The sequence below is a fragment of the Pseudopodoces humilis genome, chromosome 1, assembly GCF_049639895.1.
Source record: "Pseudopodoces humilis isolate 2021_Gansu_Grassland_sample_001 chromosome 1, ASM4963989v1, whole genome shotgun sequence".
Classification (NCBI taxonomy): domain Eukaryota; kingdom Metazoa; phylum Chordata; class Aves; order Passeriformes; family Paridae; genus Pseudopodoces; species Pseudopodoces humilis.
The window spans coordinates 108105259-108207764 of NC_142200.1; the positions used below are offsets into that span (position 1 = coordinate 108105259).

The window sequence follows — 102506 nt, forward strand, 5'->3', positions numbered from 1 at the left end:
ATCCTTGTGGTGAGGGGCCCAGAACTGAACGTGGCACTCAAGGTGAGACCTCGCCAGAGCCAAATATGGGGGGGCAATCACTGCTCTGGTCCTGCTGGTCCCACTATTGCTGATACAGGCCAGGATGCCATTGGCCTTCTTGGCCACATGGGCACACTGTTGTTTTTCAGCGTGAACTTCTTTGGCATACTGTGAGTCAGAAATATAATTTCCTCTCTCTTGGCCCTTGGTCCCTGTAGTCTTTTTCAATGGATTTTATGAAAACCACACCTTTTTTCTCACACATGCATTAAATAAAAGTTTATAATTAAATATTAATGTTATATGACAAAAGCAAAAAAAAAAAGAAACTAAAATAATATTTAGACTACTTTTTAGATATCAGCATTATTTTACTCTTTACAGCAATAAGTGTTTATTTTCATTTATTAGGTAGATTTTGCATTTGATCACCAGACAAGAAATCTGAGATTATACATCTATAAAATATAAAAGCAAAAGAACCAGAAACCCACTATTTCACTAGGATTTTGTGGGAAACTTTGTTTTGAAGGGGTGTTTATTTGCTATTGTTGGTATTTTTTTTATTATTATTTTTATTAATTTTCAAAGATTAATAATATACAGAGAATTTGAGAAATTAATTTTACAATAAACAAAAATAATTAAGAAGATTATGTGGATCACCAAAAGTCAAATGCTTCCAATTATCATAACATTATTACCAAGTTTTTTGAATAATAAGCATTATAATGTCTGGATTATTCTTCTCATTAGATGGAATTTTATGGTTTTGGATGGGGTACAGCTAACTGTCTTCACAGTGCAATTAATTAATTAATTAATTAAATTAATTAATTAATCTCCTGAGGTAGCAAAGGGTTTTTAGCTCTCTGTTAATTTTGTGAAATTATGACGAAGCCTGGAATTTTCTCATAGCTGTGGATTACATATATTCTTCGTTTCTTGAAATATATTCTTTGTTCATTTTTACATAAATTATGTATGTTTTCAGTTTCAGCAATAATCTAACTTACAACCTGTATCAGTTTATTTAATTTATTTCTGATTCATAATGTGGTTAATAGTGAAATGTAAATTTGCATTTAGACACAGAACTGGAGATTTATTTAACTTTTATTTCTGAAACTGAAAACTGACATCAATTTTTGGGTTGTGATCAAAGCAGTGGAATACAAACTCTTATGTGCTACAGATGCAATTATTGACCATATAAAAGACGAACCCTGAACCTACATATATAGTGGAATTGTACTTAAAATATTATTTGTAGCACATAAGAGTGCTTTTGTCCTTTTCTTAGGTGAAAAAAACTAAAAAAAAAAACAGTTTACAACAAATATACTGTTAACAAAAAAAAAAAATCCAACACTATTGAGTAGAAAAAAAAGCTGTATCAGAAAGTATATCTTAACTAGACTGTCATCAGGAAGTATATCTTAACTAGTAATTATATCCTGCTCTGAAATGAGGTGTTTATGACATCTACTTAACTATAAAGACTGTTTTTGTGGACACCTTGAGTGAGTGTTCCTGGTTGCAGTTTCTCGCGTGTGATGAAATAAATCTGATAGTTACCACTGAAAAACTGGCAAATAGCTTAGGAGAGGGACACAGGCTTCCATCATCTGGGACAGAAGAGAGAAGGATCTATAATTCTAAGTGTAAATAAATGAAACAATAATTAAAAAGTTACTGTAATACCATACAGAATCAAGATGACTGTGATGAATTTTGAATGAATGAGGACTGATTACTGCTCCATAAATATAAGCATAAGAATCTTAGCAAAGTTTAACCATTGTTTCCATTATCGACTTCTATGTTTTCTATGCTATTCCTCTAAGTATACGAAATACTTCAGTGTTGGTATTATCAAAATGATACCAAGTATTCCAAGTTTTCCAAATTTAAGTCACTGCTATACATCACCAGCCCAGAGCAGCTCATTTAATAATGACATCAAACTTGTCCAAAAACTGGTTCAGTTACATAATCTTTCATATATTTTCCTGGTGCATATCAGTAAGTAGTCTGTAGAAAATTTACTTCATCTAATGGAGATTATTTACTTTGTAATGTGCGTTTGCCCTGCTGAATCTTACATAGCGAGAAAAAAAAAACACAGGTATTTTTATTTCACAAGAGTTTAAGTTGTAAAATCAATGATGAGAAAATACTTTATTAGTAATTTTTAATAGGAGTCAATTTTTTCTTCTCTGTCTATATTTATATATATATGTAAAGGAAAAATTTAAAGAAGAAAAAGGAAGCATTTTACAGGATAGAGAAGTTTAAAACAATTGTTTTTTTGAGGTCTTTTCAATGGTATGAATATCAAGAAAAAATTATGGCCTCAGTAAAACTGATGTGTGCTCTGCCACTGACTTCAGTATTACTGAGATTTAACCTACAGAATAAAAGAATAAATTAAAGATTTTCTTTGGAAGCTAAAATATGATCTACTTTTAAAGATTAATAAAAATATATAGAGTGCATAATACAGTCCAAACCAATATTCGTCAAATATTTACATGGCCTTTTAGTCCCTGGTGGCAAAAACATGAAGGAGGGTCTCCAAAGTATTAAATTTCTGAAGAAGCAAAATTGATTGCTGCAGTTCCCATGCTAAGGAATGAACCTACTCACAGGAAGTTCTAAGAAAATAATTTAAGGCATGAATTTCAGTTGGGAGATGGGGACATGCAACAGAATTGCACAGCAACATACAAGTTTGCAAACAACATAAAAAGAGGCCTGTCCCCAAAAAGGAGTATAACATGGCTAAGAAACAAAGCAGGAAATTTTAACTGTTGAATAAGAGAAATGGGCTGAAATAAACTTTCCTTCTATGTGATTTCTGGGTCAGGAAAATCGTAGGTCTCTGTGTTTTCTTATAGTGTCATTACTGGAGCTCTTTTCCTCTCCCTAAGAGGAAAATATCTTTATCAGTTCTTCTCTGCAGCAGAATATGTCTAATTCCAGCATTAGATAACAAGAATCATTATTATTCAGGAGTTATCAAGCTCTCCACAGAAGCCAGAGAAGTTTTTCTGATGGTATATCAGTATGTACTAACCTCATGTAAGATTGCTTAATCAATTAATTGCTCAACTGCCCTTCCTGATAATTGGAACACAGACACAGATTTGAAGAAGTCAAGCCTTTTGTTTGCACTACATGTTCAGATCTAGTTCTCAAATATTTAAATCTCTTTAAATTCAATTTTCTCCTCCTGTCAATGTTCTATGAGCTATTATTTTATTTTCTGAGCAGCAGAGATGGACAAGAAAGGTATTATGAAGAATTTTAGAAGGCAAACTTTATTTTTTTTTGTCAGTATATTGCTAGCTGTCCAATAAGTGCCTTTCTTAATTTGAAATTACATTTGGAATGTGTATAGCTCTGTTATCTTAGCCCTTTATGAAAATGAAATTTATGTGTCTGAAAATGCATACAGAAAATGCTTGAGATCAAGGTAATAGTGAGTTTGGGTGTAGCATAAATAGATTTTTAGGGGATCTGTATTTTTGCAGAGCCACTTCCTAATTTCTGAACACATCACTTTCAGTGTGCAGCTATAAATACAGTAGGCTATAGGCTGTCAGAGAATTGCAGAGAAGATTCAAGGACTGTAGGAAGCCCATCTGTATTGCCCCTCAGCCTACTAGAAAAGGCTTCCTGCTGAGGAACTCTAATTGACTGGCTGAGTAGTTCTAGTCTGAAAAAAAACCTTAATGTATTAGCTTAAGTTACCAAAAATGAAGGACCTAGAAATGCTAATGTGGTCACTCCTAGGAGATGGTTTTCACTTTCCAAGTAGGTGCTAGGAGTCTACCAAAAGGGGCTCTACTTCATTGACATACGCAGATTTGGGGGAAAAATATCATCGGTAAACCAAGATATAAGTATTAGACCATCTGAAAATGGTACAGAGCTAAAGTTTTCAAACTATTTTGAAGGCTTAATAATAATACAAGTAATTTGCTTCCTTCAATTAATTCCAGTGTTCTTTGAATTTGTTTAAATCAGCTTTCTGGAGAAAGCAGCTAGGTAAATTGGCAAATAGTTGAGGGGTGGGGTAAGGAATGTACCTTCAAAGAAAAATAACACAACGTTTCAGGGTGGAAGCAACACTCATTTTTATTAGGATGTCAACCACTAATCTTGTTTTCCATGTGTATGAAATAGATAAGTTATTTCTCAAAATGAAGGCAGAAGTATTCCATTTAAACAATTGCCTTTTTATAAAGGTGTTTACATGGCAAGACACTTGTCTTTTCTACTGTGGCCAACTATATGTAAAATACTCATGTAGGTCATTTCAGTTCATCCAGCTGAAGTTCTGTGTTGAAAGGAATAATTTAAATACTTACTAAGGTAGAAGGAGAGAGGGAGAGTGTCAACATATTTTTAAGGAACTTAAAAATCCTTAGTGTGCATAAGAAGAGGTAATATTTCCTTCTCACTCTTCCCTCTCATGACAGTACCTTTTCCAACATTTTTGTGATGCTTTATGCATGGAAAATTTGAAATGATAGGACAGAGGCTACAACACAGAGCTAGCAGCCTTCCAGTCTTCATTACTTTTAAGCAAGATTTGGGTTTTTTTTATCGGAAAAGCATGTTGTTTTCTGTGTTATTTTTTTTTTCTGGGGAAAGATAAAAATGTATTCTAATATAATGATTATATGAATACTAAAACCTGGTAGGTAGCTTTCAGGCTGAATGGGGGAAGACTGCACAACATCCCACTCTCCTTTCCCTGTGCCCCCTTGCAGAACACCATTTGCCTGACAGGAAAATGCAGTTCTTACCATTTCCTGCAAACTAAAAGCCAGAATATTATGCAGCACTTTCTGGTTTAAAATTATCCCAAAGGAGTGTAAATAAGCTCGCTCTCTCATTGATGTCATGTTCAATTATTGTCCTCAAAGAGTAATTGAGAGGCTTAAATTAAATTCTCCATTGGCTTCAAATGCTAATACTTAAAAAAAATCCCACAAAACCTTAAAAACCAAACAGATAAAACCCCCAAACCCCTGCAGTAGGAAACTGTTGCAGGTTTAGTTCAATCAGCTTACTTTTTTATTTATTTTTCAGAAGGGTTTTTTTCTATCCTTTTGTTTACTTTGCTCTCTTACTTCCTTTATTTGTAGCTGCAACAAATGAAAGTGAATTTATCTTTTCTAGATAAATCAAATTATCTATTTATGATGATTAAAAACCACAAATTAAATTTATTTGATCGCTTTATTTTTAGCTGTAATAAGCAGAATTTGGGTTGAAATTTGAATTTTAAAATCTTCAGGGGCTTTTTTGAGTTTATTCAGAGTTCTTTCAACAACATGTTTAAGTTGAAAAACTTAGGGAATAGGACATGTAAATTTTTGTGGTTTATTTTTCTTTTTGTCTTTGAATTTCTGAAACCTGTTGGGGATTGTATACAAAACCCTAAAGTACTTTAAGAATGTAAGTAGTCAGGTGTTAGAATCGAGGGCAAAGGTTCAAGAAATCAATGCAGGTCTGAATGAGCTGCAGGGTTGCCACTTTAACATAGGGAATGATAGTCTCTTGTCCCAAAACAGTATTCTTGAGTAAGAAACTAGTCCATATCTGGCTTTTTCTGGCATTATGCTGAAGCCTCTTTCTGAAGGCAGCATGGAGACAAACTTATTAAATCTTCTTGTCAAAATCTCTGGCCCTCAGGTCACTCCTTCAGGCCAGGATGGGGATGAGGATGGGACTGACTCGGTGCCTTCTGGAGGAGCCCTGCCAGCACAGCTCTGCCTCTTTCTGCTGTGGTAACATCCAGCTACACCTGGAGGTCAGAAACAGGAAAAACTTTTAGGAGAGGAAAAAGAAAGGTTAATGAAGGGTGTGTCCCACTCTCAGCATCTTAGGATGCTCCTCCTCAGGGATAGGCCCACATTAGCATATACAAAACTCCGCGAGCCCAACTCTCCAAGTTACTTGTATCATGTCCAGGATAATCCAGTTTTATTTTCAGCCTCTTGAAAATACTTATTATATATACATAGAAATGTATACCAGTTATGAAGCAGCATGAAAATTATTGTCTCTGGCAAAAGAGGATCCAGAAAGGATCATGACAGAAAAAAAATAAATTACTTTAGGTATTCTGTCCAGATGTAAATATAGTTTGGGAAATTGAAAGGTAATTATAACCTTAGTCTGAATATGTCAAGTTTAACTGTAATGTGTGGGCTGATGCTCATATTTGGTTAAAATACCTTAAATGTTAATGTCCCTTAAAGGCAGCAAGTAATACTGTGCAAAGCAAAGCTGCTATGTAGTGAGTCATTTTGACACATGACTTCTGAGCACTGTGCTTCTAGGTAAATCTGTGTTTCTGCTGACTTGGCTGAAATGCCAAAATGTGCAGAGACAGCTCACAGAAATCCCTGCCTCCGAATAGCACTGATTTGGGTTCCTACAGCCTCTGCTGACGTGTGTGTGTGCTGGGGCCTCATTCTGACCCCACACTGCTCTTGTCCAGTGACCACCAGCTGTCCCTGCAGGTCTGCTGTGCTTTCCAGCAGTCAGTGCAGCCAGTGTAACGCTGGTGTCAGCAGCTGGGTCAGACTTACCACGTCAGATGAGATCTATGCAAGAAAAAACTACTGCTGAGCAAACAGCAGTGTCTGCTGTGTCACCCCAGCAAACAGATTTTCCTCACCACGCTCCAATTGATTTATCAAAATATGGATATGATCTAGTATCAATATTCAACAATGAAGAACAAAGACTCTCTGATTGTTTTAATTAGAAAGTGTATGTTTAATCAGCACTGGACCCATGCTGGGTCATCCCTAATATGCCCACAGCCCTGAGTACAGATGATTACAGGCTTTTATTTACAAAAGTATTGAAAACAAATACATATTCGTAACTCAGTTACCACCCACTCTCCACTTCTCATGCTAATGAGGAAAAAGGCAATTAAGCATGCATGGTTTGTTCTTTGAAATAAGTCAGTGGTCTTTTTATGAGTAGGGGTCCTGAAAGGGAGAAAGGAATGCATCTCTTCTTTGTTTTGACCTTCCTATCTTTCAGGGCAAGATGACAAATGGGCCAGATGGGTATCTGTCTGGGCTCTTAGTTTCTTGTTTTAGTCAGCTTTTTTGATTTACTATTGTCTTTATCAGGTTTTCTGTTTTCTTTCTTAAACCAAACTGAGTCAGCATCTACATCTTCTAGCCTTGATAAGACCTCTCCATTTGCCCTTGGTTTCAGCATGGTCCCTCTGTTTTAGTTAGAAATTCCAGTAATGCCAGGTCCCAATTAAAACCCTGACTTTTCTAAAATCCAAAACTTTTTAAGGTTTGTGTTTCACAATATCCAGGCAGACTTCCCACTAACATTAAGGAATGTGCAATATGCATGCAGGTTTGTATTGCCAGGACATTCATCCCTTTCTTCACTTGGCAGTCTTGGAAGATTTGCAGTCTCTGTGATCTTCTATGTGCCTGCGTTCAGAGAAGGTGTGAATGCATGTGCAGAATGTGAGGATAGATAGAAGGAAGGAAGGACACAGCCCTGGCCTAAGATAGACTGCCAGGACATGGCAAAATATAGATTGTACTTGGTGTTTGAGTCAGCACCAGCCTTGGCTGCAGCACTCAGCAAGGTAAAGAGATCTGTATAGCAAGAAATGTTTGCAAACCAGCTGCCAAGAGGCAGTGCCTTTCCTTATGCAACAAGGACTAGAGGAAATGGGTCTTGTTCCCTAATGCTCAGGTATTCAACTGGGCTGAGAGCAAAGAGCAAAGCTGGGTGGTTTCCTGGGGTCTTTTGTCCATGCTCACTGCAAGGCAGGCAGCATTTCCAGTCTCCTCTCTCCCAATGTCTGCATCTGTCTTTGTCTCCGTGCTCATCTTGCACCAGCATCCCTGCACAGCTCGGTGTCCCCAGAACCACAGTGCCCCGACGTGTGCTCAGCTGCAGCCCTGCAGCGAGAGGGGTGGGGGAGGAGGGAAGGAGGGAGGAAAGGCATTGCTTTATTCAACATTTTGAACAGCAGCTTGCTGGAGTGTGGCTCTGCAGCCGTTCCTCCTGCCTGGATGAGCCTGTGAAGGAAGGGATGTGATTGCCCAGCCAAAGGCTTCTTCCCATCTTTCTTGGGTCTTGTAATTCAGGCACACTCTGCAACTCGCAGGGACATCACCTATCCCAGGGGAGGAGGACACCTCTGCAGGAGACCTGGCTGAGCCTTTGCCACCTCTCCAGGGCAGGACAGCACCATATCTGTCTGACAGCTGGAGCTCAGGAACACAGTGGCATCACTAAGGCATGAGTGAGCCTAAACACTAAACTGTTCCAATGCCCTTATCCCTTCCATGATATTTCTAATGTGGGAATAAATGTTTCTCTTAATTTGTGATATCTGTTTGAGCCATGCAAACTGTGCAAACCTTCAGCTTTCTGTGGCTCTTCCCTTCACCAGCCCTCAGGATGAAACATCTTCATCCCTAGACATAACTTCTCTCTTCCTTACTCTGGCTAATTTCTGCATCCCCACCTTTTTAATGCAGAATAAATGCATCTCCCACTGGTGGCTGGAAAGACACCAGAGCTCAGTTGTCTTCTTGTATCTCTGCAAGAATAGTGACATGAAGGGATGAGGCTCTCTCTGCTGGGTTTTCTCTCAAAAGTGAGGCACAGAAATGATATCTGCGGTTTTTTTGTGTGTCCGTGTTTGAGCAGCTAGTGCACACATCTGCACCAAAAGCTGCCGAGTGGGCTCTGCTGCAGGACAGCATGGGAGGAACAGAACGCCGATGTGGCAGGGATGCACCTCCAGAGGGGCTTCTACCCAGCTGACAGAAAATACATCAGGATTTTGGAGAAATTAAGAGGAAAAAGTGTCCAGCAGGGGACAGTGCAGTCATGGCTATGGTGTGTGCCATGGTGCTGAGCCACGAAGGGCAGCTCTGCATCGCAGAGCTCCTGTGGGATGGAGCAGGTACCCCCCACCCAGGCCACTACTGCTCCCCATTGGCCCTGCAGAGAGAACTCCAGTGAAACTCTTGAGAACAAAGAGAGCCTCTTTTTGTAGAAAATCACCAGCACCAAGCTTTCCTGCATGGCAAAGAGTGTACTGGGGAGAACAGCATTTTGACCCTTCAGGCTAAACATTTCTTTACCAAGTGCTTTAGTCCACAAAACTTGAACTTGCCAGTGATGCTGTGAAAAACCCTGCCTCCCTGAGCTGACCTGGCAGCCTGGCCACAGAGCAGGTGGAGATATCAGTGGTGTTGAAATACCTCTGGTTTCCCCAGATACTGAGAGAAATGAGTTTTCAAATTTGGAAAGCCACCCAGAGGGAGATGGAATAAAAAGTACAGGGTGTTTGCCCCTCTTTACCCACAGTGTCTCTGCACATACATTCTTTACCCTTGATTTCTTCCTGTAAAATCATTGTGTCGCTGCCAGTTGAGAAAGCAGCACACTGTACTTAGCCCTTCCCAGGAAAAGTCTCTCTGGTTACAAGGGATGCAATGTCTTTTCTGTTTTAGCTTGGAGAAACAAGAGATGTTTTCCATCGTGTATGGACCAGAATGAAAGTCTTTTCAGCAGCTTCCTCAGCATTTTTTATTCCTGAGCTATCTTCAATACCAGTGTGAACAGAGGTTGAAGATGGAGAGCAGAGATATGGTTGATGTGGTAGTTGTCTTTCAGGTGGTATTGGTTTCATATTTTCAACTGTCTATGTTGCACTACAAGTGCACACCATGATTATGAGTAGCACTCTTATGTCGGCTTATCGCTCACATCAGAATTCAGCAGAAAGCCTTTTCTGTCTCCTGGGGTCACCTGCTGAGGATCTCAGTGAGTCAGCTTGGCTTGGTTTCTCTTTAATTGAAGTCTCCAGTTAAAACCTGTGTGGATAAAATTTGGCAAACCTCATTTCTTTTTTAGGGTAACAGCCTGCTCTGTGCTTGGTTCCACTTAAATTCTGGGCAGCACAGGAGGAAGAGGTTGATGACTACCTTCAGGAAAACTCTTTTGCTAGGAGGTTCTTTCTACCTGGAGGTAAGCAATGCCTGGGGAAAGCCTCTCCTGCTGTTATGTATGGGAAGTCCTGACCCCCCTTCTCAAGGATTTTGCCTGCAAAGAACTACATCAGAGGTACTGTGCTGAGTATTGGTGGCCCAGGAGTGCGTGCCCACCAGGGTGAGGGTGGCCATGTCTGTCTGGGTTCTGCCCATGTTTTATGGGTCAGCAGCAAACCAGCTTGGCATGTGCAGGTCCCAGTGGGGAATCTTCTGCTGGTCTATCTGTGCCTTCTTTGTAAGGCTAAGGGAGGTGGGGATGGAGGGACACAGCCCATCATCATCCCCATGAGGACATGTGAGACAAATTCAGATTTGGATATCCTCTAAACAACAGCACATCTGCAGACAGGGCAGTGCTGCTCTGATAGTATCAGACTATCGCTGACATCAAGGAAGCTTTCATTCAACTTTTTGAATCTCATTGTTCTCACACAATGAGAACATTTCCTTAGTACCATCTACCAGAAATTATCTTTCTGCAAGTTAAAAATTAACAATTTTGGCAGTCAAATGATCCTACTTTCAGAGTGCGGGGAGAAACCAGCCTTTTGATATTGTCCTGAAAAGAGTGCCGAGTGCTTTACATCTGTTTTTAAAGAATGGGTAGGATGGGTCTACTGGTACTTGTCAGAGAAAAAGGTGAGTTTTGAAAATCCACTGCTCTGGCACTTTATAATTCCCTACCCTTTAAACTTTATTTCCAGCAGTGTATCTTTGCTGTCCCTGGCTAACACCTATCCAGGAGTCAGTTCTCTGATTATTTCCACAGGTCCCTGGCTGACATCACTTGCATAGTTTGGCTGATGTTGGAGGCCCATGGTTTGACATTAATTACATTGCTGTGTACCTGTTGGGGATGTTACATTTGCTAGATAAAGCATAACACAGTAAAAACCACAAAATGTAATTGGCAGAAATACCAGAACTGAAGTTATATGAAGATGTTGGCCTTGCAACTTGCTAACCAATCCACAAGCAACAGCTCAGGCAACCTGGAAGATACTCTCCACCCCCAAAATCCCACCAAGGTCAGCCTGCCTGAAGACAGCACAGCTCTGCCTTTGGGGAGAAGGTATTTTAATCTCCCTTGACATTTGAGGCAGGGGCAGTACCTGGGGGTGTTTCCAGGACCACATTCCTTGTGGTATTGTCCTTGCTATTGGTACAGCAGCCACCTGGACGTGGTGTCTGTTTCTCACAACACATCCCACTGCACAGCCTCCTGCCTGGTTCCAGCCCAGAGGGAACTTCCCTTTGTGCCCCAGTGGTGCCTGGCAATGTGCTTTGCAGCATCCCAGTTGTGCTGCACTCACAGTGTAACCCTGAGCAGGATGCTCAGGTCAGGGGCCAAGAAGGGCCCTTGAGTAATGAACATCCCAATATTTTAAACCCTCAGACTCCCCTGGTTCTGGGCTGTAGAGAGACATTATGCTTAAAATCTTGTTGACAGACAAAGAGGGGGCACAGTGTATGGGTAGGGCTGAGAATTTATTGTGAGTGCAATGGCATTCTCAAGGCTCCTATTGCTATCAGTTTAAATCTGCTAAATTTTTTCAACACACATAGTTTCTATCCATTTTCCTGGCATTATGCTCCCTCTTTCCCTTCTCCTTTGGGTCCTAAGGCTGATGGTTGTGGTGAAGTGATGTGTCACAGTGAGCTGTCAGCACCTCCAGTTCTTCACTGGGATGAGTGCAATGTTTACCCTGATTTTTCTTCTGTCTTCTTCTAGGATTTGCTTTGGATTGCTTTTCTATGTTTTCCAACATGCTTCTATACCTTCTTTCTTCACTGGTCTATACACAACCTACAATAGGCAGTGCCCCTTACGTATGTTAGGTACTAATTTTGTTCTCTCTGTTACCACTAAACCCAGTTTTCCCAGCTCCAGATCTGCATTTTTTTTAACGGACCATCAGTGAGTTCTGTAGAGCTGTGGGGCTTCCCAGTGCCAGCCTGCACCCCATCTTCTACCATCCTATACCTGTACTCCTCTGTGATGCTTCCTGCATCCCCACAACTCAAGGCCCCTGCTATTGTACCAAACTTGTATTTCTACACACTGTACTGTGTTTGAGTGAAAAATGTCTCATTCTGCATAGAATGAGGGGAACTAAGGGGGTGACAGCTTTGACATGCTGTCTTGGCACCTCAGGCATTTCTGTCTCTGTGCAAATCCTGTCCCCTGTAAGTATTTCTGTCCCTCTGAGTGGCTGTATCCTACTTCACAATTTCACAAGAAACCAGCAGGACCCAAGCACAGCACATCAGCACATACTTTCTCAACTCAACCCAAAGCTCAGCCCAGGAAGCCAACACGTTCATGTAAGCATGAGCATTAGAGAAGAGGAAACACACAGTTAAATCCAAACAGGCTCAGCTTGAAGAAAACATCAGTTTTCAATGCAACTATGAATTAAGGTAAGAGAAAATTATATATTCCCTATAATTTGGCAGAGCAAGATTAGATGAAGTGGTATCTCATGAACTTAAGGAAATTCTTCATTGCTTAGTGCTTGGAACCTAAATGATGTTTAATTTGGGTAAAGATGATGTGGGTACTGTTTACAAATTGTGAAAGTAAAAAGGGAAGCTCTTCTGTTAACGAAGTGAGCCAGAACAGATAAATTTTACTTGGTCACTAATTATTTGTGGCATCTTGTGGTAAGAGGAATATTCATCCTGGACAGCAATCCTCAAGGTCAGTAAATGCTGATATATGACTAGTTTGCAACATGAACCTAGAAGAACAGACCAAGAAGATACAGCCCTCCTACTTCATTAGAAGTTTTTTGTTTGATATCCGCAGAGATTTCACAACTCACCAGCATTGCTTGCTTCTAGTTTTAGTCAGTGAACCAATATCCAAATCATTACTGAGTAAAAGACAGCCCAAAGCAGAAAATCTGGTAGAGCCAATGGAAGCTGTCTGATACAGACAGACCAGCAAGAGAGTAATGGAAATTAAAGATGTTTGAAGACCCTTACCTTTCTGTAGAACATACTTGATTTTTCTGTGACTCAGCTTTCCACAGGAAAGATGTTACATGAAGATCTCGGTTTGGGTGAGACATTTGGGTATTACAGTGGTGGCAACCTGCTAAGCACTTGTGTGACATAAACACAGATCCACAACAGTGGCTCACAAAATCTGGTCGGTTGGGGTGAGCCCTGTGTGCAGGCAGTGCAGCCAGAGGCAGGGAGCTGGATGACAGGATAAAAGAAGGCAACTGCAATGAATCAAAAGAGTTTGGGCAGTGCAGAAAAAGTCAAAAAGGGAGAAGAAAAGGCTAAAATTTGACAAAAGACAACATATAATAAATTGAGAGTAAATCCCATAGAAAGCTTGATATTCCCAGGAAGGAGCTGGCAGGACTTAAATCTCATCCATACACAATCAAGGAAGGTTAATGTTGTCTGCTCTCTGAAGTGATGGACAAGATGATTTAAAAGATCTCCCACTGCTAGAGATTTTTCCCTGATTTTTCAGGGATGCTGAGACAATGTCAAATTATTATTTACAGAAAGGGTGTGGAGGCAGGAAGCAAACAGATGCCACAATACAGTGAGAGGACAGAGCCAACAGTAACCATAAAAAAGTACAAGCAGTGTTCATAGTGATCAGCTACAAATAATTGTCTGGTTTTGCTGTCCCTTCAGCAGAAAATACAAAAGAAATTTGAACGCTGCTTCAGAAAAGAAGGCCTGGGAAAAAGAAATACTGAGGGAGAGCAGGTAAGAGAAAACACTGGCAAAATGGTCAGTTATACATTCTAAAAAATAGATACAGAGTGCCTGAGCAACCATGCAAGCAGAAAGGGCAATTAGGGGAGATAACAGGCTAGATAAAACACCTGTGAAATAAATTTTCCAAGAAAACCTGATCCTGGCAGTCACCATCCAGTCACCATTATCAGATGACAACCCCAAACACCCAGTTCCCTGGGGGTAGCTCTTGGAAGGGCACTTGCTCCCTCAGCTCTGCCACTGCTTCCCCAGCAGCTGAGTTAAAGTGCTCCCCAGCCTCTGTGAGGATCAAAATAAATACTGCTCTACAACAATACTCACCATTTACCTAATTTCCTATCCTCTGTCTGATCTCTGGGAGCAGGGCACTGCTGGAAAACCATCTCAGGCTGCAGAAGCTCTGCAGCGGTCTCTTGCTCTGGTCATAGGATCAAGACCACCCTGAGAGACATGGATGTAAATTTCAGAACCATTTCAGTGATTTTTGAACTTCAGTTTTAACGTGCAGGGGAGAGTTTGAGTCATACTGTCAGGTCATCTTTCCTAAATGCATGAAGTAATTTCTGAAACAGCCTTATGTGTTCAATAGACTTGGTCATGCCCTGAAACATGAACCTATTCCCTCCTCGTAAAATGTGCAGGCACTTTATGGTTCCTGCATGTCCACCCTGTCAGCCTCAGAGGGGCTTTGTGCTCCCCAGTGCTGAGGGAAGGAGTTGAAACCACTAAAAGCTTCAGCTTTTGCTATAAATACACCAGCAACCACGAGGGTGAGCTGCCAGGGGTTTGGCAGGTCTTTCCTTGGCCCCAGCAAACCACACACTGCTGTGGTGCAGCTGTCCCTTCCAACTGGCTCACAGCAACCCTCCCTTCCTGGAGGGGCAACAAAACCAGCAAATGGAGGGATGTGCCCAGGACATCTGGGTTCAGTCCTCTGTGCCTGCTGTGCTGTGGTGGTAGCACAAACAGCCTGAGTGAGGCCACCAGCCTGGCCAGTGCACTGAAGGAGCAAGGGCAAGAGCTCGTAAAAAATAATACCTTGGTTGCTGCTCTGAAAGACAGGTGATGAAAGCCTTGGCACTGGCAGAAACATCCAGCAGAAAGTCCATGTTTTTGTGTTTTCTTTATAAATCATGAATACACCTAATTTTGATGTGATGTGTTTTGATCTGTGATTGGTACTTGCTGTTACCTCCAGGTGTGCATGGAACAGCATTGAGAAATCACTTTCCAAAGTTATTATAATGCCCTAGGCAAAGGTGAGAGAGACTCTAGGGATTTTGGACTCTACATTATCTCCTCTTGCCTTCTATGATCAAAGTCTGATCTTTTCAAACATATTTTTTCACCAAAACACATTGGTTTAAGTTTGTAGGTTTGCATGCTTCTCATCTTCAGCTAGTGGTGTCTGCTTCTAATTTAGTTTGTGATATTGGTGTAAAAACTGTAGAATTGGATCAGGGAAGTGGCATTTTTTTTTTTTTCATATCTTTGACCTAAATACCGTTTTAAAGGGATCCAAGGTCTCTGCAATATTCAATCATATTCTTATCAGCAGTGGTTTTATCGGCTTCTATTTCTGAGTCATTTGCTTAAGACACTTTAAGTGGCCTAATTCTTTGAAAGCTTCAGCATCATGCTTCTGCACCTTCAAATTCACCCTCAGTTGGAAAATTCAAGAACAAAGCATCACATTGTTTTAAAAAAACTTACCCTCAAATTACTGGGGGAAGTTTAATTGCCCAAATTGAAAAGCTTGCAGAATTCTGATAGGCCGAAACAGTTGATCCAGTCCAGTTGATCTGAGAATAAATGACAGAAAAAAGACAAAAGAAAGGAATTTCCTCACGATAAAGTCATTGAGGAGGAGCTGGAGGGGCAGCGAGCATATGGCATTACTCCACACACTCCACACTTCCTAGAAGCTAGGGAGGAATTAAAAAAAAACTGGTTAGGTAGGAAAACACACAGGTTTCAACAGAGTGGCTATTTGATAACAGGATCTCCAGACTGTGCTGCTTTCTTTCCACAACCATCATGACAGCCTCACTGCTAACCCAACACCAGCAGCTGCTCCATGGTTTTCACAGGATCCTGCTTTCTCCCAAGGGTCACATCCCAGGATTTGAGCTAACTAGTGCTGGGCAAAGGACAGTTTTGCTTTTTTGGTCATTTAATACCAAAAGAGGGTCATGGTTGTTCAGAGAATTGTGCCCCAACCTGGTCTGCCTCCCTGCCTATCAAGGGCTATAGGGTATAACCCAGCACCCTCCTGCTGAGCTTCTCCACAATGTCTGGCTTAAATCCATTTCCTAGATTGATACCTCCTCTTGAAGTGAAGACCCTCAGACACACAAAAATGTCCTTTTCATGCCTGAAGTCTGTTCCAGTCTTTATCCTTTCACTGTTGAAAACGTTCATCATATTCCTGTCTTGCATGTTTCTGGTTTGAATTTCCCTGTATCACTTTGACAGATAGCTAATCCCAGTCAAATAATTAGCAAGATTATTAACACAAACAAAAGTGAAATCAGGTGTTACCAAATTATGCCTGCAGCCCCTTTATCAAGCTCTGCAATGGTAAAGTCATGCCTCCTTTGTTCCTTCCCATCTGGAAGTTCTTTTAGCACCCAATGGTTGCATCATCTTTTCTTGCAGTTAGGTTTCCTTCAGATATGCCCCTGCTGTTGAGACATGGCCCCTGTTGTTTAACTCCCAAGCACGTCACTTTGGTTACATCTGGCTGCATTAGGGCCAATGTGAATCATCTGGGAAGTGCCAGATTACTCAGACTGTCTGAATCACTCTCCAGGCCTGTAACCCTTTTATCACGTGCCCCTGCCAGCTCTCATTGCCAGTGTGCTTTCAGAGCAATGATGAAAACACCAAAGTTTTTTGCTTTCAACTCGTCATTTCCACAGACATTTTACAAGCAAAATTTCTAGTTCAGTAAAGCTTCTCCCATGGATGTTTGTCTTTTGAGATCTGATGTCTAACCAGTCAAAATCATATTGCAATGCTTTATTTGTCTTGATTTGGGCTGGAGACATGTGTTAACCAAATAAGCAAGCAGTGCAAATCAGAGCTCCAACTCACCCAAAAGCCTCCTTTTTAAATCTTGCAATCCCATCAGATGCCCAAACTAAAACTCCTCTTCTATAAAGCCACACAGATTTGCCTTAGATGCACTCTGCCCCTTAACAATTTAAATTAATTTTGCCTGATTTAAAGGTCAGGTTAGATCAGCCCTTTCACTTTGCTTCCCACTTTCAGAGATCTGCACGTAGAGGTGGAATAGTGAGAACATCTCCCCACTTCAGGACTGAATGAAAGGCTGAAATTTAAGATTTGAAGTAACTGCACTTAGTGGGATGGGCTTGCTTTTGACCCTGGCTATTTAACATGATCCCAAGCAGCTCCAGAGGCCATTGCCTATGAATGGAATCACCCTGCTCTGAAAAATAAACTAGAGTAAATTACAGGAACTAGCAGAGCATAGGACTAGCAACTGGGCTCCATTTCTGGTTAGGATATTAAGTAAGTTTTGGTGGTGTATGATCTAAATCGTGGGTAGAGGTGTCTGTAGCATTCTAATGATTCTGTGGTAGCTGCTTGGTCAGGCTGGTTAAGTTTTGCCTAGAGTGCTACCTCCTCCTAGTTCTCAACCAGTTCTGGTTATTTTCCTTTAGTCTCGTTCCTTTGTGTGTTAGAAGTGCCACCTTAGCTGCAACATTTCACCTGGAGGTGCCTGAGGTCATCCCTATGTTCTTGTTGAGAATCACCAGCTAGTAAGAAGCAGGTGGGTGTAGTTGCAAATGCAAAAAAGCAAGAGCATGTGTATTTGGGTGGGGTGATGGCAGCTCAGATCTAAGGGTGAGAAAGGGATATACATACGCCTGTAGGGTTTTGCAGGCGTTCTCACCAAGCCTACAGCTTCCCAGGGCCAGCTGATTCATCAGACCGTTCAGTGTGCACTGAAAACATGTTTTGCCAGCATGAGAAAAGCATGTAAGCATCACTCAGAAATGCTGACTAGAGTGAGAAAGTCTTTCTGAGGCTGAAGTACTTTTATTGGGATATTGTGCAAATCTGAAGCGTGACCCTCTGGCAGAGGTCTGGTTTTGGTCATTTTTTTCATTTCTTTTAATTTAGTGCTAGGAGCAGCATGATAGGGAGGCAAATTACTTGCAGATCTCCCTCCTTTTGGCAGTAAAGCCTGTAATATGGCACTTGGCTGAAGTGCCAGGGATGACACCTGGAAAGATCAGATAAATAAAGAGGATTTGCTCTTGTGTCACCCAGCCTGATGCCAGTGTTGGTTGAAGATTGAAATGCAGCTTCTGTTCCTTTGAGGAGTTTGCAGACCTCTCACAATTTCACTTCCCTGTGTATTATGTGGGGTGCACATGGAGGTTGGGAATAGCTGGGTTGAGAAACAGGGGTCTTGGTCTTGCAGACTACGGTCCTTGAGATAGCTATAAATGTGATTAAGAGCAGAAGTGTTTGTGAAGAGTAGGGTGTAAAATCGATGGGGAAATCCAGAGAGAGGGAAAAGTGGTCGAGCAGTTCCATGAGAAGCAGAAGTGAATCTACTATTTCTTGTAGTCAGCAAGGGAAAATATCTGGTGGAGAAACCTCAAAGACTTGCAGTCCTCTTGTGTCCTCTGCACTCTTCAATTCACTCTGTCCCTTAGGGTAAACATTTATTGCAAGCATAAAAGAGAAAATTGGGTTGAAGCTGATGGTGAGAAACCTGTAGCATGTGCTGCAGCAGACTTTGAGATGCAGACAGAGAATACCTGACAGGAAAGTATGGAGGAGGGTCAGATCTAAGTTTCACTCTTTAAGGTGCAATATAATTTCAACACATTATCCCTATCTGGCATGGGCTGGGTTTTTGGAGCCCTTTGAAATTTGCAGCCCACCTACTGAGTATCATCAGTTTAAACTGAGCAAAGTGGTATCAGAGGAGCTAGAAATTCAAACAGTATTTGCAGCATTGCCTGTGCAGGATGAGTGGTGGTGGAAGGATATGAGTGACTGCTGATATATGAAACCCAGTGGCTAGACAGTGAACAAGCCACAGACTGCCAGCAGATTCAAACATCAATGGTAAGTGCATTCCTTCCTTGCCCCTGGAAATGCAATACAGAATCTTACCCTTCTTCTTGTTATACCACGGACCCCACAAGCACCCATCTAAGGGTAAAGGAAATAATTTGCTACTGTAGAAATAAATGATCCTCATCAGTGACCTATAGGAGATTACTTGACTGAAAAGGTATTTCTGGAAATATCCCAGCACAAGCAAGTACTTCACTAAGGCCAGGAGTTTCTCCTGCACTTCTGTGTAAATGTTCTCCAGTGAAGAAGGCAGCCGTTCCTACACCCAGGTTTCTCTCCAGGCAATGCCAGTTCAGAAGTCTGTGCAGAAGTCTGCCAGACCTGAGGGCTAACCCCTGGTGGGAGCTGCATTTCCTTATATGTGTGACATCCTGTGTCCAACAGAGCACAGTGACTTCTACGGACATATGGAAACTCTCCAGACGGACAAGCTGCCTTTCTAGATATGAATTAAGGGAAGAAGCATGTTAAAAACCAGCATAGCTAGAGGTTCTTTGAGAGGAGAGTAAAGCAATGTGCATTTTCTCTCTCTCCAGAACAGGGATTTCACACAGAACAGACAGTCAAGGCAAGCACCACAAAACAGCCCTCTCTGGATGACGGCACAATTAGCAAAGGTGTTAAGGGGGATACGAGCAAGCTTCCATCAGTTTTTTCTGATGTTTTTTTCTGATCAGTTTTTTCTTTGTCTGATGAGACTTTTGGCTGTCACACCAGGAATTACGTGTCTGAAACAGGAGCTGACATGGCAGAGAAGAAGCTGGGACACTTTGCAGAAACAGCATGTTCTATGTCTGGCATTGCCACAGAGTCACAAGGATAGGACAGGACTTCTGGAGGTCTCTTGTCGAAACCCATGAACAGAGCAGGGCCAGCTGAATTTCAAGTATCTCGAGATTAGATCCCACAACCTCCCAGGAGCCCTGTCCTGGTGTTCGACCACCATCATGACAAAAATTTGTTTTCAATACATTAAGCAGTGATTTCCCATTGCTATTGCTATATATTCTCCCAAGGAAAGCTGTCTGCTTCACCTTTACACCTTCTCCCAAAATCCCTCTTGAGTCATCTCTTGTTGAGGTTGACCAAACCCAGTGTCTTCTCATAGGCCAGGTGCTCCTGCCCCAGTCAGTCACTTGTGCAGCCCTCAGCTACTGCTGCCTCAGTGAAGAACCAGCTGAGCCCACAGAGAAAGGCGGAGGCTCCGGCGCTGCACAGATGGGTGCAGTAACAGCTCAGTGGCAAAGGAGCTGGGGGGACTGACAGAGTGACATACATTCAGGACAGGAGACTTGGTGTATCCTGATGCTTTTGCTGCATACATTTAGTCTCAGAAAGAAAGAAAGAAATCGGGATGGGACAGCAGAAAATGATAGGTTATTGAGATTATATGTCTCCTGCTCACATCTGTGTCACTCAACAGGGCAGATAAAGAGATGGCAATTCTTTATTTACCTCACCAGTAGAAAGCATCTTGTTTGCAATTGCCGTCAGCTTCTGCCCCAGCACCTAAGCTTTTCCTGTTTGTACCCTTAACTCTGCTGGTGTCAGATACCTCCTTTCCAGAGGCTGGAGAATTGAACTGGCCTGACAGGCAGGGGAGGAACAGACTGAAGGCAGACTTAGCTCCCAGTTCAAGTGGACTGATACTGCAAGAGCCACTCTGCCCATGGGTGTGTCTGCCTGCTGCAAACAGCTTTCCCCATACTGTGCCCATGCCCCAGAGCTACCAGTGCTGAGGCAGCCTTTTCTAGCCCACTTTTCCTGTGCAAACCACAAAGATGTTTTCTAGAGCCTGCAGGCACTAATCATTAGGGTTTGAACATTCAGATTAAAAATATATTTTTAAAATTAAGAGCCTGCATTTCCGACTAGCACAAAAAAGTACCCTCTTTAAGATATTGCTACAAAATAATAGGCCAGAACTTCACAGCCTACACCAAAAAATGACGTTCTGGCAATGAGGCATTAGGAGAAAATGTTGGTATGGTCACAGTAGCTGCTCATGGGGAATATTGTTGTAGTTACTACCATGTCATAGAAAACTGTCTCACACCTGAGGACATCTTTATTTCATGTTTAATCTTGAATGGCTTATTTGAAACAGAAGGTATAAAAACTACTGCTGTTGGTGAAATGTGGGTCTGCAGGCTGGGATTCCAATCACTTGGCTGTAAGTGTCAGGAGTCAGAGTAGCTATACAACATTGGCACCTACTACTGAGCAATGTATCCATGCTTAACTTATATTTGGGAAAAGAAGTTTTCATCAGTGTGGTCAGCAGTCTGGAAAGCAGTCTGTCCTCTCTTAAAGCAAATTTGGCCTGACCTGCATTGGATGAGATGCACCCTCTTTGTCGACTGTACTGACTATATTTCCCTCTAACAGGAGGTGTAAACATCTCTATTAGAGACAGCCTATGGTCACTGAACCGAGTCCCTTCTGTAGAGGCAGAGGGATCCCTGTAAGAAGATGGTGACACTGTGGCCAAGAGGTAGCTATTAGTGGCAGTTTGGTTATCACTGACCTTTTCTCTCAGTCTCGGCTTTAACAGGCTGATTTGGCCATGTTATCATACTTGGGAGATGTTATCATCTCCCTGGGCTTCTGCACAGTGTATCACACTCACTTTCTTTCATCTCCTGCAGTGAGAGCAAGTAATGGATACTTACAAGCTCTTTACCCAGCCAGGAAGCAGACCAAATACAGCAACCTCTGCACTCCTATAGGATTTTTGATTCATTGCAAACTGAAATCTTTGCGTAGACTTGAACACCACATCCCAAAGTAGAGCAGATGAACTGACAGATGCTCTGGGTTTTTGGGTGTGCAGACCAGTGAGCCCAGAGGTCACACACCTGCACCCCATCCTCTCTTTGGATTCAGCCAAGGTGAATTCAGGGCTCCAGCCTCACAGCCAGAGCAGGAGCAGTCATGAGATGCTTTGTTGCTTGAGGAAAAGGGTCAATATATTTTCTTTTGATCATAGGATGATTTTTAGAAAAGCCTCATCAAAGATACACTTTCTGCCCGCAATGTCCCAGTGCAGATTTGCTCCCCTCTTATCAGCAAGCATCAGCTCAGGCCTGGCCAAACTGGGTGTCTTACCACCTTTCCAGCCCAGGGTTAGTGAGAGGTGGAGATGGGGCTTTTGGGGTGTTGACCAAATCTGCTCAACATCTATTTGTGAACTATCATTTCCTGCCAAGCACTGCCCACAGACTGACAGAGCGCCTGCACTGCTCGTGGTGCTGCCATGCACCACATGCACAGCTCAGCCAGATCTCAGCTTGCTGCTGCTCCTGCTGCACTTCAGTAAGTAGAGGCTTATGTGACAGCCCTTGAAATTCTCATTATTTTTTTTTCTTATCCTAAAGAGTTAATTTTCAGTGAAGTACATGTAACAGCAGGGTCTGGGCTTTTGTCATAACGTAAGTACCACCATCAGCTCCACAGTAACACAACCCTCACTAAAATAAATAGTGACAAAATCCTAAAACATGCTTGGTGCTATCCCTCAGTACTTTACCACAGCGCATATGAGATCACTCTAATGTTATTTTCTTTACTCTTTCCATTTTGCCTCTAGCCAGAAAATTCAGCATGACAGAAGCATACACAGAAACCACAGCTGAATACGCTTATGATGAACATGCTTTCTCCTGCAACAAAACTGACATCCAAGAGTTTGGGAAAATATTTCTGCCGATATTTTACCTTGTGGTGTTTGCTCTTGGCCTCACAGGGAATCTAATGGTGGTTTTTGCCATTGTGAAAGGCAATAAAAAAAGCATCACCGACATCTATCTCCTGAACTTGGCTGTCTCTGACCTTCTCTTTGTGATCTCCCTCCCGTTCTGGGCGTCCAACAGGGTCCGTGGGTGGACCCTTGGGACTATGACATGTACAGCTGTTTCCTCACTGTATTACATTGGTTTCTTTGGGGGCATGTTCTTTATCACTGTTATCAGCGTTGACAGGTACTTGGCCATTGTCCGGGCAACTTACTCTCTGAAATCCAGAACAGTAAGGCACGGCTTTCTTGTCACCTGCGGAGTGTGGGCAATAGCGGTTTTAGTGTCAGTGCCACATTTTGTGTTCTCCCAGCTCGTAGAAAATGACTGCATTCCTGTCTTCCCAGAGAAGCTGGAGAACATCTGGCCAGTGTTGTGCAATATGGAGCTGAACACCATCGGCTTTTTCATCCCAGTCTGTATCATATTCTATTGCTACTGTGGGATCATCAAAACCCTCCTGTCCTGCAAAAATCAGAAAAAGGCACGAGCCATAAAACTGATCTTGGTTGTGGTGGTGGTGTTTTTTCTGTTTTGGTCCCCCTACAATGTATTGATTTTTCTAGATACTTTAAATCACTATGAATTATTCACAAATTGCAACCAAATTAAGTCATTGGACTATGCAATGCACCTGACCGAAACCATTGCATTCAGTCACTGTTGTCTCAATCCTTTTATCTATGCCTTTGCTGGGGAAAGATTCAGGAAATACCTTTATCATGTCTGCTTGAAGTACTGTCCATTCCAGTGTTTCTGTGGGCCCTGCAGTCGCTACCAGGTCCCTCATTCAGTTAGTTATGCAGAAAGTGTGGGGAACAGCAACATAACCCTGAACACCAGCGACCAGGACGGCTCTGTCTTTGTCTAAAAGGGTCTCAGAAGGAGAAATGTATCAATATGTGTCTCCTGCAGGGATAGCAACCACTGAGGGGTTGCATTTACCCTCATGAAGAGCCTTAATGGCTGCACTGAATTACTGACATGCCTCTAGTTAAGAATTAAATATTATAAAACAGTAAAGATTTAAAAAACAAAAGCAATACAATATGTCAGTGTTGGACATGGAATGGAATCAAGAACAAGGAAGAGGGAAAGCAGAAACAAAAGGAGCACTCTGTGCCTAGAAAAGGAGCTGGAGAAGAATTTAAGGATAAGGGAGCCTTTTGAACAGTTCCACCACTGGAACTTGTGCATGTTTCAGTATATGTGCACGTGATACTAATGTAAATAGACCTAAACTCATTTTTTTAAGGGAAATCCCTTTAATGAATGGTGACTGAATTTTAGGAAAAATTTTACTATCTTTGATAGTAAAAGGGTGTATTTTTGATGCTGTATCTCCATAAGTGATTTTGTGGTTATTGATTGTAACAAATGTTTTAACTGTGTTTTCATATGTAATAAAATCCCACCATTTAAAAAAAAAAAGGAGTTATTTCTGAACATGTGTTTAGTGTCACCTATTCACTCCCTGTGTTTATAGCATGCAATAATCAGACCAAGGATCTCCAATCCATCTGGTAGGGTTAGAGATATACCAGGGAGTGCATCTCCCAATTTCCATGGGCTTGGCCTCAGCCAAATGCCAGAGCTCAGTGTAGCTCTTCACTCAGCAATCCCCAAGGACTCTGACCAGTGGACATCAGCACCCTCTGGAACAGTGGGAACTAGAGGTATGGGTTTGGATATCCCTGTGCTTGGTCCAAATACAGTCCAATCAAGCTGAGCGTGATAAGTCCCTGCCTCGCAGCCATGCTCTCCTTGCCACATGTTGTAAACACTGTGTCTACACTGTCACAGACAATGGCTTTGGGGACAAAATAACCACTTTCCCATGCTGCTTACTACAACCTTCCTCAAGCTTTAGGGCCTTTCCCACCACAGCTGATTTTCCCAGGGAAAACTGCAGCTGTACCCAGACTTAATGCATCCCAGAGGACACATTTCCCATGTGCACTCCACAGCCTCCAAACATCCTTTTTACTCATGCAGTAACAATGCACTGGGGATGCAAAATGTCCATCAGACAACTAAGTCCTTTACCTGGGCATCCCTGTCATCATCTGCTGCAAAAGCAAAGGAGAATTTGTTGGCACTGTGGACTAGAGTTAGGTGAGTGGAAAAAGGACGGTTGCCAATAATGAAGCTGAGATCACCTTACAAGGAAAAATCAAGGACCGATCTCACAAAACAAGTCCATGACAGTGGAACCCTGTTTCTGTACACTGATGGAACTGGTAATATGTCAAATCTGAGAAACACTCACCTCTGAACTAAGACAAAAAAAAGTTGTTTCAGACTGTCAGGGGGAGGAGTAGGGCCTTTCTTTGTGGACCTTAGTACCACCTTGTTTCCTAGAAAGTGTGGAGAGTGTGTGTCCATTGAGCAATTTGCCAATGGCAATAATTATACAAATATTCCATTTTTTGCTACTGAACACTCATCACAATCTACAATAAAAAAACCCCAACCAAACCACATTTTCATAAACTCTTTGTATTTGGTGGAAATATATTCTCTATGTTCAATTTTGTAATTTTCAGCTATAAGTGCACTTCCAGACTCCACACTTGCTGTCTAAGATTAAGTGTAGCATGAGTGCCACTTGAAATTAAATTATTTTTCGAAATGCAGTCTGCCTAATCAAGTACAACTTTGTTTATTCCTACTCCCAAGAAAGTGGTATTTTAAGAAATGGTATTTTTACAATGTTTTTTAAAGAAATGTCAAGATGTGCAGAAAGAAAGAGGAAGGCTCTGAGACTAAACAAGAAGTTATCTGCATGAAGTCAGCCTGAAGACGGTGGATTGCCAAACTGAGCAATGCAATCGCACTTGGTTTATTTAACTTCCCTTTGATTTTCCAGACAATGGTGAGTTACTGAGTGGGAAGAGTAAAATGCACCTTTAAATATGATCCATGTGCTGTGTTCAGAATGAAAGGTGGAAGTCCAGAGCTTGATGCCATCTCTCCAGGAAAGGAGACGTTTTTGCTGCTTTGACCCAGTGGTTCCCCAGCAATCCTCCCCATCACCAGTGCAAAGCATCCCTCTCCTTCCAGATGCATCTCCCTCTGGCAAGGCAAACATGCTACCATGAGTCAGACTGCCTCGACAGCCCTGGGTCCTCTGCAAGCTGCAAAAAACCTTCACTTCCAAGTCAAGGGCCCCTCCCAAAAATCTGCAGTCCTGTCTTCTCTGCCACACAGTGCAATGGAATATTTCCAAGGATTGCCAGCATAACATTGTCAAGTTTTCCGCCATGTATTTGCAAGCTATTATGTTTGCCATTTATTTTTATGGTTTTATTGCTCAATATGTGAGCATTTGCATGAGATTAAAAACCTCAGGGCGTTTCTAGGCAACAAACCACTAGTTTATGCAGGTTCCTCCTTATAGGAGCAGCAATAAATCTTTGAAAAACCAAGTGAAAACCAAAATCACCATTTTCACTTTGTTTGTATTCACAGGAAGAGTAGTCTTTTAATTGTTCCTTAAAAAACTTCAGCCTCCATGGGACATACCTGTGCTCTGAGAGCATCAAGTAGCCAACTTTACCAGGGCTGGGCTCAGCTGCAAGCTGAGACAAGCATTGCTGCCCTTTGCTGCACTGCACCATTCAAGCCTGAAGGAAAGCCCATTGATGTCTCTAAGAACTGGATTTTCAATTAATTGTAGCCTTTATTTAAAGATGCAACTTCTCTTTCAAAACCTCTGCAGCAGGAAACTGCCTGGTTAGTTTACGACCTGCAAAGCTTTTCTGTGTACAGCACTAATGATACATTTATCCTTAGATTGTATCTACACATCCCTGAGGACCAGCAACATCCAGTTCCTACCCATTACCCATGAGAAAGTAAACCACTCTCTCAGTATGGCATAAAACTTTTTCATCTGCTATAAATTAAGGACAGACTCTTGCTTACTTAGCAAGTCACAATTTACACATGGAAATGCACACACACTTATTGTGTCTATCCATTGAATAGTATTTAGTTGTGCAAAAAGGAGGTGAGGAAATTTCTGGCTTTTGGGGACGGGTGTTGGCCTTTGGGGTTTTGAGGGGTGATGAGCTATCTTTGCATCATAATTCTCCATTATTATCAACTTTTTTTCCTGTTTGAGAATCACACTGACACTTACATAAATCTTCTCCCAGCTGGGTTAAGTTTGAGGAACTAGCAGAATCTGAATCCAAGTTTCCTTGGCAGGTTCATGACTATACTTCATGTTCTACTTAAAAACAGAATGAACAAGATGCATATTTATCTGAACTGCAGTGAGATACATGGACATGAATACTTTTTTAGGTGCCATTGTGAATGCATCTCATTCAAATTTTACAACACAGTTCCAAAACAATAGGATTTACTTATTTACTTATTTTTTTCTTCTTTTTTTTTTTTATTTTTAAATTTTTTTAGCCACTCTGGATTCTTGGGTTTTTTTAACAATAAACTTGTACAAAATTATTTGAAGTGCAGCCAATCAAAGCATCACATTGGCCTAGGAAATTGCTCAGGAATGAAAGGTGTAATTTTCAACACTGGCATCAGAAGGAGCCAGTCACTACCCACATATTTTCTTTGGATTCAGCATTTGGTGGAAGTGGATTTGAAGTCCTGGGCCAGGGTAGTCTGAAGTTTTAATGACATTCTTCATAAAGAAACTATTAATGAATTAATGAGTTATGGGTTAAGTTCTGTCATTTCCATTTTGTCACAGTAACCTTTGTGAGGTCCCTCTCTGAGATCCTGTGAGTCATACAAGGCCCTTGTCATAGCAGGACAAGGGAACAAGTCTGATCCATGCAAACCTCAAGCTTTGCTATCACTAAAAAAGAAATGAGAATTTTTCAAAGAAAATCCAAAGTTGCATTATCTCTACCCACTGTTGCTTTTTCTGGTCCCATCTGGTAATGTCTTTCCTCTGTAGTTATAGCCCAAGCATGGTGCACGTTTGCCAAAGGCCATTAACACACCACTTCTAAAATAGCCACCGAATGAAATATTTTCTGTATTAAGAAAGTCCTAGTCCTAGTCCTGCTCAAAGTTTTACTGTTTGCACTTCAGTTTCTTAACTCTGTAGGACACCTGAAACTCTAATGAAAATCTGTGTCATCCAGAGTTATTATTTTGAAATTCAAGTTCAGTAATCAAAGCAAAAATTGAGAACAATTTCTAACTACTAAAAATTGTTCTTACACTTAACCACATACACATAGTTTCTGTTGAAGTTAGCAATAATTCTGCTGCCACTTGTAAGCAGCACTTCCTAATTTACTTGGTAGCCACTGTAAGAGTTTGGTTTTCACCATACACACCCAAACATCAAGATCTGTGTTTTACAGGGCCAGTGTTTAAAAGGTTGTTTTCAATATGGAAAAAAAAATAATTAAAAAAATCCACCAACTGTTCCTGTCTGATTTTGCTTGTTACACTAATATGCAACACAAAAATGTTAATATATTGCATTTTTCATTCCTCTCCCTAAAGAAATACTGTGAAATAGCTCCCATTGGATGAGGAAAATGGTTTGCTTTTGAAGATCAGTTTGCATTTACCACATTTCTAGCTATGATATTTCAATCAGCAGGAAGGAGCATTTGAACTTTGTACCCCTGAAGACAGAGGTTAGTGAATGGGATAGAGAATGCAAGCAAGGACTCTGGCAGTGCTGTTTCACTATGCAGGGGATATAATCCACTTTCCAACTGCAGCTGCCACTGGAACAGTCTGTTTCCCACCCCACACAGATTTTAAGTCTGATAAATTGCACGCATTTATCACTGCATATCCAGCTGCAGCACAACAGTCCCACAACACATAGGTCCAATACGCCAGGATCATGCAGGCAACCGAGAAGCATTTCTCCCGTGAGGCGCTCACATTTAGCCCATAAATTTGCTACATTAAAATTATCTCCAGCATCACCGAGAGGCACAGAAATGCCAGCAGAGTTTGCAGAGGCCCTACACTTGCAGGGCACGTCGGAGGACACCGACAAAGCACCTGTGACAAGACGATTCCCCCTGGTGTCAGACACGAGCTACTGTTCCCTTGAGGAATCTCCTGTGCCCCGGACGGTTCCTTACAGGTAAGAGCAGCTTGAAACCCTGAGCTGCTGCTTCAATTATTTTTCCAACCTCCAAGCAGGTAGGAGCGAAGCAGAAGGAAATGGTAAATGTGAAACGCACCTGGAGCAGGTTGTTGAACCACCTTTTTCCACAGCCCTTTGCCACCCACTTTGCCCCAGGCAATTGCTGAGCAACATTGATCCCGGTTTGGCCATAGCTGGAGCACAAGGCAATGGGGAGCTTTTCCCACTGGAAAGGCCTCAGCCAGTAGAAATGACCTGTAAGCAGCCAGGGATGGGGAACAGGGTAAGCGTGCTCAGGAATTGCTTCTTCCTGGGGCAGATGAAGGACCTTCACCTCCCATCTTCTTTACCCTGGAAGGATTGTGTCTGAGCAGGCTCAAAGCCTGTTTTGGGAATGGCAGCATTAAAGCTGACCGAAGATTGCCAGGTCAAAACCCCTAAGTGGCTTCAGAGGCCCTCTGCAGTGAATCTCTGCTTTATTGTAGTGCCCCTGTCCCTTGGACTCCTGTGTTACAAAATAGGTATCCTCATACTGTGATCAGCTTTTTTTTTGTTTTGTTGTTCTTTGGGGTTTTTTTTTATTTGGTTGGTTGGTTGGGTTGTTGTTTTTTGTTTTAGTTTTGTTTTTTGTTTCTTTGGTTTTTGTTGGGGTTTTTTTGTTTGTTTGTTTGCTGTTTTGTTTTGGGTTTTTTTTCCCAATGGAGCCCTCATTTGAATCTTGAAGGCTCACCCTCACTTGGTCTCTTGTTCAGTTCCTTTTTCTTGGTCCCACTGCTGAGCCTTGCTCTCCAGATCTTCCTGGTAGTTCAGGTTTCAGGAGGCTACAGGGAAGGGATGGACAAAATTCAAGATAACAATAAAAACAACACAGAATGCCCAGGCCAGGGTTTACAGTTCAAGTCAGATTCAGAAGGTTCAACTGTAGACAGTGGCATGCATCTTTTTGTGTAAGGCTAACAGCACCTGGAGCCAAATATTTCCAGTCATCACATCCTCTCACTATCCCTGTAATCACCCTTGTTCACACAGGACCCTCTGCCTTGAGCTCACTTTATCATTCCTTCTGCCCATAGTGTCAGTGCTTTCTTTGCATTTCCACCAGAAGGTGGCATTATTAAACTCATGTTCTAAAAAGTCATTCGTGGTTAAAGCTGAGCACCCCAGTCAAGCTAGTGGAGTCACTGATGAGCAAGTACAGAGTGTAAAAAATATGCTTATGAAAACTCAGAAGAAATTAGTAACTACGTTGTTCTGATGGAAGAAACATCAGTTTCTCCGATGTTTTATTTATTTGCTTATTGAGTAAATGAAAGTCTGTGCATGTAAAATTAACCACAGGCCAACAATTTCACCAACAATTGTTTCACCAACAATTCACAAAGCAAATCAGAATATCCCATGAATCATGAAGATGACAGAGATGCTCCAATGAAAACCTTTTGTTCTGCCTGTCACAGTTTTATTTTGGTGTCCTGAGTGGTTTTCCCTGCTACTAAAAATGAACTAAGTATTGTATACGTTGGCTGTACAGATTGTCTTAAGCAGGCCTTGCAGTGAAACAGCTTTTCCATGGGAAAACAGAGTGCCTGGGCCTTAGCAAACATGGAATGATTAGTAAACAGCAAGACCAAGCGTTAGTTCTTTTTTACTCTTGGTCCTCTGCAAATACTTTAGTTTTTTAAACTAGCCTCCTTTATATTACATCTGCCCTGGGAAGAACATGTCAGGAAAGACTTTGAAGATGTAGATGTTTAGGAGAAGGCCAGTCATTTAATAAGCTTTTAAAGGTTACTAGTAACTGAAGTGTTTGATACTTGGGGACACCAACACATAGCACACAGAACACAAAGCCTTTACGCCACGTTGTCATCCTTCCTCTGTATCTAAACTCATCACAATAAACAACAAAATGGTCTGAGAACAATTCTGCTATTCACCCCTGCTTTGCCTTATTTTTTTTTCCTTCAGAAAGACCAGCCTTTAAGAGGACCTCATAGTAATGATTAGGAGATGGCTGGGACATTTAGGAAAAAAAATTTAAAAAACTTAAATCTTAGGTACCAACTGCTCCTCAGAGTAGAAACAGCCCAAATTTCATAACTATCTGTAGAAACAGCTTAGTAACATTTAAAAGATCACTGAACATGACAAAGAAAGCTCCCTGCTGTGCCATTTCACATTTAACAATAATAAAACTCATGGTTTCTTGCACCAGAGATTTTTATTTTAAGTAAAATTCAGCATACAAAATGACTATTTCTGTCATGTTTGAGGTGAGAAGTTTCAGTTCTTTTTTTTAAATGAGGAGTTCTGTCTCTAGCAGCTTTGCAAGCACAGCATGTAGAAAGAAAGCGAATTAAGCAGAGGAAGAGGATGACTGACACCATTCACAATCACCAGTGGATACAAACAGTAGAATGCACAGGGCTCGTCTACTGAAAGAAAAAAAATGGTGAGAGGAATTGGAGCTTAGCATTGAACAAGGAAAAGATGTTTTTGGCTTAAACAATTTCCTTGTCAGCACAAACATCTATCTTAGCCCAGGGGAATTCATGCATTCAAAATGATTGAAATAAATTGTGAATCACCTGAGAAACAACAACAATGGTTGTCTCTAAAACTAGGAAATTATTCACTTCCTTTTTTAAGTTCTCTCTCAGATTGCTCTCAGTTTTGATGCAAATTTGGAATACACAAAAAATTACAAAGAAAGCAACTGTACAATGAACTGGTACCACAAACACTTTGCTAACAAGGAAGGGTGGGAGCTACAGGAGCGCAAACTGTGATCCCAATTCACCTGAATTGCAAAAGAAGAACTCCACAAGGCCAGACGATGCATGAAGGAGCTGGCCACCTGATGGAGAGGACAGTTTGATGACAAAGGTAAATGTTTGTCCATCTGTGACTTTGGCAGCCTGAATCCTGCACCAATCCACATAATCAATCAAAATGCTAATTCTTGCAATAGTTGTCCCTTTTTATTTACTGTTGTCTGCTTCTCTCATGGGCCAGCCTCTTTCAAATGAGGAGTTGTCTGAATCATCTGTCCCTGGCCAGACAGAATGGGTGGTGCCCTGGCATATCAGTGGTAAGTATCTCACAGCCTAGTTAGTGGGTTAAGTAAATGTCTATCTCCAGTCCTTCCTTGGGCAAGACTCCTGTGTCTCCTGTAAAATGGTGAATTGATGATAAGACTTTCCATAAAAGATAGAATAATCTGAAATAATCTTTTGGTGAGAAGCAAATTTTTTTATGGTATGGGTTATTCCACATTTCACTTTTATTAAGTTCCTTCCTATTGCATCAAATGTGGGCCCCCCCCCCCCACCCCCCTCACTATCCCATATAAAATGCTAATCTCCTTCCAGTCAGGACAATCAGGTTTGGTCCACTCCTGTGCACTCGTGATTTATTTGGTAAGTGCCACATATCCTGATACCATTTTGTAAAGAGGTAAAATGACCTCTTCTCCTGCAAAACCTTTAGTTCTACAGCAACATCACTGAGAATGCTCCCCCCTTTCCCCATAATCTTGCCATCTCCTGCCATTCTCCTTTCCTTAGTCTCTGTTCTCCAAGAAGCTTTTTCTGTCTGAAAAAGACAGGCTGCCATGTGTTACAAGAGGACCTCAGAGCTCCCCTACTGGAGACTACAGTTATACTCAGGCCCTTCCACTCTCTCTCCAGGTAATTGCAGGACCTGCACTCACAACACCTTTCCTCTATTTTCTGCATAGTCTCATTTGCTTAGAGATTTCTTTGTTCTTTCCTGTTTTCTCTCCAGTTTTCCTTGCAGGCTCTCCCAGGACTCTGTTCACTGGTATGCCATTAGAAGGTATTTTAGGATTCATTCACATCCTCTTGATTTTCACCAACTGGCAGATATATTTTTTAATCTTCATTTTCTGGAGTTCACACATCATAAGTTTTCGGCATCTGTAGCTGCAACCATTCTTCTCTTTTTTGTGGCTGAGCATTCCTCTTTCTGCAGAAACACTCTTCCTCAGTCCCCTTAAAAAGACAGCCCTTCCCATGTGGCAATTTACCATGAAGTGAGTTGGTATAATGGCAGCTGTATTTGATACTTGGAAGCCTTCCAAAGAAGGACAGGGCAAAAGGCACTGTGCCAGGTAGGTGCTTCCTTCAGGCTACTGCCATATGGATCATTCCAAACTGGAATTCTCGTGGCTGCAGACTTTTTCTCTGCTGACAGTACGCCGGAAAGATAAGAAACATACCTGAAGTGTGGCCTGTGTGCTAAGGACAGGTCTCAAAAGGCTGCTGATGATGGTCAGCACATCTTGCAAAATGTTGCTGCTGATGGGAAATCATTCCTTAACGGAACAGGATTCTTACAGGGTTGAAGACATTTAAGATCTGGATTCAGTTCTATTCACCTCTTCATCTGGAAATCAAGAAAAATCGCCACTGATGAAATTCAAAGAAGATACCTAGCTTGATAGAGCTGAAAATAATGAGTGGGACAAGATAAGAATGCAGATGCATGGTGGTTTATTGAGGAGAAAAAATGTACAGCCAGATCTAAGAAATATCAGTGCCTAAGAGAGCATTGTAAAAAGCAAGAGGTGTTTTTTCCTCAAAAGCATGTACTCAAAGAAAGATTTTCTGTCATACTTATTGTGGCTGAAGAGCCAATGTGTGGCCCTAGTGTAACATGTCAAAGAAGAGATTAATGAGGCCCTTACAGAGACAAAAGAACTAGAAGAGGAACAGCTTCTGGTTTCTGTAAGCAGGGCTGATGAAACGGGTACGACAATGTTGTCTGCTTATCTGATATCCACATCCTTTAAGGACTACTAGTAAGCTGAAGAGAAAATGTACATGATCTGTGAAACAACAACCTGTACTGGAGGAACATCTCCCAGAGACCGATTTAAAAATCTCTACAGACACAACTTGTGAAAGATTACTGACCCGGTCCTTCCCATACAATTGCTTTATTCCGGCAAAACCTGAAACCAGTAGACCCTGCATTTCATGCTGTCTTCACATCAAGCTTTTCAACCAAACCTAAGTTATTGGGCAGTCTAACAGTGTCAGAGGCATATGAGATAGCAGCAAATAGCATAACTGAACATAAACTATACCAGTGTCTGGAATAACACCAGAGAGTGAACAAGAAATCATATAATCTCTTGTGGACAGAGATGTCTGATTCTTCCTACTCTCACTACCACTTCTGTAGATTTCTTGTTTCTGCATCTCATTGTGTCTTTTCAGTTTCTGCTGATCACAAGAAAGCAGGCTCCCCTGTTGAGAAATGGCGTGTACTTCTGCTTGGTTTGCCTTTTCTGAAAAACAGAGGAGACCAGCACCTGCCAGCTGCCAGCACAGCTGTTCTGTTGGCAGGACTCACAACCATCCTGCTTGACTACCATATGTCCTCTGTGCTCTCTTCTCCCTTCTCAGGATCCCCCAAAAGACATACAAGTCCTATCTCACTCTCAAGAGAAATTCATAGAAGCTGCTGAGCTTCCTGCTGTGACAGCCACTGTAAACCTCAGCACTTTGCATGCTCTGCCCTTAGACCACGCACGTGTGTGTACATTCTACTTCTTATTCAATGTTTTGACTACTGTTACATTTTGTGCTGGTCAGTGGTAGGAGGTACATTTGCTGTACATAAAACCTGCAACAGAAAACATCAAGCAAAAAAGTAGTGTGAATTAACATGCCTTCATTTCTTTTTTAGTAAGATAAGTAGGAGTTAGGAAAATCAAACAACAGTGATTGAAAGGAGCCTTCCCTGCACTAAATCTATACAGCTTTTTTCTTCTACAATTACATAATGAAACTTGCAAAATTAGTTATCTGTCAGAGAAGGACTAAAAACACACTTCCCACACACCCAAGTTCCTGCCTCATCTCTGCTCATTACAGATGATTCTTTGATTTTTTTTTCTGAGATTAAGAAAAGAACAAGGTTTCAGTTGAATGAGAGCTGAGTGACATCCATGCTTAGTGACATCAGTTTTAATGATTGTTGGATGAGATTAAACTGCTTTAACTCAGTGGAAAGTGTGGGGGTTTTTTAACATTATAAGATGTGTTTAATTCTATTTCTGAATTAAAGGGACTGTCTCTGATGAGCACTGAGTAGAGAAGTACTTGTGGTACAATCTAAGGAAGTCGAAGCTTCCGCTAAGCGACACAGTTACCTAGTGACATCTGCTTTTTACAGCTGCTGGATATTGCTGTGTGGGTAGCACCTCCTTGGCAGAGCTACCTGAAGAGAAGCAAGTGATTCTGCACCCTTAGAGCAAAGAAGCTTCTTCATATCATCTAAGAAAAAAGGAGGAGAAAAGGTAAAATTCATAAAATGCAATTGCTCAAACATTTGTGTATCATGTACACTCATTATATGTGTGAATGTAATGCTTTTTAATTTACCCTTTATAGCTGCTCAGGTAATTATTTTTAGGCAGTTTTAAGAATTCTTGCATCATCAGAAGTGGGTGTATTCTGTGAGCATATGTTTTTAAGTATTCAAATATATTACGCTGAACCTGGATTAGGTTCAGTTATGTCTGGGTGCAGTTGCTACAAAGCTGTCATTTCTACACCATTGGTGTCAAACAGTTCTGTCCTTGTGACTTGTAAATCAGATTAAATTCCTCTCTGTGTAGAATGGAACAGAACTGTAGGCTGGAAAAGGTGTCATGCTTAGGACTAGACACAGTAGGTCTCAGATTAATGATAGTCAATGTTTTCTGGCATGTAGCAGCAGCACACAGGGCAAAGATAAGTAAAGCAAAGAAACTCACTTCTCTTCTGCTTTCCATTCATAAATGAAGACAAAGGGGAAGAACATAGCTCAGGTTTAGATTTCTGATATGTCAGGCTAGAAAAATGTCGCTTACGATGTGAATAACACACAAGTAAGAACAGAACTCAGACTTGAATTTCTGGTATGTTAGGTTAAAATAATGATGCTGTGATGTGAATAACACACAGACTTATAAGTCAGCAATAATTTGCCCTGTGTCCAACTTACATCACTTAAAACTCTGTATCTGCCTATTAGACAAGAACATACATACGAAGACGCCAAATTCCTGTTACTCATTTAGCCACTGAAAATAAGCACTTATTGAAACTCGTGACAGCTTTCAGTAAATGTAATTTCATTTAAAAAGTCAGATGCATGTTAATCACTATAGGGGACATATGCCTGATGGGAAAGGTTGGTGAGGGAAATTCTGAATTGCTATGAACAATGAATTTGCTTTTTATGTTGCTCTACATGGAACTTAACCCTCTCTGATTTGACACCTGTGCCCCACATCTTTCATTCCCATTTGCTCTCCTGTCGTCCATTGGAACATCCCTTTGTGCTTGACATACAAGTTGCACAGTGCTGCAAGGACTAAGCACATGCATGCTAAGAACAGTACCTTGTTCAAACGTGCACACGCATCTATCCCATAATGCTCACACAATGTCTGAGAACCTGCAGCGAGTCCTGTACCGAGCTGCCAGTCAGTCACTCATGATTCAGGTTTGTGGACTAACCACATGGTCTTGAAAGTCACTGACATTTTTATATTCTTCCCTTCTCAGAACTGGGGGAAAAAAACATGATTTCTTCAAGTACAGAGTCTCTTGAAGCTGAACTCTCAACCTTTTATGACTATTACGATACTTATTACGATGCTCCAAAACCATGCAGTAAAGAAGGTGTCAGGAGGTTTGCAGCCTCCTTCCTACCTGTTCTGTATTCCCTGGTATTCCTGGTCGGGCTCATTGGAAACATTCTGGTCATCGTGGTCCTCTTCAAATACAAGAGGCTGAAGAGCATGACGGATGTGTACCTGCTAAACCTCGCCATCTCAGATTTGCTCTTTGTTTTATCCTTGCCTTTCTGGTCTTATTTCACAGTAGACCAATGGGTTTTTGGAACTCCCTGGTGTAAAATCATTTCATGGATCTACCTGGTTGGGTTTTACAGTGGGATATTTTTTATTATGCTTATGAGCATAGACAGATACCTGGCAATTGTTCGTGCAGTGTTTTCCTTGAAAGCAAGGACTGCCTTCCATGGCTTGATTACTAGCCTTGTTGTTTGGCTAGTAGCTCTTTCAGCCTCAGTCCCCGAGCTTGTATTTAGAGAGTCTTTTAATGAACATAATTATACTACCTGCAAGCCAAGATTTCCAGGCAATTTCACAACATGGAAGCTTTTTTCCACTTTGGAAGTGAACATTTTAGGGCTCCTAATCCCTTTTATAATTATGACATTTTGCTACTCCATGATCATTAAAACATTAATTCACTGTAGAAATGACAAAAAGAATAAGGCTGTGAAGATGATTTTTGTTGTCATGATTGTGTTTTTCTTTTTTTGGACTCCCTACAACATTGTTATTTTCTTACAACTGCTGGAATTTTTGGGAGTAATTAAAGACTGTCAAGTGAGCAGGAGTCTGGACTACGCTTTCCAGGTAACGGAAATCCTTGGCCTTTTTCACTGTTGCCTCAATCCAGTCATCTACTTCTTCATGGGGGAGAAGTTTAAGAAGTACTTGAAGATGCTCTTTAAGAACTGGCAGTTACCTGGGTATTTCTGCAAGTGGTGTGGAGTTCACATCACTTACCACACAGAATCTACCAGTTCATTCCACACACAGTCTACGGGGGACCAAGATGCTCTGTAATACATTTCAGACCAGCCACTGAACTCAGCAGCAAGCAAACTGACAACAGCAGGAACTTTGAAAAGCAGGAACTTTCAAAAGCTAAGCAAATGCAGACACATTTAACAATAAGGTAGTGCCAGATAATTACTTACTTCAGCTTTATTTGTGCCTCTAGATTTTCTGAGTATTATGACAGAAGGTGTCCCAAATGTGGAACATGGGAGATAGACATGCAAGGTTTCTCTGCTGTGATTACAAATCACTGCTCAGCTCTGTGCAAAGCACTGCACTGCGTGGCTTCTTTTTCACCAGCATCAAGACACTGGCCTGCACGGAGGGGCAGAGGTGAGACAGCACGTTGTCTTCAGCACATACATTTGGAAAACATATTAATGTATTCAAGAAGGATGATTGTAACCATACTTTTTTATTCTTCAGCTGATCTGTGTAGGACTTATTCACTTGTGACTCTTAGGTAGCTATTTGCAGTACCTGCTACTTTTAAATGTTTCATTTCAGGCAGGATGATACAGCCCCTGTCATTAAGAAAGAGGACAAAATATATTCTCTGTGTGCACAAAGACACAAAGCAAAGCCATTACTTTTCATTGTAGGTGCGTTTTCTCTCAGGTTGACATATATGCCTATATGTAGGTGTATATATAGGCATTTTGAATTACTTTATCACTGTAATTCAGGCTAGCAATTCTGTATTTTAATTAACACAGAAAATGTTCTGAATATTTTTGAATAAAAGTGTTTAAAAAAACTTATTTTCCAGCAAGTGTAAATAAATTTGAAGCATCTTGGTTAAAAGTATGTATTTTAAAATTAATGTTCTTTCTTCCAAAAGTACTTAACCCCAAGACTCAATTTTCATTCATTGGAGATGCATCTGGCAAAACAAAAGAAAGTAAAAACAGAGATTGTGTAGAAAGGGTCTGTCATAACTTAGAAACCACACATAAATTACTTGCATTTGATAACAGCAAAATGCAAACCGTGTGATACCCCAGCAGCCGCTCACAGGATATTAATTAATCAGAGATCTGTATCAGGAAGGAAGCTTACACACCAGTTTTTAGATTTTGGCACAAAAATGATTTTAGAAGAGGCACAAAATCAGTAATGTTGTGGCAGACAAATTAAGAGTTGAAAACTACGTATTAGAAGATATTTCTGATGTGTCTTTTTGCTGGACAACAACAATTCAGATTACTTATTATAAACCAGATGAATTATTTTCTTACACTGTTAATAATAAAGTGCCTGCTCAGCATTCAGCCAAGGCTGCAAAGAGCAAACAAGGCATTAAAATGCATCAGGAAAGGGCTGAAGAAGAAATGTAGAAATATTGTAGTGCCATTGTACTCATCACTCTAAATAAGAGACATAAGTGGAAGCTCATCTCCCTGTGACCTATCTCATGATACAAGACTGAAAATAAAATGCAGTACACTTAAATCTCACACACACGTATCCATTATAATTTTGGGAATGTACTACCATTTACAGTTTGCCTAGGATGACAAGGAAGGATCTGCATTAACACAGATAATAATAATAATAGCTGTGGAAGACATTACTTGAAGTAAAAAAGAGCCTTTATTTCCAAGAAAAAGACCATAAATTCTTACTACTCAAAACTTTAGAAGCTACTGCTAAGTCACTTGAGAAAAACTGATAGGAAGAGTGGGTTATGCCATCTATCACCTTTTTTGAAAAGGAAAAGGAAGACAAATTTCAAGTGTTGAGGTGCTTCAAATTCTCACAGATGTCAATGAAGCCATAATAATATCCCAAGGTGGCACAGCACATCATCCTCACAGATGGTGATGCTGATAGCAGAGGCACTGTGAACTGCTGAGCTATGCACTTGTCTGGTGCACAGACTAACCTGGAAGCCAGACAGCTTCCACTGCAATTTCTTTTTTCTTCATCCTGCTCTGTGATCCCTCTAGTCAGCAAGAATGGTACTTGCTTTCCAGACTAAGGGAAAGGCTGCCTGTGCTGGCCTGGCAAAAATTATGGTCAACAAAGGAACCAGCAAGCTGTAGGCTCTTGAAGCTGTGACGTAAGAGACATCCCAGGCAAAGAGAAATATCAGGGAATGGCTTGCAGGCTGGTCCAGGTCTGGGCAAACTCTGTGGTGAGGGAAGATGCTGCATCTGGTCATGTGTGGAATTAACGGTGCACCCAAAGGCCGTGCAGCAATGCCACAAACAGAGCCAGTGTAGAGACCCTCTCCCACACAAAACTCAAATGCACCTCATGTCACCTCTTGGCTTTGTGCCCCACGGCCTGTGAACGTTTCTTGTAGTGCAGAGGGTGATGGTGCAGCCAGAACTCCTTCCAGGTGAATGCTGTCTTGTTCCTTGGTGCCAAATAGCTTCTTTCAGTTCTCCCAGTAATATTCACAGCTGCTCAACTGCTGGACGAGCAACTGAGCTGAAAGTTGTGCTCTGAGCAGTTTTGCTGCATTGGGTGCAGAGGAGCTCATGTTAAATTGATAGGTTCAGGAATTCAGCCCTGGTGCTGGAGCTCATTGAACATGGGTGGCTTCCTTCTCTGTCACCTGAACAAACCCCCCTCCCCCATGCACCAAGCTGCAGTGGACAATGCCACTCCTCTTTTGAGAGAGGGCTTTGAAATCTGCTGATGAGAAAGAATAATAGTATTAATACAGGCAAAAATAAAGTAGGGATTTTCAAAATGTCATTTGACAAAGGTGTTATTTTAGCTGAACAAGAGTTTCCAGCAATGAAGAATGTACGGGCAAACCCACTGAACCATGAAAGAGAATGGATAGACATTTGAGTGAAGCAAAGCTGACTCATTCTTAAAGGCACATTTTTACATCAAGGTTCCTCAGAAGGCCACCCTGCATCCTCTCTTCAGTTATGCTAAGCAACCACAAAAGATAGATGAAGGGGGAAATCAGCTATTTAGATAAAATACAAATAATGATGAAAAGGTAACAAGAAGTTGATTTGTTTTCATAGCATGCTTAGGCCACCACAGTCATTCCCTAAACAAAAAGCTGCCTTACACATTTACTCTGGAGGACAGCATTACCCCTTTTAATCATGCAGAAGCAGCATCATGGTCAGCAGCCTCCTCCCAGTCAATCTGCTCCTCTCAGTCTGAGAGCCAATGAGGAATTGCAGTTCTCCTTCCTAGACTGCAACTGCTTGTCACTGTCCCAGCACCAGCTCTGCACACCTGCTCTGAAGGGACTGCAATTCCACAGGCAGCACAGTGCTCCTCTGTCACCAGGATGTTTCTAAGCGCCAGCAGGATCTACATCACACATTTGCCTTCAAGAGCTCTTAATACTTTGCAGTTTTAGCCAACATCTCTCTCTTAACACAACCAGAGACCAGCTTCATCACATCCTGCCTCTTATGCCAACACCTCAATCTGATTTATTTACAGCTAGAAATCAAGGGGAATTTAGAAATGTCAATCAAAATAATCATTAAAATACTTCTTAATGCAATGCCTGCTGAAAGCTCAACTTTGCTACTCCAGTCATGAAAGGAGGAGACTGGAAATGATATAATAGTGGTGAGATTTGTAGCATTTGTATAACTGATAAGACAGACCATTCAAAGGAGGAGTGGTGGTTATATCTGCAGTCATCTTACTGTGACACAGCAATGTTACACATAAGTGACAATGGCACTCATGGAGAAATCAGTCCTAAAGCAGGGAGCCCTACCACTAAGACACCAAGTCAGAAGCTCCCAGGATGATTTTCTTTTTCACAGTCATCCAACAGCAACATCCATCACAAAAACTAACAAAATCCCATCTTACGGGACAGTCACTGAGTCAAAGACACTTTTCACAGAAATTAAGCTCAAAAACAAAGAAGCTCTTTATCTGTTCCAGGCCAACAAAATCAAGTCCTCTGTGTTAATGCAGCCCAAATACATGATTGATCAATGGATCACACTCCTTTAATTTTTGTACTGTTTTTAAATTTTTTTATTTTTCAAGTCATCCTTGAAGGGTTGAAGTTTCTCTGGGTTTTAATTTCGTTTCAAAACAAGTAACAGAACACATCCAGTATAAGTAGCTCCGTCACTGCATAATGCAAGCTCTTTGTGAATTCAAATGTTGCAAAATGAAATTATTAAGGCACTAAGATTTTTTTTTTTCAAATTCCAAGATGTTTGCTTGCTTGCATTTAAAAACAATGCCAAGTAATCAAGAATCTCATCTGCAAGAATCTGATCTTTTTTCACAGATATGAAACGCTCATAAAAAGTACTCTTGGTGATGCTAGGAACACATAAAACAACAGAGACTGAATGAAGACTGACGTTACTAAATGCACCCTTCTTCTCAAGGGAGACTAGTGGCATTCAATCAGCATTTTCCAAGAAGGTCCAAGCAGCCAAGTTCAGGAAGAGACTTTTGTATCTGGGACAGTGATTGGAACAATGGGTGGATATCTCTGCATGAAAAGCAAATTTGTCTCTTTTGCACCCCTTAAAGAACCTCCATAGAAGTATTGTGGCTTGGGCAGAAAAATGGAAGAGAGGGGCCCTCCCTAGCATTTAACCTGTCACAATTACTCACAAACAGAGAGAGCAGTACTGGCTCATAGTAACACAAAAGCATCTTAAACAGAGGAAAGACCACAAAACATCTCTGTACTTGCTTATAACTGGTAAACTGAAATTTGACCACAAGCAAGACCATGACCGCAGACTGAGTGACTTGCCTTTTCTACTATCAAAGCACGAGGGAAAGCTGCAAAAAGTGCATAGAAGGAACATAGGATAGAAGGATGGATTTTGCTGTTCCTGATGGCCTTTTTGCTCATTCATAATCACTGGGAATGGAAAGAAAGTATCTCTGGTTGATTGCAGGGAGTAATGATGTGTTTTGCAGGCCCTAAGCACTGAGAAGCTGCAGGAAACAAGTCTGCCCTTGCTATCAAGAATCTTGTTTACACTTTCTGGAACAGCAAAACTCATAGTATGAGGGTAAAACTCCTCAGTCCTACAGAGAAGGGGCTGAAGAGTTTACAAATAAAAGATTCTGGCTGTTTTCTCCTCAGTTCTGCTTTACCAGCCCATCCTTGCATAATGCAGGTCAAGACTCGCTTCCTTTCCTTAGAAATATTAGGGAACCTCTAAAATCTCCAACAGGGAGGTCGGTGCCTGTCTGCTGCCGCTTTGGCTTTTTGCATGAACCTCACACACCACCACCTCACCTCCAGAGTCAGGTGGAGTCAATCCATTCACTCCCTAACTCACTTCAGCTCATGTTCTCTGCACGCAGAGGTCACACCGTGGAATGCCTGTCTTGTCACGACACCAGAGCGTGTTTTGCTTTTGACAAGGCAGTTTCATGAAGCTGTCCCGCTCATTGCAGGGGAGTTTGAATGGATGACCTTTGAAGGTCCCTTCCAAAACACTTCTGTGATTCTATGAAAATATGGAAAGGGCAAATTTTTGAATGGCAGGTGCATTGGCTAATAATAAACACCTTTTAGCCTAAAATTTCCTCTGCATTTTCTTTTAATCTTCACATTAAAACTATTTAGAGTATGCCAAGCCTATTTGTCAACATTACTGCAATAAAGTATTTCATTAATTCTGCTCTGAATTCTTATTATATTTTTATTCTGATGGGTGAAATAATTTCAGAAGTCCTCATTGTTACCAAAAATTGTAAAAAATTTCAAGGGTTAGTATTATTTATCACACTTACACAGTTTAAATAGAATAAATATACCACACTGCTCAATAAAGTAGCTTATTACACATAGGAATGTATCAGAATTTAGGAAAAAAGCTAGCATTAGAACCAAAATTTCAGTGATGATTGCTAGACAAAAATAGTTTTTTTTTTTTTCCTGTGTTGTGGGTTTGTTTTTTTTAATCTACTGCCTGTAGTGTAATAGACTAATGCATTTTATAGACTCTATCAATATGAGACTATGTGAATAAAATCTAAACAATCAAACATCATATTAGCATTTATGAAAGGTCAATCCTTAAGTGATAACTATTTACAATTTGCATCAGAGACTAAGAAAACAAGGTTAGTACTAGATACACAAGGTTCTGCCAAATTTTAATTTGCATGTTGGTTTTGGTTTTTTTTTAATTCCAGAAATGGGTTTGCACAGAGGCAGAGCAACTATTAATAGTGCCAGAAACAGAGGGGAATTAAAAAAGCTCACATTTTCTCTAAGGGAATTCACAATGAAGACTTCAATCATAATATGATACAACTGAATGTGATCTGAATCTTCAGCAGGGCACATGTCAAATTCTTGAATTGTCATACCAGCATAATTCAGTGGGTATACAGAGGATTCCAGGTTCCTGGAGAAATGTAAAAAAAGCTCTTGAATTGTCAGTTAATTGTACAGAGATAGCTGTGGAAGAGCTGATACTTCTCAACAACAGAGGAAATAGGTTGCTAGCATCAATGTTAATTTTAAGGACACCTAAAAAAGTCTGCCAAGTTTTCTAGACCTGAGGCCACAAGGTTCCACAAAGTCACTGCTTTTGCAAAAGCAAAATGAAACATAGTAAAAAAAAAAAAATTAAGAGAAAAAAAAAAGCTGTGAATTCCTTTACAGCAAAAGCCACAGCTGCCTGGTCAGGGAATGGCACGAGGTGTGAGCGTACTCCAGCATGAGCAGCGCCTGAGGACCCAGTAGGTGAAACCTCATACAGACTCAGCAGCTAGGTGTGACATTTGAATCAGTGTGTTTCTCCTTTGTGACTGCAAATTCAGAGTCCCACACAGACAGACTGTGGTGCACAGGGGCAGAATGCAATTGGCACCAGTTGTATTTGTGCAGATAATGGTCATGTTTAGAAAAAAATCCGTGTTTTATTAACACTGCTTTACTAAATGACCTTCACTGTCTGCACTGGCTCCCTTATCATGGTGGTGCAGGCTTTAACCAGGCAGAAGTAATCTAGCCCATCAGTACCTCTCAATCTGAGTTAATATACCCAAAACAGATTGTAGTACCCTTGTCCTATACATCACCTTGAAAGAAAACAAAATCTGTTGAGACTTGACCTTTAGCTTTGCAAGGGATGTAGATCAATTTGAGTCTTCCATTTGCCACACAGAAATAAAAAATCTGTCCTCCTTTGTAAAACAAGGCATTTTGCAGATGAAAAATACTACAATTAGATAGTATTACAGAAAGAAAAATCTGTGCATTGTTACATTCCTTGCTTTGTCTCAAGACATCAAGAATCATGCACTCTCATTTACTCACAGCCCAGAAAGCTTCATCTCCTTCCACAGAAGACGAAAACTTCATAATGCATTATTCTAAACACAAGTCTTCAGTTTTGAGCAATTTCTTCCCAACAATTCTCAGTCAATGTCTGATTGTCCTTGATCACAAAGGTTTGAAGATTAAACTCCTATCTCTTTTTAGCTTGCCTGCCCAATTTACTTGAGGTTTTGACATTTGTAATCAGCAGGGGGTTTCACCAATTTGCATGAACACACTAAAACAGGTAACAGGAAAAAACAAAGAACTTCACAGGAAAGGACAGGAACATTCTTTCAAAGCCAAACCAGAAACATAATTTTTCATCAAAAGGTCTACACCCTGACAACAAAAGAGCAATCTCCCAAAGCAGAATACACTATGGAGCACCAACCAAAGCTGTTGAAAAGAGCTTATACTTTCAAATTATTATTTAAATTGCTGTACTCCAGTTTGCCTTACACAGTGTGAACTTCAGAGTATTGGGGGTGTTATTTTTGCAACTGAGTCATGGCAAGAGAGTAGCTGAATCAGCATCCAAAGCTGAGTCTGTTGTACTGAAAGGAACCTAAAAGCACTAAAATTCCAGCTCAACTTTGTACAAAAAAAAGACTTCACCTTAAAATTCCAGACGCTGAAACTCAAAAGAAGATAATCAGATATGCTCTACTTCAAAAGAAGATACTGGGCTAGATGGACCTTAGGCAAACTCAGTGCCTTTATTCTTATATGATAAAACAGAGTTCTATCAAATGAGAAAAAGAGAACCAATACAACAAAAAATATGAGCTGAGCTCTGTGTGTTTTTAAAGCCCTCAGCCTCTGAGACAAGAGATCTTGTGAGCTGTGCCAAATCCTTAAAGTCAGAGAGAAGAAATCTTGGGAATCTCTGAATGTTCTTTCACCCACTGAGCAGGACAAGTACAACAGCATGGTCATGTGTCCAAAGAAGGTGCTTGCTCACCAGCAACCACAGTGAAAGTAAACCAGGCATCATCTAACCTATTGTTTTGTGAATTGAAAATAGGTGATGTCTATCAATGACTGCCAATGGTAGGTGGAAGGATTGGAGATCAACTCCATTTTAGACAAACAAAGACATATTGAAGGAATTTTTTTTAGTTTCTCTACACATAAGACTTCCCTACTGAGAGAGGAAGAGCCAGAAAGAGTTCAGGAAGAGTGAAACAGGAAATAGGTAAGAATTTCTTAGCTATGGCATTAGAGGGATGAGTTGCTAGGCATCTGCACACACTGGGCAGATCTGTGCTCTGGCCCACGTTTACAAACACTGAAAATGCTCAGTTAATATTAGTATAGAAGCATGAGCCATACAGAAGAACCAAGTTTAATAAAAACAGTGCATATACTTACAGTGAATAAAAAAACTTAAACAGGAAAAGCCTTTCAGACCACAGATATTGGCTGCAATTTCCGACTGAATTTGCACTGTTATTCAACAGATGTACCTCCAGTTGGAGTTTCAAATTCAATTCTCAATTTCATTAGTTTCATTAGTTTTTTTCCCCTCTCTTGTCTACCAAAAGGTTTTAAAAGGTTAAGTTATGATCATGCAGCTATAAGCACAATACCAAAGTTCAAGACAGCAACCTTACCATGATGCTGGCACAGAGTTTGCTATCAAAGTATGCGGGGGAGTCTCAGGAACAAGACTGTGCTTCCCATTCCAACTCCACAGAGCTAAATGTGGAACCTTCCTAAGACCATGGCTTTGAAGTTCTGTATATACTCGCCTCCTGAGGGACAGGTGTATGTGCTAAAGCCCAAAACAGGAGTTCTTAAATATATCCCAAATTCCTTGGCCACATCATATATCCTAATCAAAGGGGAGTGCATTACCTGAAATAAGCTCTGGTTCTGTGAAACGTCTTGAGGTAACACAGAGCTTCAATATTTCCCCCAAAGCTGGGGAAGGTCACTTGATAAAGTAACTAGCACCAGGGAATATTTTCTGAAATGGAATTTTTAAACATACACACTTTATTCAGCATAAGAAGCATAAAAACATAAGAAAGATCCTTGTGATGCACTTTTCCAACATTTTTCCATTCAGCCCATGGGACCAAGTTCTAGGATAATCTATTTTTCCCTACTTTTCCCTTCTCATTGAAGAACTACTAAAACAGACCCCATTCTTCTGCAGTTTCCAGCTTCTTCTGTCACACGATCTCCCAGCCAGGACTTTGAGGTTAACTGCTGTGCCTTTAAGTCCCAGCCTGCAAGACAACTTTCTTGCAATTCAGTAATTTCTATCAAAAAGAGATGCTGTAGCACCTGGACCAAGTCATTTGAGAGCTGGTTGTCTTTTCAGATATTTGCTAAATTGTCTCTGTGTTACCTTGCACCTCTTGAAATTTATCTAAATCCAGTTCAAAGAGATAAGAAAATAACGGAGAGGGCACAAAACAGCCTCAGAGCACAAATACACACTTTGTGTTGGCTTTGGACAGTGAAAGTGATAACTGGCTTACATACACCAATGATGGCTTCAGTTATTGTTGACAAGTTCCCCAATAGTAAACACCAGAATAACTTGCCCAGGAAAGACTGGAGTCTTCATCAAAAGAAACACACTGAGAATATTTAAGATACAAGTGATGTTGCCTTAGGGTAGAGAGACACAGGGCTAGATCAACTCTCACAAACCCTTCATCCTGTATTATCTGTTAAAATGTTGTTACTTTGTCAGCCTGTACAGTAACAGCAACACCTCCTTCCGAGCACACTGCAAACCACAGGATTATCCTTCTTCTGTAATTGTCATTTCTGAAAACCTGTCACATATCTGTCAGGTGGGTAGTGTTTGCAGTCCAGGCAGAAGGATTATTTCTAAACACTCCTGCAAGTATTCAAACTGTGCAAACAAAAATTAGTATTTCACCCAAAAAACTGGAAAAGAAAACAACAGTCACTGTGGAGGTCCCAAGGAGATTGGATAGTAGGAGACTGGAAAGCTGTCTGCACCAGAGAATTAGAAAAGGCACAGAGAGTCTAAAGGAAGTCAAGAGCAAGTCTCAATCCCATCATTCAAGGACTAGAAAATGTTGATTAACACACAGAAGATAGTTATATTATGAAAGAGTCTCATACATAAGTTAATAGAATTCAACCATACAGCACACTGCCAGTTCTTTTTCTTCTATTTGCTCATTCAACCCAAAAAATCACATTTAAAGGCTTTCATTCATGCATAGGCAGGATTACACTCTAAGTCTACAAACCCCACACCAGACATGAAAAAAAATAAATCTGTGCTAAGCTAAGCCACTACAGTGGCTCTATGGGTAGATTTCAAAGGACATCCCCCTACAGAATTGCAAGCATCTGCCTACCTTCCAGAGGGGATCAGTGTAAAACTTATGTTTTTTTATGAACTAATTCCGACCAAATACCATACTTGCACTGTCTGCCAAAATCAGAGAACATTGTGCTCATTACTCAGCTCCTATGTAAGGAAAGCACTTGCAAATTTCCAAGGAGATGCACCAAGAAATATTTAAGGATCCACAGTTTTAGCATTAGGAATATTCCTTCTTTCCAGGCCTTCAGGAGGCAGCAGGCTCCACCAGAGAGACCATCCCACTGAATTCCAGCACTTGGAATATTTCATACAGCTACACCACACATACTAGCCAGGGGTCTGACAATGCTTTCACATCTTGCCTTTCAAAAACAAATTGAAACTAGACCCACCAGTGTCTTTCCCACTGGGTAAAGGCAAGCCAGGTAACTCCCTATGGCCCCTCTTCTCTTTCTCATTTACCTTCAGTCAGAAGGTTTCATTCTGATTACATTTCCACCTCGGGCATGGCTGAACTACATTTGAGGATAGGTTAAAATAACTGACTTGCCTGAGGCTGCAAAGGAGCAAATGCCATGGTGTCCTGTTTTGTATCACACTCGGTCTCAGTAGGACTCCATGGCAAGGCTAGGAAACCTAAGGTAAGTCCCAGGCGTGTGGTGTGGGCACAGTGCCCCAGTGTGGGCACAGGCAGGGCACAACACTCAGCTGCAGCACACATCCTTGGATAAAAAAGCAGCAGCAACTGGTAACAGGTTCCTCCTGCTAGAGCTGTACTCTGAAGGTGCTTTGTTACAAGGACCTCCCTTCTGCATACTCAAATATCATCTCCAGCAGTGTTTCCATGTAGGTAGAAGAGGATTAGGAATCAGGGCCATCACTTGCAGCTCTTTTCTGTAGACAGGACACCACTTCACTGAAAGCAGTAAATAGGCAGGTGTGTTAAAGAAGCTATCTAGAGCCCTACTTGAAAAACTTCAAACCCATTATTTTCACATTGTTATTTTTAGAACTAATCAGATGCATGTTTATAATTCTTGATGCAAAGCCTTTCTCCTGGTAATATTACATAGCTATGGTGAAAAGTGAAGTCTCATAAAACACATTATGTTTTCACAAGTACAAGTTGAAACTGAAGTTAAAGTGAGAACCAGGAGTATCACTGCCCTTACAGCACAAACTGTCATACAAATAAAAATCCTCCCAGCTGTTACAGCACTGAGCTTAAATAATACATGAATAGTACTGTCATTCTGCATACTCCAAGCCACAAAAACCATAACTAGTTCGAAACCAATTCTGTTTCATCCCTTACTTTCAAGGCCTAGCTCTGAGGCAATTAATACTTGACAACTGCATGCAGAGAATGTTCCAGGTTCTCCGTAAGGATGGTGCCAAGAAAGAAAAAATCTGGGTTCAAAGCAGACCATTCCAAGAATCAAGTGCATTTGGATACTGAACACACAGCCCTCAGTCCCTAGAATTGACATTTGAGGTCAGAATTTAAGAACAAAACCTCTCTGTCTTGGATGAGCTACATTTGTCTCCTTTGATAGACCATCAAATATATCAAACATGTAGCAGACATGAAATGGGTGGTGCTCTTTTACACTTTCCTATCCAGTGACAGTATTGGTCCAGGATTTTGCACTGGCCATCTCAGAAAAGGGTGGCAAGCTCAGCCCATTACAGATACTTCGTTTTTATTTGTACAGTTCTTGATAACAGAGAAAATAAACAAGACATCAACAAGAATAATTCTTCATCCACGGACATGTAACAATCTCATTTCTCCCTTAATACTGCTCATAATTCTCTTGTCCCTTTCTTCTTTCTCAAACACACAGAGGAAAAATTTAATCTTTAAAGAACAATTTTAATAATGTCAGACAAAAATCAAAGGGAAAATCATAGATTATGAAAATACTTGATTTGATAATCTTCTGTTGTTTAAATATCACCATGGAACTTGCATGACTGACACCAAAATTACAAGAATGAAAAAGAAGATTCTGTCTGCAGAAAGTCAGATGTACTGATGGAGTTTGTGCATCTCTGCAAATATCGAGTACTTACAAAGACCATCACTTTACTGGAACAAAACAGGTGATGTGAATTAATGACTAAAAGAGAAATAAAATTCTTTAATTTCAAGCATTCTGCTTCCAAGGTGCTGGCCTATGAAGAGCAGGTACTCCACGACAACTGGGAAGAAAAATAAACCAAAAACGAAACAAACAAACCAAAAAAAAACCCAACCCAAACCAGACAAAATAAAGAAAAATTTCATCATTTTAAAACCATATTCTGTAGGCAAGTTAGTCAGAGGCTGTGGTTCCACCAAAGCAGGCTAAATTTCACATGTCCTTGTACTTATCAATTTACTTTAAGTCTTCAGAGACAGCAACAGGGAAGCAGTAAATCACCTTTCTAAGAAGGTACAGATGCAGACTCCATGTTCCTGCTGTTTGGACATCTGACATTTGATTTCTCTCTTCCACAGTTTTTCTCATTGGTCCTGTAAGAAATCAACTAAAATTTCCTCAAAGCCACTTGCCTAAAAAAATGAGGTCCACTCAATGCTGGCAGTAAGCCCAATGAAACTAAAATTATTTTAATACTCTAATAAGGTGATTAAGGAAGCTGAAAGTGTATTGTCTATTGGCAGCTCTGACTTACCAGTCCACTTAAGTGAAACCAGCAAGGTAGTGGGGGCTGCACACCCCTTTTGTAGGCTCCTCTCCAGTGGCAAAACATGGTAAAAAATAAAAGCATAGGAAGGTTACTGCAGCGTAAGCGGAGTACAAGGACTACATTTTTACTAGGCTGATGGAAACGTTACCTTCCAGTTGAGCTCAATGTCACAGTCCAAGACAAATTTCAAAGCTCCAGCTTTTATTTTTAAAAAGAAATTCAATATTTAAATGAGAGATTTTAAAAAAGTCTTTGAAGAATTTAAGAAGTTGCCTCACCTAAACAACTTTGCTTTTTCAAAGACTCAGTGTTAATCAGTATGGTTTGAGTGAAAGGGAAGCAAAGGGCAGAGAGGGGAAGATAAAGAAATACTCAAATCATTATAGATGCTTCATCCATAGATCTCTCACAAAGAGTGGGGGTTTATCAGTTTCATTCTGTAGGGTTGCATTGATATTAGGTTTGTCTACAAATTCTATTTCGCACGCCTGGGTGCTGCAAGGAGAACGCTCCAGCTCCAACACCGTTATGTTGTTTGGCTCTGATGCAACAAGTACATTCCTTGGAACATAAAGGGTCAGCTGAGGACCACGGGCTGGCCAGTAGCGACCAAGATTAAAGCCATTGATCCAAATTTGCCCCTGTTAAAAGAGAAAGAAAAAAACAACATTTTATTAATCTGTCAGAGATGAAATGACAAAATAGACTTAAGCATAACATTCTTGATATAGTAACTAAACTCCCTTCACCTTTCAGTTTGATTGAACACAAAGATAGAAAACCTGTACAAGAAAATGCTAATGACAGTCAAAAGTACTTAAATTCCCCGAGCAGTTAAAGCCATCACTAATATTTAAAAAAAAAGTGGTAAAATACTGCAGTAATTCCAAACATGACAATAATTAGGAAAACAACTGCATGCTCCTTGCATTGATTTTTGATCCAAGTTTAAGACCGAAACAAATCTGAAAACTGTATTTGCTTGAAGCTAATTGTTAAAAGGAGAATGAAGTCACAGAAGAAAAAAGCAGATCCTAATGCTGTTACACTTCTCTGTATAAGAACACAATACCTTGGTAGTCCCTGCTCTCTGATTTCAAGGCCAAGATACAGCTTGTCTGGACACATAAAATTCAGATGTCTCTTTTATTTGTAATAACTTAGTTGACAAAAGTACTTGTGAAATGACACTGCAATAAAGTACTGTTGTAGTTACACACAACCATTAAAAGCCTTGGGATCTGCTAGTATTATTTTAAATATGATAAAATTGTGGCATACAAATTCTTAAAATTGCTTTTTAAAGTTGAGGTGGTCAGAACCCCTAGCTCAAAATACTGTCCTAACATCATAAATGCCTTAAATTCAAAAGATAAAAAAAAAAAAAGGGCAAGGAAAAAAGGAAAAAAGTCAAAACACTAATTTATCTATAGACACATTGAAGTGACATACATGCATATTTTTCCAAAAGTCTATAAATTGGCAGGCTACAGAACATTTAGTAGAACTCTAAACTGACTCCTACAGAGCTGAGCTGAGTCTTGGTTCTCAAGCAAGACAGAGCGAGGATATACTGCTGATTTGCATAAATAATTTGCTTTTACTCCTCCAAAGTCTCCTTTCCCTGTACATCAAACAAGAGCTCAGTATCAAGAAAAGGGATTGGAACAGATAACCGCATCCATGTTTTTCCCTCTTGGTTTGGTCCTTGGTAATCAAAACATAGAGGAAAACCAGACTCATGGCATGGATATACACTGATAAACATAACAAAATTGTCTGAATCAGTGGAAAGTAGGAATTTTACTGCATTCAGTGATACATAAAGTTGTCTGGGATAGCTGAAATAAGAATATTTCAACACAATTTACAGAAGCACAAATGTAACATAACAAGTACTGCTGTTCAAGCTGCTTTAGTGGTATTTTTCTAGTACTTTTCCTTTTTTGGGTATTTATGAAAACAAATTTTATGAAACTCACAAGAGAAACTTTTTAAGGAGTTGGTAATGTACAAATGCTGTTATTTCACCTCTGTATCCACTTCCGTGGTACAAGATCCTATCTTGCACTGTTCCGCCAAGGTGTTAATAAACCTTGACCTCAAGTGCTTTTTTCTTTTTTAAATCAAGTTTGTCTTTATTCAGGCTCACTACTTTCTGTAGTAAGTTTAGAGGAAAACATGGCATGAACACCAACTCCCCACGCACAAGATGGATGAGTGTACACACTAGACAGTAGCCCTCCTCTCACAGAGAATGACAGTAACCTGTGGGAAGTAAGTTTTTACTGTGGGAATCAACTGCACTAGAGCTCTGATGCAGCAGATATGATCAGACAGGTCTCTGTTTCAGATCTGAATCAGTCACTGGTTGTACTCCTTTTTCCAGTAAAGTGAAGAACTTAAATTTCTCAACTCCAAATTGTCTTTATTAACATGGCAGTTTCTAAAGACTCCACACTCAGGACTAAACAAGCAAATTATGACATTATATCTACTAAATACACCCTAGAAAAAATAAAAGAGGGAGGAATTTCATCTTCACTAGCAAGATTTCCTTTAGCAGGGACAGCAATTATAGCCCATGATTCCACAGAAAACAAGAGCAGTCCTGACTCCAAATCCTCTTTTCTTCTGAAGAAAAAAAAAAGGTCCAATAAATCTAAATATTCACTCAGTGGCTTGTATGCTTAAGGACATGAGGAATCATGTGAGAGTGGAGTAAGTTTTATTACTACTGAAGGGTTTAAAAAGTTCTGAAGGCAAGAAAGCTATAACATAGGTCCTGACTGTTAATACTGCACCTCTCCTTCCAGGTTGTCTCTCATGCTATATTCCTTGCCTTTGCAAAGGCAGAACCATCATTAGGACTTTAAGTTTTCTTGATAAGTGCTGCTTCTGTGGTTTTTCAACTACTCAGATAGGTGAGTTTTAACCCCTATTAAGAATCCCACTCCACACTTAAGCTATTTACACAGTACCATGAAAGGAACTTAGGCCCACATACAGTGGAACCTGAGTGGAATTTACACTCTTTAAGGCTCTCTACCTTAAAGGCATTTGCTCATTTGTAAAGTTAACTGAAAGTCTCAGTTTCCAGGTATCTTACTTAAAACTCTTGTCCAATCCATATAAAGCTTGAAGGATAAATTCAACAGCCAAACTTAAGTTCATCAAGAATCTCTTCCCAGGACTGCTTTACAAACTATGTTTTACAAACTATGTAAAACAGAGCTTTCCACAGATCAGAGGAAAAGATTTCTACCAGTACCTAAGAATTCTCGGACTACCTTGCCATTTTAAATATGAATTTTCCAACTGGCAAGTACAGCCACCTCACTTCCTGAAGAAGATTTATGATTGATAGGGTCACAGAACTTACTAAAAGGGTCTAAGATTCCAGTTGCCATGAGAAAAAGCTATTTTTTGAATTTTATTCAGCAATCGTGTGACATCCACGCATATAGGAACAGGGACTAAGTCAGGCTTCCTCATCCAGCGTCATCGACACCAAGAGCATGCATTGAATCACAGGCTTCTGCATACTGTGAAGTGCTTTAACTGCTACAATACTGGCAGTGGAGAGAAATTAACAGCAGCTCCTTCTCCCACTTTATTTTAATAGCAGTAAATTGTTTTAGAAAAGAACAATTTTGCTACCTAACACTGCCACAGGCACCTTCCCTAAAGCCTAGACTTTAAATGCTAAGGCTTCCAAGAGAAGTAGCAGTTCAGTGCACACACTCCACTCTCTGTGCCTCCTACCAGGTAGCTGAGCTGCTACTCACCCATCCTGCATGCTGGTAGTTTGAAAGATGGCACTGTGAAAACACACTCCTTCGTGCTCTAGCTACACTCCAGCCCTGTGAGAAATTACCCTTGGCAAAGATGCCCACAAGCTTCTCACAGCAGTGCTCCATAATCCATTCAGTCCAGGTATTGGTAACTTTCTCCATGCATTAGATCCTTATCTGTGGCACATCACCAGCCAGAAAGTCCAACACTCTTTATGTTTTGCAACAGGATCCATACAGCACACAGCACCTCAAATATGATCCAAGAAAACCCCACACAACTAAATGCAACTCTTCTAAACAGACTGACAGTTAATCTTTCTCACTGTTGAAAAACTGGGGTGGACTGGTTCAGTTGCCTTGGTTTTGTTTTTTTTTTGTGATGCTCTGCTTTCTAGATCAACACCATGTATCTTTTGAATATGTTCCCCTTTTCTCAATGTTTTATCTTCAGATTTACTTAAAGCAAAGAATCTATTTCTTAGTAATTTGAATAAATTAGACACCCACCACTACGACCAGCTTCTACCCATCTAAGAGAGGTGGACTTTGATTGTCCATAGAAGTTTTGGTAGCTTTCTAAGTGGACTTTGAAGTTTATACAGCAAAAACTTGTACCTTTGTCCAACCAGGAAAATTGACGTAGGTGTCTTGTGGCAAGTCTGGAATCCCTCCAGGAATTGAAAGAGTACCAGTGTAAAATGTAGGTACTTCGTAACTAAGTGCTTTGACAGCAGATCTCTTTGAGTGATGAAGGAGATAAATAATGCCATAGTTCACTGCTCCATCTATGTCTAGAGGATAGATTTCCCATCCAACAAGTACATCTTCAGCAAGAGTTAAATTTGAAACTAGACCCTAGGAGGAAGAAAAAAAACCAACACAAAAATATAATTAGTTTGTGTTATTGAAGTTATTTGGCTGCAACTATAAATCAGCCACAAATAAAAACTGAACCAAAGTAACAGCTGGTTGCCAATCTGTGTATGAAAAAATAAGCATCTGGTCATAACACCTTATCAAGTTATAAGCTTTGCTTAAAGGGCTTTACTTATTCTCTGTGAAAGATCTTTTCCTCTTCAAAATTTTAGGCTTTCATTGATACACAAAGGTTTTTTCAAATTCTTTTCCTGTAACTGGGAAAATTTCTCTTTTGCTTTAACATGAACATGATTCCAAAACCTGAGGCTTAATAAAAAGGAGAAGCAACATTAAATATCATTAAGCCTGAGATACCATCACTTGGTAGCACTGAGTCACTAACCCAAGCCATTAACTTGCACAACAGCAGAGAAAGTCGTAATTACTTCCCACAAATCTTCAGGTAAGATACAGCATCATAAAATCAATGCACTTGCCTAATTCAGTGAAATACTTTCAGTTTACAGTCAGCTTCAAGCCCATGGAATCCCATCTCGTTTCTATGCGACCATGTACACAGTGTTTCACAGCACACTGGGGTACTTGCACACCAAATGCCCAAGCAAGGTAAGGTCATAATTTAACAAGAAAGAAAAGAACATCAAGTTACCCCTGCACACATCCTAATTTTTTTATAGTTCCTAAAGTGGTGTTTCAGTGCAATGCAAGGGGTTGGTTTTAACTGCTTGAATAGATGCTGCATAGAAGCTGGTTTTCACTGCAACACAAGTTATGTTGCAAACATCACACATCAAACATGAACAAGCAAAACCACAGTTTCCATGGCTTTGTAGAGCTGATTGTGTGTCTGTTGCGATATCTCATAAGCATTGCACTGTCTCCAAAAGGCTCACCATCTGTACAAGCACTAAGTGGTTTTCTCTACCTAATATCCACTTTACAGAACAGGAGCTTATTTTGCATATGTCAAAATAAAATACCTGTAAATGTCAAGTTAAGTGACAAAAATTTTCTGTACAACCTAGACTCTACTCTGTCTAGCAATCAATCGAAGTAATGCAACATAACTTTAGGCTGAACCTTTTAACCTGCCTCCCTAAGTTCATCTGTAGGCACTATGAACAGGGTGATTCTTCAAATTATATTAAGTGCCTACTAAACATTCTTACTTAGTCTGCCTAAGAATACACATTCAATGATCCTTATCTGGAGAAGATTAGTAGGAACTAAGTACCAGTTTCTCTGCTATTGTGCAAGTTAATATCTTGGGCTACTGACTCAGTGTACCAATATGTGGATATAAATTTTCTAAGTAAAAAAGAGATATAGATGGCAGTGTGCATGTGAGAAGAGACATAAAAAAACAGAAACCACACTCTTCCTTTGTGTCCTTTAACAATTACTTAGATCAACAGGATGTTTTAAAACCAAAATCCTTTCAAGATTCCTTGCCAAAAGCTAGATGCCTAGCTCCATTTCAAGCTCAAAAACTGAAAAAACTCCAGCAAACAAAACCCTGAAAATTTATCCTCTTTGCTAAAAAATTCTAGGCTTCACAAGGCAGGAACCTCTTCCCCTAAATGGATTTTCAAAAACACATGAACTTTTAAGTTTCCAACATCAACACGAAGGAGAGCATGAGGGCTGGATTCTACAGAAAGAAGCAACACACATAGTCCAAAGCTGCCCAAGGAAGATTGCCTTTCTTGGCAACCTACAACCTACATTTAGAGGATTATTTGCACCATGGACATGTCTCTTAAACCCGATTTCACTCTTAAACTGTTAAAAGGTATAAGTCTAAATTTCTGCTCAACCATAGCAATTGAGCAGCTCCTTAATCCAACCTCTAAACCTTTATTCACTTGCCTTAATTTAACACTAAATATATAGGTTTCCTTATCATCTGACCTGTTAATAAACAAATAAAAGCAACGTTTCTGCTGCCTCAACATGAAGGCTAAACACTGGGGTACCAGCTTCCTTCCCCTGCCACTCAGATAAAGGCAAAGTACCTTGAAGAAACAGTATGAACACAGCTGGCACTACTGCATCCTAATAGTATCAAAAATAAAGAAAAAAAACGCATGCTGTGAAATTATACACAGCACAAACATAATACAGGACTGACCTCCACAGCTCTCCTGTCTTTTATCGATTATCTCACAGCACTGGGGATCTCATTAAATCTAAAACCAGAAAAGTTGCTGTTTTGCCCCTGCCCTTCCTAGTGCTACATTAGTGGTACCTCTGTGGTATGGGGTTTAAATGGCAAGGGTTTGTTAGCAAGGGAAGCTCCAGCAGGGGCTTTTCCGAGAAGATGCCAAAAGCTGCCCCATGTAAGACAAAGACAGTTCCAGCTGATTCTGAAACAGACCCACTGCTGTGCCCATCAGTTATTCTGGGAGCACCTCTTTGATGAAATATTTAAGAATAAATTGTGTTCCCCAAGTTGAGTTTGTTTTGACCATGACAGTAATTTCTGAGTGATCCCCTTGTCCTTATCTTGAACCACAAACCCTTCATTACATTTTCTCCCCCTCTCCATTTGGTGGAAGAGGAGTGACAGAACGGGCACATGGCTTTGCAGGCACACGGATGCCAGCCAAGATCAACCCACCACGGCCACTCATGCATGGAGGTGCCAGTCCCAAAGTGTAGCACACACCCAGAAACTCAGGGAAGCACTCTGATAATTGTCTCTGAACTTTGAAATGGCACTTTTGCATGCTAAAGTGCTCATGGACAGCCTATTCCAGCCACAGTCGAGTACTGCAAGGGTACACTGCTGACAAATTAAATGGGACAAGAACAAAAATAAAAAGGTGTATTTATGTACACACACATACATCCCCCCAGCTTCCAAAAGCAATCCAAGGATTCACAAGACTCAAAGTGCAATCAAGTTCTGGACCAATTTCCAGCCCATTTTTTGAGTTTATGGAAACAATTTTAATAATGTTATCTACAAACTCATCTGAACCAGAAAATCTGGGGGTTTTTTGTGGGTGAGGCTTTGGCTGACAATGTAAGTGAACAAACAAATAAAGTTTAAAAGATGTCTAGCAGCTTTTAATTTCACATTGATTTTGGTGACTGGAAAAATTCAGATCGAAACTAGTGACTAGCTATATTTTAGGTAAAGTTACAGCTGTCTAATCCTGACCTTTTTGCTCTTGCTAATTTATTACTTTCTTTTTAACCTGTGAAAAAGATGAAAAGCCATCACAATCCAATAACTCATTAGATTTTACTTACCTTAAAATCATTATTGTATCTACCAAAGTTGACTCGGCCCATATTCTCTACCAAGATGTCCAGATTTGCTCCAGCTTGCCCAGTTATATTTATCATTAGTGATTTGTCCCTTTCAAGGACACCCTGAGGTATCTACATGAATTACAACAAGAAGAAAACAATAACCACTGAAAACCAAAAATGCTCTGTTATTTGTTTTTTTAACTTGCATGAAGAAATTAAATGTGACAAAGGAAAAAAAGAATAAAGAAAACCCCTTTCCTCTCCACCTCCTGCATGCGAGTGCACACACACACACACACAAAGGGTTCCTACATCAGCATTCACATTTCAGTACATCAACTGCATGTGATAGTGGGTTTTGATGCATCTGATTCACAAAAAACAAGTTCCCAAATTTAGTCCAGTGACAAAAGATTTTGGCAATATCAGTGATTTAATCATTGACTTCATCTTCCAATTATGTGTGCACCAATATTTAGTTCTATTTATTCCTATTCCCACAACACAAGGAAAAATAAGCTTGACCTGGACACAAAGGTGGTGAGAGTCAATATGGGTCAAATATTAACTAAAAAATTGACTGCAAAATACATGCATCTATATTAGCTCTCATTAAGCAAGGCTAAAAGCCTGCTTATGGAATGAAAGACTAGGTTCACATTCTGTACAATAAACTTCTTTGGTTTTTTTTGAAACTGTGGTTAGGAGCCAGTTTCATAAGGTAGGACATAAGCTCAGGCTTCCTCCTTCTTCCACCCTCAAAGGAAGTAAAAAGAGAATACTAGTAAAAAAATCTTAGCAAATACTGCAGAAATCCACCAAGTATATCAGTATATATCAGTAACATATTCCATAAACCTTCAAGTAAATCTATTCCCTAGGTCTTTTATTCACCTCAGTCATTAATATGTATCAACATTCAAATATGTCAAAAATGGCAAGAAAATAGGTAGCCATGTTTTTTGAAATACTAATTTGAACATCTGGTATGAATCATAAGGAAGTATATACTTCCTTATTCCCTCATGTGATTAAATAAGATCAGGGTTGCTTTGATGAGGAAAGGAGGAAAAAAAACCCAAAAACCTAGTCTGCATCCTCGACTTTCATGAAGGCCCCTGATGGCAAAAATTAATACCAGCAAACAATGTTTTTACCCCATCAACAGAGACATAGGCACGATCATGGACTCCATTGAAAGGTGAAGACAGTGGTGTTGGCTCCACACAGTTCTTTGGAAGTGTAGTTCTATACAGTACATACCCAAAATACTAGGAAAAGAAAAGAAAAAAGAAAAAACCCAACGTTTTAATGAACCAAGTCATTCTGTAGTTTCAATTCAGGTCATGAATTAAAAATATCCAACATTTCTGCCTACATGCCTGCACTGAAATGATAACTTTCATTCACTTCAGACAGTGACTATCACAGACATCATTTCAGACTGGCGTTTACTTTGACCTTTAGGTAATGGGTGACCTTTATGGAAACTGGTAAAAACCCCTTTATAACTGACTTTATATAAAAAATCTTGTAAGTTCACTTCTCACCCAGTGCCCATAAATTGATACATTCATCAAGTCAAAATTATCAAATAAGCCATTAAATACTACATGGTTTACATCAGGAACATTTTGGAATAATTTTCACTAAGTTCCTCATCAGGAATGGAAAAAAATAAGTCATAGCCATTCCTGAGACCTTAACAGGCCTGGGTAACTAATGAACTTCAAAAAAAGGCAAGTGCAGGGCCCTGCATCTGGAGAATAATAACTCCATGCACCAGCACAGGCTGGGGGCTGATCTGCTGGGAAGCAGCTCTGTGGAGAAGGACCTGGGGGTCCTGGTGGACAACAAGCTGTCCCTCAGCCAGCAGTGCCGGGGGCCAAGGAGGCCAATGGTATCCTGGGGGCATGAGGAAGAACATGGACAGCAGGTCCTCAGCCCTGCTGAGGCCACATCTGGAATGTTGTGTCCAGTTCTGGGCTCCTCAGGAAAAGAGGACAAGAACTACTGGAGCAGATCCAGCAGACAGCTATGAAGATGATAAAAAAAAGTCTCTTAAGACCTGAAAACTAATACTTCAGAGAGGAGAGAAATCAAGGAGAGCCAAAACAGCACAGACACCTACATCCCTAGGAAGAAGAAAACCTCAGGTGCAAAACAGGAGCACTGTAGAATATGACAAGTCCTCCAATGTAAAAATATAATACTATTACTTGTGTGCTATATAAAAGTGTAAGACATGACATAAGAAGAGTAATACCAATGGAGGGTTGTTCAAATAAACTGCACAAAATTACTGCAAAGTACCTGCTGAAGGAATCCTCACCTGCTTTAGCTCAACAAAAGTCAGTGGGTAAGTGCTTCTCACTGCTCCAGGTGACAGTCCACCAAGAGCCTCCAACACAGTGCCTGCCTGCAGCACAGAAAAGCCAGATATATGAAGGTCAGTAAGTTTCAGTCCAAATATAGCAGCTTGCACATCCAGCCATCAAGTCAGCTAGCTCCATGTGCCCAGAAAGTTAACAAATCTTTATACCATCCTTTCAAGAACATTTAAAATGCAATATAGCAGAGACAACGGAGTTCAAGAGAGAACTCCGAAAGAAACATGCCACATGTATAGCAGAGTTTAAATAAAAACTGATGTTCTAATTTTGCTATGCATTCATAAAAATAAAAGTGACCCTTTATTACTTAACTAGAACTACCCCAGGAGTTTCTCACAAACATTGTATAAACAAACAAAACTGCTCTGGATGATAAATACAAAGCAATATATTATCTAAATTTTGCTCAGTTATATTTAGAATCAAGATAGGGAAAATGCCACTGATTCCCACTGAGTTACTCTGGAATCATTCTGAGCTAAGTAGGGATACAGTTTAATTCCATCAAGAGCCATCCAAGATGAATTTACCTTATTTAGTCTTAAATTATTTTAGAAACTCTAAGGCTGTAATTAAGTTGTCATATGTAAGTAGCTGGACTGGTTTTAATGAGACTGGGAGCAAGGTTTAAGATAGTCACACAGATAAATACCTCGCTAAATAAGGAGTTAGATGTGCACAATTAAATTGCCTTTTATTGCCATTATGGAATATTCTACCCCATCTATGATTCTCTCTCAAACACCACTATCTGTTTTAGGTGAGTCAAAATGCACATAATATGCTTAGCGTCTTACAAGCTCAAAAAATCAACTGCATGTGATTTTTCATTAAAGATGACAGTCTGTTTCCCCAGAATTATTGTCACTGTTCAGTGGTAACTACACGCTGGACATTCAAATACCTCTCATATACCAGATTTACATTCAAATCCTTAATAAGAAAAAAAAAAAGGAAAAAAAGGTACTTAAAATCAAGTAAAACTATACTGTAAGAGTACTCAGCAAAACTTCACACAGTACAAACTTCTGTAGGTACTTCAGTAACAGAAATATTGAATTTTTGCAGAACTTACATGAAAGTTGTACTGAAATATTAAAATGTGCATACAGTATTTTGCAATGATCAAACAGAAGGCAGCATGAATTATCTACATACACATAATTAAGTCTGCAGTTTTGGCTGGGAGTTAATTTTCTTCACAGTAGTTAGCATGGGGCTGTGTTTTGGATTCTTGCTAAGACTGCTGATAACACATGGATACTTTGGTCATTGCTGAACAGGGCTTACACAGAATGAAGAACTTTTCTGCTTCTCTCACCAGAGAGTAGGCTGGGGATGCACAAGAAACTGGGAGGAAAGACAGCCAGGCCAGCTGACACCCCTGACCAAAGGGATATCCTGTGCCATTGGTGGCATGTGCAGCAATAAAAGCTGGAGGAAAAAGGAGGAGGTTTGGCATGACAGTGTTTATCTTGCCAAGTAACCAACACACATCAATTGTTCAAAAGGTATGTGATGTGGTACTCTGGAACACAGTTTAGTGAAGAACACAGTAGTGGCAGGGTTAAAGCTTGGACTCAGTAATCTTAGAGGGTCCTTTTCCAACATTAATGATTCTGTGATGGAGCCTTGCCTCCCTGGGGAAGGCTGACACAAAGGTAGTAGCAAATGAGCTCCTTATTTGGCTTTACTCATGCGTGCAGTTTTTGCTTTACCTACTGAACTGTCTTTATCTCAACCCACAAATTTTCACACCTTTCTGATTCTCTCCCCCACCCGACTGGGGGAGAGAGTGAGTGGCTGCATGGTGCTCAGCTGCCTACCAGGATTAAACCACAACAACCATGTAGACACAGATCTAAACAGACTTCTGAAATGAGCTTGTCTTAACTCTAGCTAGGAATAAGCAAGTAAAAGGATGCCATAAGTATATAAAAGGTAAAACCAACACTACCTGGAGGTTGGGACAAGCTCACTAGCCTACAGCTAAGCATGTTCACTTGGGCAAGAAGACTGCCGGTGAAACATGGCTTGCAACATTTTGATGAAAGTAGTTTGCTCTTATGTTTTCAGTTTAAAAGTTGTACCTAAAATAGCAATCATCTTTCTTACAGTAAAATTTCCCAAACATTCTAGACTGCATACATGGTCCACTCCTTATTTTGTGTTCCTCCAAAGGAGCCAGTAATGTTACAGCAATATCCAGAACTTGCCACACCACAAGAGAGATTAAGCTACCGGGTCTTCAACAGGAACTGTGAAGCAAGAGATGCACAAACACTGAAAAAGGTAATTATAGAATTTTACAGTCCTATGGGCATTAACAGTCCAAGCCCTAGGTGGATAGCAAAACCAGAAATGAATACAAGCAGCATTAGGGACATGGTTGGCACCTGAATGAGTTACTTAGCAGCAATGAATGCTGCTTTGTGCCTTGCTGACCTGAGTATTAGCAGCTTGTACATGTGCCTCTTTGACTTTTTTTTTAAGTTCCTGCTACCAAAGGGGCTTCTATTCTGAATATTGCTAAACCATGTATGATTCACTTAGGGATTGGTAGAAGTTTGTTTATTTGAAACTTCAGTAGTTTATTTTTGTTCAGCTTTTCAGTCTTCAGCGGTACATATAAAAAAACCTTCAAGACAAAATCTAGTCTTGCTGCAAATTCCTGTTGACTGCTACTTCGTGGACAATTAGTACCACAAGAGAAATTTAACAGTAAACTTAAAACTTACAAATATTGTCAGGAATTTTAGAAAACAACCTGTAAACTGCTAAAAAAAACCCCAACAACCCAATACTTTTTTAATCCTCCAAAGCAAAGTCTTCAAAACCCAAGTGTAAGGTCAAGCATGAAAGAAAAAAAGAAACTAAACAGCTCCAACAGGAATTTCAACTCCTGTTTGCTTAACCTCCTTCTAGCCCCAACACACACCAGCACTGCCTGCTACTTGCTATTGCTTGAGCTCTCCACATATCCCAAGACTTGAGTACTTCTCCAGAACTTACAAGTCTGCAGGCTGCTGTGCTAGGGAAAGCACTTCCTTGTGACCAAGCACTTCTCAGGGCCCCCCCAGGTGGTGACCAGAAACTACCACCTGCTCACAAGCCTGCACAGCCACATGGACACATCACAGGAACTAAGATTCATTTATTTCCTTCTGGAAAGAATACTTCCCAAGTTCTGGGGCTTAAATCCTTAAAACCTATAATCTTGTTCACACTTCTGGAGCGCATCTACTGCTATTCTGCCTTTGCCTGACCTCACTCCTCATCTTCAATACTTCTCTTTTACATCTATGCAACAACATTTTTTCCTTATCACCTGCTTTCCTGCCTTTGCTCTTACATAGCAATGTCAGTGTTTCCAACATCTTTAACAAATTGTATTTTTCCCACCCAGGAGGATTTTTAAAATAAATCAATAGCTCAGAATGAACAATTGCCTCATCAGGGGAGTTGGTACTCAAGGACTGAACTGTGACAGAATATCTTGAGGAAAAAAAAGATAGAGAGCAGCCTGCTCTGGTTACATGTACCTCCATAAAGTACATCATACGACCCCTGAAAATACTCGAGAGTCTCCTTTCTCTCATCGTTTCTGCAAAAGTGTCAAGGGAGCTGGTTCACTGGAGCAGATTCAATGCTCTCCATGGCAGATTGCCTGCTGGACCTGAGCTGCAGAGTGAAGATCCACACAGTACCTGTGTTAGTACTGATTGTCACTGCAAACGACATAGCTAGGAAGTTTACTGTTACCAAAGCTAAGTGATATTATTTAGAATATTCCCTCTCTGATATTCACAATACATTAAGGCTTCTCCACACAACCAGGTGCATTGGAACTGGTTCCAGCTGGGGCTAGAATGGAGCTGGGAAGGTGGCTTTGGGCTGGCACAATACAAACCCTCTGTGATTGGAGACTCATCTTGTGTTGCAAGGTAACCCAGCAGAGTAAACTACTGCTGAAGTTAAGCTGCAGGTCATAGAGCAAAAGGCTGCCTCCTTCACAGAAAACAGTTCCAGAGGCTCTCAGTGCAGACGGCAGTGTATGTACAGGCATGACAGGAACCTTACATCTGGTGGTTTAGACATGCCATCTGCATTTCTAAAACTGATGCCTGGAGAATGTAACGCTTCTCAAAAAATCAGAAAATGTAGAAGGTGCAGATCAGGTCAAGGATGTAATATATCTGAGCAAGTTTGGTCATCTGACTCTTTTGTGAGAGTCCAGCAGCATTCATTTCTTGAAGGCATGAAAGTTCTTCATTCTAGTGAAACTGGACAGCCTTATCTGAGAGCCATGACCCATGACAAGATGTAAGAGTCAAAATCTGAAAACTGGGCTGCCAAGTCCTTGCAACCAAAGACAGCAGCCACAGTGGTGGGCATAGCGATAAGAGCCTATAATTAGTCACTACTGCCAGTTCAGTGAAACCTCATATGGCAAGAAGACACTCAAAGGTTGTTGAAAGTGATATAGATCTCTTTCAGCTTCACAGGTGAACTGCTTTTATGTAAAAAATACTTCTGCCCACCACTTGAGTGGAATGACTTGAAAATGCCTGCAAAGCCTTATCACTAGTAAATTTTGCAATGCTTCAGCTGCAGAGATGAGATATATCACTAACTGGAAAAATAACTTCCAAATTGAAATTACAAAGTATAAAATCAAAGCATTAGGAGTTACAGTATCCAGCACATCAACTGCAGTAATCCTCCATCTCAAAACTTGTCTGTGCCCAGCAGAAAGAATATAGCCAAGTTCGTACCTGCTGTCTCTTCTACTGCCCATTAAACCATCCACTTCACTCACTGCAGAAACCTAGGTCTCAAATGTAACTCACAAAAAATTGTTCAAAGAAAGTGCTCGGTCCTAAAATGATGGTGCTGTGGTCAAGCCCCAGATACTTGTGAGGTGACCAGCTATACACCTATTGTCAGACAGGATATAGCAAGGCTGGGTTCTGAGTGCTTAGTTCTGGCTGCTTTTCCCTCGGCAGGAAACTGATTTAATTCCTCTCATCAGCTACAGATCTTGTCAGAAACTTTATCAATAAGACTTTCAAATTTATCAAAAACGTTCCACTTTCAAAATGTATATGCCTAGAAGTATTTAAAATACATATATCCTACTTTTCCTACCACTTTGAATGCATTACCAGCTACAAAAACACTCTTTGTTGTAAGTCTCACGGTAACATTCCCCCAGCTGCATTACTGATACATGAGTTATCTTTAACAACTATGAATCTGTTGTGTTAATAATATATTAATTTCAGTTTAGCAAAGCTTCAGGCACATACTGCATTTTATAAACACTATCTTTTTACAGCCAGGCAAGATGCATTTGATCATTTTCTAACATAGCCATGATTCCTAGGTCCCAAGCTCTGCCCCCTCCTTCCTCTAAGTTTGCTTGCAAGGTTTTCCTCTTTATTTTGTAGGATATCTAGAGCCTCTTGTGATACCCTCATGAACTTTTTTTTATTAAAATCAAACAGAGAGCATTATGAAAAGATACACAGTGTATTAGAGATGTTAATTTACCTTCTGCAAGTGAACCTTCCCATATGCAAATTTGGGTGTTGTTGGAGGGATAAGACCTTCTGGTAACTGCTTATACTAGAAAGAGAAGGAGGAAAAAAACCACACACACAAGTTAAATACAAACACACTTTAACTGAATTCTTGCTTTAGACTTCACAACTTAGAAAACTATAACTTTGGCTTAAAGTAAATAACCTCCCTAAAGGTTACCGCTGCATCTAGTCTTAAGATGGAGATCTTTTTTTAAAGGAAAAAATCTGACTTGATCATGTATGGTGAACAATTTTTAAGAACTATTCAACACTAGTTAAAAAGCATAATGAACAAAGTGAACTATCAAAATTCCCAGTACCCTTGGAGCCCTCCTGTGGCTACAGCCTGAGTTACTCCTACTCCACAGCTTTTCTGCAGTCCTCTACCCAATTCATGGGAGTTGAGTCAACCATTCAAAATCTGTAGGACAGTATTTCCACCTGATCCTTCATCAGCAAAACTTCCTTACAGGAATTATTAGCGTCTTGTGCCTTTCCTTTCAGTGTTACTATATTCCACCACTACCACCTGCTACTCCATTACTGCCTGGGCTGGGGTCTTTGAGAAACAAACCTGGAGACCACAGCTCCATGAACCCCTGAGGAGACATCTTCAGCTTCCCTCTGTTCCTGCTCTAGACAACTGTGCAATAAGTCATAACAAAGAAATGCTCTGACCACCCATCTACTTCTGGTTTCTTCTTGTCCTATACTTTTAAGAAGATCACCTGAAATCAGAAGACAGAAGGGATGAAGGGCCTCCACTCACTACTTTCCTGGACACCTCTGAGGTGTTGCAGACAAGACAGTGGCTTTCTGCCCACCAGTTCGGCCTTCTCCTTTCTGCACCTACAGCCTTCTTTTCTCCTTGCCATCATCCCCTCCTCCTGCTCCTGCCACTGCTTAATAGCCACTCTTCCTCTCTGTTCCTTCATTAACTAGACCATGGCCTGTCTGCACATTAGAGAAAAAACTTCTGCAGATGAGACACATATATGAACAAGCAATCCAAGCCTACATTTTAATAAACATGCACAAAAGACCACCCTTGTGAAGTGTCTCCATCTGCAAATTTGGTGAATTTGGAGTGCTTACCTTGTCAGGTTTGTTTTTTTTAATAAATTTGATTAGAGGTTGAAAGGGTTTTTGGTTTAGTTGGGGGTTTGTGTTTTGTTTTCAACAGACCACACCAGTATAATTCCCAAAGCTATCCTGTGAATTGTCAGTTATGGATGGCTAAAAGCCTGATCTACATTTCTAGTAAGAAGTGAATTTCTTCTCCTTTGTATTGGAAAACAATCAAGATACCCAGATTTAAAGAAAACAAAAGTCGTATTCATCCAAGAAGAGAAGTCAAAAGCAGGAAATTTCAGCTCAAATAGCAAAAATTAAGAGAATGGTCTCAGCAATTGAAAGAAACTGTAGACTGAAATTCTTCATTACATTTTTTAGCTAACGGAAACTGTAAAGGAAGACTTTAATGTTATCCTTGTAGCACAGCTAACATGTTGAACACAGTCATTTGTTACAGGCAACTTCATTTTCTTTCATCAGCTTCACCTCAAACTGCAACTGAGTAGATCAGTTGTTACAGGTTTAGAATCCACAGCAGTGGTAAGAAAGCTTCACTGAACATCTATGGACATGCAAAGTAAGAAACAAACCAACCACACCAAAAGATGACCCAATACATCTGAGTGAACATTTTACATCTTATCAAGGCTCTCTCACTGCACTAGAATACTACTTACATCTCAGAGAGGGGTCTTGCACCTTGAAGAAAACAACAACTGTGGATTTCTCTGGTGAGAAAAGCTGTACCAAGACAGGAAACTCCCCTTGGAAAGGCCATCAAAACTATCCCATCAATTTATCCCATCAGGCTTAGGGATAATGGTGAAATTGAAGAAAAAACACAACACAGCAAGCCTTCCACAGTTACAGAGATAAAGGCATTCCCCGTGCTAGAGAAAGTGTAGTACACTTTTGAGAGATCTGCTCTCAGAATAAAAGTATCTTCTAGTGAATAAAAATGTTGCTAGTATGCAACAGGATAGTGACTACAAGCTGAGCCTTTGGATTCACATGGAACCTGCTTTTAAGCCTCATCTGAACAGCCTCTAATACAAGGCTATTTAAACCCAGACACAGGTTCCATGTTTTACTTCAATCTCCAGTTTGTGGAGACACTGTGCATTTTTACAGCAAGGCAAAGCTGGTCCCACCCACTAGCTGCAGTTTGTGAAAACACAAAACCAAGATGTGTTCTTTTGAGTAAGCCTGGTCTTTCTCACAGAGGCCCAAAACCTCAAAGTGAAGTTTGGGACAGACAACTAAAGCACCAAACTGCAGCACAAGCACACATCAGGCTGATATCAGGTCATGAGTCTAAGCTGAGTGAATGGCTGTCTGATGCTGCAAGGTAAAGGCTCTGTACACTCCTCCTCCATCTCTACTCCCAGATAAACCCTTCCCACCTCCCTCTGCTCCCCTTGTGGCAGCAGTGGCTCTCATCTGACTGAATGAGCTGATTCACCTTACTGACCTTGAAAGAAAACAAATACAGCAAAAAAAGGAGAGCTGAACCATGTCAGCATCAGACCTATACCAGTATCCTCTCCTCTATAAGGGAGGAAGCCATTGGGACAGAAAGAATAGCTAGAGAGGTGCAAGATCTTTTACTTTTTGTAATAAGAAGTTGCAGTTAGGTTGGCCTAATTGTCTTGTTCCATTTCACTTCCCCCAACTGCAGAAAATAGTAAATTGAGAAGTAAATTACACCAACACAAGAACAAGAGTGCACCGGGTATGGATGTTTCAAACAACCATTCTAAAAATGTCCTGGGGACACTCACCATACCAATGACTTTTCTCAAGGCAAAATACTTTTCTGTCAGATCTCCCGCCTCGCTCAGGGGAGCATCATAGTCATAACTCGTGGGCTGAGGCATATAAGGCATATTAGCACCTAAGGGAGGAGGAAAAAAGAAAAATACATGGTTCAATATAACCAGTGCAAGATATGTTTTTTTTCCAAAGGTATCAACTTTCAGAATTCTTTCCAATTACTGCCAGACTCTGCTACATTTTTAGATTCAGTGTAGGCCTTAATGTTTGGGATTTGGCATAAATCAGTCAAATTTGATGATAGAGGATGTTCTCTTTGTGAGCTTACACCACTCTGTGAAATAATCTAAAAATAAACACATTTATCTGTGTTTCAACTGTTTCACAGCACTGAGTGAAGCAGAAGTAGCCTTGGCAAAGACAAATAGCATGTGGGTTTAGCAAAACATGTCGGCAAAAAACAAAGAACAGCTAGTGCAGTGCAGTCATGTCTTTTGCCATATGCAAGTAGGCACAACTTACTCTTTCACAAAATACATTACTACCTAATTCATAAACAGCTCCCCTCCACCACTAGTAAAATTTAAATAATTTCTTACCATTCCAATAGGCAAAGTTAGTTCCGCCTATAAACATGTACCTAAAAAGAAAAAAAATCAGGTTTTGCTGAACTGGGAAAAGAAATCCCCCCAGAATTAAGCTCTACTGAACACACACTTACAGGTTAACGTTAGCACCACGTGCCAGGATTTCATTAAGTGTTTTAGCTATAGTTTCTGCGGGCACAACAGAATGACGGTGCCCCCAGTGATCCAACCATCCAGTATAAAACTCAGAATTAACCTGAAAGGAGGAAGGGCAAAAGAGGAAGGGAAAACATGAAGAGGGAACAAGAACAGAATGCATTGTGAATTAAGGCTCCTAACTGTAAGAGGGAAGGAAAAAAAAGCACCTTGACTAATTTGAGCCATTTTTAAACTACTATAAATACAGCAAAGTACATCAGTCCTTTTCAGCAGACTACAGGACAAAGGAATTAAAGGATTGTTTCAATAATTTTATAGGGACACTTTGAAAACAATTGCTTAAGCATCAAAGAGTACAGATTTCCTGGGAACCCGTCAACAAGGATGTGTTTCGGATTCTTGGCATTCAAATAAATGATGGAACCAACATATTCTCTGCAGAATAGCACACACAAACTGGATGTAATGAAAAATACTTCAAATTCCTTTCTAAACAACTCCTTAGCACAGAGATAATTTCATACCCTCAATGGGCCTTCTCCCTTTGTCAAAATGGCTTCCAGTGTGCTCACATCCCACTTCAGCTTGTCTAAAACCTCTAGGGTAGCTGAAAACAGGAAGCAACTTCTAATCTGCCCTTTTAATTTTGCTTTTAGCTTCCACCTACACACATATCTCACTAACTCATCTAACCATCCTTAGCGTTTCCGCTGCTTTGTAAACATTTGTCTTAGCAAGGAAAACTACTGAAACAAAATCAATACTTTTTGAGACTAAAATAGCATTTGTAGAGCAGCGGTTAATGTGGATTTGACAAACACACAGAGAAGCTCCTCGATTCACTTCTTCTGACTTGGAAATTATGCCCTCATCAACAGGTCCCTAAAATTGCTCAATGCACTGCTGTCAACCCTTCTCTGATTAACAACTTCAAGATTAGAAATGATACAAAAAGTTTAAGTGAAAACACATACCAAAGGGCCCTTCGGTTCACTGCTCCTTTGAGCTAAGAATGCTGCTGTAACATTGCCACCTGTAAACAGAAAGAAATAGAGTTGCTATATCCGTGACTTTCTGGATCCATCAATTTACTGAAACTGGTATCTTATCTCCCTCCACTCTAGCAAAAGTCATGACAAGAAAGCTACTCCAGCAAACATAGGAATCAATACTTTTGATTCTGATGTTTAACTTACAAAAGTTACTTTAAATTTATGCGTGAACATATGCATGCTTGTGTACATGTCTTTGCTTTTAAGATACCTCTTTTGAAAACCCAGCTTTTCTCAGAAATGACATCCTGGCACGAAGAAGTCTGAGATGTGTCAGAATTGTTATTGATCATTGGAAAATCTAAATCTGGGGTTACGTTACCAAGGCTACGGGGAAGAACAGAAACCAGGCAATTTCTAAAGAGGTGTTTCACTTTTGATCGGTCCTAGTGGCTCAAGCCACAGTAGCTGGAAATAACCACTGTGGTGAGTGGCTCACCATTACATAAAGGATACAAATGAAGACATTCACAATTTCATTCAACTTGCAAGAAAACAGATACATGCTAAGCACGTGGTTGGCTGTAGAGAGAATAATGTACAATAAAAAAATGAAAATATGTGTCTTGGAGTTTGTTTCTTGTGCCTTAAGCCTATTTTGCCAAGTCCATGCAGTATACTAACATTTAAATCTTTAACTCTCCTATCAAAAGGGTACTGTCTGATCACACTACTGAATGGCTAAATACTTAGCCATTCCTCAGGCTTATATCACAGCAAACTGTAGCAGTGTGCACATTTCTAAAGATGATCTTCAATAGTATTGTTTTTTTCCAATAACCTCTGCTTAAAAAGAAATGTATTTGGCTGGCTGGATTCCAGGACAGACAGAAAGCATTAAAAAAAACCCAACATCAAAAAAGAACATTAAAAAATACAAGGAATCAATGCCAACTATTACTGTTAATTTTTAGGAGATATGCGTTATGAGCAGCGTAAATTGGTTATTCATGATTTCAAGACGCAAGGAAGTGATTATGACTTTCTAACGGGGTGCTCACAGGGGATTCTTGTATGTTTAAGAGTACATAAAATACACATAAATGCCTGTTACCCCATTTAAGCAACGCTGTCAGGTTTGACAAGCAGTCAAATCAGTTTGTCTTGCCACAAATACACAGAACTCAGAATATTTGGAATCAAATAGCAGTCTCCAACCTGGAGCAAAGTCCACTGTTGCATAAAGACCCTGGAGAGCCCCACATTTCAAGTGAAACTGGCTTGCACCATCAGTTGTGAAGAGCACCACCTCATCCCCAAGATGCAGGCGAAAGAGCTTCAGAAGGAAACGCAGGTAGTTGTAGTCGCAAGCAAAGTAGCTCCCATACTCGTTCTCTACCTGTAGAGTAAAAGCAAATCAGTAAAGCCATAGCCAATTCAGTCTGCATCTGATAGCAGAACAAAGCACAAGTCCAACCCTCTTCTTCCTTTGATAGTAATATCGAAAATCTCATTTTAACTCCAGATCTGAGGAGCAGGAGAACACAAGACTCATTCCTCTCACCTGGATTTTAAAGTGGAGCCATCACTGTGCATAGCTAAGCCATTTTTCATCAAAATTCCACAATCCCCAAAGTACCGAGTTAGCTACAGTGATCATAATACAGTCTCTATTACAAGTTGAGATCTGTAACACACCTCCTGAGCAGACCAATAAAACCATAGAACAGACACTGAAATGATCAAAACTGCAACAAAACTGAACATTCAGAACAGAAACATCTACAAAGGGCTCTCATGAGCCACAAGCCCTGCAATTGACTCAAAAGGACTTAAGGGAAAACTACTTTTCTAATACTGAGAGGTACACATCTTGCCCCTTTTCCAAAGAGAGGAACTTTTCAGCTCCAGATTCAACAGATTCCAATCCTGAAGGTCATTTCTGAAAATCCTGTTACAAGCATCTTACTTCTGCCAAAGAATAATTTTTTCCCAGTGCTTCTGCTCAATAGACAAAACACTGTTCAACAAAATTATCTTGTGCATATCACAAGAAGGGCCACTTATCCTATCCTGTGCCGGTTGGGGAGTTTAAAGAAACTGAAATAAAGCTTTTTTTATGATCAAATACTACAAATATAATACAATCACTCCCACATATCTAGAAGGAGTTTCAGACAGAAGCTACCCACCATGAAGACACAAAATTGCATCCTGAAACATTTACAACTTAAATTAGGTGCTAAATTAGGCTTACTCCATACTGCTTTTGCTTCTATCTAAAGGTATTCTTATTCCCCTTTCCCTTGTCAGATTGTTTCAGGCAACTGTAATGTATTTTGCCTTTATGTGAAAATTGCCATGAACCTCAGATCTAAAAAGCTACACAAGTTCCCTCTATTGCTTTATTTGGCTGTGGGAAACAACTTTGACAGAGCAGATGAGTGCTTCTGAGTTCTAGAAACAGTGGATTCAGTTCTTCTTTAGGATAAGGTATTGCATCAGAATCTTGCAGCTATCTGAAACTTAAGAAATACCTGTCACACCACCACCCAAGACCCATGGGGTGTCTGAAAGAGCTGTATAAGCATCCATGCTGCTTGGGTTCATCTGATTTTCGGAAAATTACCTGCACCATGATGATTGGACCTCCATTTTGATAGAGATAAGGTCTCATCTTTGGCAAAAGGACACCCATCCATCTCTCTACCGCTTCCAGGTAATCTGATACACAAAGTATAAATGTTTCACAATTTTCTGCTTTTTTCTACTTTTGTTTTAAATTACATATGGGTCATCTTTATATAGTGTTCTAATTACATAAATTATGAACAGCATTTAATGAACAGATTGCTCTAGTACTTGAACAAATATGCACTTAAGCTTGTTTATAAATGCTTCCAGTGCAGTTTGCTAAAAAATAACAAGATTTTAATACTGATCAATGTGGAAAATTATCAAAGGGACTTCATTATGCCTCACAGGTTGTCCTAATACATATCAACAGGAAGACAACTTCAATTGTTGATCTATGTGCTATTTTTAAAAATACATAATTTAACCCACAATCAGCAGAACTGAAGTTGGATATGATATCTATATATTCATCCTCTACATGCATTCCAATAAACACATTAATCTCCTGTCTCATTCTTCCATGTCTGGTCCAATAACAGGAGCGCATGAGAATGCTGTAACTCATCCTGGATTGCACACTGACCAGTCAAGGAGGATACCCATTATGAGTGGCTATGGCAAATCCAAAACCCTCAAAGCTGAAGCTACCTGTCTTTTTCTCAATGGTCACAATGATTCGTTTCTTGGCACCAACTTGACAATACCTTGGGAACTTTGTCCCCTGCTTTGCTTTTTCTACACACTTTTTGAATACACACTTCTAACTAAAAGTACTGAAGATTTTACTCACAAGAAAACTTGAGCTGAAATATGAATTATCTAGTAATGGCCTCAAACAGCAAGTTGTCTTGCTGCTACAGTGGATTTTTGATCATCTTTTTTGATGCCTCTACCTGAATCAGAAGACCTCAGAACAATAGATTTCTTTTCCAACAGCCATGCAGGAAGACCTCCCTGGGAAAAGAAAGGGAAACACTTCAGTGACATTTTTAGGAAACCTAAGAAGAATTTAGCCTTTTATCAAGACATATACTGAAAGACATATACTGAAAACTGGTTTTCTACAAGAAAGTAGTAATTCCTAATGTAAAAAACAAATACAGAGCAAGTTTGAATTGTAAGAAGTCACTTAGGATGCATGGATTTTATTTAACACACTAAACCAAAACTCTTGTCTAAGGATACACCAAGTTTGTCTACTTTAAGAAATACTTGCACTAGATTTACCCTAGAAGTGAGCTGTTACAAAAGGTTGTATACCATGTCCCATTCTGCACAGATGTAAGGTCCAGCTCGCAGGATAACAAGCAATCCAGTATCATTGGCAAGCTGCAGAAAATACTCTAGATCTTTGCCACCAAAAAAGTCATACGTGCCCATCTGGGGTTCGTGGTAGTTCCATGGGACATACCTATTAAGAGAGAAAATCACTTCCATTAGGAAACTGAGACTAAATCAGAATTCTGAAAAACGACTATTTGCACTACATGTCCCCAAGATCAGTAATGCTGCTGATCCTTTGGATCAGTAAAAGACACGAGTAACTCTATGGCCTTTCTTCTGTCAAGTATTTCAGATGTCAGAAGGCATTAAAATTAATACTGAAATGTGGGTTATGTCTACAGGAGTCCCTATCAGAGCAAGAACAGGTTCTGGTAGTGCCATTTTGAAATCATGATGTCTGTTCCAAAATTAAATAAACAGTTTTGAAGCTGGCAGTGCATCTGGCAGCTGCATAGTGGTGGAAGGCTGATGAGGAGATGAATGTGGTAAACCACTCATGAAGGAAGAGGCCAAGAACGAGCTTGCCCAAAACAGCACATGACCCTTCACGAATGGAACACCCAGCTTGCACAGGGAACACCAACCAGGATGACAGGTCTATGCTGCTGCCACTGCAAAGAACCTGAAAAACACCTAAGCCTCAAATGTTATTATATCTAGGTCCTAAAAATTTCCTTTGAGAAGGAACAATGCAAATTCTGGAAAACCACCACTGAAAGAACAATTAAGTTGTGAGCTGTTAAGGTGCCCAAGAGCTTGGACAAAGCAAAGCTTAATTTCAACTAAGTAATAAACGTGCCAAACAAGCAGATCACCATTTGAACAAACACGTCCCTCCTACCTCCAGGACTTAGGAGACCACAACCTCAGCACAGAACATCTCACAGAAATAAAAAAGAAATACATTTGGTTCCAAGACAACAAAGAAACAGTAATCTACCAAATACCATGAGTAGTGTTGTAGCTGATGATCCCTGCTTGACAACTATGTTTTGTTTGCCATGGTACTAAGTGGCAGTCCAGCACAGACAGACTAAAATTAGGGATGAGTACACCCTGAGCAAGGATTCAAGAGAATGCAAAAACTCATTTTTCTAAAATTTCTAAAATTCACAAAACTCTGTCTAGTCAAGCAAAGATCCTCTCAAGCAACATTTTTCTTACTGCCTGGGTTTGTTAGTATGTTGTTCCACATTTAATTTTGTAAAAACTACCAAAGAGGGAAAGAAAGTCCCCAGAACAATGCTTTCAATAAGGAAGAGAACCAGGAACCCTCTCAGGACTACACTACTAAAATGGCCATACACAGACAGACATGCATATGAACATCAAACACAAATATAATCTTTCAACCTTGGTGAATATTATAGCATATCAAATAACAAAATTTTAAGCCACTGTTTGAAAAGATAAAGCTTCAAATTTGTGTGCCAGGATGGAGTCAAAGCAATGCCCTCAAGCATCAAAATGCAGATATTCCCCTCTATGTGGTATATTTTATTTCTGTGTCAAGCTGCTCTAATTGTTTCTGAAGCACAATTACTTCACTTGTAAAACAAACTACATGTGCTTTTAATGAATTTATGAACCATGTGAAAATCTACTCATTGAAGAGTTTTATGAACTTGTTCAGAAACAAGTCTTAAGGTTTAAATAAATTTCATACTGTCTGAGGTGAGGATGAAAGGGTTTCTCCAGCTCCCTTAAGCTCAAGATGAAAGAAGATAGAAAAATTCTTCCAGAAACAGCTTTCATTTATGTCACATGCTTGACCACAACACTGGAAAAAAAAGCAGATTCTAGCAGAGAAAAAGGGAAGAAGAAGAAAAAAACTTATATGAAACCATTTTTTTATATAATGAATCATGATAAAAATTTATTTTAAACACTGGTCTAAAAATTGTTCCTAAGACACTTTAATCCCGCAATGTATTTTCTACAGCTAGTGATGGTCTCAAATGAAATTATGTTACTTTGAAATTGTATTCTTTAATGAGTATAATTGTTACAATTGTACAATTGTTAGCTGTATACCATTGTCAAAATTCAGTCAGTTGTTAATCCTGCAGTGCTTTAGCTACAGAATAATGAATTTATAAAGGAAACTCTCATTTTTCAAACTTGAATTATGGTATTTCTTCTGTATTTGAGTTTTTAATGCACAAGATATTTCTAAGTTTCATGCTATAACCTTCTTTTCTTTAGAAGTCACAGATTTCTTCTCCCATTTCAGAGATTATCAACAAGCAAAAAAATCACTCTTCAACTTCCTTAATATACAAGGTAATTCTTTCTGTAATACTAGGAAGGGATATTTTAAATAATGTAAAATCAAATAAATTGTACTACTTTCATAAATCAGCATGCTAGTTAAATTACTCACATATGAGTCTTTAGGAACAGTAATTTGTGTTTAAACTTTAAATATTCCATATTCTAAACAGCAGCTCCTTCATACAAGGACTCTATACAGGTTTACATCTTTCTGCTCATTAGTCAACAAATAAAGTAAAACAAATAAAATGCTCGGTATTTTTTTAACTTTCTATGATCCTGTAAAGGTAACTGCAGATTCTTCCAAGAAGTGTCAGCACTGATCAGCAAATCCTGTATATATCTTCAGCCCCATCTAGTGCCTAATTCTTTATCTGCTCCATACAAGATAAGCCCCAAACTTTCTGTGCTTTCCAGATGCCTTTGTCAGCCAGCACCCATTTCCAGTTGGCAGACACAGTTCAGAAACTGAAAACAAGGACAGTTACCTGTGTGACCCAGACACTTCTGCTGAGGTAGGAAGTGAGCTCCTCAGCATCCTCCTCCACCACCTTCTGGGATGGCACACCAACCACAACATTAAATTTCAACACGCTCTTTAGAAGGGTAGGCCTTGATCTCTTAGGTTTTAATATAAGATCAAGCTTACTGTCATCTGTTTTCTTATGTTCTGCTATTGCTTAAGGTGCTACCAGGTGCAGACAGTTATATCCATGTACTGACTTCACCTGTTCCAGAGTCCAGGAGGAGCTGCTGCCTCAGTCATGAGCTGAATGATGCATCAAGGCATAGAGAGCCTTTTGGAAAAAAGGCTGCAGAGAACAGGAAGGAGAACACGTCTGGTTGGCTTTGTCCACAAGGTATTTACAAGCACAATCCCACAATATAAGGATCCTGTTTCCCTTGAAGTGGTAAACCTCACTGGGAACACCTTGATAAGAACAAGGAGGGCTACCATATTTCAAATTATAGCAGGACTGTTCCTGTCTTATGGAAAAAAATCCCAAGCAGCAAAATCACAGCCTTCAGATGTGGCCTCAAGATTTCAAGTCCAACTACCACATTCTGCCAGAAAGTATGGCAGTGCTGCTGCCCATTCATTCCAGAATGACTTCACGCTATTTCTATCTCTGTCCTTAGCTAGCAGTATTACTGATCCAGGAAAGAGTATGCAGAAGAAGAGAAAACAAAAACACAAACACACAGAACAATTTCCATTTCTTCGCAAAAATCACACAAAATCAGAGAAGATTTCTTCAGAGTAATATGAATATTTATAGCTTTATCTCAAATAATCCAGACCAGTGAGACTTGATTACTGGCAAACTTCAAAGGAAAACAAAAGGGGTTTCTGGTCAGTAGGTGCTTTTTTAGTATCATGAGAGAAAGAGTGATTAGTGTCAAATGGAAAGAAACATGCACTGGGTTCTTGTAGAAAATGCAAGGTGCAGGAGCATTTCCTGGTTCTAAAGCACAGTTTTAGATTTATCTTTCACCATAGTAGAAAAAAATTGCTCACCAGAGGTGAGCAATAATAGGAGAGAAACTCAGAGAATCTCAGTCTGCTCTTAGAAAAACAAAAAGGAGACTAATGAAGCTGTTATGATATGATCCAGCAACAACACCTAAAGCCACAGGTGCCATAATCACAGCACCTTTTGTGCCAGAACAGACACAGCTCAGCTCTCCCAAGACAAACAGAGATAAGCTGTCAACAGCAAAAGAACAATTTTCGCTTCTTCCTGCACAGCAGAAAGTAAAGCAGAGTAAGGGATCTCAACAAGGGAAAAAAGCAGAAAAGAAAGAAGGAAAAAACCCATTATGTTAGTGGGAGATCACAAATGAAGAGGGTGAAAGCAATGAGGAGAAACCCAAACTGGCCCTGCAGTAATTTTGCCATTGAACAATGGTGACAAGGGGAATGGAAAAAAATATTCGTATCTCAAAATGACAGTGATGCAGCAGAGACATAAAAAGGGGAAAAAATGAAAAAGAAAAAGAAAAAAAAAAGAACTGTTGGAAAGAGCTGGAAATGAACAAAGGGCACTGAAAACACATGGGTGTTGGAAGGAAGGAAGAAAATTAATCAGATGTAAGGGAAGTATGAGACACTGGATCACAGGAGTCACAGAGCCACTGTCTGGACTCAGGCTGACCTTCAAGCCAGACACCAAAAGGTGTAATTTTCAGATCCACTTTTATTTCAGCAAAAAGTAATTACCTGGGCAAATCCAGCAACCCTGCCCTGAGCAAATGTGTTGCTTAATCCCATTGCTCTTATTAATGTGAGCAAAGACAGAACTTGATTCTTTAATAGAAAATAACAAAAACAACCACAAAAAACACTCACCAGAGAGTGACTGCATCATCCTAATATAGGGAAGAGTCTTAAGATATGCAAAAAAATAGAGAACCCTAAATTTAGAAAAATTCAACTTTTTCCCTTCCCCCACTGTCTGTTCTTCACATACTAACTGACTAGTCTCATCCCCAAGTGTACAAAGCAACCATGCAGCTTGCAGGTCTAAAAACAATACAGATTTCAAGGGTGAGAAAGGAGAGGTGGTACAACAATCTCACTGAGCCTACAGGCTCTGCACTGTCAGAACATGCCCTTTTTATAGCACATAGCAGGTGGTTTCAAAGAGAAGCTCTAAGCCTTGCAATGACTTAAGAAAACCAACCTTCTTTGGGAATTACAACCATCGCCTGAAAAGACTGTGCCTTATACATCTCCACCACTTCCCTTGTTAAGGAAGCTATGGCAAAAATAAAAGCAAGTTGATTTTTTTTTTTAATCTGTGCCTCATCTGTTGAATTAAGTACACAACCAGGTAGAAAAGACAAGAAAAATGGACTAAGGGTTTTGGACACACACAAAAAACTGAAAGCTGTTTAAACTTTTTTTTTTTTTAAAAAAAAGTACACCTAATTCCCCATCCATTTATCTAAATTTAAATGCTCCTGGTGAAGTAGCTTGAAATAGTTTTTAAATATTACTACAATCTTCACCAATATTTTCAAGGCCTCTGGGTGACACTAACCCAGGCTGTATTAACATTATTGTCTCCTCTCACCTAGTCTGCTTTTTGACCAGGGAGTACAATATCCCTGGCAGAGGCAGAGCATGTACAATTGTTCCGTAGTTGCCAAAGTTCACAGTCCAACAATTTATTTCAGGTCACATTTGCACCCTTGGTTGTGAAGCAAGAGGTGTTGACTATCATCAGGAAAACAAACTGCTGGTTACAACCTGCCCAGCTGCCCCCATTTATGTGGTTAAAGGTCATCCTGTACCACCCTTCACTTCTCCAGAGCTTCCTCACCTTCCTCTATTACTGGAAAAATAATAAACAAGTAACAATGGCATCATTCCTCCTAATGACTTCTCATACAGCTCCCAGGATCACAAATCACTTGGAAAATTAACAGCTACTCACGTTTGAATGGCATCAAGCCCTGCCATCTTCATCTTCAACAGGCGGTCCTTCCAGTAATACAAGGGCACTCGTGAGTAGTGAATGCTACCGGAGATGTAACGGAAAGGTTTCCCATCCTTGACAAAGCAGTTGGAATCATAATCAATCCCAAAACTCCTCTCAGGTACATTCTGTACACAGTAACAAAAAAAAGACACAGCATAAATTTTTTTCTGCCTTGAAAGACACAGAGAACAGGCTATAGAACATCTCTGGGTTGTCTACAATAGAAGATACAATGGACCTAAAATAAGAGATGCTAAAAAATTACTTTCCTCCAGCTATCTCTAGCCCACCTGAGTCAGAACAACAAATCAGCAAAAGACAGCCAGTGCAATGTGTTACAGGATAAAAGAACAAGGAAACTAGCAAATATAGTTCAAAGAAAACACACTCCCTCCTGAAAAATGGAGGACGAAATTGCTAAGCCAATTTGTCTATCCCTAGACTGTCATTAAACAGAGCAACTGAGGTTTAACAATACATTTCAAGACCACAAATTCCAAGGAGGAAGACAACAGCATGTTCCATCCGCAACAAAGGCATTATTTTACAGAAAACCTAAAAATAATTGTGGAAAATGCCCTAGATACACATAGCAATTCAAAGCATTCTGCCAACAGCGAACAAGTGAAATTGTGTGCTGGACGTGTAATAACAGATATGAGAGGATACAGCAGGGAAACAGGAAAAGCAAGGAGCTGCCAAGTGCTGCACAGCAGATGCTTTTTATGCTCTGTTTCCACAAACATGGACCCATTCTTAATATTACTTAACTTTATTAAGATAAATAGATCTTGACTTAACAAAGGTATGGGCATATCAGGCCTCTCCAAAACCAGGACCACACAGAATTCAGAAATACAACACAACTGCTCTGGAATAACTGCTGTAATAACTCCAGGCCATTAAGACCTCAAGCAAACTATTGCTGCAGAGAATGCACAGGTACGTACAGCTGCTTACTTCCTGTTCAATTTAAACGTATGTGACTTTTTCCTGATCTTTCATTTATAACCTGCATCTTTTGATGGTTGGGCATGCTGCACTAGGATGGAATCGTTCTGTGTGTACCCATGAAGGAAACTATTCACCCTTACAGACACCAAGCAGATGTTTCACATTCTTCAAATGTTTTGACTCTAGGGCAGTGTGACAAGTAACAGCACTAATGCAGAGCTGAGTGCTTCAAAATGATCATGAGTAAGTGGAACTCAGAAATCAAACGCAACAACACAGAAAAGAAACCAAAAAAACCCATCACTATGGATAGAAGCACTTTACACATCAAAAAGCTATTATCCCTGGAAATAAGAAGAGGCAAAATAAATTGCTGTGGTGTCCCTCTGTAAGAGGATTTTAGCCCCCTTATTCAGACTAACCACATTAAGGGGTCTATGGAAAAGACACTTGTTCCATTCATGGCAGAGAACTGTTGAGATGATAAATGCTGAAAAAACTGTTACATGCCCTCAGGGACAGACACTTCTAGCAGAGAGCCATGGCTATCTTAAAACAATTAAAAGGAGGTATTAATTATTAAAGTGGTTATCATCGAACCAGTTACCATCTAGAAGTCAGGTTTTTAAAGCTGTGACCATAGCTGTAAATCACCTTCCCAACACATACACTTCCTGACAGTGTTATTAAATGGGCGAGGAGAGGGAGGAAGCTACCAGAATACTTGAATTCACCTCATTCATCATTCATTGTAAATAGACTTGCTTCATGATCAATTCTTCAGCATTACTTCATTGTCAGTGGATGATCCAGGGCTTGCAACAAAAACAAGAGAGTTGTCCTCATGAATTTGTCTGGCTCTGCCAATACTGTATACTCACTGTTGTGAATATGCAGGGAATTTGTTCCCACTTTGTCTCCCTAGAAGACGGGGCAGTGGGTCTGCTCATTTGCTAAGCAACACACATCAAGCACTGCTCGGGATGCCAGTTCCTTCATACCAAATCATATCAGTGCCCAGCTGAAAATGTACACCCTTACCGGCAATGGTATAATGTTGCACCTTACATTCTCAGAGCATACTCACGTGGAAAAGAACTAAAGAATTTGTCCTTGCTTAAATCAAGTAAAAGTTTATTTTTGCAACCTTAATGCTATTTCAACATTTTATAATAGTTGAGATTATTTAATTTAATCAAAACTATACTGTTACATGTCTCTCGACATAAGATTTTTTCCCCATCTTCAACACACAGAACTGTTTATCAGTAGCAAAATCTCTCACTGTCCAAATTTACGAAAAAGGAGTGTTTTTTCTTATTTAGAAAGCAAACAAATGCAGGTATAAATCCTCCATCTCTGAAAATTTTTAGCCTCTCTTCACAGAACACCTCTTTCTCTACCTCAAAGCTTAAGTATTAAAACTGAGAAGCACAAATCACTCATTTTCTTCTGCTCCTTCCAAAAAATTGTCTTAGTAACCTTTCTCTGCCTTCTCCTTTTCTCTGCATCACATCCTCATCCCAGCTGTCTGCACCTTCTTCCACTAGTAGGCTTTAGGCAAATATAATAGTGGCCTTTTCTCTCCCACTTTCCACCACGCCTCATTTAGCAGTGGGGGTGTAAGAGTTTCTAAAACTAGTCAGGTTTGTTGTTGGTAGCTTTTTGTTGGTAAATGGAATGAGTGTGTTAAAACTATTCAGCACAAACTGCTGCAATGCATACTGGTATAAAATAAAAGGTCATTGGAGGCCTCATGCTTGATTATAAGAATAAAGGTTTATTAAATCCCAACATTTAAAGCATTTCTTATACCACAATTTACATATTTTCCAATCCATTCTATAGTAATTATATAATAAATATAATTTTCACAAAGTGACAATACTATTATATTCTGCTATTAATTCTGACATTAATTAACTCCTCCTCAGCCCCCAGTGAACTGGCCTTTTATACAATGAAATATATATTCATTTAGTTAAGTTCTCCAGATTAAATACATTACACACACACACGTAAAATTTACAAAAAAACAAAATAAAAAATTACAAAATAAGCAGCACAGCAATTTTTCTTCATCTGAAATACTGAACACAGGTCTGAATTGTGCACATTCAAATCAAACTGGAAAAAGTATAGAAAGAACCTTGAAGGACAGTTAGAGATTGCTGATTAGAGACATTATAGAAACGGTTCATTCCTTTTATCAAACAGAAAGTTGATCTAGGATACTTTCCATTCATAATTAAAAAGCAAAATAAGAAAAGGCTTTCAAGTCTTTTGGCACAGAAAGAAAATATTTTAAGTAAGAAGTAATCACCAAGAAAACAACCTTTCAGAGAGAGAGAGATACAAAAATAAAAATGGGAAAGAACTAAATTACATCAGGAGAACTGAACAGATTTATGAAATGACAACATGACCACTCCTAAAAGGATGCATATCTGCTTCTGAAAGGATACATAACTATCTTCCAAGAGAGGCACATACAAAGTAAGGAAGAAATTCTGGGATGGAAGGATCCCTTCAGCTACGTTTTTGCACCGTCTTAATCAGAATGAAGAGAGAAATAAAAAAGGCAGGGAAAAAACCCTAAATATACTAGTAACTCACTGAGAAGCTGACAAGATCTAAAATCAGTCCCACAAATGCCTCCCGTTGAGGAAACTGGCTTAACAATTAGCCTTCTTAACGTGGTAAAAACATTCAGTGCAACAAGTGTAAAAATCCTCCTGGACTACTGGCCAGGTGAGAATACTCTGCACCACTAAACCCAGAACACAGCTCTTAACTGAAGGCCTGTTGATAAGTAACCAGAGGGTTACAGGCTATCAAAATTCCCTCCTCGTAAGACCATCTGACACCATATCACCGGCTGCAAAAAGCCTCAGATGGCTCCCACATGAACAGTAGGCAGTATTGAATACACATGGAAACTTTAGGATACTTAAGCAGATATTATCACAGAATCATAAAAAAAAGTTTATAAAATTATAAGTGATGGGAAACAGAAATTATCTAATCTGGCAAGCAGAAAGCATGGCTGGTAAGGTATTCAGTTTTCAGACTGAAAGAGGATTGATTTCTCTAACAATTCCACTAACCTTTGTGACACATTTACAGTATTTCTCATTATTCCTGAGTAAAAATTTAAGATGTTTGTACAGAGAAGAAGGATACAAAACCAGCACAGGAATTAGAAACTCTGCCTGGAAGATGTCTAGAGTGGATGAAGTCAAACCTCAAAATTTAATTTATAAAAACCCTCAACTTGACGAAGTTTGGTACTTTTCAAATGCGCCCGCATCTATCTCCTTTAATATGAGAAAATAAGCTGAAAAACAAAACCAAGTCTTTATGGTTGTCTGGTTCAGGATCACACAGGAAGGCAGGAAAAGACTGAACACCACAGCTCTGGTCTTCCATCCTCAGTCTCCTGGATAAGAACTGCTCTCTTCTGCCCCATACTGTGGGTCTGCCTGAGAGGAACAAGGTCAGTGGTGGGCAGAAAGGCAGAGCAAGGGAAACCCTGCAGCTACAGCTGCAGACTACAGAGGCAAGATTCTCAGGTTCCAATTGTTTGTGATATTTCATGCAGCAACAATGAAGAGGGAGAGGAGGAGAGAGATGTACAGAAGCAAAGTGTTTCATCAGCCGGGACAAGTCACACATTATTTTACATCCCAGCTTTCTTAAGTGAACACAAAGATACAGAAGCAAGGATGTTTATACCCATTATTCTCTAATACCTCAAAATTCCCATAATTATGTTAATTTATTATAAACCCTTCTATGAAAGATGGGAAGGAATCCTCCATCCCTCATTATCCTGTAGTGGTTACTCTGCTATGTGCCCGTCAGACAACCAGGACACTGAAATGTTCTATGGAAAAGTCACCTGCTGCAGTTTAGTCCGATTAAAAGAGGACATAATTTACTTAAATATTAAAGCCTTTAACAAATTTCAAGCATTAACTTATTTGCATTGTTTGTATATAGCATCTACTTACTCTTGCAAGAGAAAAATAATGGAGGAGAAATTAGGCAGAAAGAAAAAAATACAGAATGAAGACAAAAGACACTGAGTATTTCAGCTTTGGAATTAGTGCTTTATATAAGGAGGTACTGTATGCTCAGATAGCAACTGAAGTTAATTTTGGATTTTTCCTCATTTGCTTTTATTAGAGCTATTTTCAGTAAGCAATTACTGGATGCCCAGCTATTCTGGGGAAAATGCCTGAGAAAGACAGCTACTTTTACTTTCTGGTGTCAGTCTCACCAACTTTTTAATTGGACAAAGCTGAATTTTAGAACTGATGCCTGTAAACTTAGAGTACTAGTAAGAAGCACAGACTGGAAGCCCTGGTGCATGCTGCAGACAGCTGGCAGGATAAAGATATCCAGCCCAAATGAAAAAAAAAACAAACCCTAAACTATTATTCACTTCCCACAACAACTCTAGCAAAAGGCTCCTAGAGTTTACATACTCAGTGCCCATTCTTGCAGGCCTTTCTGCAAAACATGCATAAGTCACTTCACTGCACATGCTCAGAACTTCACCTGCTCGAGATTTGATAAGGCAGCTGCCTGATGGATACCAAACAGTGGAACATGAAGCAGCTGCAGGACACAGGTACTACTAAACATGCACAGGACACACGTTATCTCCATGACATCAGTGTTATCTTTAAATGCAGAACCTCAACAATAATGAACTCAAAGACCTAATTTCTTCAGTAATTTAATATGTCCCAAATTTGTTTCATAGGCCCAAGATACAGTTAGTGTTTTCTGCTCAAACTTAACAGAACCTGCTGAAGTTCAGCCCAACACATTTTCTCTGGCTTCCCTGAAAAAGAATTTGCTTTATAGTAGGAGAGCCAATATACTGGCCAAAAAAAAAAAAAAAAAATTAAAATTAGAAGTCTGTCAAATGGAAAACTCCTCAAGGAGAACGTAGAATAATCTCTGTTATTTCAGCTCTGCTGCCCAGCCGCATGGGTATTCCATAGTACATCGTCCCTGGGCTGACGTAGACGAAGGTATTCTGCCCAACTTGGTACAAGCCAACAAAGAATGGATTCAGAAGATAAGCTCCAGCATTTAGAGGGAAAATCTGCCCTCCGTGAGTATGGCCAGAGAGAATTAAATTTATGTCTGGTCTCTCCTGAAGGGCCCACTTTGCAGCAATTGGCTGATGAGCTAAGAGCACTATTGCATGCTCACTGCTACAACCTCTGAGACCTTTTTTCAAATCCATGCCATGTCCTGAGTAGCGCAACACATCTGCTTCAATATCATCCACGCCAGCCAGGCAGAACCAGTCAGAAGTGCTCTTTGGTGAAACAATCTTCACATTCTCATTATGCAACGGCTGAATGTTAAATGATTTTAACAGCTCGAACCAGTTGCTAACATCTGAGGTGTAGTACTCATGGTTTCCTGTGACAAAGTAAGTTCCCAAAGGGGAATCAAGTTCTCCAAGAGGCTCAACAGCAGGTCGTATGATCTTTGCTTCAGCATCAGATAGGTCCCCAACAATCACGGTGATATCTGGTTTTAAAGCCTTAACCATTCTCACTATCATGGCAAGCTTGGTCTTCCCAACTGTAGGCCCCAGATGGATATCTGAAAGCAACACCACTTTCAGGTTATTCATTGTTGAGGGCAGCTTGTGAACTGGAATCTCCACTGAATTCACAGTAGGAGGCTGGGAAGCATTTAACAGCCCAACAACAGTCAGCACGACAGTAAGCAAGACTGACAGAACTGGTTTCAGTGCGGTTCTGTTCTTGTTGCCTGTGCCTGCCTTTGTGCCTCTTCCAGCCAAGAACTTGTAAGCCTGCTCTACAGAGCCTAGAGTGAAGAGGAAAAAGATGAGAATAATATAGGCCCCCAAGCAAGTGTAGGCAGCTAAAGAAAAGAAATAGGGCTCTTCTGCAACAAGAAATAGCAATGTAAAGAAGCTTGAATGAGCCAAAACTAGAAACATGAACACAGCTATTTTCCACAGCATGAAACAGAAGGAACTGGCAGCTGAAGACCTGGTGAACGTGGTAACTGTGCTTCTCCAAACATGAAGAGACCCCATCAACATGAGAGTATTAGCAAATAGTGCCATCTGCAGCCTTAGAAGCCAGCGTCGCGTCCTGAAATCGAGTTTTTCTGCCAGGTAACTCCGTGATAGCATCATGGAGAAGAAAACCACTCCTGCAGCCACTGCAGCCTTTGCTTCAATGGGCAGTTGCTTGAAGGAGATCATCTTTGCTTCCTGACTGCTCCCTTCTGTTCTCCAGAAGTCTCCAGTAGTCAATAATGTGGTTATGAAGGAATGCCTTGGGTCAACAAAGCCTGCAACCAGGAACCAGTAAGAGCCGCTTTAAAATATTACACACATTCCCTTTTTCCCAGACTGCAATAAAGGACTGTTACTCTACATACTACACAAGATGCTGAGTCATGCAGAATCACTATCATAAAGACACAAAGGAGATGTCCTGAAGTTGAGTAAATCAGACAACAGAAAAGACTGGATGTTGGAAGTCCCCTTCCAAGCTCCCTGTCTGCCTCCGTCAATCATTTCTCCCACACACACCCTTTTCTTTTAAATGCTTTTTTCTCATCAAGACTTCCTAATAGTAGATGGCAATACATCACAACAGGGATGCAATGAGTCCTGGGAACATCCATTATAGCATTTGTAAATCCCATACATGTTCTGGGACTAAGTTGCTTCTGGTATTAACTTAATACATAATTTCTGTTCTTCTTGCCAAGGCGTTGGCTCCACCTGAAAAGCAGGCATTATTCATCATTCTTACCAAATCCAAGAGGTCTACTACACCAGCAGCGAAATCCCCAGTGGAACAGATGCAACTTGGCCCCAGAAACTGCAGATGATCAGCAGATATCCTTGCCTGCTGTTGTGAATCAGATTTCTCCAAAGCCCCGAAAATCAGTAGGATCGGTGCAACTCGCACTCTGTTTTGCTACTCACTTCCAGCTCACTTCCACAACATGTAGAGTTTTCCAAGACTCAACACCTGTTCTACTATATCCTGGTCTAACAGGATGCAACCAAGTTGAAAAGTGATTAAAATAGCACACCCTGCTCCTTTAGAGGGAAGCACAAAATCTAATGCATGTTTGCTCACATGTAGACTGAAAACAAACAACATCTGTTATGTTTGAATGGTAGCAAAATTCCCTGGTTTGCTCTGTATTTTGCTCAGTCACAGTGTTTCTAATAATGCTCAGGTTGCATATTTCTATTTAGAAGAAACCTATTGTTTTATTTTAATCATAGATGAAAAAGTTTGGAAGTCTTTCATAACATACAATAGAGACTATGTCTGACATAACAGTCCCATAACAGCATACTTATTTTCATAACACTTCCTGTCTCTCAATCCACACTTAGAGAAAGCAAGCAATCATTATTGCCAAAAATATCTCAGAACTAGGGCACAAAAGCAGCATTGTAGGGCTCAGCAGTGAGCCTAAGCCCAGAAGTCTGCAAACCCCAGTTTGCCAGGTTGCTTATCTGCTGCATATGCCCTTAAGCTAATTTAAAACAACAGCAGCACATCTGTGATGGCAAGACCCTGATCTACTTTGAGAACTGGACCAAGTTTTAAGAAGATCCCTTCCTTCACTGCTTGTGGCAGGGAATTGTGGGCTGATAAAGGAAAAATTGTGCTTGCCAGCCTCAGCTCAAGGCCTCTCCGTTGTTACTAAACTACTCTTAAGAAATAGTGCTATTTTACACGTGTCTCTACAGAAAACACACAGAGCTAGGAAGATAAGAGCACGAGAAATGCTGTATGGATTCAAGTCCATAGGTCCTCCAGGTCCAGAGGTCCTCTATTGCTCTAGGCACCATGCAATACTCTGTCTAGACAACAGCAGCAAGAAATGCTGTTTTAAAAGAAAGTACTCTGGCCACAGTCTGTGGTCTGCTCCCTCATACTCCTTCAGCTGACAATGCTGCTACACTAGGGATGTTAGAGGACAAATCCTTGCACAGTCATTTCTGGATGTTGTTTATGAACCTGATGTATTTAAATTTGGCAAATCCATGGTTTTTTTTATCTGTTAAGTACTGTCTGGTTCTACAACCTCCCACGGCAGCAAATTCTCAAAACTATGTATTTTTACAGTATTTTATCAGTTTGAAACTAACCTATTAAATCCCCTAAAAGTGCTAATACTACCGAGTTTGCAGACTATTTGTTCTCCATTCCTCTTGCCTGCCACCTTCAAAATATTGGAAGGCTCAGCCACAGCCTCACCCCTCAGAGATCACACTAATTTGTGATTCAGTCTTCCCTTCCATAAGGTCTTACGTGATGTTGCTCTACTTTTCATACATCTTTAACCACCTGTGCCCCATCCAACTACAACATCTATCAAGGGGATAGTGACACTGCCGCGAACTCGAGGCATAAACCACAACTGTGGAGCCTGAAGATTCATCCTTAGGCTGTGGTATTGCATCCCCCGGGACAACGCGGCTACAACAGCATCTGTGGAAAACAGGAAAAAACCCTTTCCCTCCTCTCATACACCCACAGGATGAACAAATTTTCCCACGGGATCTACCAGCAGTGTCAGTACCGGTTCACCCACGGCCCCGCGTTGCTCCGTGAGGCCTCCACGGTTCCTGGGTGCGCAGGGAGTCCCGGCGCCGGCAGCACCGCTCCTGAGGGCGGCACCGCCAGCCCTTCCTCAGCTCCGGCGGGCCGGGAGCGGGCCGGCCTGCTCGGGAGAAGGGCACGGACCCCTCCCTGCCCCGGCTCCGGGATCTCCCCCTCGGCGCAGCCACAAGCCCGGCACCCGCGCCCTGCGCGCCGCCCACGAGCCCTAAATCGCTCACGGTTTAAAAAAGGACCGAGGCAAAGCGCCTCCCTCCAGCGGCGGGAGAAGGCCCCCAGCCAGCCCTCCCTCGGCCACGCCGGCCCCCCGCGCCCCTCCGAGCCGCCCCGCTGCCCCCGGGTGTCCTTGGCGGAGGGGGAGGCGAGGCGAGCACTCACCGCCGCCCGGAGGAGCGCGGCCAGGGCGGCCAGCGGGAGCAGGAGCCGCAGCATGGCGGGCGGCAACCAGGAAACGGCGGCGTCAGCTGACGGCTCCGCCGGGAAACGGCCGCCGCTGGACGGGCATCCCTCCTCCTCCTCTTCCCTCCCCACCGGCACCACGGCAGCGGCGCTCCACCCCTCTGAGCCCGGCCTCCTCCTGCCCTCGCCTCCCGGGTCACCCCCCGGGAGCAGCCCGTCAGGTGCGCCTCAGGCCCTGCGGCTGGGTGCGCTGCTTCCCGTGTTAAAGCGCTGCCGTGCAGGGTCAGGAGCTCACAGGAGACTTTTGGATACAACCTCCCATACTGAATACATCCAAAGATTTCTCTCACACAGCAGTTTCCAAGACGGAAAGGTCTTGGTGACCTTTACCTTCCTTGAGCAGCCCACCATCCTGACGGGAAGCACTGGGCCTGGGTGCTCTCCTTCCCAAGTTAAAGCACTGTCATCTCTTTCAGGGGCCCTGCATTAAAATGAAGAGATAACGTCCAATGTTGTGCACATCTCCCACACAAAAGGTGCCAGGACAGAAAGCTGGTTCTGGCCTTTACCTCTCGTGGCCAGACCATCATCTGCAGCGCCACATACACTCCGGGCTGTGCAAGGCCGAGGACTTGCCCCAGCTCCCCAGAGGAATGACAGAACAGCCGCCTTGGCTGGGCAGAAAGAGGCATTTATGCAGGGGACCTCACTAAATAGTTCCCAGAGCAGCCTGAATTTTGCTCACTTCATATCCAGAGTTGAAGTTTTGCTGGCACTTTCCCTCCTGTCAGCAGAGATTTTAAACTTGATTGCTTCATGGTTGCTGTGGCCAAGAAAGTCACAAATCATCACTTTGTCCACAAGTCTCTCTCTTTTAACAAGCAACAAATTAAGGGCACCTTTCCCAGTCAGTTCTCGTAGTACCTGTACCAAGAGGTATAGGTGTTTCAGGAATCTTATGCACCTGTTTTATCAACTATATTAATTTACACGTACTTCTAAGTTACTAAAAGGCTAATTTGTTGGTGGTGTCATCTGTCTGGGTGGCCTATAGTAGACTCCCACAATCACACCTGCCTTATTTGTTTGTCCTTTAATCCTTACCTGGAGGCTCACTCATGCCAGTGACTGTGCGTCTTTCGGGCTGAGCCAAAGCTTCTAAGCTCCTCTTGCTTGTTCCTCATGCTGTGTGTAGAAGCACTTCAAATGCAGTTCTTTGTACTCGGTGCCTCACGTAGCCAACTAAGGATTTCGCTGGCACGCAGTCTCTCAGTCTTTGGTGTGCCATTCCTTTGCTCATCCCTGGCAAGCCTCATTTTATCCCTTTGCCCTGCACACCTCTGCAGGGAGTTAACTCAGGAGTCAAAAGTCACAGTAGGAACCAACCTACAGTGTGAATAACAAAGCCAGTGGTTCTCCTAAAATAGTAGTTGGACCTGAGATCTGTGAAGATTTTATATCCCTTGAGAACAGATGCAGCCAAAAGCATGTTTACTCTAAAATGAGTACTCCAAACTAGGCAAGCAGGCACAGGCAGCTCCCAATTTAATTAAGAATACACAGCAAAGGAATATGGATACCTGATAGGAATGAGAACATTTAACACCAGCCTTTGCGGTCTGGTTTGTCTGTCCCTGCTTGCCAAGTGCTCTGTAAAAGGAGCAGCTGGTGACATGGCTCTGTACAGGAATTGCTAAAACATTCCTTGCCAGCAAACAGGAATTGGGTTCACAGACATATCTATATCTATCTATCTATCTATCTATCTATCTATCTATCTATCTATCTATCTATCTATCTCTATATCTATATCTATGTATCATTTGTGGTAGAAACTGGGTAACTGTGTCTTCAGTACCTAGACTTTAAACCTGCCCTTTAAACCTTTTTGTGGAGGAAAAGTGTTGCTATACTTAGGGTGCTGTAATTAATTTTTTTTCAGCTGTTGATAAGAGTTTACCTGTGCAGGCCTGGGTTGATACATTTTTGTGATCGATGTTCTAATTGCCAGGGCCATTCACAGTGTATACAAGCTGGGTTTTTTTACTTTAACTTTTCACTTTTCTGAAGAGAAGGAAAAATTTAATGACTGTGTACCCATGCTGGAACAAGAAGACCCTTTTGTTTGCTCATTATGGACATCCCCAGGGTCCCCTGTGTGTAATCTATATAAGCAAGTAACTGTCAGCGGCACTGATCTCACTGACTGCAAATATCCTCTTCATAGAGAACAGTGCAGCCACAGCCTCTCCGCTAAACAGACTATCTGAGGAGTTATTGAACCTCTCAAAAAGCCTGCTTGGAATGAAGCAGCTTAATGTCCTCCTTTTACCCAAGGAAAGGAAAATAGGTATGTTAAAAGATAAATTTACTGCAAACACAGTGCACTTTTCACTGTGAAAAAAGGAAACTTCTTGGCCAGGCTCAGCAGAGAATATAACCCTAAGTTTTGTTCTGTTTCTGCAAAGTCTTTCCAGCATCTGATCAACACATCAAGCTAAGTACTTCTCTGCCTATAAATGAAGAGCTTTAAAAATCATCCCCAAATTGTGCTTATGTGCCCCAAAGATAAAAAGAAGACATAGAAGAAATGCTGGTGGTTTTAATTTTCTGACTTTAAACAAAATAAAAAACAGCATTTCACTTGCAAGTTTTCTTGATGAACATGAAAGCAATGTATTTGTAAGGAAAACAGAGATGCTTAGTTTTGCATCAATATGAGCTGACAGGAAATCATAAGTTATCTCACAATGCTGGTATTGCGTAGAACCAGTTTGGCAGAAGCTTGGTAAGAGGACTAACATTCACATTGCTTCTCTTCCCATTCTTGTGGGCAAAAAAGCTGCTGTTTTCAGCAACAGTCACTTAACAAATGTCATGTGGCAGGAAAGTGATGAACAGGATGAGCAGCTGCCCGTGTTCTGGTCTGTTCTGGTCTGGAGGTTTATCTACCCTGGGGGCTTTTAGTACAGTGGGACTGACTCTGTAAAGCGGTAGGTTAAATTATACTTATTATTTTGCTTCCAGGGAGAATTAAACTAAATCTGATTAAAGTCACTTAAATCCTGAACATGAGGGCTCAGATTCATTGAAGGAGACACCAAAGGATGTGAAGATCCTTTGCATCAGAGACTTTGCTCATGGGCATGCCTTTACCCTACTGCAGTTAATGTAGCTCTCCCAATGCCAAATAAGCTTGCATTATACCAAGGGCCAAACTAGCTTGAATTAAGGATAATTACCATGGATCCACTGTCAGGCAGCCATTTGCAAGCTCAAAGTAACTCATCCCTAATCCCAGAGACCATGCCTGTGCTTTCACATGTGCTTTCCTTAGGAGGTGCCCTGGGGTTTGGCTGATATCTACTCCCCATCTTCCGTTTTGCCACAGGTTGGCCCAGGAGGTGGAAGAGGCTGAGTCCTGTACAGTGGAATCATCATACAGATCTATGCCTGTTTCATGAAGAGTTTCAAGATGACAACCATTTCTTAGAGATGTGCAGACACTTTAGGGGAGATTTTGCAGTTGAATGTGGAGTATCCTGGGCACCTTCCCCTTGGAAGGAGATGCTTTGCTGCTGGCATGAGCATGGTGCCAAGTAACAGCAGAGTCCAACCCAAAACCTAGCCAGAATCACTGTTTTCTCCATAACTGGAACTGAGCCTGAACTGCAATTTGGAAATTTCCTTGAAGTGTGAGTCGAACGAGCATTGGTCACAGCTGAACACCATCATTAAAGCAAAACCCTGTGGTGCTCAGACTTCCTGCAGAGAGGGGAACTTAAATCAGATCATTTGCATGCCAGCTTACCAGAAAGAAGACATAAGACGTGCAAGTTCATACTTTTATTAACCACTTCTCACTGCCTTCTTTTTCAAAGTCTTCCCTGCCACATTCTTCTGGATGTCACATAAAGATGTGCCACCAGTAGGGACTTTATGGGAGTGCCTGCCATCCTGCCCTGGGTCTTCTGGCTTTCTGCAGCTGGAATAGCCTGGCCTTTCCTCTTGAAGGTGGCATACTTTTGTTTTGCTCCATTTTGCTGTTGATTGCAAAGCACCTGGTGTTGTGGGGTGTGTGACAGACCCTGTGATCTTGGCTCCTGCTTGGTGGCAGCCTTAGCAGGCAACAGTGGGAATCTGTGACCATGGGTCAGCCTGGAGCAGGCAGGACTAGACTGGGCTCCTCATTCCTGTCCCAGCCTCCCAAAAAGACACTGGAAGCTGCCCAAAGGCACCCAGTTCTTGTTCATGGGCATTTTTTCTCCCCAGTGAAAGTATTTTGTGGCAGGACACAGCCCAGGAGCAACTCTGGTTTGCCCTGTGCTAGATGATGCACATGAGCAGAAAATTGATGGTATGAGATATTGTCTTTTTGGTAGCAAAAGAGCTTACCAGGAAAAAAACCCAAAATAAAAATAAAAGAAAGAAGAGATTGCCACCTGTGTTTGAGCCACTTAAAACATGAAAACCGGAGAGTAAACAGTCTGTGGCAGATCTAATCAGGCTGAGGCCCCAGGAACACACACTCACCTCAACCTACAAAAAGCTCTAAGGTTAATTGTAGGTGCAAAGAGCAAATATCACATGCAGAGTGTGACTCCTGGGTGCCACATCCAGGCTGCCCCCCCTGCAGCAACTGTCCCAATGAGTCCCCTCACTTCTCCACTATTCACGTCTCTCTTTCCCACAAACAGCCTCCATGGAAAAGAAACTGAATTACAAGTCACCTTTTTTTTTCCTCCCTCACCAAACTGGCCAAGTTACAATGATCTTTGTGCTTGCAATTTAAGGTAGGTCTGACAGCTAGAAGAAAATAACATAAAAAAGCTCCTTGGGGATATAGAGCTCTGAACTCTTCACCAGATGCTGCAATGACATGTTAGAAGTGAGTTCTGGGGAGAAATCAGGAGCTCAGTGACTGCTGCCAGCCACAGCCACAGGTGCTTTTAGTCAGCCCACAACTAGTCAGAGGGAAGTCAAGAGTATGAACATGGGCCATTTCCTCATAGAGGAGGTTTGGCTCTATCCACTTCTGCTGTAGTCTCTGCAAGGCAACTTCTCGGTTACATGAGTTCCTTTTGAAGGGGTCTGGAGTAAAGGTCTGTGCTAGTTGAAGGTCCCCAGTAGCCCTGACCCACCTGTGCTGTCCAGGCTTCATCCCCAGGCATTATTCTAGACAAGCTGGTGCAGAACATGTGGAATATTTAAGTGCATTTGTCTTGCATTGAGCCCACTAGGCTCAGCTACCTTTTGTGATAGTGGACCGACCAGAAAAGCAATCTGCAGCAGAAAAAGCCCAATGTTTTCTTGTTTACTGGGGCTTAATGATCAGCTTTGCAGGCCAACAGCAATGAGTACTGTGCCTAAACTCACAGATAAGAAAGAGAACTTGCAGGCAGAGATTAATCACTTGCTGCAGAGGATACAAATATTTAAGACTGCAAAGTACTACTAAAGCCAGGTACTTTTCTTTCTTAGTTGCTAGATAATTTAAAAGGAACATTTCAATTTTTCTCATCAATCTCTTGCAAGATACAGTGCTTTTAGATTACTTTTTACATGTGCACACTGGGGAGTCTACAGCTTGTTAAAAATGAGATGGCAGTGACTGTAGTACATCGAAGGACTTAATCAGCACACTGCCATAGAGAAGCTGAACACCTAGTGTAGGTTAAATGTAAATTTGTAATACGAAAATAACTAAATTCAAATCAGTGACACCAATTTCTGTGTGGTTTGTTCATGTTCCAGCCAGAATTGTTTCAAAGAGTTGAGGTTTTTATTAAAGGTAGAAGAAGAAGAGGTACAAGGAAGAGTGTCACAGTCCCGCTTCAGAGTTGTTTCAAATCAGTTGTTTTCCCCATCTTTACTCTCCAGGCTACAGAGCTTCCTTCAGGACTGAGGAGTGATCTGGCTGAAGATGGCAGCTGCAAGTGTAGTGAGTATACAGCTATGTAACTGTTCATCTCCTTTTCCTTCCCCCCCTCTTTGTCTCCATCAGTTTTCTGCCTCTTCCGAGCCACTGGTACCATCCCAACACTTTGCCTCTTCCCAAGTTGGGCATTTTGCCTTTTGTTATGTATTTGAAGCCAAGCAAATCATATTTTAAGTTACCTGACAGAGATAATGCTTTCACCATCTGCCATTTTAATAACTGAAGTTGGCTGGACATCGTGAGCTGCTCTTTTGTGAGTTTCTCATTCAATGGGTCATGGTTATAAACCTCTGCTGTGCTGCACAATTCAAGCAATCTGAAATTATCTGTTTCACTGGCAGCCTTTGCACTTTCACATTTAAATGTAATACATGAAGCATCTTCAATTGTATCTGGCAGAGAGGGGAAAATGTATGCTTTACTGAACCTCTCAACGCAAATTTACTAGATGTCCTGTTGCAGGTCACACATCCTGGTAAGTGTAGCCTGGATTACTACAGGAATAACAGCGTGGTGCTGTCCCTGTGTGAAAAGCAAGTGAACAGCACAGACTTCATGTGCAACATGAGGCAGGTCAAGCAGTTTGCTCAAGCCTTCCTGCCAGTGTTTTTCTGGCTCATCTTTGCTGTGGGCGCAGTGGGGAACACCTTGGTCGTGCTTGTCTATTGCAAATATCACTTCAGGAGGAGCATGATGGATCAGTACCTGCTGCACCTGGCCATCGCTGACCTCCTGCTCCTTTTCACCTTCCCCTTCTGGGCCCAGGCTGCTTCCAATGGATGGATCTTTAAGGACTTCATGTGCAAAGTTGTCAACAGCATGTATAAGATCAACTTCTATGGCTGCAGCTTGCTACTAACCTGCATCAGCTTTGACAGGTACATCACTATAGTCCAAGCGATGAAAGCTAAAACTTGTAAGCAAAGGTGGCTCCTGCGCAGCAGGCTCATGTGCCTGGCTGTCTGGCTGACATCTGTGAGCCTGTGCATCCCAGAAATCATTTACAGCCAGAGCACACAGGTGGGTGATGTAACAGTTTGCAAAATTATGTACCCACCAAATGTTGGTGTGATCTTCAGAGTTACAGTCCTGGCCTTGAAAGTCATCATAGGATTCTTCCTCCCTCTCTTTGTCATGGTGATTTGTTACGCCCTTATCATCAAAACCCTCCTACAAGCCAAAAGATTCCAAAAGCAGAAGTCACTGAAGATTATCACCTTGATCATCACTGCTTTCCTTCTCTCTCAGTTCCCATACAATATTTTTTTGCTGGTCAAAGCCATCAACACTTACACTGGGGTGGTGCACAGTTGTCAGGCTGCCAACCAGCTGGACATTGGACTGCAGGTCACCCAGATCATCGCCTTCCTCCACAGCTGCCTCAACCCCTTCCTCTATGTCTTTGCTGGCGAGCGGTTCAGGATGGCGCTGGGCAGGATGATGCAAAGCTGTGGATGCTGCTGGAGCGGGGGCCAGGAGCACTCCTCTGCCTGTGACAGCCAGGAGCACAGCTCAAACTGGTCCTTTGCCATGCTGGGGAGGCGGCGGGTCAGGAACTCCCTGATCCTCAACACTCACTGGACCTCCTCTGTTATGTCTCCTCCCTCCAAAGTCATCCTGTAAGTTAGTCCTCACCTTCTCCTTTCCAGACAAGCACCAAGCTCTTTGGAAACCACCTGTATACCCCAAAGATTAACCCAGAGAGGCAGAAAGGGTTGGGGGCCTGTCCTTGACGTGCGGGACCCAACTGAGGGTTGCTGGCTGAGAGAACAGGAAACATTTGGCAGTTGGGAACAAAATGGAACCATACTTGCTATAAACAGAACTGATAGATGTCAAAAACTAACCTTTGTGACAGCTGGCTCATCTGCAGCTCAGACCACAACCTGAAATAACAAATCTTGCAATGGGTGATAAACCCAGCTATGGCAGCAACAGAGGCAGATGAAGCATTCTGTCCATAGGAAGCAGCAGGAGGTGCTTCAGCCTTCATTTGCTGTCATACCAGGTTTCCCTAAGAAGGTGGCTTGACTCAGGAGCTCTGCCAGATTCCTACACCAGATCCTGTCCTGTGTAAAGTGTCAGGCCTTTAGCACTGACACTGGTTTGTTGCAGTGAACAAATGCTACTCTCTGTGCCTGGGCAAATGCAACTCTGGCTACATAGGAAAAGAAAAAGAAAAGGAAAACCACTTGTTCGTGTACATAAAGTGGGCATTGCAGAATGTAATCTGTCTTTCTCCTGTATTTTAGCTTTGTGATGTCAGGTATGATGGGTTCTGTTTTGATACTGGAGACAAATCACCCCTCACAATAAAAAATTAAGGGCTTCAGAGGCATTGAATTTTCTGTCCCAGGAATATTTGCTGTATGGTGAAAAGCTGCCATAAACCAGAACACAAAAACCAAACCCATGGTTCAACTGACCGCCAGTTATGCACCAATATCTTTGGAAAATATATTCAACCTAGGGCCAGGGACAAGGGACAGGGACAATTCCCCAAGACAGGGAATGATTTTTGTTACTTAATTAATTAATTAATTTCAAACCTAAAGAAATTTGTAGTGAGACATCAGGTTGTGGAGACTGCCATTCCCAGAAGTGGTGTGCTGTAATGTTCCCCAAAACCTGAGCCCATGGGGCATCATTTATCTGTTCCCCCTTGCTCATTCTCTCACAGGCACATGGCCTCCCCTGTCTTGCCTGACCACAGCCTGCACCTCCCACTCTTCAATTGCAAGATGTAGTGCTCAGAAGCCTTTGATTAAAATAATCTCATTTAACCTGGTTTGCTTTATGGCACTTGGCTCTTCCAGGGAAAAAAGGGGTTTTTTCACTGTGCATTTATCATTAAAGAATGTTGGTAAATGAACTCTCTGCAAAGTTTGATGCTGCTTTTCTAGCTAATAGGGTACACCTGCGCAGATGGGGTTCAAGTTTCATATACATTTATTAGGATTTTTTTTTTTTAACTTAGGAAGAAAAATGGTCAAAGATGTACATATTTTTTACTGTATGTGTAAGAAGAGTGTGGGAGGTTTTTGTGATTTGTGCTCAGCAAACAGAAGCCAAAATTAAATAAAGGTACTGCCACATACACCAAGGGGATGAACTGGTTGTTTCTTGCCCATACATCCTTTCCCATTCAGATCCATACATGTAATCTCTTTGCAATCACAGCATTTACCCCTCTAAAAAGAGGCCAAAGGAAAACTTTGCTAAGAGAGTTTATTTCAAATATCTAACCCTTGTGATGTGGAAGCTGCAGCTGAGAACCCCAGGCACTGGGGCAGGTTTAGGCTGTTGGAGGCAAGGGCTGGGGTGCAGTCTGGGGAGGCAGGGCAGAGGAGGAGGGAGCACATTGGGGGCAGATGCTTCCCCACAGCAGCTCAGCCCCACTACCTCTTCCTGAGGCTGGGGGTGATGGTGCTCTTACACAGAGGGTTCTCCTGGCCCCCAAAGAGCCCTTGAGTTATGCAAACAAGTGTGCAAGCCTTAGCTGCAAGCTCCTCTTCCCTGCACTACATCTCACCAGCCCCAGGAACTTGAACTTCGCGGGCATCTCACAGAAACTAAAGCTTCTTTAGTCTCTAAAACGCAGCGAGAAATATTCATGCTTGATCAGCAGGTGAAGCTGCTGAGGCTGGTGAAATGGCAATGAACTTGTGGCAGTTTGGGATGGGGTTGTTCCTGGGTCATGCACATCCTCCTCTGAGTCAGGCTGCTCCCATCACTTTGCCAGGAAAAACTCCCTGGGGGCAGTTTTCCCTCTTGGGTTCTGTTCCACCATGGCTGCCTGCAGTCCAGTAGCTGCTGGTGGCTCCCAAAGCTGCTCTCACCACACAAACTCAGGAGGAAGCTGCCTCCCTGCACCCGTCTGGCTGCAGCCTCATCCCCAACCCTTTTTGTTGGTCATCACACAGCAGGGATTCAGTCATGGAGGTGTTTTCTGCCATTACTCCCTCTTGCATCTGCTGGGGGCCTCTGTCTGCCAGCAGCACAGCTCCTTGTGGTCAAACTCTTCTTGGGCTCCTCTGTCCCTCTGCCCTGATATTTTACTTGGATTTATCCTACTACAATCCCTCTTGTACCTGGCTAGGGTGTCCCTAGCCTTCACCTGATGCTCTCTTCCATGGGAAGTTGATGGGAGGTTTCCTCACAGGCAAAGGGTATTGCCTCCCCTGCCCTATGAGCAGTCCCAGGGGACTCATGCTTTACACACAGCTCTAGCAGGATAGGCATCAAGCAGTTGTTGGAAGTCCTGGGAGAGGCCTGAGATCTTCTATAGCTTGGGTCTCCTCCCTTCTCTTTGAGACCATTTTTTCCTAGATGATCCCAGTTTTGGGCTGCAGTCTCCTATGCTGTTGCTCTTCTTTGAAGAGCAGCTGGACTCATCCCTGCCTCAAGTGCTGAGTTGTGGTGCAGGCAGTCATGCAGTGAGACACCAGCCTGCCTGTGACACAAGGGCAGGAAGCTGGGAGAGCCCATGAGAAACTTTCACTCTCTGCAGGCAAACCTGCCTACCTGCTGCCTGCTCTGCCTGAAAGAGAGACGTCTGTACAGAAGCACCTCTTCCAGTGTTGGGGTCAGAAGCACAAAAGATAGGCCTTTATCTGTGGTACCTGGCTCTCACACCCAAGAGAACACTGAGTTTGGCATAACACCGTGGAGACAGCTTTTAAAGTTAAGTAGAGCAACTGGGAATGTGTGTAAGTTAGAGAGAGTTTCCTTAAGTCACTGGGTGAAAAAGTTAGTTTAGGGTTTAAGCTATATTAGAAAATAAGAGACAACGTGGATGATTTAGGGCATTGTCCCTTTCTCCTTCTTCTTCTAAGGGTTTTTGGGTAATAATGAGTGATTATATAAAGAAATCCGCAGTGCAGTACACAGGTGTCGGGTCATTGGGTCACTAAGAAAAATAACTTACTCGGCATTTGATTATTGGACAAATACACACAATAAAAGACCTTGGAAAGAGTTTTTGTTCTCTGTTTTGCACTTTTCTATCTTAGTGTATGTAGCTCCTTGTACTCTGTATATATGTAATATAGATAAGGAAAGAATAAACAACTGAGCCTGAACAGGAGAAAACATCTCTCTCTCGTTAATCTCAGTCCTGGGGAAAAAGAACCCAGCCAACAATGTCACACCCCAACATTCCAAAGAGCAGGGAAGTGATGGAAGAGTGTGAAACTACAGGAATTTTTACTATATTTGGACTTCAAAGCACTTCTGTGACACTACAAGGACTAATGCAGAGGATACCACGACCTTGCGACAACTTCACATGGTCCCCACAGAAAAATGATATCCCATGTGTGCCAAGGCCTGTTCTTGGGGCACAGACTGAGAAATATAAGGCAGGAGTAGGGTTGGGAGAGCCCTTCCCCTAGCACCAAGGAAGAGGGTATTACCCAGTATGGATAAAAATGTGTTACTGGAGATGGACGCAAAGACTTTCAATGGCTGCAGCACTTCCCTGCAGAGTTGAGGTACAGCATGGTATGATCACTTACACAGGTACTGGCTATATGTAAAATTCACTCTATGCAGGTCCCTCACACTCCAGATTAG

General features: G+C 41.0%; 5 protein-coding genes and 1 long non-coding RNA gene across 15 annotated transcripts; 3 read left to right on the forward strand and 3 right to left on the reverse strand.

Annotated features, from left to right (window-relative positions):
• Positions 1 to 9226: 9226 nt before the first annotated feature.
• Positions 9227 to 44928, reverse strand: LOC148185194 (uncharacterized). Of its 3 annotated transcripts, none has more exons than XR_015774327.1 (5): positions 44789 to 44928; positions 15561 to 15649; positions 14169 to 14288; positions 13089 to 13330; positions 9227 to 9923 (listed from the first exon to the last, which is right to left on the reverse strand). It is a non-coding gene; the product is annotated as an uncharacterized LOC148185194 (long non-coding RNA). The 3 variants fall into 3 exon arrangements; XR_015774328.1 differs by lacking the exon at positions 44789 to 44928 and adding an exon at positions 16389 to 16626 and having other exon boundaries at positions 13089 to 13304; XR_015774326.1 differs by lacking the exon at positions 44789 to 44928 and adding an exon at positions 16389 to 16626.
• Positions 12429 to 24169, forward strand: LOC102105231 (CX3C chemokine receptor 1). 5 transcript variants are annotated; one of them, XM_088065436.1, is made up of 4 exons: positions 16950 to 17384; positions 18845 to 18959; positions 22181 to 22286; positions 22561 to 24169. In XM_088065436.1, exons 2-4 carry the CDS (start codon positions 18957 to 18959, stop codon positions 23634 to 23636), a joined length of 1185 nt encoding a protein of 394 aa, XP_087921562.1. In that variant the 5' UTR covers positions 16950 to 17384; positions 18845 to 18956; the 3' UTR covers positions 23637 to 24169. The 5 variants fall into 5 exon arrangements, with proteins under 5 accessions (XP_087921569.1, XP_014104172.2, XP_087921562.1 ...); XM_088065443.1 differs by lacking the exons at positions 16950 to 17384; positions 18845 to 18959; positions 22181 to 22286 and adding exons at positions 12429 to 12521; positions 13761 to 13835; XM_014248697.2 differs by lacking the exons at positions 16950 to 17384; positions 18845 to 18959; positions 22181 to 22286 and adding exons at positions 12429 to 12521; positions 13764 to 13835.
• On the forward strand, positions 31609 to 38730 carry LOC102105048 (C-C chemokine receptor type 4). 2 transcript variants are annotated; one of them, XM_005519022.3, is made up of 4 exons: positions 31609 to 31751; positions 31881 to 31956; positions 35070 to 35193; positions 36449 to 38730. In XM_005519022.3, the coding sequence occupies exon 4, from the start codon at positions 36466 to 36468 to the stop codon at positions 37540 to 37542; it is 1077 nt and encodes a 358-aa protein (XP_005519079.1). In that variant the 5' UTR covers positions 31609 to 31751; positions 31881 to 31956; positions 35070 to 35193; positions 36449 to 36465; the 3' UTR covers positions 37543 to 38730. The 2 variants fall into 2 exon arrangements, with proteins under 2 accessions (XP_005519079.1, XP_087910876.1); XM_088054750.1 differs by lacking the exons at positions 31609 to 31751; positions 31881 to 31956 and having other exon boundaries at positions 35043 to 35193.
• Positions 44929 to 49965: 5037 nt separating the features above from the next.
• Positions 49966 to 91089, reverse strand: GLB1 (galactosidase beta 1). The gene is made up of 16 exons (XM_005519021.3): positions 90974 to 91089; positions 80940 to 81109; positions 75202 to 75352; positions 74835 to 74895; positions 73934 to 74028; positions 72523 to 72703; positions 71287 to 71345; positions 70288 to 70409; positions 70166 to 70206; positions 69575 to 69687; positions 66688 to 66762; positions 61074 to 61160; positions 59899 to 60012; positions 58739 to 58870; positions 55217 to 55456; positions 49966 to 51445 (listed from the first exon to the last, which is right to left on the reverse strand). The coding sequence occupies exons 1-16, from the start codon at positions 91025 to 91027 to the stop codon at positions 51185 to 51187; spliced, it is 1956 nt and encodes a 651-aa protein (XP_005519078.1). The 5' UTR covers positions 91028 to 91089; the 3' UTR covers positions 49966 to 51184.
• TMPPE (transmembrane protein with metallophosphoesterase domain) lies at positions 83699 to 91088 on the reverse strand. 3 transcript variants are annotated; one of them, XM_014248614.2, is made up of 2 exons: positions 90974 to 91088; positions 83699 to 88292 (listed from the first exon to the last, which is right to left on the reverse strand). In XM_014248614.2, exon 2 carries the CDS (start codon positions 88201 to 88203, stop codon positions 86887 to 86889), a length of 1317 nt encoding a protein of 438 aa, XP_014104089.2. In that variant the 5' UTR covers positions 88204 to 88292; positions 90974 to 91088; the 3' UTR covers positions 83699 to 86886. The 3 variants fall into 3 exon arrangements, with proteins under 3 accessions (XP_014104089.2, XP_087910956.1, XP_087910961.1); XM_088054830.1 differs by lacking the exon at positions 90974 to 91088 and adding an exon at positions 90558 to 90767; XM_088054835.1 differs by lacking the exon at positions 90974 to 91088 and adding an exon at positions 90543 to 90767.
• Positions 91090 to 96022: 4933 nt separating the features above from the next.
• CCR9 (C-C motif chemokine receptor 9) lies at positions 96023 to 98555 on the forward strand. Its single transcript, XM_088063046.1, has 3 exons — positions 96023 to 96096; positions 96875 to 96935; positions 97395 to 98555. The coding sequence occupies exons 2-3, from the start codon at positions 96918 to 96920 to the stop codon at positions 98553 to 98555; spliced, it is 1179 nt and encodes a 392-aa protein (XP_087919172.1). The 5' UTR covers positions 96023 to 96096; positions 96875 to 96917.
• Positions 98556 to 102506: the final 3951 nt, after the last annotated feature.

Coding starts and splice junctions, on each gene's coding strand:
- LOC102105231 (XM_088065433.1), top strand. CDS start 21,911: ATGCTTTGTTGCTTGAGGAAAAGGGTCAATATATTTTCTTTTGATCAT. Junction 22,287..22,560: donor GCTGCTCCTGCTGCACTTCA/GTAAGTAGAGGC, acceptor TTTTGCCTCTAG/CCAGAAAATTCAGCATGACA.
- LOC102105048 (XM_005519022.3), top strand. CDS start 36,466: ATGATTTCTTCAAGTACAGAGTCTCTTGAAGCTGAACTCTCAACCTTT.
- TMPPE (XM_014248614.2), bottom strand. CDS start 88,203: ATGATCTCCTTCAAGCAACTGCCCATTGAAGCAAAGGCTGCAGTGGCT.
- GLB1 (XM_005519021.3), bottom strand. CDS start 91,027: ATGCTGCGGCTCCTGCTCCCGCTGGCCGCCCTGGCCGCGCTCCTCCGG. Junction 71,346..72,522: donor AACAGTGGACTTTGCTCCAG/GTTGGAGACTGC, acceptor TTCTGTTTACAG/GTGGCAATGTTACAGCAGCA. Junction 70,207..70,287: donor CGTGGTGCTAACGTTAACCT/GTAAGTGTGTGT, acceptor TTTTCTTTTTAG/GTACATGTTTATAGGCGGAA.